We start from the raw sequence: 144179 nt of genomic DNA, 5'->3' as shown, positions 1-144179 counted from the left end.
AGCTCAGGGTACTTTCAAGGGATTATATTCTGTCTGGTTTTAAGTATTTCCCTTTGAGAAATACTTATTTTATAATGTTGTAATTTTCTAGTAAGTCATAGGAAGCACAAGGCAAGGCTTAGAATATTTTTCAGATTCCTGCTCTAAGCAAATATGCTAGAAGGATATTTGAGAAAGAGATAATTGAGATAATGAGGGGAGAATTAAATAGAAGAGAAAATTCCAATATTGATCAAGACATGTTTTCTTGGATAGAACTCCAGCTTTAACAGTATTCTAACCCAACTAAACCCCAACTCAGTGATCTGATCACACTTTCACTGTTCTTAATGTCCTCTTTCCTTTTATTAAATAAATTCTATGATCACTCATCATAATCACTCCTTACATACACACTTAACAAACTCTCCCACCCTCTTTTTTTAATTTTCTGGTGAAATCCCCTCCTAGTTATATCCAACTCTCCCCTTACTCCGTGTGTGCACCCATGTAGCTGATCACAAGCACAAAACTCAAGTGGGCCCTTGATGCCGCCCAGCAATCATACCACTGTTCCCTAGACCACTCGTATCCCAGTTTGCTGGGCTTGGATTTCATGCCCTTTCTTTTCTTCTCAAACCACCAATACTTCCTACTTCATGTTCGCTCTTAGTCGACAACATTGTTTCCTGAGAAAACTGAAACAATCAGAAGACATTTTTTCCTTCAAGCCTTTCCTCACTAAATGCATTCCCCCCCAAGTTCTGCACCCACATATTCTGACCTGTTACCTTAAGTCAGCTACCTCTGCTTCTTCCTAAAACAATCCATGATCTGAGCACTAGACCCTCTTCCTTCTTACCTACACGAGACTCCACTTCAGCAATTTTTTTCTCTCTCTCCTACACCAGTAAGTTTAGCTTCTTACTGTATGATCATGCAAACATTTTATTATTAATCCTATATAAAAATTTTTTCTTCCTTCACTAACTACTTCTCCATTTCAGTCCTCCCCTTTTCAAAATTACTTATCAAGAGTGTTTGTTATATTCTATGTCCATTTTTCTCCACCCATTCTCTTTCAGTCAAGTTTTCACTCTCACCGTTTTACCAGTTCTTGATAAGAATACAGGAACCACCACATTGTCCAATGGTCCACTCTGTCTTTGTCTTAGCTGAGCACATTGCAGTATTGGAAACAGTGCGTCATTGCATTTCCCTTGAGATACTTCCTTCTCTTGGATTCCAGGACAGCACATGACCTTCTTCTATTCACTCCTCCACATCACTTTTCTCTTTACTCTGCCTTTCCAAAGTTCATTGCTTATGAGTGTCCCTGATCCAGTCCCTGATTCTCTTTTTCCCTCTATCTTCATCACCTTCTTGTGATTCACTGAGTCCTGTGGCTTTAAATACCATGCAAATAATCATAATTTCCAAAAGACTTATGTGTCCCACTGCTTCTTTGACATGTTGACTTTGATATCTCAAAGAGAACTCTAAGTTAACATGCCCTAAACTACATTTCTGAATTTTCCTCTCCCTGACCAACCTGATCCACCCCCCTGCCTTCCCCATTTTACTTCTTAGGGGATAACTCTAGTCTTACTTTGGAGAAGGCAGTGGCAGCCCACTCCAGTACTCTTGCCTGGAAAATCTCATGGATGGAGGAGCCTGGTAGGCTGCAGTCCATAGGGTTGCCAAGAGTCGGGCACGACTGAGTGACTTCACTTTCACTTTTCATTTTCATGCATCAGGGAAGGCAATGGCAACCCACTCCAGTGTTCTTGCCTGGAGAATCCCAGGGACAGCAGAGCCTAGTGGGCTGCTATGGGGTCGCACAGAGTCAGACACGACTGACGCGACTTAGCAGCAGCAGCTAGTCTTACTTATCCTCAGGCTAAAAACTTTAGAATCACTTTTGAATATTCTCTTTTTCTCATATCCTATATCCATTCCCTATGGAATTCCTGTTGATTTCATCTTCAGAATACATCCAGAAGCTGACTACATCCTGGCATCTTGACTGCTACTTCCCTGGTCCAAGCCATTATCATATCTCTCCTGGACTTATGCCTTAGTTTCTTAAAACTGGACTTTATTCATCTACTTCTTCTCCTTCTACTGTCGGCAGATGGGAATAAGATTGTGCCGCTTCTCTGCTCAAAATCCTCTAAGTAATGCCTATTGCTCTCAGAGTCAAAACTATGTTACAGTTTCCGTTAAGATTCAGTTGAATCTGGTCTCTGTCATATTATTTCTCTGACATTATCTCCAATTTCTCTTTCCCCATTCACTTTTACTATTTCTTGAATGTTTCAGGAACACTCACGTCTTTAGGGAGGTTCATCTTCCTGGAAGGCTTCTGCCTCAGATATTTGCATAACTAATTCCTTCACCTGCTTCAAGTCTGTGTTCAAATGGCATTTCTAAATGATGTCTATTCTGACTATGCAATTAAAAATATCAGCTCCCTTCCCCTACTCCATTCTTTTGATTCCCCCGTACTCTGCTGCACTTTCTTTTTACTTTTTGCTTTACTCTTTTTTTCTTTCATTTCCTTTTTTTCATTCCTTCCCTTCTTAAAAAAACTTACAACTTCTAGCACACTGTGTAATTTCTATCTGCTCTGTCAATAATGTAAACTCCAAATGGACAAAGATTATTATCTTTTTGGTGCACTAATTTATCACATGTGCTCAGAATGGGTTCTGATATATAGAAGTAACTAAAATTATATTTGTTGAGTAAATGAATGAACCAACTTAAATTGTATTCCTTTGAGTGTGCTTAGTGGTACTCCCAAGCACCTAGTCCACTGCCTGGCACATAAGAAATTTTCAAAACATACTAGATTAATCATAGACTGAAAATAATGAAAATTTAATATTTATCTAGTGTATACTATGTGTCCTGAACTTTCTCCATGTAGATTCCTTTAATTCTTGCAACAACCCTGAGGAGGAAAGTGTAATTTTCATTTTTACAGATGTGATAAAGTTTTCATTTTTACAGCTGTTTGGCCTGGGACTCTATTCTTCCTCAACTATTCCTGTATCCTCACTGTGTACTCTTCAGAGACTGTATCATAGAAAGTTAAATCTATTCCCTTGTTTAGAGATGACTAGAAGTAACAGTTTAGCAAATCTTTAGCATTGTGAATAATAATTAATTTTCTTTTGTTGTCTTAATAAGTTAGGAATACTGACTTTATATTTGTCCTTTTAACTCTGTAACTGTTATAAAACTATTTACTATTTAATATACATCAATCACCAGGATTTTTTCCTATTTTATTGTGATATAACTGATCCATAACATTGTGTAACTTTAAGGTATACAACATATTGATCTGACACACATATGTTGGCAAAATATTACTAATGTAGTGTTAACTAACACCTCTATAATACTGCATAATTATTGTTCCTTTTTCTGTGGTGAGAATTTTTAAGATCTACTCTCTTAAATTTTTGACTATGTAATACATTATTGTGAATGATAATTTAAACAATAATTACAACACTGTACATTAGATTCCCAGAACTTGTTCATCTTCCAAGTGGAAGTTTATATTCTATGACCAGTATCTCTCCATTTTCTTCACTGTGTACCCCTAGGCCTTGATAACCATCATTCTCCTTTTTTAAGAGTTTGGGTTTTTTAGATTTCACATATAAGTGATATTATACAGTATTTGTCTTTCTCTGACTGACTTCGCTTAACAGAATTCCCCAAGCCACTCATATTGTCACAAATGGCTGAACTTTTCTTCCTCATGGACGAATAATATTCAGTTATATATAGAATATGATATACGCCACATCTGCTTTATCCTTTCATTCATTGATAGACACTTAGGTTATTTCTGTGTCCTGGCTATTGTGAGCAACACTGCAATAAGCAAGAGAATGAAGCTATCCCTAAGATATTTGGTTTCATGTCCTTGGATATATGTCAAAAAAAGGATTGCTAGGTTATATGATGGTTTTATTTTCAGTTTTTTGAGGAACTGCTGTACTGTTTTCTATTGTGGTTGTACCAATTTATACTCCCATGGATGGTGCACAAGGGTTCCCTTTCTCCACGTCCTCACCTCTACTTGTTATCTCTTGTCTTTCTGATTATAGCTGTTCTAATAGATGTCACTGATATCCCATTGTGTTTTTGACTTACTTTTCCATCATGTGATGATCAGTGATGCCAAGCACCTTTTCATGTATCTGTTGCCCATTGGAATATCTCCCTTGGAAAAATTCCTATTCGTGTCCTTTGACATTTTAAAATTGGCTGAGTTTTTCCTATTGAGTTGTGTATGCTCTTTATATTACTTTGGATATTGGCCTCTTATCTAGTATATGGTTTGCAAATACTTTCTCCCATTCTGAAGGTGGCTGTTTCGTTTTGTTCATTGTCTCTCTTGCTGTGCAAAAGCCTTTTAGTTTGGCGCAGTCCTTTTATTAATTTTTGCTTTTGTTGCTTGTGCTTTTGGTGTCATATCCCTCCCCCGAACAAAAGTTGTTGCCAGACCAGTGTCAAAAAAATTCCTATTTTTTTCTAGTAAATTTCAGTTTCAGATATTATGTTTTAACTCTTCATTTCAAGTTAATTTCTGTATGTGGTGTAAGACAGGAGTTCAGTATCATTCTTTTGCATGCGATTTTCCAGTTTTCCCAGCACCATTGATTGAAGAGGCTGTCCTTTCCCCACTGGGTGTTCTTGGCTTCTTTGTCAAATATTAGTTGGCTTATATGTGAGGGTTTATTTCTGGGCTCTCAGTTCTATTACAGTGGTCTATGTGTGCATTTTTACACCAGTGTCTTTCTGTCTTGACCATTATATCTTTGAAATATAGTTTGAAATCAGGTGATGCAATTCTTCCAGCTTATTCTTCTTTCTCAGTGTTGCTTTCGCTATTTCAGGTCTTTGGCATATAGTACTCTCACAGAAGTAGTTTTGCTTGTGGACAGATGCCAAATTTTTGTTGTTGTGTGGGAAGAGAAATACAAGGGACATCTTATGATTGACATGTCATTAAACCACTATAGTTGAATTGAAATTACCCAGTTTAGCTGTTTCAGAGTCTTCACTGATGTCTTCTAAATTTCAGCTTAGATATTTGTCTTTCAAGGCCTATATATGTCTTTATTACTTTATTTGTAGAAAATTCTGTCTATAAAATATATAGTCTATAAAATATGTCTGAAATATATGTCTATAAATATATAGTCATATAGAAAATATATGACTTTCTAATTAATCATACTGAAAGATATATCCACTGAATATATTTCTGTCCTCAATAGATTCCAGGGTTCCAATGAAACAATTTTTTAATAATATTCCATGCTTCAGAATACATATGTGAACTTTTGCCCTAATTAGATCTAACTTAAATGTCACTTCCTTTATAATGCTGTCTCTGATGTTTTCACATGCATTGCCACATTTTCCTCTAAACTTCCATTGCATCCTGCAGCTCTCTCCACACTTGTCATAATGTGGACTAGACAGATTTATGTGCACCTGGGTCATCTATCATGTAAAATTGTTTACCGCATAAGAACAGATGTGTGTCTTCTCAGCCTACTGATCTATCCAGTTCCTACATATACTGTCTTCCATAGAAGGTGATCAGTACATTTGCTGAGCTGTGGTCATTTAAAACAGTCATGAAGGTACTATTTGAAATGTCTTACTTTGACAGCATAACTATGTTCTACTTTCAGTGAATTATTAAAATTTTTTTAATTGTTTGCTTTAATGTAATTGGCTTAAATGGCTTTTAAATTTTGTGTTTTAATAGATTACCTGGTGATGTGTAAAAGAATATGGATGCAGAATATATTTTAAAATTTCAGAGAATAGTAATAAATATAGTTGTAGGGGTCTCTCTCTTTCTGTCTCTCTCTCACACACACAGTGTCTATTTCAAGATATCATTCATAAGGAATTCTCTTACTCCGTGACTGAACAAGGTTTATAATCAATAACAGAATTAATCAGTGATGGTCACACAAACACATATGCATACACACAAATATCTGTGGTCTTTCCCTCTATTATTATTAAAATATTATAATCATTATTCTCAAACTTTAAAAATGCAACCTAAAAAGTAAATTGATCAAATATCTGGAGGAATTAATAAAGTGTAGATTGCAATACTATTCTGGTGTCACAATAGTGAGGGATGTGTATCTTGTAGAATGCATCAATTCCTCAATTGCAGAATTAAGACAACACTTTACTCAACCAATACAGTTTTTAAATGTTTTTGAAGGTCTTATTTTGGATTAACTTTAGGTTTGAAAAAGAATTGCAAAGATAGTGCAGAGCATTACCCCACATATCTGTCACCCAGCGTCCACTAATGGAGACCTCTTATAAAAAAAAATAGGACCTTTATTAAAGCGAAGAAATGAGCACTGCACTGTACTGTTAACTGACTATAGGTGTTAAGAACAAAGCATAGCATTTAGTCTCCCTGCCCCTTTGTCCCCTGCAGTCTGTAACAGCTTCGCAATCTTTCTTTGTCTCTCTTGACCTCAAAACTGCTGAGGCGTGGTCAGATATTTCCTAGAATATTCCTCAGTTTGGGTTTTGTCTGATGTTTTCTCATGTCACACTCAGTTTATGGATGAGGAAGAAGAGTACCCCAGAGTCGGGTGTTTTTTCCTCATACCATGAGGGGTGCCTGCTATCAGCATGATTTGTCACTGATGATGGAAACCTTGATCACTTGGATAAGGTTCAGCGAAGAAATTTAATCTCTGGTTCCATGTCATTCATCATTTTTCCATGAGCTTTGGTTTCTCAAATTCCTGACCTTGGTTAAGTCTTAAGAAAAATAGTGATATAATTGTATTGATGTAATTTTTATTTGAAATAGACATTAACAAATAAGAAGGTTTCTTATATTTCTCTGACAAAAAGAATGTATGATAATTTATAAGTAAATATGAGACATTAAATGCCATTTTAGCATCTGGATATAGTTCATATTCTCTATTGATTCACTGACATAATATATTTCATGAATATATTTTCTAATACTGTATTATTTTTTCATGGCTATTTTGGATGTTTCTTTGCGGTGTGCTATTAAGTAACGAACAGATTTTATTTAAGATTTTTGTATCTCACTAGTGGTGTTGGTTGTAGATTCCATTTCTGGTAAGGTTTTACTATAAAGTTTATATTTATTTCTTAACTCTTTCAGATTATTTGTTTACCTCTGCTTTGAGTCAATTTAAAAAGGTGGAAATAAAGTGCTTCTGTATAATGTCAGTATTTATTTTCTAGAAGACATCAATAACTTCTGTAAAGCAACACCTTTGTTGTTCTTATAACTTAGTTTTACATATTTTTTCAATTAGTTGCCTTATAATTTGTCTGATCAAGTTTTCTACTTCTTATACGATATTGATAATTTCATTTTCATGCATGTTATACATTTCAGAGAGAATGTTAAAGATTTATAAATTTCAGAATATGTTTTATGATGTGTTGTAGTCAAGGAATGTGGGCTAGGTCTGAAAATTCTACCTTTTAGAGTTTATTAAGTTAGGATATTTTATTTGTTTAGTTTCTTGTTTGTTGCTTGTTGCTTTGTTGCTATGCAATTGATCAGTTTTAGAAATTATAAAAGAAATTTTCTCTGTACAGTAGAAGGTTTGGTACCTAGTTATTAAAACAACAGTAACAATTATTTTATTCAAATCTTCAATGCTTCTATCTTACTTTATACTTGATCTCTCAAAAACTGAGAGAAATGATGTCTTCAACAGTTGTGTTGATTTATGTTGACTTTCTAAGTTTTGCATAACAATGTACTACTATTCACTTTACAAATTGATGACTAGTATAACTTTATTGGAAGATTTACCTTTATAAATATAAAATTACATTATTTATCCATGTATTATTTTTGCCTTGACATATATTTTGTCTCTGGTAACACTGTAAAAACCTACATTTTTGTTTGTATTTGCCTGTTATATTTTTGCCCATTTTTTATTTTTAATTTTGGCAATTTTTTCTATGCTTCTTTTAAATAAACAGCATCTGTTCAGCTTTTACTTTGTGATCTAATTTGATATTTTTTGTTATTTAATGTGAATAAACCAAATCACAATTTATTATCATAAATTTTAGGTATATTTGGCCTTTCTGTTTTTTCTGATAACTTGTCATTTCTACTTTTATTCTTAGTGTTTTTCCTGATTTTTCCTGGACTGTATCAACTATCATTTTTTGCTTTCCTTTTTTCTCTCACTATTTTTTCTAGTTTTTGGATTACATTTATAGCCTCATTTTATTCCATAATTTTAAAAGAAATTGTCACCATCATAAATGAAACAGTATCTATTAGCTATCCCCTTATAAGATAAAAATATTAATTTTTCCTTCACTTTCCAGCTATTCCCTAGTGTTTTGAAAGGTAATCAGGAATTTTATAAAAATTTATATAAATTTCTTAAAAAGTCTATTGTTTTATAACCATCTTGACAACAGTGATTTACATATTGCTCTATAGTTTAACTCTACGTCCTGAGAGTTCTTTTATATACAATTTCACCATTTTTTCCTCATCATCTTCTGTAGAGCCAAAGTATATCTTAAAATCATCTTTTTATGAAGGATACATGCTGATATATATTTTCTTACCTCTTCTTGTGTGAGACTTTCTCCAGTGCCTTCATAGGGTAATAACACTTTAATTTGGTTCAGTTCAGTTCAGTCGCTCAGTCATGTCCAACTCTGTGACCCCATGAATCGCAGCACGCCAGGCCTCCCTGTCCATCACCAACTCCCAGAGTTCACTCAGACTCACGTCCATCGAGTCAGTGATGCCATCCAGCCATCTCATCCTCTGTCGTCCCCTTCTCCTCCTGCCCCCAGTACCTCCCAGCGTCAGAGTCTTTTCCAGTGAGTCAACTCTTCCCATGAGGTGGCCAAAGTACTGGAGTTTCAGCTTTAGCATCATTCCTTCCAAAGAAATCCCAGGGTGGATCTCCTTCAGAATGGACTGGTTGGATCTCCTTGCAGTCCAAGGGACTCTCAAGAGTCTTCTCCAACACCACATTTCAAAAGCATCAATTCTTCGGTGCTCAGCCTTCTTCACAGTCCAACTCTCACATCCATACATGACCACGGGAAAAACCATAGCCTTGACTAGACGGACCTTAGTCGGCAAAGTAATATCTCTGCTTTTCAATATGCTATCTAGGTTGATCATAACTTTCCTTCCATGGAGTAAGTGTCTTTTAATTTCATGGCTGCAATCACCATCTGCAGTGATTTTGGAGCCCAAAAAATGGTAGACATTTCATTTGGTATACAACTATTTTTCTTGGAAATGAATCATTTTTTAATTCCACATAATTAAAAGAGTTATATCTTCATCTATTCCCCTCTCTAGCCTAACAGAATATGTCTGAGTTTCAGTTTGTTTTCATTGATGTGGGCTTCCCTGATAGCTCAGTTGGTAAAGAATCCTCCTGCAATGCAGGAGACTCCCGTTCGATTCCTGGGTCAGGAAGATCCGCTGGAGAAAGGATAGGCTACTCACTCCAGTATTCTTGGGTTTCCCTTGTGGCTCAGCTGGTAAAGAATTTGTCTGCAATGTAAGAGACCTGGGTTCAATCCCTAGGTTGAGAAGATCCCCTGAAGAAGGGCAAGGCTACCCAGTCCAGTATTCTGGCCTGGAGAATTTTAAGGACTGTATAGTCCACGGGGTCACAAAGAGTCAAACACAAGTGAGTAACTTTCACTTCACTTTGCTGGTCCCTTTTGATGTACAGAGTCTTTTTGATACAAAGATTTCATTCTTTCTGGAGATTAGAAATTGTTGAAACTATCATGTTTGCTTTAGTTTTCCTTCTGAATTGCTAGTTTTAATTATAGTGTCTTCTTGGCTTTTGCCTCATAGATTTTTATATTTTTAATAATGATTTCTATCTCATTTCTCTTCCCTCTTTAATCTCTGGAAAGAGATTGTCTTTTCCAGATTGTCTTGAGTTTGCCTTCTGTTTTATTTAGTGTATTTAACTTCCAGCATTTTCACATCTACTTTTTATTGTTTGTATTGTACTTATGAATTCAGCTGTTTTGGGAACTATCCTTTGGGCTTCCCAGGTGGCTAGTGGGTGAAGAAGCCACCTACAGTGCAGGAGGCGCAGGAGACATGGGTTTGATCCCTGGGCTGGGAAGATCCTCCAAAGGAGGGCAGGCAACCCACTCCAGTATTCTTGCCTGGAGAATACCATGGACAGAGGAGCCTGGTGGGTTACAGTTTATAGAGTCACAAAGAGTTGGACACGACTGAAGTGACCGAGCATACTTGCACAGAAGTATCCTTGCAGTCTCCAGTTGGACTCTCTTGCTGTCAGCTTTTCTTTCATATTTAAGCTGTCCTCTTAATTAGAGTATATTTCAACATTAGCATGTCTTGTTTTGTAGTAATTTTGTTTCATAAGGAGGCATCTCAGTCGATTATTACCAACATACACCTTATTTTGAACAATCATATGTCTGATCATTTTTCTCTGTTCATTCGCCCTTCTAGAAAAAATTCTATGCTGTAAATAATGGATTTGTGATGATTCTGTCAAGTATTGTTGATTTCCTGTAATTGTCTAGAGATCTTTTAGGCAGAAGAGAAAGATTTAAATTCCCAGTTGTTATAACTTTGCCATTTGAAAGGTCCTGTGCCAAAGGAAAATAAGAGCTAATCACAGCAGGGACTGGTAGGTTTGGCAGCCAGAATCAAATCTTGGGAAGTAAGGCATTTCCTGAATTCAGTTGTCTTCACGGAGAGCAGTATTCCTGTTCTTTACTTGACATGGCTGTCTGCACATATTGTAAGCTACACATGGACTTTGCCATCTAGTGAACATCCTAGAAATATTGGTGAAATCTGTAGTGTTCTATGATTGCTGCAAAACATACTCTTCGTCCAACATTTGTCACAGGCTCCAGCAGTGATTATGCTATTCTATGGGCACATCTTTCATTTATTTCTGAGTAAAAACTGATCTTCCTTATGCCCGCAGTTCTGCATATGTTTGGTTTTCTTTCAGTCTGCTGCTGCTGATCTATATCTGGAAAGACACTTACAGCATGTGCAGATCTGTCTTCCTAGTTTCCAGCAATGATGCACATTCTCCCTCCCCAACTCACTTCAGAATGTGCAGTGCTCTTTTCACTTGCATCTGGCAGTTGAGAGGGTGGTGCATTGAAAGGAGAGGAATTGCATGTCTGTGACTGAGAGACTGTTTCATCCAAAAGTAAATGCCTTCAAATCCTAAGATTATCCATGAATAAAGGAAAGAGATTTAACAGAAGTATTGACTGACTTGAATAAATAGGTAGTTTTGTTTACTTAATAGATAATAAACTCCCATTTTTATTTTCAGCTCAAATAACTTTTGTTTCTTCTCTCTCTCTTTTTTAAATCTCACAGTTTCTTTAGAGATAACAAATCATTACTAGTGAAAAGAAGACTGGACTGGGAGTTAGAAAAACAGAATTCTGATCACAGATCTGATACTATCTATACTCTTAAATTTGATTAATATAAGCTTCAATTTTATTACCATTAAAATGAAAAAAAAAATGGACTGCATCTCTGCAAAGCTACATAATTGTTCTAGTTCACATTATTAGAACCATTGATGATGATATATTTAAAAAATTAGAGCTAGAGGTTGACAAGACTATTTCCTTCTTTAGAAAACAAGAAGTTCCTCTCACTCCAGGTCTGAAATAGTAGGAAGACGTAATGTATGCAGTAGGTAGGCAGTGTGCTGTAAATGACTTATCCTTGACTTTGTCCTACTAACTCTTTCTGTCCTATTGATTTTGTATCATTTCCAAAAATAAAATATGCTGAATTACCTCAAGTAGGGGTACCTTTATGAGGTGAGAGTGATTTGGAGCATGCTCATACAGACTTTTTGCTGTTGTTGTTGCAAATTATCCTTAATAGAGAATATTGCTGTGTTCCAGTACCTCCTTGCATACCTTCCTCACATGCTTGATCATTTATAACTTTATCATTCTACATCACTACATATAATGTTGAATGTTTTAATTGTTTGAAGAAGACAAAGGGGATGATCTTTCTGTCTCACTCAAGTGTTGATTTGTAATAAACAGTAATTTACTATTACTATTTCTTTGAGTATTGTTTAATCTGTACAATGAAAAGTACTACAGTTATCTCTCAAAAGGAATAGCCTCTATTTTTTAACTGATAATTAATGAAAAATATTGCAAGTGAAAAAAATTGTAATATTTCTTTTACAAACAACTGGAAATCTGCTTATCAGTGATAATTAATTAATTAATTATATGACAGTGGCTCAGATGGTAAAGCGTCTGTCTACAATGCGGGAGACCCGGGTTCGAACCCTGGGTTGGGAAGATCCCCTGGAGAAGGAAATGGCAATCCACTCCAGTACTATTGCCTAGAAAATCCCATGGACAGAGGAGCCTGGTAGGCCCCAGTCTATGAGGTCGCAAAGAGTCGGACACGACTGAGAGACTTTACTTCACATATGACCTATTATTCTTTCCTATGTTCATAGTCATTCAGGCACTCTGTCTATCAGATCTAATCCCTTGAATCTATTTGTCACTTCCCCTGTATAATCGTCAGGGATTTGATTAGGATCATACCTGAATGGCCTAGTGGTTTTCCCTACTTTCTTTAAGTCTGAATTTTGCAATAAGGAGTTCATGAAGAACCTAGACATCATATTAAAAAGAAGAGACATTACTTTGCTGATACAGGTCCATCAATCAAAGCTATGGTTTTTCCAGTAGTCATGTATGGATGTGAGAGTTGGACTATAAAGAAAGCTGAGCACCGAAGAATTGATGCTTTTTGAGCTGTGGTGTTGGAGAAGACTCTTGAGAGTCCCTTGGACTGCAAGAAGATCCAACCAGTCTGTCCTAAAGGAAATCAGTCCTGAATATTCATTGGAAGGACTGATGTTGAAGCTGAAACTCCAATAATTTGGCCACTGGTGCAAAGAGCCAGCTCATTAGAAAAGACCCTGATGCTGGGAAAGATTGAAGGCAGGAAAAGGAGACAACAGAGGATGCATCACCACCTCAATGGAAATGGATTTGAGCAAGCTCCAGGAGATGGTGAAGGCAGGGAAGCTTGGTGTGCTGCAGTCCATGGGGTCACAAAGAGTAGGACAAAACTGAGCACCTGAACAACAAAATTATTCTTTCCTGAATTTTCCAATCCAAGTCTTTTCTTCTTCTTCTTTTTTTTTTTTTAAGATCAGTATCTGCATAGGACTTTACTCAAAAGATTAAGGTGATCAGATGAATTTGATCTTCTCCATTGTGAACCTTAATTTAATCGTATTTCTATCCATTTACTCTGATTTTGTCCCATACTTAATGATATTTTTCTTGATTTCAAAGCTTAATGACTTCTTTGTTCTTGACCCTGTTCTACCTCATATTCCAAGAGAAATTCCCCGTAAGCAAGTACTCTCTCAATATCTTTAATTTCCTATTCTTCATTAACTCCTTTTGTTGTGCCTTTGAGCAAGTATAGCTCTTTCTTACACTAAAAAATGAGCTCTTTGGTTCGGTTTTTCTTCCCTTGAAAGTGAATTTCTTAAACAAGTTTTGTGTACTAAATTTCTTTATTTCTTTATAACATGTGCACGCGTGCTCTGTATCTCGGTTGTGTCCAATTCTTTGCAACCCCATGGATTGTGGCTCACCAGGCTCCTTTGTCTGGAATTTTCCAAGCAAGAATGCTGGAGTGGGGAGCCTTTCCTCCCCCAGGGAATCTTCCCAAGGCAGTTATCAAACTTGCATATCCTGCATTGGCATGCAGATTCTTTACCACTGAGCCACCTGGTAAACTCATCTTTATAACCTAATTGTTGCTTATCCACTCTCACTACTGTACTAAAATTGTAATCTTAAATATGTACTAATATTTTACAATATTTAAGATATTTTATAATAGACACTTTTCCCCTTAATATTTCATTTTGCTTCTTAATGGCTTCAGCAAATTACACTGAGCAAATTACACTGACTTCTGGCATTTTTTAAAATTTAATTTTATTTTTAATTGGAGAATAATTACAATATTGTGATGGTTTCTGCCGTACATCACTGTGAATCAGCCAAAGATATACATACATCCCACTCCTCCTAAAGCGCCCTGCCACCTCCCTACCCATCCCAACCCTTTAGTTGTCAAGGAGCACCAAGTTTGTGTTCCCTGCATCATACAGCAAATTCCCACCAGCTATCTATTTTACGTATGGTAATGTATATGTTTTAATACTACTCTCTCAAGTCATCCCACTGTCTTCCTCCCCCATTGTGCCCATAAGTCTGTTCTTTATTTTGTGTCTCCTTTGCTGCCCTGCAAATAGGATCATCAGTACTATCTTTCTAGATTCATATATGGCTTAATGTACAGTATTTCTCTTTCTCTTTCTGACTTACTTTACTCTGTATAATAGTCTCTAGGTTCATCTACCTCATTAGAACTGATTCAAATGCATTCTGTTTTATAGCTGAATAATGTTCCATTGTGTCTATGTACCACAGTTTCTTTATCCATTCATCTGTTGATGGGCATCTAAGTTGCTTCCATGTCCTAGCAATTGTAAATAGTGCTGCAACGAACACTGGGATACATGCATGTATTTTTTTATTGTGGATTCCTGGGGGTATATGCCCAGTAGTAGGATTACTGGGCTATATGATAACTTTTAAGGAATCTCCTAGTTTTTTAAGGAATCTCCATGCTGCTATCCATAGTGGCTGTGTCAGTTTCCTTTCCCACCAACAGTGCAAGCTGGTTCCCTTTTCTCTACACCCTGTCCAGCATTTATTGTTTGTAGACTTTTTGACAGTGGCATTCTAACCAGTGTGAAATGCTACTTCATTGTTGTTTTGATTTACATTTCTCTAATAATGAGTGATGTTAAACATCTTTCCATGTGTTTATTACCCATCTTTATGTCATCTTTGGAGAAATGTCTGTTTAGTTCTGCCCACTTTTTGATGGGTTATTTGTTTTTCAGATACTGAGCTGCATGACTGCTTGTATATTTTGGAGATTAATCTTTTGTCAGTTGTTTCATTTGCTATTATTCTCTCCCATTCTGAAGGCTATCTTTTTACCTTGCTTAGTTCCCTTTGTTGTGCAAAATTTTTTAAGCTTAATTAGGTCCCATTAAGTTTATTTCCATTAATCTAGGAGGTGGATCACAGAGGATCTTGTGATTTGTGTCAAAGAGTGTTCTACCTGTTTTATCCTCTAAAATTTTTATAGTTTCTGATCTTACAAGTACGTCTTTAATCCATTTTGAGTTTACTTTTGTGGAAGGGGTTAGGAAGTGTTCTAATTTAATTCTTTCACACATAGCTGCCCAATTTTACCAGCACTACCTGTTGAAAAGGCTGTCTTTTCGCCATTGTGTATTTTTGCTCTCTTTGTTAAAAATAAGGTGCCTATAGGTACATGGGTTTATCTCCAGACTTTCTATCTTGTTCCATTGGTCTATATTTCTGTTTTTGTGCCAATCTACACTGTATTGATGACTATAGCTTTGTATTATAGTCTGAAGTCAGGAGGGTTAATTCCTCCAGCTCCATTCTTTTTGCTCAAGATGGCTTTGGCTATCCAAGCTCTTCTGTGTTTCCATACAAACAGTGAAATTATTTATTCTAGTTCTGTGAAAAATACCATTGGTAGTTTGATTGGGATTTCACTGAAGCTATAGATTGCTTTGGGTAATATAGTCATTTTCATAATATTGATTTTTCCAATCCAGGAACATAGTATATCCTCCATCTGTTTGTGTTGTGTTTAAGGTTTTTCATCAATATCTTACAGTTTTCTGCATACGGGTCTTTTGTCTCTTTAGGTAAATTTATTCAGGAAGTATTTTATTCTTTTTGTTGCAATGGTGAGTGAGATTGTTTCCTTAGTTTCTCTTTCTGATTTTTCATTGTTAGTGTACAGGAATGCTAGGGATTTCTGTGTATTAATTTTGTATCATGCAAATTTACTGTATTCATTGATTAGTAGTAATAATTTTCTGGTGGCATCTTTTGAGCTTTCTATGTAAAGAATCAAGTCATCTACAAATACAGAGTTTCACTTCTGTTTTTCCAATCTGGATTTCTTTTATTTCTCTTTCTTCTCTGATTGCTGTGGCTAAGACTTCCAAAACTGTTGAATAATAGTGGTAAGACTGGGCACCCTTGTCTTGTTCCTGATTTTAGAAGAAATGCCCTTAGTTTTTCACCATTGAGAATAATATTTGCTGTGGCTTTGTCATATATGGCCTCTATTATGTTGAGGCATGTATGATCTTTTTAATGTGTTGTTGGATTCTGTTTGCTAGAATTTTGTTGAGGATTCTTGTATCTATATTCATCAGTGAAACTGGTCTGTAATTTTCTTTTTTTGTGGCATCTTTGTCTGGTTTTGGTATTAGAGTGATTGGTGGTTTCATAGAATGAGTTTGGGAGTTTCCCTTCTGCTGCAGTTTTCTGGAAAAGCTTGAGTAGGATAGGTATAAGCTCTCTGAAATTTTGGTAGAATCCACTTGTGAAGACTTCTACCCTGGCTTTTGTTTGTAAGATGAATTTTTTATTAAAATGTTCATTGTGATTGATCTGTTCATATTTTCTATTTCTGCCTGGTTGAGTTTTGGAAGGCTGTGCTTTTCTAAGAGTTTCTCCTTTTCTTCCAAGCTGTTCATTTTATTGGTATATAGTTGCTCATAGTAGCCTCGTATAATCCTTTGTATTTCTGTGCTCTCTTTTGTAACTTCTCCCTTTTCCTAATTTTATTGATTTGAGACTTCTTATCCACCCCCAACCCCCGCCTTTTTTTTTTTTTTTTTTTTTTTTGATGATTCTGGCTAACAGTTTAGAGTATCGTTTTTCTTCTTAACAAAACAACGTTTAGCTTTATTTATCTTTCCTGTAGTTTCTGTCATTCTTTTTCATTTATTTCTGCTATGATCTTAATGATTTCTTTCCTTCTATAACTGTGGAATGTTTTTATTCTTCATTTTCTGGTTGCTTTAGGTATAAGGTTAGGTTGTTTATTTTATGTCTCTTTTGTTTTTTTGAGGTAGGCTTGCATAGCTATAAACTTCCCTCTTGGCACGGCTTTTACTGCATCCTAGGTTTTGAGTTGTCATGTTTTCATTGTCATTTACTTCTAGGCATTTTTTGATTTCTTCAGTAATCTATTAGTTATTCAGAAGTGTATTGTTTAGCCTCCATGTATTTGTGTTATAGTGTTTTTTTCCCCCCATATAGTATATATCTAATCTTATAGCATTGTGGTCAGAAAAGATACTTTAAATGATTTCAATTTTTTAAAAATTTACCAAGGCTTGATTTATGGCTCAAAATGTGATCTATCCTGGAGAATATTTCATGTGCACTTGAGAAAAAAGTGAAACCTACTGTTTTTGGATGAAATTCCCTGTAGGTATCAATTAGGTCCAACTGGTCCAATGTATCATAAAGCTTGTGTCTCCTGATTAATTTTCTGTCTGAATGATCTCTCCATTGGTGTGAGTGGTGTATTAAAGACCCCCACACACACTATGACTGTGTTACTGTCAATTTCCCTTTTAATCAGTTCAGTTCAGTTTAGCCACTCAGTTTTGTCCAACTCTTTGTGACCCCATGAACTGCAGCACACCAGGACTTCCTGTCCATCACCAACTCCTGGAGTCTACAAAACTCATGTCCATTGTGTCGGTGATGCCATCCATCCATCACATCCTCTGTCGTCCCCTTCTTCTCCTGGCCTCAATCTTTCCAAGCATTAGGGTCTTTTCAAATGAGACAGCTCTTCGCATCACGTGGCCAAAGTATTGGAGTTTCAGCTTCAACATCAGTCCTTCCAATGAACACCTAGGACTGATCTCCTTTAGGATGGACTGGTTGGATCTCCTTGCAATCTAAGGGACTCTCAGAGTCTTCTCAAACACCACAGTTCAAAAGCATCAATTCTTCAGCACTCAGCTTTCTCAATAGTCCAACTCTCACATTCATAGATGACTACTGGAAAAACCATAGCCTTGACTAGACAGATCTTTGTTGGCAAAATAATGTCTCTGGTTTTGAATATGCTGTCTAGGTTGGTCATAACTTTCCTTCCAAGGAGTAAGTGTCTTTTAATTTCATGGCTGCAGTCACCATATGCAGTGAATTTGGAGCCCCCAAAATATAGTCTGTCAATGTTTCCATGGTTTCTCCACCTATTTGCCATGAAGTGATGGGACCAGATGCCATGATCTTAGTTTTCTGAATGTTGAGGTTTAGGCCAACTTTCTCACTCTCCTGTTTCACTTTCGTCAAGAGGCTGTTTAGTTCTTCTTCACTTTCTGCCATAAGAGTGGTGTAATCTGCATATCTGAGGTTATTGATATTTCTCCCGGCAATCTTGATTCCAGATTGGGCTTCATCCACCGCACCATTTCTCATGATGTACTCTGCATAGAAGTTAAACAAGCAGGGTGACAATATACAGCCTTGGCATACTCCTTTTCCTATTTGGAACCAGTCTGTTGTTCCATGTCCAGTTCTAACTGTTGCTTCCTGACCTGCATACAGATTTCTCAAGAAGCAGGTTAGGTGGTCTGGTATTCCCAGCTCTTTCAGAATTTTACACAGTTTATTGCGATCCACACATCAAAGGCTTTCGAAACTCAATAAACAGAAATAGATGTTTCTCTGGAACTCTGTCTTTTTTTTTTTTATGATTCAGCAGATGTTGGCAATTTGATCTCTGTTTCCTCTGCCTTTTCTAAAACCAGCTTGAACATCTGGAAGTTCACAGTTCACATGTTGCTGAAGCCTGGCTTGGAGAATTTTGAGCATTACTTTACTAGCATGTGAGATGAGTGCAATTGTACGGTAGTATAAGCATTCTTTGGCATTGCCTTTCTTTGGTATTGAAATGAAAACTGACCTTTTCTAGTCCTGTGGCCACTGCTGAGCTTTCCAAATTTGCTGGCATATTCAGTGCAGCACTTTCACAGCATCATCTTTTAGGATTTGAAATAGCTCAGCTGGAATTCTATCACCTCCACTAGCTTTGTTTGTAGTGATGCTTCCTAAGGCCCACTTGACTTCACATTCCAGGATGTCTGGCTCTAGGTGAGTGATCACACCATCGTGATTATCTTGGTTGTGAAGATCTTTTTTGGACAATTCTTCTGTGTATTCTTGCCACCTCTTCTTAATATCTTCTGCTTCTGTTAGGTCCATACCATTTCTGTCCTTTATCGAGCCCATCTTTGCATGAAATATTCCCTTGGTATCTCTAATTTTCTTGAAGAGATCTCTAGTCTTTCCCATTCTGTTGTTTTCCTCTATTTTTTTGCACTGATCACTGAGGAAGGCTTTCTTATCTCTTCTTGCTATTCTTTGGAACTCTGCATTCAAATGGGTATATCTTTCCTTTTCTCCTTTGCTTTTCGCTTCTCTTCTTTTCACAGCTATTTGTAAGGCCTCCTCAGACAACCGTTTTGCTTTTTTGCATTTATTTTTCTTGGGGATGGTCTTAATCCCTGTCCTCTGTACAATGGCATGAACCCTATTCCATAGTTCATCAGTCACTCTGTCTATCAGATCTAGGCCCTTAAATCTATTTCTCACATTCACTGTATAATCATAAGGGATTTGATTTAGGTCATACCTGAATGGTCTAGAGGTTTTCCCTACTTTCTTCAATTTAAGTCTGAATTTGGCAATAAGGATTTCATGATCTGAGCCACAGTCAGCTCCTGGTCTTGTTTTTGTTGACTGTATAGAGCTTCTCCATCTTTGGCTGCAAAGAATATAATCAATCTGATTTCGTTGTTGGCCATCTGGTGATGTCCATGTGTAGGGTCTTCTCTTGAGTTGTTGGAAGAGGGCGTTTGCTATGACCAGTGCGTTTTCTTGGCAAAACTCTATTAGTCTTCGTCCTGCTTCATTCTGTGCTCGAAGGCCAAAATTGCCTGTTACTCCAGGTGTTTCTTGACTTCCTACTTTTGCATTCCAGTCCCCTATAATGAAAAGGACATCTCTTTTGAGTGGTAGTTCTCTAAGGTCTTGTAGATCTTCATAGAACCATTCGATTTCAGCTTCTTCAGCATTACTGGTTGGGGCATAAACTTGAATTACCATGATATTGAATGGTTTGCCTTGGAAACGAACAGAAATCATTCTGTCGTTTTTGAGATTCCATCCAAGGACTGCATTTCAGACTCTTTTGTTGACTATGAGGCTACTCCATTTCTTCTAAGGGATTCCTGCCCATAGTAGTAATTCCTGCCCATCTGAGTTAAATTCACCCATTCCAGTCCATTTTACTTCGCTGATTTCTAAAATGTTGACGTTCACGCTTGCCACCTCCTGTTTGACCACTTTCATGTGGTCAAAATCAATTTGCCTTGATTCATGGACCTAACATTCTAGGTTCCTGTGCAATATTGCTCTATATAGCATTGGACCTTGCTTCTATCACCAGTCCCATCCACAGGTGGGTGTTGTTTTTGCTTTGACTCCATCCTTTCATTTTTTCTGGAGTTATTTCTCCACTGATCTCCAGTAGCATATTGGGGACCTACCAACCTCGGGAGTTCATCTTTCAGTGTCCTATCTTTTTGGCTTTTCATACTGTTCATGGGGTTCTCAAGACAGGAATACTGAAGTGGTTTGCCATTCTCTTCTCCAGTGGACCACATTTTGTCAGAACTCTCCACCATGACCCATCCATCTTGGGTGGCCCCACACAGCATGGCTGTTTCATTGAGCTAGACAAGGCTGAGGTTCATGTGATCAGATTGGCTAGTTTTCTGTGATTGTGGTTTCAGTCGATCTGCCCTCTGATGCCCTCCCTCAGTGCCTACCGTCTTACCGGGTTTCTCTTGCTCTGGACGTGGGGTGTCTCTTCATGGCTGCTCCAGCAAAGCTGGCTCTGGCCAGTGGCTGCGTGGGTGCTGGCGCAGCAGCTATGCTTATGCGCTGGAGTGGCTGAGATTAGATACCCTATGTCCAAGGTCAGGAGCTGCAGCCAAGAGGATATACCCCACATCCAAGGTCAGGAGCAGTGGCTGTGAGGAGATCCCCTTTAATAGTTGTTAGCAATTGCTATATGTATGGAGGCACTACTGTGTTGGGTGCATATCTATTTTTAATTGTTATATTTTCTTTTTGGTTGATCCCATGATCATTATTTAGTGTCCTTCTTTCTCTCTTGTAACTATCTTTATTTTAAAGTCTATTTTATCTGGTATGACTACTGCTACTCCTGCTTTCTTTTGATTTCCATTTGCATGGAATATCTTTTTCCAGACCTTCACTTTCAGTCTGTGTGTGTCCCTGAGGTCTGAGGTGTGTCTCCTGTAGACAGCATATATAGGGGACTTGTTTTTGTATCCACTCAGCCCCTCTGTGTCTTTTGGTTGGAGCAGTTAGCTCATTTACAGATAAGGTAATTATTGATAAGTATGATCCTGTTACCTTTTACTTTATTGTTTGAGCTAAGTTTTACAGGCCTTTTAGTTCTGTGTGTCCTGTCTGGAGAAGTTCCTTCAGCATTTGTTGAAGAGCTGGTTTGGTGGTGCTGAATTCTCTTACCTTTTGCTTGTCTGTAAAGCTTTTGACTTCTCCTTTGAATCTGAATGAGAACCTTAATGGATAGCATAATCTTGGCTGTGGACTTTTCTCTTTTATCACTTTAAGTATATCCTGCCATTCCCTTCTCTCCTGCAGAGTTTCTGTTGAAAGATCAGATGTTAGCCTTATGGGGATCCCCTTGTATATTATTCGTTGCCTTTCCCTTGCTGCTTTTAATATTTGTTCTTTGTGTTTAATTTTTATTGGTTTGAATAATATGTGCTTTAATGTGTTTCTCCTTGGATTTATCCTGTATGAGACTCTCTTGATCTCGTGGACTTTGGTAGCTGTTTGCTTTCCCATTTTAGGGACTGTTATCTCCTCAAATATTTTATCATACCCTTTCTTTTTGTCTTCTTCTGGGGCAAATGAGTAAAATGTTGGGGCACTTAATGTTGTCCCAAAGGTCTCTGAGGCCATCTTCATTTCTTTTTCTTCTTTTTTCTTTATTCCACTCTGCTTCAATTATTTCCATCACTCTATCTTTCAGTCACTTATCCATTCTTCTGCATCAGTTACCCTACTGTTTATTCCCTCCAGTGTATTTTTAATCTCAGTTATTTCATTGTTGATTGTATATTCTTTAATTTTTCTAGGTCCCTGTTAAACATTTCTTGCATCTTCTCATTCTGTGCCTCTAGTCTATTTATCCATGCCTCTATTTTGTTTTCAAGATTTTGGATCATCTTTACTATTATTACTCTGAATTCTCTTTCAGTTACACAACTATTTCCTTCTCATTTGTCTGGTCTTGTGGGGTTTTACCATGTTCCTTCATCTGTTGCATATTTCTCTGTCTTTTCATTTTGTTTAATTTACTGACTTTGGGGTCACCTTTCTGTAGGCAGAAGGTCATAGTTCCTCTTAGTTGTGGAGTCTGCCTACCATGGGTGGGGTTAGACCAGTGCCTTGTGAAGACTTCCTGGCTGACGGGGGAGGGTACTTGTGCCTGTGTTGTGGTGGATGGAGCTGAATCTAGTCTCTCGGGAGGGCAGTGCTGTGTCTAGTAGTGTGTTTTGGGGTATCTATGGGTTCGGTATGGCTTTGAGGTGCCTGCCTGTTAATGTGCAGGGTTGTGCTCCTGTTTTGTGAAGGATTGGTGTGGGGTGTCTTGCACTGGTAATATTAGTGATAAAGATCTGTCTGCCAGTGCAGGAGACGTAAGAGTTGTGGCTTTGATCCCTGGGTGGGGAAAAGCCCTTGGAGAAGGAAATGGCAAACACTCCAGTATTCATGCCTGGAGAATCCCATTTACAGAGGAGCCTGACAGACTATAGTCCATGGGGTCACAAAGAGTCGGACATGACTGAAGCAATCTTGCATGCAAGCACGCATGCGTGTCCTGCACTGTAGCTTGCTGGCTCTTGAGTAGAGCTTGGTCTCAGTATTAAGATGAAGTCCGTTGGGCATGTTCACATCTGTTAATGTTCGGTGGGGTCGGAAGTTCTCTAATGGTCCAAAGTCCTGGAGCTGAGTCTCCTGCCTCTGGGGTTCAGGCCTGACTTCTTACAGTAGCACCAAGACTTCCCATAGATGGAGGAGCCTGGCAGGCCACAGTCCATGGGGTCGCAAAGAGTTGGACATGATTGAGCCACTGAGCACACACACGGAAAAGCAGGTTATAAAAATAGAAATTAAAGAAATAATAAAGAACCATATTAGGACAATATGAGAATAAAAGGGGGAAAAAATAGGGCATGAGAAATATATAGAGAAGGATAGTGAGAGGAAAGACCTAGTGATTCCTCCATCTTCCTGCTCCTGTCAATCTGTGTACTCGGAAAGTCTTGCAATGTACCTAGGAAGGTCTTTGGGCCTGTTGTGGGCACAGTGGAGTCAGTTCAGACTGAGATCGTCCCTAGTCCCAGTTTGTACTTGCTCTTGCAGGCTGCTGTTTTCCATAAAGGGCGCAGTCTCAGGTTATTTAAACTGTGCACATGTAACCCTTTCCTGTGCTCGTGCTTTTGCTTTGGTTTTGGTCCTACCTCTGCTTGTAGAGCTCCCTCCGGTATCTGATCTCTGCCCTGTCACGGGGGAGGGAAAGTGGCTGCTTATTCAGTCTCACTTGCTCAGTTGCACTGTGGAGAGGAAGGGATACTGCAAATGCCCGCAGGGTGCGTGTGGAGTGCTGACCACGGCTGGGCCACATAGGGGTTCCCACAGCCTGAAGCAGGTTGTGCACGCCCCCAGAGGAGTTGAACCCGGATTGTGACACCTTTGGCAGAGCTGAGCTGCTCAGGATCCCAGGAAGATGTGGGTAGCCATTCGCAGCCACTCACAGATTGGTGGAATTTGCCGTTTCTGGTACGGTAGACTGCAGCTGAATTGCCCCGCTTCGATATTTTCTAGGGCGTGGTCCTTTGTCCTGTGAATGCCTGGAGTTAGCACAAAGAGTTAGAGCCTTCCAGCAGGAATACTCTTGTTTCTCTGGTGGTCCCAGGGTTTTTCCTGTTCTGTCTCTGCTGTGTTACTTTAGCCCCCTTAGAGTATCTTCACAGCAGTTAGCCTCAGTCCTCTCCCTGAGGACTGGGCCCCAAAGCCCGAGTCTCCGCACCCAGCCCTCACTTACTGCAGGTGAACACAAGCCTGTGAGCCCCTTCTTAGCTGGGAATTGCTGTTTGGCCTGATCTCTGCAGTGAATTTTCTCTGTTTTGCCTTGTTGAGCTGCCTTCTGAGGATCCAAAGTTCCCCCCTTACCTCACCTGTGACAGGGTTTCCTATTGTATGGAAACTTCTCCTTCAGGACTCCCTCCCTGGGACAGGAGTACCCATCGTGAAACCCTTTGTCTCCATTTTCATCTTTTGCTGTACCTCATTCTGAGGAGATTAATTTGCCTTTCTGGATGTCTGGGTCCTCTGCCAGTGTTCAGTGGGAATTATTCCACACACAGATGATTTTTTGATGTTTTTGTAGGGGAGAAGGTGGTCTCTCAGTCTTATTCCTTCACCGTCTTGAAGCCACCTCTTGACCTTTGGCATTCTTTGTGACACTTCGCATTCTCACCTCTATTATCCTTCCCTGATAAGATATGCAATTTGCTCTGGGCAAGAACATCCACTCTAGTCCAGTTAGATCTTTTCATTTGCTCTTTCTCCAACCTGCCTTGTTCTCTCATGTAGGTTAGAGCCAGACCATACTTAGGGCTGGGCCTTTGATTACATTTTCCCTTCCAGTAGGATTGTCCTCTTCTTCTGGTATAACCTTTAAAGCTGAGCCTACATTCTACCTCATCTAAGAAGCTTTTGTTTATCTTCAGCAGTCAATGACTTTAACCTTTCTTAAATAGCAAGGGACATAAAATAAATTCTTGTGGGGGGAGGTAAGTCAAAATATGCAGGTTGCAGTCTTGCATCTGTTATGTATTTGCTGTGGCCAATAGCATAGGCTGACTAAAAGCTTAGTTTCTTCATCTGTAAGATGAAGCTATTCATACCTCCCTGAGCTACCCGCTGCAGTTGTTGTAAGTGATAAATATAGCATATATAAAAACATTTTGTAAAATTTTAAAAAATTTATCACAAACAAATCAACTTGTTAGTTGTATTGTTTTTGTATGTTGCTTTCTTGTGCTGCTACTGAACTCAGTGCTGTCATTTAAATTTCCATGTGCTTATTTGGAATACTTAATTAGGCATTGAATTCTCTAGGGGACAAGGAATATTGATAGTGATATGATCAAAGGCCAAAAAGAGCCAACTCCGAATTATCTTAGAACTAATTATCTTAGATACATAATTGGCTCATACTGCCCTTTAAAGTGTGAATCCATAGCAAGGGAGCTTATACTCTTATCTTGACCACATAGAGAGAGTAAATTGAAGGTACCTGATGGGAACACTCTATCAGGTGAAAGAGGGTCAACAAGAGAGTGAACAAAGATGGGTAGCCTGTCTCAACTTACTGAAATCTACTTCATGTAATCACAGACTTACTGGAAAACAGGAAGTAGGAGACAGGCAGTAGAGCTTGGGCTTATCATGTTTTCTTTAAAGTATAATTTGCATAAAATAAAATACAATTAGGTTGAGTCTTGACAAATGTATTTCCTGTGTAACCGCCATCTTGATCAAGATGTGGAACATCTCTATTTCCCCAGTGTCCTTTCCTGCTAAATTCCTTCTACCCCCAGAGACAACTGCTGTTCTGACTTCTATCACCATATTTTAGTTTTGTCTGCTCAAAAACTTTCACATAAGTGAAGCCATAAAGTATGTAGTGTTTTTCTCTTGGGTTCTTCCACTCAACACAGTGTTTTGTTTTTAGATTCAACCATTTTGTTGTATGTATACGTAGTTCATAACAATTTCATTGTCAAGTAATACTCCATTGTATAAATACGTCTTTATTTTTCACTCTCCTATTGATGGACATTTGAGTTGTTTCTGAGTTTTAACTATTATGAAAAAGGTGCTATGAACATTCTTATATAGGTCTTTTTCATTACATTTGAGATTTTCAGCAGACTGGATAAAACACAAAATCCAATGATATGCTATTTATAAGAGACATATTTTAAGATAATAATGCAGGTGGATTGAAAATAAAAGAATGACAAAAGGTATAGCATGTAAACACTTAGCAAAGAAAGATGAAATGTCGATATTAATATCAAATAAAGTAGACTTCAAGACAAGGAGTATTAATACAGATAAAAATGGTAATTTCATTGGAATAAAAGGTCAGATTTGTAATAAGACATAACAGTCTTAAATGTTCATGACAAAATCATGACAAAATGTGTATGACAAACACCCCAAAACAGAAGAAGAAAAAATTGACAGAATTAAAGTGAGAAATACACAAATAGGTGCACAATTATTTTTAGAGATTTTAACAATCTTCTTTCAGTAGTTGATAAAACCAGTACAAAAGAAAATCTGTAAGGATATAGGAGATGAATAGTATTCTCAGTTATCAAACATGAGACTCTAATTTACTTATAGAATATTCTATATTCTGACCTTTTATTCCAAAAAACTTTCTTTTTTTTAAATTTATTTATTTTAATTGGAGGCTAATTGATTAAAAATATTGTAGTGGTTTTTGCCATACATTGACATGAATCAGCCATGGGTGTACATGTGTTCCCCATCCTGAACCCCCCTTCCACCTCCCTCCTCATCCCATCCCTCTGGGTTATCCCAGTGCAACCAGCCCTGAGCACCCTGAATCATGCATCAAACCTGGACTGGTGATCTGTTTCACATATCATAATATACATGTTTCAATGCTATTCTCTCAAATCATCCCACCCTCACCTTCTCCCACAGAGTCCAAAAGACTGTGCTATACATCTGTGTCTCTTTTGCTGTCTCACATATAGGGTTATTGTTACCATCTTTATAAGTTCCATATATATGTATTAGTATACTGTATTGGTGTTTTTCTTTCTGAGTTACTTCACTCTGTATAACAGGCTCCAGTTTCATCCACCTCATTAGAACTGATTCAAATGTATCCTTTTTAATGGCTGAGTAATATTCCACTGTGTATATATACCACAGCTTTCTTATCCATTCATCTGCTGATGGACATCTAGGTTGCTTCCATGTCCTGCTTATTATAAACAGCCAATACACATTCTTTTTAAGTGTATATAGAGCATTGGCTCAGAGGTTAAAGCATCTGCCTCCAATGTGGGAAACCTGGCTTCAGTCCCTGGGTTGAGAAGATCCCCTAGAGAAGGAAATGGTAACCCACTCCAATATTCTTGCCTGGAGAATCCCATGGACAGAGAAGCCTGGTAGGCTACAGTCCACAGGGTTGAAGAGTCGGCGACTGAGCGACTTCACTCTCTCTTTCAGAGCATTCACCAAAAATTATATGCTGGGTCATAAAGTAAGTGTCAATCTATTTGGTTATTTGGCTACAATGGAATTAAATTAGAAACCAATAACAATAAATTATATAGAAAAAGTCCTTTTTTTTGAAAAATTAAGCAACACTTAAATCAATCTATGAATAAAAGAAATCATAAGAAAAAGTAGAAAGTGTTCTATACTGAATGACAGACAACTACAACATGATAACAGTCTGAGTTTTCTCACACTGGTCAGAATGGCCATCATCAAAAAATCTACAGACTATAAATGCTGGAGTGGGTGTGAAGAAAAGGGAACCTTCTTACAGTGTTGGTAGGAATGTAAATTGATACAGACACTATGAAAGACAATGTGGAGACCCCTTAAAAACTAGGAATAAAGCTACCATATGTCCCAACAACTGCATATACTTTGAGGAAAGCATAATTGAAAAAGACACATGTACCCCAGTGTTCACCGAAGCACTATTTACAATTGCTCAGACATTGAAGCAGCCTAAATGTCCAACAGATGAATGGATAAAGGAACCATGGTATATATATGCAATGGAACAATGCTGCTGCTGCTGCTAAGTCACTTCAGTCGTGTCTGACTCTGTGTGACCCCATAGATGGCAGCCCACCAGGCTCCCCCATTCCTGGGATTCTCCAGGCAGGAACACTGGAGTGGGTTGCCATTTCCTTCTCCAGTGCATGAAAGTGAAAAGTGAAAGTGAAGTCGCTCAGTCATGTCTGACTCTTCGTGACCCCACGGACTGCAGCCTACTAGGCTCCTCTGTCCATGGGATTTTCCAGGCAAGAGTACTGAGTGGGGTGCCATCACCTTCTCCAGTAATGGAACACTACTCAGCCATAAAAAGGACTGCATTTGAGTCAGTTCTAATGAGGTAGATGAACCTAGAGCCTATTATACAGAGTGAAGTAAGTTAGAAAGAAAGAAACAAATATTGTATTTTAATGCATAATATATGGAATCTAGAAAGATGGTGCTGATGATCCTATTTGCAGGGTAACAGTGGAGACACAGACATAGAGACAGACTTGTGGACATGGCAGGGGAGGAAGGAGAGAGTGGGGTAATGGAGAGAGTAGCATGGAAGCGTACACACCGCCATATATAGAATAACCAGTGACAATTGGCTCTATGACTCAGCGAGCTCAAACCAGGCCACTGTGACAACTACAGGAGTGAAGTGGAGTAGGAGGTTCAAGAGGGAGGGGACATATGTATACCTATGGTTGATTCATGTTTGATCTATGGCAGAAACCAACACAATATTGTAAAGCAATTACTCTTCAATTAAAAATAAATTAATTAAAACTACAAAAAAAAGAAGCCTGTGTGTTTATGGCTTTTAATTACAATGTTTTCTCAAGAGCTGATTAATCAAGTTAACATTACATTTTCTTCAGAAGAACTTGGGCAAGAGAATAGGCAGAAAAGCAGTGTCAACTGAAAAAGTGATGCCCAACATGACACAGTTGCAAGTTAGATTTTATTGGGGGCAAAATGAGGACTGCAGCCCTGGAGAAAGCACCTCCAATAGTTTTGAGAAACTGCTTCAAAGAGAAAATTGGGAAAGGTCAATATATGTAGTTTTCTGAGTTAAATTCACCCATTCCAGTCCATTTTAGTTCGCTGATTCCTAGCATGTCAATGTTCACTCTTGCCATCTCCTGTTTGACCACTTCCAATTTGCTTGATTCATGGACCTAACATTCCAGGTTCCTATGCAATATTGCTATTTACAGCATCAGAGCTTGCTTCTATCACCAGTCACATCCACAACTGGGTATTGTTTTCACTTTGGCTCCATCCTTTCATTCTTTCTGGAGTTATTTCTCCACTGATCTCCAGTAGCATATTGGGCACCTACTGACCTGGGGAGTTCCTCTTTCAGTATCCTATCTTTTTGCCTTTTCATACCGTTCATGGTGTTCTCGAGGCAAGAATACTGAAGTGGTTTGCCATTCTTTTCTCCAGTGGACCACATATGTCAGACCATTATATCTACTACTGCAGGCAGGAAAACCTTAGAAGAAATGAGTAGCTATCATGGTCAACAAAAGAGTCTGAAATGCAGTACTTGGATGCAATCTCAAAAACGACAGAATGATCTCTGTTCGTCTCCAAGGCAAACCATTCAATATCACAGTAATCCAAGTCTATGCCGCAACCAGTAATGATGAAGAAGCTGAAGTCGAATGGTTCCATGAAGCCCTACAAGACCTTTTAGAACTAACACCCAAAAAAGATGTCTTTTTCATTATAGGGGACTGGAATGCAAAAGTAGGAAGTCAAGAAACACCTGGAGTAACAGGCAAATTTGGCCTTCGAATGCGGAATGAAGCAGGGAAAAGACCAATAGAATTTAGCCAAGAAAATGCACTGGTCATAGCAAACACCCTCTTCCAACAACACGAGAAGACTCTACACATGGACATCACCAGATGGTCAACACTGAAATCAGATTGATTATATTCTTTGCAGCCAAAGATGGAGAAGCTCTATACATTCAGCAAAAACAAGACCAGGAGCTGACTATGGCTCAAATCATGAACTCCTTATTGCCAAATTCAGACTTAAATTGAAGAAAGTAGGGAAAACTGCTAGACCATTCAGGTATGACCTAAATCAAATCCTTTATGATTATACAGTGGAAGTGAGAAATAGATTTAAGGGACTAGATCTGATAGACAGAGTGCCTGATGAACTATGGATGGAAGTTCGTGACATTGTACAGGAGACAGAGATCAAGACCATCCCCATGGAAAAGAAATGCAAAAAAGTGAAATGGCTGTCTGGGGAGGCCTTACAAATAGCTGTGAAAAGAAGAGAAGTGAAAGGCAAAGGAGAAAAGGAAAGATATAAGCATCTGAATGCAGAGTTCCAAAGAACAGCAAGAAGAGATAAGAAAGCCTTCCTCAGTGATCAATGCAAAGAAATAGAGAAAAAGAACAGAATGAGAAACAAAGATATCTCTTCAAGAAAATTAGGTATACCAAAGGAACATTTTATGCAAAGATGGGCTCGATAAAAGACAGAAATGGTATGGACCTAACAGAAGCAAAAGATATTAAGAAGAGATGGTAAGAATACACAGAAGAACTGTACAAAAAAGATCTTCACAACCAAGATAGTCATGATGGTATGATCACTCACCTAAGAGCCAGACATCCTGGAATGTGAAGTCAAGTGGGCCTTAGGAAGCATCACTATGAACAAAGCTAGTGGAGGTGATGGAATTCCAGTTGAACTATTTCAAATCCTGAAAGATGATGCTGGGAAAGTGCTGCACTCAATATGCCAGCAAATTTGGAAAGCTCAGCAGTGGCCACAGGACTGGAAAAGGTCAGTGTTCATTCCAATCCCAAAGAAAGGCAATGCCAAAGAATGCTCAAACTACCGAACAATTGCACTCATCTCACACTCTAGTAAAGTCATGCTCAAAATTCTCCAAGACAGGGTTCAGCAATATGTGAACCGTGAACTTCTAGATGTTCAAGCTGGTTTTAGAAAAGGCAGAGGAACCAGAGATCAAATTGCCAATATCCACTGGATCATGGAAAAAGCAAGAGAGTTCCAGAAAAACATCTATTTCTGCTTTAGTGACTATGCTAAAGCCTTTGACTGTGTGGATCACAATAAACTGTGGAAAATTCTGAAACAAATAGGAATATCAGAGCACCCGACCTGCCTCTTGAGAAACCTATATGCAGGTCAGGAAACAACAGTTAGAACTGGACATGGAACAACACACTGGTTCCAGATAGGAAAAGAAATACGTCAAGGCTGCTTTTTTAACTTGTATGCAGAGTACATCATGAGAAATGCTGGGCTGGAAGAAGCATAAGCTGGGATCAAGATTGCCAGAAGAAATATCAATAACCTCAGATATGCAGATGACACCACCCTTATGGCAGAAAGTGAAGAGGAACTAAGAAACCTCTTGATGAAAGTGAAAGAGGAGAATGTTGAGCATAAAGCTCAACATTCAGAAAAGGAAGATCATGGCATCTGGTCCCATCTCTTCATGGGATATAGATGGGGAAACAGTGGCTGACTTTATTTTGGGGGGCTTCTAAATCACTGCAGATGATGACTGCAGCCATGAAATGAAAAGATGCTTACTCCTTGGAAGGAAAGTTATGACCAACCTAGGTAGTGGTCATGTATGGATGTGAGAGTTGGACTGTGAAGAAAGCTGAGCGCCAAAAAATTCATGCTTTTGAACTGTGGTGTTGGAGAAGACTCTTGAGAGTCCCTTGGACTGCAAGGAGATCCAACCAGTCCATTCTGAAGGAGATCAGCCCTGGGATTTCTTTGGAAGGAATGATGTTAAAGCTGAAACTCCAGTCCTTTGGCCACCTCATGGGAAGAGTTGACTCATTGGAAAAGGCTCTGATGCTGGGAGGGATTGGGGGCAGGAGAAGAAGGGACGATAGAGGATGTGATGGCTGGATGACATCGTTGACTCGATGGACGTGAGTCTGAGTGAGCTCCGGGAGTTGGCGATGGACAGGGAGGCCTAGCGTGCTGTGATTCATGGGGTCGGAAAGAGTGGGACACGACTGAGCAACTGAACTGAACTGAACTGAATATATGCAGTTTTGGTGAAGGAGGAGTTCACACCATCAACACTTCTTTTACAAAAGGTTTTCTGCTATTCAGAGGAGCTGATGTCAAGGAGGAGATGTGAGGATTGGGATCATGATATCAGTTCCTGAAAATATCTATCTAAAGACCTATTCCGCCAGTTTTCCTGGAGCACAAAGTGCCTCATTCCCCACCCTGAAAGCCCCTCAGGGCTTTTTGAAGGTCAACAGCTATAGCAGCATAGGATTCAATCTCCCAAGTGGCATGTGGCAAAATGTACTCAGCAAGTGACAATTTGTAGTTACCAGCAGACTACAGGGTTAGAATTGTAAGGATCATGCTTACTATTAGCTAATGGTTTTATTTTACTACAGTTCTTATTGAGTCACTGTATCTTGTTTGAACTAAAAGGTACTATCCTTTCAATGTTAATAAACAGAATGCTAAGTAAATGTTTTGGCAATTTTACCTTGATAAATCCCATACAGGGGTGTATATGGTGCTTCTCTTTCTATACAATGAAACACTGACGGAAATAGTCTGGATAGTGTTAATATTAACAGAGCTTATAACTAAAGAGTAAGTTAGATGGTGATTAAAGTGTTGAATAGACAACCAAGGAAAGTTGTGAAATCTCTGTCCCGAGATCTGAGACAAAGCCATCTGTCTCTGATTTTAGTTCAATCCTTAATGAATAGAAGTAGTCTGACTAAATGATCTCTTTGGAGGCCCCCTTCCAAACACAAAACCTATGATTTTAATTAGCATTGGGAAATGGCAACCCACTCCAGTGTTCTTGCCTGGAGAATCCCAGGGACAGGGAAGCCTAGTGGGCTGGCGTCTCTGGGGTCGCATAGAGTCGGACATGACTGAAGCGACTTAGCAGCAGCAGCATAGTGCCAATACAAGGGGAAATTTTTTTCTCAGTGCCATAAAGAAAGTAGAGGTTTAATTCTGAATATAAATCATGTCTTCTAATTTACAAATTCTTTTATTTGGATGAACATTTTCTTTGTATTAATAGAACTCAAACCATTCTCTCTCTCTCTCTCTCTCTCTGTATTTTTTTTTTTTTTACGAGAAACCAAAAGAAATTTCAGTTTGCAATTTGTGATCAAGATTTGAACTTTTTTAAAAAGTGTGAGTCATTTCTTGCCCTTTGATAATTTCCAAGTGATGAGGCTGCTTTTACAGATCAGTTCTTGCTTTTAATGATTTCATTATATTTTGTCTGATTGGAAGTGAGAAAAGCAAATGGGAAATGTCATTCATGAATATGAGCCTGGAAATGAATATGTAGAAGGCAAATGGTCACTTTACTGGGGGAGGTGGTATGTTTTCCTCCCTTTGCCCTTTTCCCTTCTCAGACCTGCTGTCCTTCCTGCTTTAGTTTTCAGGTGAAACTGCTACAGTAGTATGGCGGGATGGAAATCATGTGACCTGTCATGTGTGGGCTTGCACATCTATGTGCATGGATAGAGAACTCTTTAAAATGTAACCATCTTAACGATAACCCTGTATGCGAGACAGCAAAAGAGACACAGATGTATAGAACAGTCTTTTGGACTCTGCGGGAGAGGGAGAGGGTGGGATGATTTGGGAGAATGGCATTGAAACATGTGTAATATCATATAAGAAACGAATCGCCAGTCCAGGTTCGATGCAGGATACAGGATGCTTGGGGCTGGTGCACTGGGATGACCCAGAGAGAGGGTACGGGGAGGAAGATGGGAGGGGTTTCAGGATGGGGAACACGTGTACACCCGTGGCAGATTCATGTTGATGTATAGCAAAACCAATACAATATTGTAAAGTAATTAGCCTCCAATTAAAATAAATAAATTTAAATTTAAAAAATAAAATCTAACCATCTTATGAGTTCTAACCATACTTTTATAAATCACATACATGGAATTATATAGGGAAACTTTCAAATATAGAATGCAAGAGGTCATTTCATTTAAAAAACTCTTTCTCCATTCATTTCTACTGGCAAATTATGTTTTAATAATATTAAGAAAAAGGATAAACAATGTTATAATGCTTTAAAGTTCTAAAAATGGTTTACTGTAAATAATCAGAATTCATCCCAACAGCGACATTATGATTTTGGTCAGGATGGAAGTTATCCTTGTTTTAAAGGTTAGGGTGGAGCAGGGAGGGGGATGAAAGAAGAAATAGGGAGAGACAGGAGGGAGGGAAAAGGTAAGGAGGGAGCCCCTAAGACTTAAGGGCAGAGTGGCTGATTCTCTATTTGTTCTCTCTAAAATGTATTAGGAGTGGTTAGAAGCCAGGGAATTTGCTAGTGAAGATAGCTGCCAACAGATTGAATAGACAAATGTAATACCAGCACACTTTTTACACATAAAAATGAAAAATTTTGTAGCAGTATCTGTTACATAGTTTTAATTTTAATTGGTGTTATATCGTTTAACAGGTCTATTTTAAAACTGCATCCTGGTCCACAAAAAATACCCCTTTTCTAATCTTTTAAAATTGCAGCAAATATTTCTAGGCATCAAGGATAGGCAACATTTTGCTTTGACTGCTGTACTGACGTTGAGCTGTTTCTAGCTGCTAAATTTGGCCTCGTACTCCCCATAGCTATCCATAACTTGGTTCTCGAGTCCCACCCTGCAGATGGCCATCCAGGCTTAGATTTTTTCTGAGCTGTCAGGAATGGCTATCCTGCTTTCAACATCCCTTTTTGTGCTCAGGCTAAAGGCATTGAGTGGCAGTGAGCTTTTCTATCTGTTTTGATCGCTGCTTCTCAGGGTCTGGCTTGGGCTCTGATCTTGACATTTATGTCACAGGTGTCCCCGGTGAAACTGCTGGGCAACCAGATGGCAGGCCTAACTGAGGCTGGCAGCGTCTGCTGGTGTACGCACTGTCCCCACTACCTGTTCCAGTTTCTTCTTCCTGTTGACATGGTGGTGTTTTTGTGTGGTCATTTCACTCTTTCAGTGTTACTTTCCTGGCTATAGGCCTCTCCAAAAGTGAGTACCTTCCTGTAACTCTGCAATGCGTTGGCTCTGCTTGGAATCCCATCATCCTGGAAGGCTTATGATATGGCTGTCTTCGGGAATCCTTCAGGGCTTTGACTTAAATGTTATTTCCTCAGCAAGACTTTCCTTGACCACTCTATTTGAAGTTACCCCATAGCCTTCTTCTCCCTTACTCTGTACACTGGTTTATTTATTTACTTTTTTCCTCTCTCTTTCTTTTTTTCATAGCATGTGCCTCTTGCCTTCTATAATCTATATGTAATTTTCTTTTACATAATCTGTTTTATTAGGATACATAAAATATAAGCTCCATAAAGGCAGATTGTCTGGAAGCATCTGGACAACAGTGGCCTTTAGTGAGCACTTAAAAGTTTTATTTGTTAAATGATGGACTGGATTGTAAATTGCAAAAGATTGGACTTCAAGCTTTATACGTAGGCTTATTTATTCTGCCTCATACAGTATTATGTGGAAGAACTTGAAGGGTGTAGGAAAAAAGTGGGATAAGTAACATCCTCTGTGTGTGCTGGGTAATTTACTTATTTCTTCAATTCTCACTATAATCTAAGTACTTTTGCTCAAAGAACCATAGCTAGAAAGTAGCAGAGTAAAGATGCAAACTAGTTCTGGCACCAAAGTCATTGCCTTTTCTTCAGAAGCCTGGTGCTCACCAAATAACAGTAAGTCAGTTAGAGTACCTCAAAATGAGTGATGTTGCATAAATCAAGTGTAACTAGAAGTTGAGTGCCAAAGAAGTTTGGTGGAAAAAAAAAGAACTCTAAATTATCTTCCTAGAAAATAAACAACCCCAAAAGAAAAAAAATCCAAAACTGTTTACAGCCATAGCCCTCTTGGCTTAAGTGCCTGGACCACCAACACAACTAATTTTAAAAAAGAAGACATGTATCTGGACATATATTTTCACATTTTTGCTGAAAATATATTGCTTACAATGTGAACTCAACAAAGATAAATAGATTCATTCTTGATTCTAAAAAGAGGCAAAAAAAAACTTCTTAGTATTGCTTTTCAGTGTTTTCTTATTGCAGTCCAAAAAGCAGTAATTGATTGTTATTTTTAAAGCAAGTCAGCTTTTATTGCTAAGATCCTTTTTTTACTGTGTCCTCTTTCTGACCTCTTTTGGTCTAGTTATGCAAATGCAAATTAAGTCTCATTTTTAATTCAGTTTCACATGTTTATGGGGAAACCACATGATACAATGAGAAATGGAGAAGGAGGTGGTTAGCAGTTCCAGACGAGCTCCCTGCCCTCATGCTGCTCACCACCAGGCAGCAGCAACCACTGATAAGGGAGGCAACATGTCTTTTCACTGACTTCTGGATGTTGAATGAGCTCTAATCCAGAATTTATGTAAAAAATCATAATAATTCATTTAATTCTGCCTTCATTTTTCTCACTTTGGTAAAAGATAATTAGGTGCTCTGCTTTTTTAGGCAATCATACAATCTGGAGGTTGAAAATATTTTTGGAATTATGTATTCCAATTATTTGCCCAGACAAGCATCCTTTCTATAGTACCAGCTTAAGTATCTCCAGTAACTGAGAATTACTTCTTATTAAAGAGTAGTTGTTTAGATTTATGCAGGTCTAATAATTTGAACATTATTATTTATAGTGAATCAATTTTTTCCTATGACATATTCATCTTAGATCTGTTCTCTCGAGTCACAAGAGCCTGTTTTACATCCAGGACCCCTTCAACGTCACATGCTAAGTTGCTTTAATTGTGTCTGATTCTTTGCAACCCTATTGGCTGTAGCTTGCCACGCTTCTCTGTCCATGGGATTCTCAAGGACAAGAATACTGGAGTGGGTTGTCATGCCCTTCTCCAGGGGATCTTCCCAACCCGGGAGTGAACCCATGACTCTTTCATCTCCTGCATTGGCAGGCGGGTTTTTTAACACTAGTGCCACAGATTATTCAATACTGCCTTTTGGAAATATTCTGTTGTTTAGTTCTTTTGTCTACTTTGTACAAGGTATTTCTTTATGAACTTTTAGAGTTACCAAGAGGAGGGCTTCATAGACTTACTTCAAAGCAGTCACATTAATACATCAAATAGTGTGTAAGAAACAAGTATTATTTGGCTCAAAAGTGAAAGGACATATTCAGATGGAAGGATGTGGAAGTACTTATGGAAAATGTAGTACTTGAGATTTAAAACTGCTATTGTTTTATCAGGTTGAATTGCTAATATAGTGAATTTCAGGTCATGAAAACAACATAAACACTAGCTTGGAAGTGAAAATATAGAAAACATGATGCAAGTTTAGGAAAACTTGAACAAATTATTGTGTCTTTACAACAGGTTGTAATAAGGGTTGACAGGAGGAAAGACTGGAAAGGACATTTGGAATATTCTTTAAATATCAGCCAGGAGAATTTGTGCTTTATAATATAAAGTGGCAATGAAGAATCAGTTGATAATAATTAGATGAAAGTGACAGATGTCAGGCTACACTTTCATTAAAACTGACCAAGAAGTAGTTTTAGGGACAGATTAACGCAAAGAAAAACATATGTCAATGTATGCATTAAGAGGTTAATGCTGTGATATTGTTTCTTCTTTAAGTATTGATATAATGGAAATTCAGAAGAGGAAGAAAAATTTCCAGAACAATGGCTTGTGATGAATTGATAAGATTGTGAAAGGTAGATACATGAATGTTGAACTTTCTGGGCTGCTGAAACAAGCTAGAGAAGCAGAAACAAACATATCTATATACATGTGTGTGTGTGCATATGTGTGTGTGTGCACACGTGTGTGTGTGTGCGCGTGTGCATGTGTGTGGTGTGCGAATGCACATGGGTTGGACGGAGAGGGGAGGCAGTGAAGATAGTAGTTGACTTTAGGTTAAGGGCATGGATTAGGTAAAGTAAGCTCAGTATATGGACGTGCCATAGATGTAAGAAGTCACTTGTAAAGTCCTATATAACTGAAACAACAACAAAATCAGAAATCTAAAATTAGTTGGTGTCATGACACAAAAATTATCCTGGAAGAAAACAAAGACCAACCAAGAAAACTCCTGAATAAATACGGGGTTACAACTGTTAATTCATTGATAATTTACTGAACACTTTATCTCAGATAAGTACTATGCTAGACCCTGGAAACCACAAAAGATGGGATAAAATAAGGAAGATGGGACAATGGAGAGATGGGCATTACACAAATAACTTTAACAAAAAGTTGAAATGACAAGCAACAGCATTAAGACGTCTCTGAAAAAAGGAAAAAAAAAAAATACCCAGCATTTACTAAGCATCTACTATGTCTCAATCATAGTGCTTAGTTTATTCTTTTTAAATTTGTTTCATAAAACTCAAAATGAGCCTTCATTTCCACTGATGTGAAATCTGAGGTTAAGAGAGTTTAAATCTTATTCCAGTCAAGCTAGCCTCACAATAGCAAGATTATGAAGGGGAAACAGTAATTCCTGGTAGGCCACCAGTTTGTTTAATAGTAGTGGGTCTAGGGTGGGCTTCCCAGGTGATGCTAGTGGTAAAGAGTTCACCTGATGACGCAGGAGATGCAGGACATGCGGGTTCAATCATTTGCTCAGGAAGTCCCCCTGGGGGAGAAAGTGGCAACCCACTCCAGTATCTTTGCCTGGAAAATTCCATGGACAGAGGAGCCTGGGGGTGCTACAGTCCATGGGGTCCCAAAGGGTCTGACTCAACTGAGCACCCACGCAGGCATTCACACACCCACGGGCGTAGAGTATCTTATGAATATCTGAGCTATAGATGGGGATCCATGACCTAAAAAATCATTTGTATCTCACAATACCCTTCTCAGTTTGTGAATCAGTGGTACATTTCTCACTCTTGATGGAAAACGGGACAACGAAGTTTATTTAGAATTTGACATCAGACCCATGTGAGTTTAAATGCAGGCTCTGTGTGACCATGCCAGGTTACATGGCCTACCATAAGCCTGTGTCACACCACACATTAGGAAAGTGACAATACTACTACTTCTTTCACGAAATATTACAAGAATCAAGTGTGGTAGCCAGTAGAACCAAGTAGACTGCCAGAATTTAGACCATGTTAACGTGACATGAAGAAACAAATCTGTGGCCTCTTTATGCATTCCTTCTCATCTCTCTCTATTGCTCTGAGGCACACACATGCATCACATGTGCGCACACACGTGCACACACACACACAGTGGCATGCACAAGTTTTGTATCTAGGACACTCTGGAATGCACCTATTTTTTGAGAGCACTGTTTTTTCATTCCAAAGACCTTCTGCTCTTGGCTCTGCTTGCTTGTTCTTTCCTGGGGAAGATGCCCCGACATTCAGATCTACTATCCCACTTCACAGTTTAGAAGGCACTTTTTTCTCTCCTATTAAAGAGGATGGAGGCTGAGGGGGACAGTTTTGGGTAGCAGTACTCAGTGACATGGAAGGACTGAAGAAAACTGAGCTAGAAATATTAAAGAATTTGGAGCACATGGAAATGTCTCATTCTCATAGGGAGGAACATACGTTAGGAAATTTTCTTCCTTGCTTGACTATTAATATCCAGAAGTAGAATTCTGTAATTCCAGTATGATTAATCCATCAAAAAGCAAACAGGTATGCGATCAGATTAGAGGTGGACTTCCAGCTGATAAGTCATTTAGGCAGAGTTGAAGTAGTTCACAGATGTGAATCTCTGTTTAATACATCTGAAAATTAAGAAAGGATGTAGAAACAAGTTGCCACTCTACTTTCAATAAAATAAAAATGCTTGTATAAAAATAGAGACGTATCTCATATATAATGGTTTTTTTTCCCAGGAAATTTTTTGAAAGTGATTATTGTTGCATCGAATGATATTTCCCAGGCATCACGATAACATCAGAGTACATTTCTGTTGAAGAAAAACAAAATGTATTTAAAACATAACAGTCATTTAAAGGAATACTGAACAGTACATACTGAGCCTATGTCTTTTATTTTCTGTTATGTTCTTTCTCTAATCTGTAAACACGTAAGTCTAGTTATTCAGATCTTTCTCGCTCTTATGAAAATTGTTAGTTACAGAAATGAGCTAGTGGATCAAGGTTAAAAAGATAAGGATACGCAGAAACACAGCAAGTGACAACCAAAGAGTTTGTGAGAAAATAGACTCAAACCTATGGAATAAAGAAACTAGAAGATACAGAAAATAAATCTTCAGGAAATATTTAGCATATCTTTCCTTGGCTTGTTACCAGTATTAATATGCTGAAGAAAACTCAAAATAACAGTTGTAAAATAGAATTAAAAGATCACTTTCAAAAAAAGAGGTCCCTTAGTCTTTCTCAGCTTTTTTAACTCTTGGTTTTTAAATCCTCTAAGTTTTTAAAACACTATCCACAGTCAGTAATTATGATATAAACTTTTATAATTATTTGTTTATCTATGAAATGTAATAAGCCAATAATTTTCTTCATGTGAATTTAACTTTAGAGTACTTATTTATATAAATGTAGATCTTCATGGAAAGGAATTAAAGTCATATACTATTTATTACTTCTTTGTTTTGTTATTGCCCTTTCATATAAATGTAATACTATTTTATAGATATCATTATGTGTAATAACATGGCTTAATTTTTCTTTTATATTTCAATTTAGAAAATTAATGTTCCTCTTTTATACATGAGACAAATTTTAAAAAGAAGGAACTGAAAAGGAAACAGAAATGTCATCAGAATCTAGAAATCCAATTCTAACTATTTTTCCAACTACTTAAAATAACATTGCCTGCCTTTCCCATTATTTATAGGTCTTCCTAAATATAGCCTCTGGCCTTGAAATTTGTAATACAAAATCTTCTGCCTATAAACTAGTACAACTAATGAAATTTAAAAGCTATGTAACATATATCATTTAGCATTCTCATAAAATGTCAGTATGATGTTACCCAAGGGCAGAGCAAATGCAAGAGAAACTAATATGCGTGACTTCTGAAAATCTCATCCTAGAAAATCAGAAACAAGAGACTATGATTCCTATCTATATTTTACAAAAGTCAGTTTGAAATGGAAAAAATATTTAGATGTTGTTCATCATATGTCTTGGGTGTTTTGGTAAAATATTGTTGGTTTATCCTTTTAAATATCCTATGACACAGTCACTGACTAGGAGTAATGGGAGAGAAAGGGGTGACCATACAACTAATGTAAACTCACATATCTTGGAGTGTTTGTGAGAGTGAATAATTCTGGAAAATGACTTAAGAAGCAGCACATGATGGTTAGAACATAGATTCTGTAGCCTGGGAGCATGGGTTCAAATCCTGATTACACTTCTAACTGTGAGAATTTATACATGTTGCAAATTATTTAACTTCTTGATACCCCAGTTTCCTCTTGTTATAAGTGAGGATGATCACAATATCCACTTTATCAGATAGTTATAAACATTAAATGGTCCAATATTCTTGCCTGGAGAATTCCATGAACAGAGGAGCCTGGCAAGCTATACAGTCCATGGGGTTGCAAAGAGTCACACACTTCTGAGAGGCTAACACTTTCTCTTGGGCTTTTCTGGTGGTTCAGATGGTAAAGAATCCACCTGCAATGCAGGAGACCCAGGTTCAATCCCTGGGTCAGGAAGATCCCTTGGAGAAGGGCATGGCAACCCACTCCAGTGTTCCTGCCTGGAGAATCCCATGGACAGAGGAGCCTGACAGGCTGCAGTTTTGCAAAGAGTCAGGCACAACCAAGTAACACACCTCAACACAACAACATAGTTCTTAAAATAATGCCTGGCAAAAAATAAGCACTATCTATGTTGGTCACTGCCCCCCAAATATTTGGCAAAACAGTTTGTAAATTTTTTGCTTCTTAGTTTACTTTTTGAATTATTAATAGACTCTTTTGTATAACAAGGTAGTCTATTGTTGAGCACATCTGTAAAATAAGACTAGAATATTTAGATACAGGCATATCTTGTTTTTCTTTTAATTGTACTTTGCTTTATTGTGTTTTTTACAAATAAAAAGTATTCAGCAACCATTTGCTGAGCAAGTCTATCATCATCATTTTTCCAACAGTCTTTACTCACTTCCTGTCTCTGTGTCATACTTTGGTAATTTTCAAAACATTTCAAACATTTTATTATTATTATATTTGTTATGGTGATCAATGATCAGTGGTCTTTGATGTTACTGTTACAAAAAGATTATGACTCACTGAAGGCTCAGATGATTAGAATTTTTAGTAATTTTTAGCAATAAATTGTTTCAATTAAGGTCTGTACATTTTAAGACATAAAGCTATTGCACACTTACACTAAAATAGAGTGTAAACACAACTTGTATATGCACTGGGAAACCAAAAAATTCCTGTGACTGACGTTATTGTAATATTCACTTTATCGCAGTGGTCTAGGACCAAACCTGAACTATCTCTGTAGTATGCTTGTGTTCATTTGCTAAATGAAGTTAGTGCTTATCATAGAGATTTGTAAAATATTTTATTGTGGTAGGACAAGTTACTCTGAGGAAGTAATCTAAATTTCTTGCCTGGTTTCTAAGTTTTTAAAATGATATACATGGAAGGCAATGAAACTTTTCCTAATGAAAATGATGAAGCTAGAAAATGATATAAATGTATACACATACCCTCCATGCTCTCCATACATATGTGTATATACACCTACACAAACACACACAGAGCTACTCTCTTGAGTATTGAGACACAGCAAATATGACCACTCTCTGACCAGCATGCATAATTATTTGCTTGCTTGTTTTTGCTGACCAGAATCAACCCCCTTTTGTTCCAGTAATAGTACACAAGCTCTGCATTTCAGGAATGTTGCTGTGCCACCACCACAATCCTCACTGTTCATAGGTTTCAAGTAGAACTTCCTCTTAGTTCCAGGATGAAGCACTGGCTTAGGAGAAGCCAATCAAAGCACAAAGCATGGCATCTCCCTGGACAGAGTGATTGCTTCAGGGATAATCATGTGACCCAGCTGAAGCTAATGAGATGCAATGAGATTTTTTTCTGGGTCTTTGTCCCTGTTGGACTTAAATCTGGGAGACTGGGAAGCCAGAGATGCTATAGCATCTTACTATAGCAAGGAACGAAAAGCTATCACCATAGAAGTTAGAGAGAGCCAAAGCATACAGCATAACTAGATTCTGGTAACATCAGTTGGGCTTTCAAAGCATTTTATGCCTATAGATAGCCTTAGACAACAAACCTTGGCAATGAATTCCCATGTTCCTTTTCCTTTCTTTTTTCTTTTTTCTCCCCTCCCTCTCTCCCTCCCCACTTTCCTCCCCCCACCCCTCCTCCTAATCTTTTCTTCTTCTTTTTTTTTCTTTCTCTTACCTAAGCCATTTTGGGTCATTCTTTTGCTTCTATTACCAAAAGAGACTTGCTAGAATGAATTACAAAATTATTTTTTGGCAATATCTGCTTCTTGCCCGTCTTAAACAGTTTTTCTAAAGATACAAATGAACTTACCTGTGAAAGTAAGAGAAAAAGACTCATAGACTTAGAAAATACACTTTTGGTTGCCAGCGGAAGGGATAGTTAAGGAGTTTGGGAAGGTCATGTACACAACACTGTGTTCAAAATGGATAACCAACCTACTGTGTAGCATATGGAACTCTGCTCAACGTTATGTGCCAGTTTGGGAGGATTGGAGGGAGGAGGCGTGGGGGAGAGCGGATATGTGTGTGGGGGTGAATCCCCTTGCTGTGGACCTGAAGCTATCACAACATTGTTGGATCAGCTGTACCCCAATATAAAGTGAAAAGTTTAAAGTTTGAAAAAAGAAAATCACAGGTCTGATACTTTAAAAAAATACCCTTTCTAATGAAAATGGTGAAGCCAGAAAATATGCAAAAAATGTAGATGTGGTCAGTTGCTCAGTTGGGTCTGACTCTGAAACACTATGGACTGTAGCCCACCAGGCTCCTCTGTCCATGAATTTTCCAGGCAAGAATACTGGAGTGGGTTGCCATTTTCTACTCCAGGGGATCGTCTAGACCCAGGGATTGAACCCTAGTCTCCCGTGTCTCCTACACTGGCAGGCGAGTTCTTTACCACTAGCACTACAATTATGACTGTTTCTGATTATAATCGTTTCCTCTTACTGATTTTATTTAATCTTTATTTTAGATTTACTTACATAAGCAGGTGTTTCGGTTTTTGTGTTGTGTATAATTGAATAAAGCTCACAGATTTTGAGTCTGAATCCTGACTGTGTGATTTGAGGTAACTTCCTAACCTCGATGTATTTCCTTTCTTAGATTTTAAAATAAGGATCATGAAAGCCTTTATCTGATGGGATTATGGGGAGATGGAATGATACAGTATATGCAAACTCAGCCCAGTCAGTGACTGGCACATATTAGCCCTCAAACCTTAACTATGTTATTAATCTAAGTACTGGAATTTAGCCTCCTTTTGGCTTTCAGGTTCTTCTGGTTACTTTTCAGCCACTTAAATTAGAGATGAAATAAGATTGGCGTCCTATTAGTTTAATTTTATTTCTAGGGAAAGTTAGTTTAGCTAGCTCTTTGTTGAACTAGCAAAAGCCTTTATTGGATTTCAGAGACTCTGGGGCTGAGGTTAATGTTAAATCCCATGTAGGTAAGACTTTCATTAATATAATTGCTGTTTTATAAGTTTTTACTTTTAACCCTTTATTATTTACCTTCTTTTTACTTTGAATTATTTTTATCCATTCAGTGACTTTTGGCTTAGCAAATATAAAGCATGAACAGAAGCATTATTCATTAACAAAATTAGTGATTGAAACCGGCTAAGTCTTAACGTTCGAAGAAAAGCCTTTAGAAGATCAGAGCTCCATTACTGAGAGCTTTGAGCTGCTTCAAACACGCTTCTGTGTGTACATTGAGGGTTTTCTCTTCACAGCTCCTCTGCCCTCTAGTGGTAGCTATAATAATGCCATTTTGTAGTCCACACACAGGAAATGCCTGGTCTTACTTCAGTTACCAGAATCCTTTCACAGGAAGTTAGGTGTGGTCTTTGAAGGAGAATTTTTAAAAAAAAAAATGAAAAAAAGAAAAAAAAAAAAAGCATGATGGAATTTTAGCTGCAGTCTTCTTGGTGCCAGCTTATCAATCCTAAACTCTGGGTGTAAAAGACTCTGCAGGGGTAATGTTTTAATATTCTTATTATGCTTATTTTCTGTGATGCTTCTCTACCTTTACAGTAGAATCCTGGGGGAATCTGCAGAGGACCACTTTCATTTTGAAGCTGCTGGCTGCATGTTTTAGCATGTCTCTTCTGTTAGAGCATCCAGGCATGGCAGTTTCCTCCCTCAAGTGTGCCGGGACCTTCTTCATTCCTGTGCCTGTCGCTAGGCATAAGGGTCTCTGGGGATGGGTGAGGAAAATGAGGGATGTTTTAGAGGCACTGTGATTCTAAGAGGGCAGTCTGCTAGCTGGTGGCTGAAAGGTCCTGGTCTACTTTAAAAAAAATGTGGAAATGATGCAGTAATTATGTTATTTTAGATTTCCCTATTTGGTCTGACATATGCTGCAGGAGTGACCTGGATATGAATGAATTTTACTCTTAGATAATGCACCTCATATAATTAAATGGTAATGCTCATTCCTGTAGGGTAAGGGTTAAAATGGACTGATATTTTGCAAAGAAGGAAAATAGATAAGTGATTGTATATAGGTGGCATTCAGGAGTCAAGATTTTGGTTATATTATTTCAGAAAGCACAGAAACTCTTGCCACTGATGCAGAGATAACGTTTGAAATGATTGGTATGCTCACTTAAGTTATATATGCTAGCCCAGTAAAATATGGTTAGAATACAGGAAAACCACATTTATGTTACCACAAAAACCAAAATAAATGGAGCTCATGTTAAAGATAAACTATCTTAAACTTATTATTTTTTCAAGTCCAAATCTGCTATGTGGATTTTTAAGAAATGGGTACCATTTGAGAAAATGAGCTATCTCTACAGTATTTCCTAAGGTACTGCAAATTTGTTAATTTAAGAAGCAATTACACTAGCGAGCAGCAGGTGCTCAACCAGGGGGTCCAAGCTCCAGACCTCTGACGTGGGTGACTTCCTGCCTCATTTGGCAGGAGCCAGGTCCCTTCCTGTGTAGCTTCCGAGCAATTCCAAATACAACCGGGCATCCCCTGCTCCTTCCTGCTCCTTGCTTTCAAGCAGAATCTACCTAGGTTTCCACAGCCTGGCATTTCAGGATTTCCAGAGCTCTTTACCAGGTGCACTGATTTTCAAATCAGCTCTTTAACATGGAGAGTGGGCCAAAAGGAACACGGGAAAAAAAAATGGAGAGATATATGCAAGATCTTCACACACCCCAGTTCTACAATTTTGAGTGATTATTCATCTCTTGTTACGGATCTCTGATATTTTCTTTTTTCAGAAAGGATGCTGAAAAAGATGGCTGCCAAAATAATCCACACAAGTGAAGCAGCAAGCACAAACCAGTATTATCCATTTCTGAGCTCCGAGTTGGATATTTTCACTTAAAACATTTTGGGAGTGGGAGATTAGATTACCTCATAGACACCTACTGAATGTGAAAGATAGATCTCCATGCAAGCAGACGAACGCATGCAGGCAAATCCCCTGAATGCCAAGTGCAGCTTCCTTAGTAAAATATTACAGATAGCTTCGTTTATAGGTATGTTATCTCAATATCATGTCATTGCCCTTTTATCCTAATGACCATTGCTTTTTTTTCCCCTCTCTGTCTTTCTCTCTCTCTCTGTTGTTTCCATAGCACTTTCTTATGCAAGGAGCTAAACAGTGATTAAAGGAGCAGGATGAAAAGATGGCACAGTCAGTGCTGGTACCGCCAGGACCTGACAGCTTCCGCTTCTTTACCAGGGAATCCCTTGCTGCTATTGAACAACGCATTGCAGAAGAGAAAGCGAAGAGACCCAAACAAGAGCGCAAGGATGAGGATGATGAAAGTGGCCCAAAGCCAAATAGTGACTTGGAAGCAGGAAAATCCCTTCCATTTATTTATGGAGACATTCCTCCAGAGATGGTGTCAGAGCCGCTGGAGGATCTGGATCCCTATTATATCAATAAGAAAGTGAGTTCTTAGTCAAGTTGCCTTTATTTCCTCTACTCCTAATTGCTTCTGGGCTAGGGCCAGGCATGTTAGGTGGAGAATGTTGTGCCGCCTCCCCTCTGTCTGAAGCATCCCTATGGTAGTAATGGGCTTGACCATGCCATGGCCCTGTTGCCCTAGAGTCTTTGGGAAGCACTTATTCGAACCCACAGCCAGGACAGGCAGAGAGCTGAAAGAGCATCTTGCAGTGGGGGAAATGAGGAAGGGCAAAAGTCTGCTGACCTTACGGTGTGGTGAAGCAGAAAGTAAAGACAAGGAGTTTATTTTTTATGCATTAAAAACGATATCTTCAGTAGTATCCAAAGTCCTCTTTACAATATCTAGCTCTACAAAAGGTACTTTGATCTTCAGCAGGTTTATTCCTTAACATCATAAATTTTGCCCATTCCATGGTTCCCTCAAGAAGAAATAAAAGCAGGTGACTTCTAAGTGCCCCCTAAAAACATTTGATCAAATAGCACCTCCAGAAAACACTGAAGTTCCTGTGAGAAGGCTTTTATCAAATTGAAAAAGTAATCAAAGCCTCATTCTTGAGCTCTTTGTGAATTGTAAGTACAGTTTGAAAATACTGATATTAAAACTTGATGGTGATGCTAAGTATTCCTTGGGTAATAACTATACATTTTCTTTATGTTCTTTAAACCCTCATATCTCTCACAAAATTAGGGGAGTTTATAGCATTCAGAAAGAGAAAATACGTAGCATCATGTCATATGTTGGTAGTTTATTATTATTTTACAAAATCGTATTTCTAAAAAATTGTATCACTTTTTTCTCAAATTGTTCTTAGCTTTAAGATTGCATTTCTAAATTCTGTTTTATGTGTTTGTTTTCTTTTTCAGACATTTATAGTATTGAATAAAGGGAAAGCAATCTCTCGATTCAGTGCCACCCCTGCCCTGTACATTTTAACTCCCTTCAACCCTATTAGAAAATTAGCTATTAAGATTTTGGTACATTCATATCCTTTTTTCAGTCACTTACATGATTTTGCTCTTTGACTAACTTACTGAGTTGGGAATTTTTCAAAAATGTATGTGGTTGGCAACATTATGTGCTCTTTCTTTTTTTCCCTCTTCCTCAACAGTTTAGCGTTATTGCCAAATGGGATCATAGGTAAGTGAACCACTTTTCCCCATCTTCTAAGTATTTCTCCTCTCCTTGACTCACCACTTATTCCCTTCTTCCTCTGCTCCCTTCTGAATTGCCTACTACATCCAAGGCTTCTTCATTAACTTTGACAGTGTTACCAGGCTCTCCTTTTATAAGTCTTCAGACTTTACAAGGTTATATAATGGATAAACTCTGTGAACTAATTTTCTTTACTACTTTTACATTTGGAATATATCTGCATAATTTGAATTATACAATTTTATTTCTTTTTGATCTTAATTTTTACTTTCTACTTTTCACTTTAGTATTTGAAAGCTTTGAGTTACAAATGTTTATCATTGTGATATGACTGTATATGCATTAGTCTTTCAATTATTTCTTCCAATTCTTTTCCCAAGTGTCATTTGCATTGATTTTCTATTTTATTTTTCTTTCTTTTTTGTGGTCACTTGTTCCTGTGTTTTATTCAACTCACAGGTCCTGCTGCAGTTATCTCTTCCCACATACATTCTCCTTTTATTCTGTATTCTCCTTATGAAGTATCTACTTCCTACAAATGGAATTGATGACACCTTGGTGGGAGATAGTGATTTGATTTATGCTAAATAGAGTAGTTGTAAGTGAGAAGTTTTCTTCCAGACCAGGGACAGTGGTCTGAGAAAGCCAGGACTGGAAAACCAAGGAGGCAAAGGTTTGGAAGACGGGCTATGTCAGTCAGGGACATTTACAGGAAGAACACAGAAGCCTTGGGATAAGGAACGGATACATGTCAGGAACCAGAGGTAAGGAAGGGGAAACCGAAACTTCAGCAAAGTCTCAGATAGGACAACTTTAAATTTTGTTTCCTAATTAGAAAGAGTCATCGCCTTTGATTTACAACATGGTCAGTCCAGGGCCTCCTTCAAGGCTTACAGTGTAAAAGCTTACTTTCCCTAGCAGGCCTAGAAAATAATTCAATTTGATATGGTAGGGAGTTAGATAAGATAAGGAATTCAGGAGATAGAATAAACTTGATACAGGGAACTCATCTCAGTTCTGGGTGTTGGGCTGTGAATCATGTCCCCAGACTTGCCTGGCAATGTGGCAAATGACATCTGTAGAAGCATGGCATTCTGGAATTCAGTTTCCTTTCAACCTCTGGGTCATTCCTCTCCATTACCCCCAGGTTTTACATAGACATATTTTAATTTCATATTTATGCTTTAAGATTTAATAATTTTCTTGTGAGTTTTTTTAAGCAATAATGATTCCTTCTGCTATTCAAATAAAAGAAACATTTTACAGAAAGAAAAAAATGTTTTTAAATGAATAATAAGCTTTAGGAATGAATAATAATGTTGAGATTTAGATTTGAGTCTCATGAACTATAAGTTATGGTCCATTATGATGTTTGAGTAGTTAAAATCTGTACTCTGAATAAATCTTTCCATAAATTATTCATTGTATCTAAAAATAATTGTTCATCCCTATGTAATTGCAATTTATACATGAAATCATGTCAAAAAATTCAGACTTAGCCCATTGCTCTGTTTATAGTAAATACTGGGAGAATATGAATTGAAGAAGTAAGTGACAAATGAGTCAAGAAGTTAAATGATTAGATGCAAAACAAGTGACAAAATGGAAGTTTTGAAGAGGTCAGAAAAATCTATTTTGCCTTCAATATGAATGAAGAAATAACATTAAGAAAGCTCAGTTTTAAAGAAAAAAGGCAGGACTGTTGTTGTTATTGTTTTTTTAAACTTTTGTGGGGAGATAGCATATTTTTTTGAAAATTTCATGAAAACTATTATATCATCGCCACTCCAAAAAATTCTAGGAAGTTAGAAGACCCAGGAATCTTAACACTAAAGCCTTCTGGGAAAAGAAACTTCCAGTGGTAGAGGATGAGAGTAGATTTAGAAGTTCTGATCAGAGACTCTGGGCATTGAAGACCAAGTTTACGGTGGGCTCTCTTTAGGAATCAGGATACTATTTGAATTTGAAGAATTTGAAAGTTTGCACTTACTTCCCAGAAGAAAGAAAACCTTCAAGGGGCACAGCTGTCAGGAGGGCTGCAGTGGTGTAAGTTGAAATGTGAAGGCAGCCGGATAAATCTAAGATTTGCTGAACTGAATGTTTGACTCTCCTAGAACCTTACAAGTGGCATGGAGCTACACATTTCTTCCAATGCAGAAAAAGTAGATTTTTAAAAAATCTCTGATTGCCTGAATTAGAATGTTCTATCTCAGCTATCTTACCTTGGAGTAGAGACAGAAGATAGACACATTCTTTGGTCTTTTGGTGATAATGCACATTCAACTGTATGTCCTAGTAAACTTTGCTGTAAATAATACTGGACAGTGGCAGGTAACTTTCTCAGTGACTTTGTCTTATTCCTCACAATGCACATCCTAAGCTCAAATCCTGGTTTTCTAATTTTAAGTGCCTTTTGCTATAAGATAAAAATGCTTGAGGTTGCTATCTGCATTTTAGGCATAGTTAAGAGGGCATTGTGTATTTATTATCATTAGTTTATAATCCATAAAATGGTCATTCACAGTTTTAAAAAAATGGCATTTTAAACCTAGACTGGTATCTCTATATCCAACGAAAACCTTGACTTATTTCTTAAGGAGCTGTTATCTTCCTTAGGCATTCTTGCATATCAAATTAGCTTTGTGTCTTGATTTTGCAGAAAAATCTTAGCTTACTCTATTTTTGCCAGAGTATATTTTGAAAACTGAAAATCCTTTTGATGTACCTATTATCTTGTTTTGATAGTTAAATAAAATATGGTTATATTTTCTAGATAGTAAACAAGTAGAAATGTATCCTTATTCCTAAAATTTCCTATCAGAATTTTCAGTGTGTTGCATGTCAGTTTTTTGTTATTTTAGCTTAATATGCACACTCTCCTTCACTTTGCATTTGTTATTCATTTGTTCATTCGCAAATATTTACTAAGTACCTACTGTGTGGCAAATGTTCTTCTAGACACTGTGATGCAACATAAAACCTGCTAGTCCCTACTGTCAAGTAGCTGTATTCATGTGTATATGTGTGTTTGAGAGGAGAGAGATAATACAAACAATTCAGCTAGTGTCAGCTAGTGATAAATACTATCAAGAAAAATAAAGCTGTATAAAAAGAGAAGAGTAGTGAGGTACTGTTTTAAATCATATGATCAGGGAAGTCCTCTCTGAAAAGATAGCATCTGAGTAAAGATCCAAAGGAAGCGAGGAAGTGCAACGTGGAATCTAAGGAGAAATGTGAATAGCAAATATGAAGGCAAAGGATGAACGTAGACGTGTACCTGGTGTATTCGAGAGTCAACCAGGAGCCCAGAGTGCCCGGAGGAGAGTGGGAAAGGTAGAGAGTAGAAGGGGATGAGGTCATTGAGAGTGGAGGTCAGGGCTGACATTGTAGGTGGTTGGTAAGACACCCAGTTTACCCTGAATGAGATGGAGAGAGAAGACCAGAGGGTTTTCAGCAAAAGAATGTCATCACCTGAGTCAGATTTGAAAAAGATCACTCTGGCTGCTGTGTAGAGAACAGATTGTCTGAGGGGAAAGGGTGGAAGTAAGAAAATAGATTAGGGGTTTACTGCCTTTATGAAGGCAGAGGATGCTGGTGGCTTTGGTGGAAACGATGAGGGTAGCAAATGTCATCAAATTCAGTTGTGTTTTTCAGAAAAGCTGAAAGGTTATGCTGATCAATTGGATGTGGGGTGTGAGGGAATGAGCAGGACTAAGGAGGACTCTAGGTGTTTAGCATGGTCAAGAAAGAAAAGTGTAGCTCCTTGAGCTTGGGACAGACAACATTAGGTGGAGAGATATGCTGGGTAAAATCAAGAGCTGGAATTTGAACATTTGTTTGTTTATTTGTTTTTGAGAAGCCTGTTAGACACTCAGTGGAGGAGCAGAGATGTTAAATGGAATGCAAGTCTGGAGTTCAGGAAAGGGTTGGGCTGGAGGTAAAACAGAGATGTAGTCATCATGATGTTGCTGTACAGATGGTATTTAAAGTGATGAGAAAGACCTAAAACACTCCAAATCACACAGTAATGCAGAACTGCCCATCATTCATACAGGTTAGGAAAATAAAAAGCAGATTTTGGAATCAGAAAACCTGAATTCAAACCCTACCTCTGAGATTTACTTATTGGCTCTATGACCTTGGTCTGAGTTACTCCAGATGTTTTGAATCTCACTTTGTCCATCTATATTTTGCGATCATGATTTAAACATTAATAATAACTAGGTAAGTACCTGACACTGTGACTAGCACTGGGTTGTTGTTCAGTCTCTCAGTCATGGCTGACTCTTGCAACTCTGTGGGCTGCCTGTCCTTCACTATCTCCCTGAGTTTGCTCAAACTTATGTCCATTGAGTCGATGATGCCATCCAACCACCTCATCCTTTGTCATCCCCTTCTCCTCCTGCCCTCAATCTTTCCCAGCAGCAGGGTCTTTTTCCAATGAGTTGGCTCTTCATATCTGGTGACCAAAGTATTGGAGCCTCACCTTCAGCATCAGTCCTTCCAGAGAATATTCAGGGTTGATACAGCACTTGGTAGGAACTTGATGACTTGTAGCTAGGACAGCTATTCTTGGTAGTACTAGCTACAATTCTAGGAGCAAGTGCTGCAAGATTAGCAAAGAAACAGTCTCATATTATTTAAGGAATTCCACACACAAATTCTGTACAAATCTCTAGTCTCTTGAGGCTTGATTTTGCAAACAGAATGTTTATACAGCACCAGAGTTAGAAGCTGTTGAGTGGCGGAAACATAATGTGGTCAGTCCCGACCACAATCTCACTTTGCAGATGAGTTCATTGAGGCCCAGACATGTTTAGTCACTGTTTTATAAGACTACATTTTATGTAAGTGGCAAGGCCAAAACTTCAGACTGTCTTTGATTATCAGCCCAGTATGCTTTGCAGTTTTTATCTAACAGAAACTGCAGTTTCTATCTATCTTTGCTATTTCTATCTAACAGATTTCTAAGCCCTCAGGTATAAATTATGTATTAGGGGTACATTATTTACCTACCTGTGTTTCTGTGTATCTCAAAGGTTGTTTTCAGTGGCTCCAACTTACTAATGATGAAACAGGAAGTGAGCTTTTTAGCTCATCCCAAAATTATATGGTATCTATTAGAAATCAAAAACAACATGCTTTTCTGTACAAATATTATAGAGGTCTGTGGGAAAGGAGGGTGCACAACTTACTGTTTCTGTTTCTCTTGCTTTCAATGCTCAAAAGTTACCATGTGTCATCACATAGTTAGGAATTTGTTAATAACAAAATTAAACAATTCAAGAGTTAACAGTATATATGTGACATTTAGTTGACATTTCTGCTGCCTTGCAAATATGTACGACTAGGTAGAAAGAGGCCTATCTTACTTTGCTTAAATTCTCTGTGTTAGAAATCTTTTAGATAAAACTATCTTCTGCCTCTAGTTCATATACATTTTAAGTAAAAAATGTCTCTGCAGCTTCTCTGGATATTATGTATTATTACAAAATCCCTGAACAGAACAATGCCTTTCCCTTCCTTAAGAAAACAAAGAAATGCCCTATGTTTTTATATTTAATAAACAAAGGATTAATAGTAATAAAGATAACTATTCACTAAGAAAAGTATTGGTATTATTATATGTATTTGCTTAAGAAAACTGAGCCTTAAATAACTAGCTTGCTGAAGCCCATGTGACTGGTAAAGGATGCATCTGATCCACAGTTTATTGCTTTAAAACTCAAGCTGCTGCACCCTACCCACGTGGATATAGGGGTAGGCATGCCAGTACTTTAATCATCTAGTTCCCAGGTCAGAGGTTATGTAAAGCATTTTCAATATGAATATGAAGACGTCTTTCCTCATCATACACACAGGAAATATTTTAGACTTGCCAACTGACAGGTTGCTACCAATCAAAAGGTTAACACATTTTTATGAATACCTGGTATAGAGAAATTAGTAGATTTAAAAAATCCTTTTTTTCTTGATATTATATGAGGTTACCCTGCCTCTACTTTTATTTATATACAAAGTCTCATAAGGAAATAATATTCTAGGAATCATTGTTCTTCTGAAAAAATGTACTTTATGTGCTATATATTTAGAAAATAAATACATGCATTTTGGGCTTTCCTGGTGGCTCAGTAGTAAAGAACCCACCTGCCAATGTAAGAGACAAGGGTTTAATCCCTGAGTCAGGAAGATTCCCCGGTGAAGGAAATGGTACCCTACTCTAGTATCCTTGCCTGGGAAATTCAGTGGACAGAAGAGTGTGGTGGGCTATAGTCCATGGACTTGCAAAAGAGTTGGACACAACTTAATGACTAAACAACAACATATGCATTTTGTTACTAGTTCTGGCCCTTTGAAATCTGCCTTGACGTGGAATTTCCATATTTTTTCAGTGTGTGGTATCACCAATACCACGTCTATACTTTTTTTTAATATTTGTATATTTGTTATCATTATCTGAAATCTTACTATTTCAATCACTCACCAGACTCCAGGTAACTTAAAGGTATGAGACTCCAGGTATGAGACTGATAAAATAAATTTATAGTGATTTTAAAAAATAATGGATTTTGAAACTCTATTTGGAGATTATCTATTAAACAAAAAGCATAAAAAACTGACTCTAGTTATCTCTTATTTGATTTAAAAGAAAAATAGTTTCATTTGGGTTCCTTTTTGATCATTCGTCAGGATTGTAAAGTTAAATATATTTTTTTTAATTAAAAATAGTCGTTTATTGATAGTCATTCAATGTACAAAACACTAATTTGAGTGTAACAATTTATTCATTTCAACTTACTGGGTAATATTTACTCTTTCTATTTATTAAAGTTTAAATATATATTTTATTATATATACTTAAATTTTATCATTATAAGCAGTAAATTTTTAAGGGACATAAAACCATGGCTCAGTGTATTACGTGACGTAAATCTCATGAGCCTTTTAATTTCCACTTTGTATTTATCCAGTGTTCTTTCTTTCAAAAAATGTAGAAACCTGTGCACTTGATATATGTGGAAACAAATTTCATGCTGTATTTTTGATCCATATTTATAAATATATCACTAAAAAGGAAAAATGTACTTCACTTAGTAGTAAACAAGGTTCCAAACTAACATCATTCAATAGTCGACTGACCCTACAAGATGGCAAGGGTGTATGATGGTGAACCATATAGACATGGACCTCATGAAGTTGACCATCTAGTGGAAAAAAAAATCAGTTAGGCACTCGAAGGATAGCATCTGGTGCTACAAGGATATATTACTGATAGACCTAATCAGGAAAGGTGCTATTGTGCACAGATTTTACTGAAAATAACTTCTAATCTGAGTGCTGGAGGAAAAGTTTGAGTTGGCGTGAGGTGAAGAGCATATTCAGGGGAAAGAGGTAACATTTGTTAAGATCCTGACTTGAAAAAGAGCTTGCTTCATTCCATGACCTAAAACAATGGCAATAATACCAGCCTTGGGAAAGTGAGATGAGGACTAAGGAAGCTGAGCTTAGGGTGGACAAGAATTAGACCTCCTAGACTCTCTACTGTTTGTTTGTTAATATATTTGATCATCATCCTAAGGAAGTGGGAAGCTATTGAAATGATCCAAATTAGATTTACAAAGGTCATTTTGGTACAGTGTGCAGAAAGGATTGAATAGAGTCAAGCATGGGTTCAGAAAGAACAGCTTGGGTGAAATTACAGTAATTTACATTGGATTTAATGGATACCTAGATTAGGTAGTGTTATGAGGATTGTGGGAAAAGTGCACTGAAACCAGGCATAGCAGGTAGAATTGACAATATTTGGTGTTAAGTTGAATGTGAAGGTCCAGGGAAGAGAAAAATGCAAGATGGCTCCTAGGTTCCTGGCTGAGTCAGTCAGTCAGTTCAGTCTCTCAGTCATGTCCTCCTCTTTGCAACCCCATGGCTGCAGCACGCCGGGCTTCCCTGTCCATCACCAACTCCGGAAGCTTGCTCAAACTCATGTCCATCAAGTTGGTGATGCCATCCAGCCACCTCATCCTCTGCCGTCCCCTTCTCCTCCTGCCTTCAATCTTCCCCAGCATCAGGGTCTTTTCCCAGTGAGTCAGTTCTCATCAGGTGACAAAATCTCACATTCATCCTGGCTAAATCATGAGACATTATGATACAGAGATGTCAAAGGAGCAGTGTTTGAGAAGAGAAGAGGGATAGGAAAAAAACATTGTTAGTTTATTTTTAGAAATCAAAAAAAATGTGAAGTGTCAATGAAATAAGTGCATGTAAGTGCAGATGTAATGTGGAGTTGGGTGATATGGATTACTGAGTTCAGAAGAGAGGGCTAAAGTGAAGTAGTTCAGTCATATCCGACTCTGTGACCCCGTGAACTGTAGCCTACCAGGCTCCTCCATAGGATTTTTCAGACAAGAGTGCTGCAGTGGGTTGCCATTGCCTCCTCCAGGGGATCTTCCTGATCCAGGGATTGAACCCAGGTCTCCCGCATTGCAGGCAGACGCTTTACCATCTGAACCACCAGGGAAGCCCATGGTTCCTCGAGCTAGAGAGGGCTAGTCTGGAGAAAAACACTTGAGATCAGTGGGTATGTAAATATGTTTGGAGCTATGTGTGTTAATGAGCTCTACTAGGATAAACACAGCAAGAGAGGGAAAATGACTTGGATATCCTCTGTCCTTCTTTTTAAAAAGGGAAATAAAACATTTCAAAGGATATTAAAAAATTGGTGCCCATGAAGCATCAAAAATCAAAGGATTGGGATCTCATGAAAGCAAAAGTAAGAGAACATAATTAAGAGGGGAAGAATCAGGCTTGTCACACTCTATTGAGAGGACAAGTCAGATAAGAACTCAAAATTATCCTTTTGTTTTCAGTTACACAACATGAAGATGTTTGTCATATTTGGGAAGAAAACTGGTAGGCTGAGGATGTGGTAGATAAATGAAAGAAAGTAAAGATAAACATCTCTTCTAAGAAGTTTGGCTGTGAAGTTGGAAAAGAGAAGTCTATAAGTGGTTAGAGGATTGTGGGCTATAGGACAGTATTCTCTTTTATACCAAAAAGGTAAGAGAGAATTAAGCAAGTTTGTGTTGATTGTAAGATTAGATAGAGTTACTAATGGAGATATTAAAGATAAGAGAAGAAGGTGATAAGAGATTGCTGAAGTGTTCTGGAAAGGTGGAAGGTGTCCAGAGTTTGGGTAGACGGGTTGACAACTCCCTCCATTGAAATGGAAAGGAGGAAAGAATCTCGATACAGAGAGTTTGTCACTTTGAGGTTAGGAAGAAAAGATATGACCTTCTGATGCTATCTCTTCTCTCAATAAAATAGGAAATAAGGTCATGAGTTTGAAATGGGTAGCGAAGGAAGAAGATTGGAGATCAAAGAAGTGGAGAATATTCAGAATTATCTTTGCAGAGTAGTGGGGACAGTGAAGTGGAGAAATATTAAGATTGTGTTGGCCATGTTTGAGGCTGGGAACTATGTATTTTGAATGATGCCAGTCTGCCAAGGGGTTGTTTTCTACAGTAGGTTATAATTTTTCAGTTGCTAAGTCATGTTCAGCTCTTTGTGACCTCATGGACTGTAGCCTTCCAGGCTCCTCTGCCATACACTGCTGCTGCTGCTGATAAGTCACTTCAGTCGTGTCCGACTCTGTGCAGCCCCAGAGACGGCAGCCCACCAGGCTCTCCTGTCCCTGGGATTCTCCAGGCAAGAACACTGGAGTGGGTTGCCATTTCCTTCTCCAATGCATGAAAGTGAAAAGTGAAAGTGAAGTTGCTCAGTTGTGTCCAACTCCCAGCGACCCCATGGACTGCAGCCCACCAGGCTCCTCCATCCATGGGATTTTCCAGGCAAGAGTACTGGAGTGGGGTGCCATTGCCCAGAATCATGTGCATTGAGTCAGTGATGCTATCTAGCCATCTCATCCTCTGCCGCCCCCTTCAGTAGGGCCAGCAACCTAACAGACACAGGATCCGCTAGTTTTATATACTAATGATGAAGTCAACTTTAAATTTATCTTATTTTTTGTTTCTTTTTAGCAAGAAAGGAAAAATATTTCTTCTTTGAACTGGTGTTTTTCTGTGTTCTCTAGGTTGTAGTGCCCTCACGTGGCTGATCCTTATGAGTGTTTTCATGTGAACACATTTGAACAAGCCTTAATTAAGCATGTGCCCTGCATCACTACCAGTCAAAATGAAAAATCAGTGATTGCTTTGACTAAAGTCAGTTGAAGGTGCAAAGAAACTTCTTTTATAGATTAACACAATACATAACACAACATATTGGCAACACAACGCTGTTCTATTTTACTGCACTTAAAATCATGTGATATTTTGCTATGTGTAAGTAATATGAAAATGTATGATTAAAAGTAGAGTGAGAAGGGACATTAATTGCATTTATTCATTCTGGAATTTTTATCCATTTTCTAAATGTACCTTGATAAAGCTCTTGTTTTGCAAAACTACAACTGAATCCCTCTTGTGCTCTTTATTAACTATGGAAGAAAGTTATTTCAAATATTTGACTACCAAATGCTTTCTTAAAGAATTTTTTTGTTGCTGTTTTTCATCACAAAGGAGGGTGAAGGGCATTGGCTATCTCTACACACATGGGCAAAGTGGGGTAGAATGAGAAAAACCGGATATTTGTCGTAAGTAGTGTTCCCTATGATTTAGGAAATTAGGAAAGTAATTTATTGATTATCTACCATATAAGGCACATTAAGTTGCAAGAGATTTAATATATTTTAACTAATTTGATCCTGACAGCAATCCTATGAAATGCTTTTTCTTTTTCCGTAATGTAGCAAAATGAACCAAGGCTTAGGGAAAAAAAATTTGGCCACAGTTGCAAACCCACGAAATGCCAGTACTAACACCAGTCATCTATTTTTTACTATCTGGAATTTAATGATCAATCACTGTGTATTATATACTCCACTTAGAATTTTATTAAGAATATTCCAACCAGGTTATCCTTAGGATGGATTATAATACATCCAGTTACAGTTGGCCCTCCCTATCTGTAGGTTTTGTATCTGTGGGTTCTATATCTACAGATTTAACCAATAGTAGATGGTGTACAGTGTTCAAGATCCATGGTTTGAATCTGAGGAGACAGAACCCATGGAGACAGAGGGGCCTTATGAGATCTGAGCATCCTTGGATTATGGTATCTACTGTGGGTCTTAGAATTAATCCCCCACAGATAATGAGGAACAACTGTTACTTGAAATCTCCTTTTGAATTTTTGTCAGAGTCTTCATATGTGCTGAGCTTGCACTTTAGTTGTTGAGTCTTTAAAGAAAAACAAATTGATGAATTATTTACCAGTGCACTGATTTTTTTGTGTTTAATCTTTTTCAATACCAAAATGACATAAATAGCCTCAAAATAGTTCATGGCTTGGCCTGACATGACTCGAGTATGGAGTTGCTAAAATTACGGAAATGGAAAAAGCAAGCTCAATAATAAAATCATAGGGTCATAAAAGTTCTAACCTTCATAATGCTAAAAGATATAGCGGTATATGAAAGTGAAAGTTTACATTGACCTTTGTCTTCCTTGACGGTATTTTCTACTTTATTCAATGTGCTCATTATGTGCACTATTCTTACCAACTGTGTATTTATGACCATGAGTAACCCTCCAGACTGGACAAAAAATGTGGAGTAAGTAGAAGATTTTTTTAAAATCTTGCAATATTGTTGTCCCTTTATGTTTTGGATTGTGCTTCTATCACCTTCACACCTCTTCAGTTTCTTCAGCAAATTGTACTGGCTACTCCAAACCGGTTACACAATGACTCAAGTTGATTTCAACCACTGATTTTCTGTAGTGCAAAGCTTGCACTGGCTCATTCAGCTACTCAGATTACTGCACTGATTTGACTGCCCTTTATCTTCCTCGTGAGTCACACTGTTTTCAAGATCATCAGTGATTACTAGTATCTGATGATAAATTGATACATAGTTTATATGTTTTTTTCCTCATAGCTATCACTTTTCTATGATTTATTAGTTTATATTTTGTGGCTCTTAATGATGCACACTTTATTAAACAAAAAAGTCTTAATTTATTTTTGTATTAATAACTACTTGCTTAAATTAGACCAAAGCCAGAGTATTTCATTTAATATGTATAGAATAATGTTATTTGGGCCTTAAAATTGATTAATGTAAGCAAGTATAATACTCATATATAGTCAATGAAAATGTCTTTCAGTATGTAACGTTTGGTTTTTTTTCCTTAGGCCCTAACTATGGTCTAAATCATGGGAAGACCAATATAGACCTATATAGAACCTTCTAATTTTTATTTGTTGTTTTTCTCCTTTAATATATTTACATGTAAATTACCTTCAGGATCTTTAATGTGGGCTTGGCTATTTTCTCTCAGGTACACCTTTACAGGAATTTATACTTTTGAATCACTTATAAAAATACTTGCAAGGGGCTTTTGTTTAGAAGATTTCACATTTCTACGGGACCCATGGAATTGGTTGGATTTCACAGTCATTACTTTTGCGTAAGTACCTTAATACATTTTCTGTCCAGGAAGACTAAATCATTAGTGGAAGCCTATACTGTATTTCTCCTTGGTGGCTTCCTTTAACAAATCAAGCATGTTTCTTGGTTATCCTGTGAATTTAGGATATTTTTTCTTCCAATCAAATTATGCACTTTGGAGAAGTTAGGGACTATCATAGTAAATTACATGGCTTTGATTTCAATTAGTGTATAAAGCAATAAAATGTTTCCCGAGTAATAGAGATTATGATCAACAACAATGCCATTTTCCTCTTAATTGGAAAATATGATGGCAACACTCATTGAAGTTGAAAAGGTCTTGTTGAAAGACCAACTTAGATTTCTCTAAATTCTGAATAACTCTGATTTAATTCTACAGGTATGTAACAGAATTTGTAAACCTAGGCAATGTTTCAGCTCTTCGAACTTTCAGAGTCTTGAGAGCTTTGAAAACTATTTCTGTAATTCCAGGTAAGAAGAAACTGGTATAAGGTGGTAGGCCCCTTATATCTCCAACTGTTTCTTGTGTTCTGTTATTGTGTTTGTGTGTGAACTCCCTATTACAGATATGTGACAGAGTTTGTGGACCTGGGCAATGTCTCAGCGTTGAGAACCTTCAGAGTTCTCCGAGCTTTGAAAACAATTTCAGTCATTCCAGGTGAGAGCTAGGTTAAACACCGAGGCTGACTTCAGCAGCATTAGTGGTACAATCACAGCTTTTGTGCGTAAGCCTTGCTGCTTTTCACTTATTGCAAATGTTTGTAAAAAAGCAAGAATCGATACATGCGGTTTTGGATGGATTTGATTCTTTGCTTTTACTAGTTGTTTTCTTTAAAATGATCAGTTCTAAATCAGCCTTTGAGTTTAACAAGTTTTTGCATGAGGCATTTGCAGTGACAGGCTACATGGTTTGCGTCCTGTAACATCAAGCTTTCCGCATAGAAGCTAAACTATGAGGCATTTGAACTGATGCAAATTTGACCAGTTAGGTCTAAAATTGGTAATTATGTTAACTTCAAATAAATAAAAGAGCGAGAGATAGCATGAGTGCTGCATGGGACTCAGTTTTCAGATGTCTTCCTTTTTTAACCCATTCTCAAGCTGATAGAATTCACCAATATATAACCTCATAATTCAGTGACTTCAAGATTTCTTACTATATTATTCATACAGATTTTCTAAAACCAGTGAGAGGTTAGGGAGTAAGACATCTGCAAATAAAAGCAAAGTCTTTATACAAGGTTGATGTTTAAGCATGAATATCAAAACCATTTCTTTTGCTCTGAGGAGTATTTGGAAATATACTTTTGGTTTGTTTCCATTCACAGTTTTCTAATGAAAATACAAATTCTGCTTTCATTCATTTTCACCAGCTGGCGGGCTTTTCATGAAAGTGTTATTCAGTCACGAACATTAAACTAATATTGTTGGCATTCTGCATGACATCTTTATTTTCCAGGACATGCTCCTGATGTTTTTCTCTATAACATAGCTGATGAATAGTATACTTAAATTCCTCCCTTTGATTTTATTTGTAGGCCTGAAGACCATCGTGGGGGCCCTAATCCAGTCGGTGAAGAAGCTCTCAGATGTAATGATCCTGACTGTGTTCTGCCTAAGCGTGTTTGCACTAATAGGATTACAGCTGTTTATGGGCAACCTGCGAAACAAATGTTTGCAATGGCCCCCAGATAATTCTTCCTTTGAACTAAACATCACTTCCTTCTTTAATAACTCATTGGATGGGAACGGTACCACTTTCAATAGGACAGTGAGCATGTTTAATTGGGATGAATATATTGAAGATAAAAGTAAGATATATTCTTTTAACCATTAAGCTATTTAGTCCTTTAAATATTAAAAAAAAAAGTATATATAGTGAAAATTGTCTCAATTTTGATGTGAACCAAATTAGTTAGACCAGTTTAAAATAACTTAATATGTATGATGGGAAGTCCCCTGGTGGCTCAGTGGTGGAGAATCCACCTGTAATGCAGGAGACACCAGTTTGATTCCTGGGTTGGGAAGATCCCCTGGAGGAGAGCATGGCAACCCACTCTAGTATTCTTGCCTGGAGAATCCCATGGACAGAGGAGCCTGGTGGGCTACAGTCCACGGGGTTGCAAAGAGTCAGACATGACTGAGGCGACTGAGCTCACATGCATGCAATATATATGATATAGAATCAAATGATACCTTACTCCTTTTTCCTTATCTTTTGATCATGATAAAAGCTACCATGTGAAGACATATTCTTTTCCCCAATGAGTCTTGAGAGCACTACAATATAATGCTGTATAAACAAAAATATTTATTTAAAAGACATTGATCAAGAGTTTTCAGTCATCTTAATAAATAAATCAGTAATTTTAAGTATTCAGTGTATTTTACTGAAATGGATTGCTAAGAAGACTGAGGAATTTGACTCAATATATGTACTGAGCACTTAATATGTATCTGGAAGTAGAAAAATCAAGATGAAATCTGAATTTGTGTACTCATCAGAAAATTAAATTAAGCAGCCTTAGTCCAGCATCACTTATTAATGAGAAAGCATAAACTCAAAACCTACCTTTATAATATTTTTGTTCCAGCTTATCTCTTTGGTATCAATCATTGTATTAGAATTGCTTAATTTTATTTTAGAGATGGACTTAAAAACATAGTAATGATATACTTCAGTATAGGGCTTCAGTAGTTTAGCGGTAAATAATCTGCCTTCCAATGAAGGAGATGTGGGTTTGATCCCTGGATTGGGAAGATCCTCTGGAGAAAAAAATGGCAACCACTCCAGTATTCTTGCCTGGGAAATCCCATGGACAGAGGAGCCTGGCAGGCTACAGTCCCTGGAGTCTAGAGCCAGACATGACTTAGCAATTAAACACACACACATACTTCAGTATAATTTCTTACTGAAGGCATTGAATTTGTCATTGTAATGTCCACATTCCTCATTCTCTGTGTACAATTAACTAGCCAACTTCAGTTGGTCTCTTGATTATCAGTATTCTACAGGGATGTTTAGTCTGAGGTATCTTTCATGACTTTTAGAACTATATGAAAATTTATCATTTCCCACATTATATTAATGTTTTAAAAGTTAGTATTGTTATGAAGATTTATACTGGAGGGATTAAGGTTCACTGGCTAAGTGAATAAATAAAACAAATAATTTCATTATTTATGGGCTTTCCTATTTATTAATATTATAATAGCAGCATAGTGACAATCATTGCACATAAATTTTTCATGTATTTCTGATTGTTTCTTTCAGATAGATTTATACTAATAGAATTTTGGAATGCTAAAGAGTTTGACCATATTAAAGCTTAGTTCAGTTCAGTTCAGTCACTCAGTGGTGGTCCAACACATTGCGACCACATGGACTGCAGCATGCCAGGCTTCCCTGTCCATCACCAGCTCCTGCAGCTTGCTCAAACTCATGTCCATCAAGTAGGTGATGCCGTCCAACCATCTCATCCTCTGTCGTCCCCTTCTCCTCATGCCTTCAATCTTTCCCAGCATCAGGATCTTTTCCAATGAGTCAGTTCTTCACATCAGGTGGCCAAAGTATTGGAGTTTCAGCTTCAGCATCAGTCCTTCCAAGGAATATTTGGGACTGATTTTCTTTAGGATGGACTCATTGGATCTCCTTGTAGTCCAAAGGACTCTCAAGAGTCTTCAACACCACACTTAAAAAGCATCAATTCTTTGGTGCTCAGCTTTCTTTATAGTCCGACTCTCACATCCATACATGACTACTGGAAAACACATAAGTTTGACTAGATGGACCTTTGCTGGCAAAGTAATATCTCTGTTTTTTAATATGCTATCTAGTTTGGTCATAACTTTTCTTCCAAGAAGCAAGGGTCTTTTAATTTCATGGCTGTAGTCACCATCTACAGTGATTCTGGAGCCCCCCAAAATAAAATCTGTCACTGTTTCCATTGTTTTCCCATCTACTGCCATGAAGTGATGGGACCAGATGCCATGATCTTAGTTTTCTGAATCTTAAATTTTAAAGCCAACTTTTTCACTTTTCTCTTTCCCTTTCACCAAGAGGATCTTTAGTTCTTCTCTTTCTGCCATAAGGGTGGTGTCATCTGCATATCTGAGGTTACTGATATTTCTCCTGGCAGTCTTGATTCCAGGTTGTGCTTCATCTAACCTGGCATTTTGCATGATGTACTATGCATTAAGTTAAATAAGCAGGGTGACAATATGCAATGTTGACATACTCCTTTCCCAGCAACAACCAGTCTGTAGTTCCATGTTCAGTTCTAACTCTTGCTTCCTGACCTGCATACAGATTTCTCAGGAGGCAGGTCAGGTGGTCTGGTATTCCCATCTCTTTAAAAATTTTCCAGTTTGTTGTGATCCACACAGTCAAAGGCTTTGGCATAGTCAATAAAGCAGAAGTAAATGTTTTTCCGGTATTCTCTTGATTTTTCAATGATCAAATGGATGTTGGCAATTTGATCTCTGGTTCCTCTGCCTTTTCTAAAACCAGCTTGAAAATCTGGAAGTTCACAATTCATGTACTGTTAAAGCCTGGCTTAGAGAATTTTGAGCATTACATTGTTAGCATGTATGATGAGTGCAATTGTGTGGTAGTTTGAACATTCTTTGGCATTGCCTTTCTTTGGGATTGGAATGAAAACTGACCACTTCCAGTCCTGTGGCCACTGCTAAGTTTTCCAAATTTGCTGGCATATTGAGTGCAGCACTTTAATAGCATCATCTTTTAGGATTTGAAATAGTTCACCACTAGCTTTGTTTGTAGTGATGCTTCCTAAGGCCCACTTGACTTCACATTCCAGGATGTCTGGCTCTAGATGAGTGATCACACCATCATGCTTATCTGGTCATGATGATCTTTTTTTTTGTATAGTTCTTCTGTGTATTGTTGCCACCTCTTCCTAATATCTTCTGCTTCTGTTAGGTCCATATGATTTCTGTGTTTTATGTGCCCATCTTTGCATGAAAGATGGCTAGAGAGGCATAGTCTCAAATTCTGCTCTAGAGAGATCAAACTATATAACTCCTATAGCAGTGTCTATCTTACTGAATTCTCATTAATATTAACTGTTACTGTATGGTAGAGAGAAAAGTATATCCTCTTTTTAATTATTAATGTGGTAGAATTTATAATATGTTTATCAGTAGCATTAGCATTTAATATTTTTATATAATGTGAATTATCTGTTGGTATTTTTACTCATTATTCGATAAAAGTATAGTATATTTTGGGAAATTCATATGAATTTGATAATTTATCAAGTATGTTAACCTTTTGCTTTTTTTTTTTTTTTTGCAGATGTATTCTCTAGCTTGTTTTTCTTCTCATTGTTTTGATGCCTAAATGACTTTGATTTTTAGGCAATCAAGTCATCAAATTTTGAGGTTTTTTTTCCCCCCATATTTAAGTTTATAAATGCCTCTGGATTCAGAGATAATACAAATTTTCACCTAGATATTCTACATATAAAACAGCCTCATATATTCTACATTATAGAAAGTCTTCATATTTTTATATTAATGGACTTGTTTCTAAATCTTTATAATTATTTTTTGATATATGTTATGAGGCAATGATCTAATTTTTTTCATAAAACTATGACTCAGATTTACCTATATAATCAATTAAGATATTCTTTGAATATAGACTTTAAGTATTTCTGAAAACTAAAAAATAAATTTGTGAGGGATATGTGTGTGTGTTTAAATGTGTTTATGTCTGTGTGTTTTTGTATGTGAATATGTAAATATGTATGTTTATGCATTTGTCTGTTTCCTGAGATATTCTCTGCAACTTATTAGCGTCATGTGTAAGGTATTCCTTAAGAATAAAAACCAGGTATACTTAGAAAATCTTTATCTCCAAAGGGACAAGTTTATCTTGAAAGACAATAATCAAGCCAGAACTCAAAACAAAGAACTTTTTTATAGCATCATGGAAAGGGCAAACAACTAAGCCCACTTTTCACAAGAACCTAAGTTAAGAGTGGCGGGAAAAACATGTCTGAATCCATTTTGACAACATGTAGACTAAAATGTTATTTCATGGCAGCATTTAGAAGCAACAAGGCTTTTCTTTCTCTCACTTTTTGTGCCAAGTAAAAAATATCAGTTTGACAACTATTTTTTAATTATCTCGCCTGGGTTCGATCACTGGGTTAGAAAGATCCACTGGAGAAAGGAATAACACTCCAGTATTCTTGCCTGGAAAATTCCATGGACAGGGGAGCCTGGCGGGCCACAGTCCATGGGGTCGCAAAGAGCTGGACATGACTAAGAGACTAACACTTACTTAAGTGATTTGAGTTATATTTGCCATAAATACTGATAAGGAATGCTATAATAGTTACACCTTAAAAAATTTCTTTTTAAACAGATATTCTAAACATTTGTTTAATCAAAAATGTTTGTGATATTTGTATAGTATTAGTTATTATTTTCATTTAGCCATACACATATTTGGGCTTCCCTGGTGGCTCAGCTGGTAAAGAATCCACCTGCAATGCGGGAGACCTGGGTTAGATTCCAGGGTTGGGAAGATCCCCTGGAGAAGGGAAAGGCTACCCACTCCAGTATTCTGACCTGGAGGATTCCATGGACTGTATAGTCCATAGGGTCACAAAGAGTCAGACACGAGTGACTTTCACTTCATTTCACTTCATACACATATTTATTATTTTATCAATTTTATTATGCTTTAAAAAAATGTAAGCCTTATTACCCAGACACAGTGGCTGAAGCGTTTTTAAGGTTCTTCAAAATAATTCTTTCTATTCTTTGCTCTTTTAAATAGGTCACTTTTATTTTTTGGAAGGGCAAAATGATGCTCTGCTTTGTGGCAACAGCTCTGATGCAGGGTAAGTGCTGTTTTGTGTCAAGCCTCAGTCCACACTGCTCCCTAGGCCTTAACCTGCCACTTCCTGCCCACCCTGCCCCCACTTGCTCCTCATTCAAAGCCCTCCATAAATTCCACTTCACGCTGACTCAAAATAGCTGGGATAAGTGTGGATTCTCACCTCCTTCACACACTCATGCAGCAATTATTTTTCCATACTAGGTCACAGCTAATCTTCCAAATTAGTTCAATGGAAAATAGAAAGAAAAACAATACATATACATAAAAAGCTCAAGTTAATAGAATTCATAACCGTGTTCTTTTATAAGTGTGATATTCTATATATACTAATGTGGTCTCCATGGCATAAAATATATCTGAAGATAATATCAGTATCTGCTCTGTGGTGAGTCCACGTTTAGCATATTTTAGCAAAGTGGTTAAGAGCATAGACCGGAGAGTTTACACAAATTCAAGCCGGAACCTCACCATATAATGTCACCTCTCCTTGCCCTGATTTCCCCATGGGATAAGTGGGAATAAATTATAAGGTGTCTGTGAGAATTAAATGGATTAATGAATGTATAGCTATTACAGCATTCAATAAGTACTTTTAATTATCGTAACTGGCATTATGTGAATGCTTGTTTTTAAGAAGCATTTTCCCTGGAGCTAAAGCTAGGAGGAAAATTCAGAGAAATAGTTCTTTCTGTATTTACGAGATTTTAGAATCACAAATGGAAGTCTGATGTTCTTTCTGAGGGAGGTGCTATTGTGGACATTAGTAACTAGTACCTATAGCAGAATCCCCAATGGGAACAAGCTTTGCATTTAGCTCATATGATATTGTGCTGTGTTTATTTCCAGATCTTAATGATAAGTAAAACAGATTGATTTTAACTCTTCTCTGTACTGTACTAAGTGTTTTACATATGATGCCTTATTCAGTGATTGTAAGTTTAGAGGCAGGTTCTGTTATTAGCCTGTTCTTACATACAAGGTATTCCAAACCAACAACTTGCCCAAAATCACACAGCCCAGAGTGTCAAGCACAAGGTTGAGTCCAGGTCAGCTTAATCATTAAGGTCATACTGTGAAATGTTCACTCTGCAGACTCATTCACTCCTCTTGGTATGCACCCCCCCCCCCCACCATCTTTTTCTTACCCCTCTTTCCTACCTCCACATTCAACACACTTCTGCCTCTAGATATCTTCAGTGAAAATCAAATTTTCCCCTGCAGACTTATTTTTCTGTTCATCTTCACAAATCTCAGAAGATAGTAATCATAATATGATTGCTCTTATAGGGAGGCATGATAAATATAATAATGGCAATCGTGAATCACAGAGAAATCCACAAATAGATTTAGCAGATCCTGTTGTTATGTAAATCAGTCCTCTTAGTCCTGGACTCAGCACTGAGTAAAGTGAGAACAATCTGCTCTTTCTTGTGTTGCATGAAATAGACATCAGGGTCTATAAAAACAGGAAAACCAGCCATCCAACTTTCAGTGACTGATGTCCCCTCTTTCTTTTCACCTAATCACAGCCAGTGTCCAGAAGGATACATCTGTGTGAAGGCTGGTCGAAACCCCAACTATGGCTACACAAGCTTCGACACCTTTAGCTGGGCTTTCCTGTCCTTATTTCGTCTCATGACTCAAGACTTCTGGGAAAACCTTTATCAACTGGTGAGAACAGATGAAATGATTCTTCTGGGAAGCATGAACTCCTGAGATCAAGAGAACTGCTGTAAAATACTTTATTACTGAGAGTGCATGCTTGTAACATTCTGTATAAAATTTAATAAAGTATCTCTTCCATTTTTACAGACACTACGTGCTGCTGGGAAAACATACATGATATTTTTTGTGCTGGTCATTTTCTTGGGCTCCTTCTATCTAATAAATTTGATCCTGGCTGTGGTGGCCATGGCTTATGAAGAACAGAATCAGGCAACGCTGGAAGAGGCGGAACAGAAAGAGGCTGAATTTCAGCAGATGCTCGAACAGCTTAAAAAGCAACAGGAGGAAGCTCAGGTATAGTAGCAAACATAGAGCCCCTTTGTGTTTATCTCCATCCTCTGACCATACTGTCAAGATCACAGACATTTAAACACACAAAATCAGCAGTGATAACTGACATTAGAAACATGCTATATGTGTTTAATAAGCATTAGGAGCCTATTTGGTAATTAGAGACTTATTCTTTTATTTTGATGATTACTTGGGCTTCCCTGGTGGCTCAGACTGTAAAGAATCCACCTGCAATGCCAGAGACATGGATTTGATCCCTGAGTTGGGAAGATAATGCTGAAGAAGGGAATGGGAACCCACTCCTGTCTTCTTGCCTGGAGAATCCCGTGGATGGAGGAGGCAGGCAGCCTACAATGCATGGAGTTGCAAAGAGTCAGACATGACTGAGCCGCTAACATCACCTAACTATAGTAATAGCATACGAACATGGCAGATTATAATGAGATTATTGGCAGTTTTTTTCTCCCTTGTGACCCTTCATTCACTCAAGCTCACAAAGTAGTTATACCTACATGCCTTCATTTGAACTATTTTCTTAATCTTCTGAGGGAGCAGAATTAAGTTCTGGTTGCTTCTTCCTTAGAGTCACTAGAGGTGGGAAAGGTCAGAAAACCAAGGTCAAACTGAGAAGATTATTTTATAGAGTCTGGAAAAAAAGACAAAGACCTATTTAACATTTATTTTCTATTTGAAGAATTCAAATGTAAGCTTGTGGACTGTGTAAAGGAAACACTGGTACATAATCATGCTAAATCATTACGTTCTGTGCCCACTACCCTGTAAATCTTATAATTCGGACTTTATGAAGTTTCAAAATAATTTCTCTAGTTATATGTGCTTGACTTAATGTTGTTAATCCAATCACCTATATTCATTTTTATTGAATGTAGAGTACAATTCCCTTTTAACACCGAGTATCCTAATATGTAATAAAGATCAGATAAATAAAATTATACTGGAATAGCAGCAACAATATTGAGCACTTTATCTTTCCAATAATTGTACTGTTGTAATTTATAAATTCACTCAGATGCCATGATCGAGGGTTTTCTTATATACAGTCTCTAATTTGTTTTCATTGTGCATTTCTTAGTGAAATAATCATTTTAAGTCAAGGAGAAAAAAATGTTTATTAAAACAAAATACTTGACTGAATTAAATTTAAATATTTATACTGGCACTAAAAGTCATTGTCAAGTGGAAGTGTGCTAGATCAGGTTAAAATAGGAAACCTTTAGTTCTTAAATTATTTGCTTCTTATGACATTGTTTAAATAATAGAAAAAATCTTTATGATATTTGAGTGTCTTATGCATTTTATTAGATAATTAGAATGTGTAGTGTGAAGACACAGCTTGAAGATCTTTTTTGAAGTCACATGTGTCATCTTTCACTTTTCTCTTAATTTTAATTCTTTCATTGGCTTAATGATAATGTGTGTGTGTGCTAAGTTGCTTCAGTCATGTCTGTCTCTTTGCAACTCTATGGACTGTAGCCTGCCAGGCTCCTCTGTCCATAGGATTCTCCAGGCAAGAATACTGAAGGGAGTTGCCATGCCCTCCCCCAGGGGATCTTCCCAACCCAGGGATTGAATCTGTGTGTCTCTTACATTGGTAGGTGGGAATTTTACGACTAGCACTACCTGGGAAGCCTGACAATGACAATATATGAGCTGTTTTCCAAAATACATACTAGAATGGAGAATCATTTTTTAAAATCACATATTCATGATACCAAAGATAAGTGAAGCAGTAACATGGATAGAGTTTTTCAAAGTTTATATGTAACTGCCATTTCCCTTGGACCCTTCTAGGCAGCAGCTGCAGCAGCTTCAGCTGAATCAAGAGACTTCAGCGGTGCTGGTGGGATCGGGGTTTTCTCAGAGAGTTCTTCAGTAGCATCAAAGTTGAGCTCCAAGAGTGAAAAAGAGCTGAAAAACAGAAGGAAGAAGAAGAAACAGAAAGAACAATCTGGAGAAGAAGAAAAGGAAGAGGGGGTCCACAAATCTGAATCTGAAGACAGCATAAGAAGAAAAGGTTTCCGGTTTTCCTTAGAAGGAAGCAGGCTGACATATGAAAAGAGGTTTTCCTCTCCACATCAGGTAAACATATTATATTATATAAATTGCATTTGTTATAGCAAACACATGTATTTAAAATATGCCAGAATTTGGTTAGAGATAAAACTGCCTTCCTCCTTGATGACACGATACTTTCAGAATGGTAATGATTGATGAATAAGTTTTGGTTATCATCTCAAGGAATTTGTGAGTTTTACAACTTTTTGGAATTCCAGGAAAGCATTTTTAGAGCATAGATCCCACTGCACTTGGGAAGACTTGTGATTTTGAGATTTCCCTAAAGACTGGTAAGCATCTCAGGGCAATTTTCCACCTGAGGAATAATCAGCAGATGGTTCCTGTCCCTTCTTAGCTGTGGTGCCTGGAACCAGTAACTGTCAGTTTTCTGAGTGGCAGCTTCCTAGAACTGAAGAGTGGATTCTCTCAGACCATCTGTGCAGTTGTTCCCATCCACCTGCCAACTTCATATGAGGAATGTATTCTTTGTGTTCTTATTTCAAGGGAAACCGGAGCAACATCTTTTCTAAAAGTGTCATCAAAAATTTTAGGTAGATGCACACTGAGGAAGATCTATGATGCTAAATAAACAATTGTGGTTAATTGCACTTGATTACCTGTGTCTCATGTTTAAGGAGACTTGAATGAAAATAATATGTTGACTTATATAGTACAGAAAATGTTATCTAGATGCTTCTGGCTTATCTACCAACACCAGCTGCTGTAACTTTGAAATTTAGGATCATTAATTGTTTTTAAAATTATCAAAAGATTTACAGATTTTTGGTACTGAAAAACTTCATGTCCATACAATTAACAATAACAGTTTGAACACCGACAGCATTGATAATGGCTAACACTTACATGGTGCATTGCTTCTTACAGTATAAACTTATTGAGGCCACTCACTGCAGCCCTAGGGGGTACTGTCATCCTCATCCCCAATCTGCAAATGTGAAGACAAGGGGAGGGGTGGTATTCTTTGTTGAGTGCCTGTTTTGTGTTTGGCATTCTTCTTCTTCTACCGTAATTAATGTTAACAACTCTGCATATGACTGTTTTCACCTCTTTTTAAGCTCAGTGAAGTTAAATAATTGCCCAATGTCATATAGTTTATGTCATATAGTTATTAAAGGTTGAAGTGGCATTCACAGTTGGCCTGACACTGAAACCCTTGAACTTTCTGCTGTATTAGGCTGACTAGAAAGAATATTTTTTAAAAAGTCTTAAGAAACTGATGAGAAAACTTACAATTTGATTTCATTTAAAAGATATGTATATTTAGGATTATATATGTTCTTTGTATCCACAGTCTCACATAACATTATGTTTAATATGTATATAATTTTTATAGGTCAGCCTCATTCACTCTAAGTCTAGGTTACATTATGAGATATGCTAAATGAAAGGATTAGTGCAGTTGAATTTAAATTTGAAGTAGAACCTGTTTTAAAATAAGTACCAGCATTTACTCACCCTTGTTCATGTTGTTGTCATAATAATTAAGATTTCGTTAGTAGAGACATGAATCTCAATAAATGTGAATGTAAAGAAAATCAAATCTCCCTTTTAGAGTATTGTTTGTTTTGAAGGAAGGGAAGAGGGAAAAGAGAGAGGGAGAAAAGAAGGGAAATAGTTAGCTGGGGAAAAACTACCAAAATTTGAAACTGAAAACCAGATACCAGATGCCACAGAGAGTCACCCCAGTGTGCTTTATTTTGAGGCCAATAGAACTAATTCTAGGCGGAATAGTAAAGTCTGAAAATGTTAGGTTCTAGCTCACCTTTTTCTGTACATGTTATCCAAAGACGTAACATTTTCCCCATACCGTCTTCTTAAAACTTCTGCTTCCTAACTAGCTGGGTATCATAGGTGATGACTGACTTATACAACATGTCATATCTGGCTCAAATGGATATCTGTTTCTGAAGTGGTATTTGTATAAAAATAGAACTGAAGATTTTTATCTGATAAATAAGTAATCAAGCAACTAATTAAGAAGATGGAGAGGGCAATGACGATACAAAGAGACAGAGAGAGAGAAAAGGAGGGGGGAAAAGGGAGGGATGCTGAAGTCATACTAATTTCACTTCGCAAGACCCTGTAAGTAATACTGAAAATAGTGAGCCTGGGTACAGTGGTGAAGAGTCCATAGCTTTTGCTAAGTTTTGCAAGGGCACAAGGCCCAAATGTATTAAAAAAAACTATTGCTTTATAGGGACATGATAGGCAATTGTATTGGTAACCATTGATATTTTCATATAAAAAAATATAATACATACTTTTACCACTGGATTATAATTTCCTCAGAGTAGGTTGATTGTATGAAATACTTTTTAGACTTCTTAAGACTTCTTATTGTGGGATAGGGGAAAGAAGGAATTCAAGAGTGCAGTTTCTAACCATGGCTCAAGATAATCTGGATATTTTATTTCTAAAGCCTTTATAAGATACTGTTGGCCTTCTGAAGTTATTATTTCCCTCTGTATTTGTGATAAACCAAAGATCCACTTATTATGGCAGATTCTTTTCTTACTGTCCATCCATCCTCTATTTGAAACAGGACATTTCATTGCTATCAGTTCAGTTCAGTTCAGTTCAGTCACTCAGTCGTGTCCAACTCTTTATGACCCCATGAATCACAGCACACCAGGCCTCCTTGTCTATCACCAACTCCCGGAGTTCAGCCAAACTCATGTCCATCGAGTCAGTGATGCCATCCAGCTATCTCATTCTCTGTTGTCCCCTTCTCCTCCTGCCTCCTATCCCTCCCAGCATCAGGGTCATTTCCAATGAGTCAACTCTTTGCATGAGGTGGCCAAAGTATTGGAATTTCAGCTTCAGCATCAGTCCTTCCAATGAACACCCAGGACTGATCTCCTTTAGGATGGACTGGTTGGATATCCTTGCAGTCCAAGGAACTCTCAAGAGTCTTCTCCAACACCTCAGTTCAAAAGCATCAATTCTTTGGTGCTCAGCTTTCTTCACAGTCCAACTCTCACATCCATACATGACCACAGGAAAAACCATAGCCTTGACTAGATGGACCTTTGCTGGAAAAGTAATGTCTCTGCTTTTGAATATGCTATCTAGGTTGGTCATAACTGTCCTTCCAAGGAGTAAGTGTCTTTTAATTTCATGGCTGCAATCACCATCTGCAGTGATTTGGGGGCCTAGAAAAATAAAGTCTGACACTGTTTCCACTGTTTCCCCATCTATTTGTCATGAAGTGATGGAACCAGATGCCGTGATCTTAGTTTTCTGAATGTTGAGCTTTAAGCCAACTTTTTCACTCTCTTCTCTCCCTTTCATCAAGAGGCTTTTTAGTTTCTCTTCAGTTTCTGCCATTAGGGTGGTGTCATCTGCATATGTGAGGTTATTGATATTTCTCCCAGCAATCTTGATTCCAGCTTGTGCTTCTTCCAGCCCAGCATTTCTCATGATGTACTCTGTATAGAAGTTAAATAAGCAGGGTGACAATATACAGCCTTGACGTACTCCTTTTCCTATTTGGAACCAGTCTGTTGTTCCATGTCCAGTTCTAACTGTTGCTTCCTGACCTGCATATTGATTGCTATAGATTTCTGTAATTAATGTAAGCAGTGGAAGTTGAGGCTAACACATGGAGAACAATCATTTTTCATATAGCTGCCACATACACCTTTGAACTTTGAGAAATATTGTGTCTAATTGTATAACTTAAACTTATTTCTCTCCAAATCATCTACTGGCACTAACTGAGGGCAGTACTTACTTGTACTATAAAAATATAAACTAAGAGTGGTACATATACGTAATTTCTACTTTATTTCCTATTGTCAAGCATTTATTGTCTGGCTTTCTTTCTGAGGTAATGATAACCAGTAGGTCATAAGTTCTGTAGATATTATGTCCTTATATCTAATTCAAAGTCCCTTGTAAATAGAGAAAGGAGACATGAAAGAAACTGGATAGTGTAGGAGAGATTTTTAAAATATTCATATGGAAATAATAAAGGAAATGAATTATTTTACTAATGAAGTTGCTAATAGGATGAAAAAGCATGAGTGTAGGAAAAGAAGAAATAAGTTCTTCTGGGAGAGTAGATCAATATTCTTAGATGTGATTCTTTCTGTAAATAATGACTAAGATCATATAATATAATATTTAAAGATTACAGACATTTTATAGATGTTCATAGGTGTCACTGAGAAAATCATTCTTTAGCTGAAAATAAAATTAAATGAATACTTATTAGTCAGGTAATGTAAAATATATATAGGTACAAAATAATAATTTTAGTTAGCTTTAAATCCTTTGGAGATAAAAAGATGAAACTAGTAATGCTTAAATGATGGGTTGGTATTCTATTAATAATCACAGAAATCCAACTTAAGCCAGCTTAAGCAAAAAAGAGAATTAGATCATGAAAATAATATTGATGAGTAGCTTTAGGCACAGCTGGACTCAAGGGCTCAAAACATGTTACTAGGGCGAAGTATCTCTCCACATCTACAGATTCCTCCAATATGGTGATAAGATGCCCACTGTGGTTCCAAACTTACAGTCAGTGGTTTTTAGCAACCTCAATAAAAAATGCACCCCTTTCAGTTGCAAAAGAAATTGGTGACTGTCAGTGGACCATTCAGAGTCCCCTACCTATTTTTAAACCGTCTCCATGGCCAGAAGCATGGAATACACTCATTGGCTAGACCTGGATCATGGGCTTGCCAGAGACCATTTCTTGAAGACAGTCAGGGTACTGCCAACAGACAAAGGACAAATGGACATTGGAGAAGCAGCAACAAGTGCTCCCTAGAGTGAAGCTGCAGCAGCAGCAGCAGCAGTAAACAGCACAGGATTCATTGTGCTCAATGCTACTGTGCTTGAGAATCAAGGTAAAATGAATGATGCCAGTGACATTGTAGCCATCTAGAAAATTGTTAAATGATTGTGACTAGACACTTAGTGAAAACCAGGTTTTTGTAAATATGGTGCTCTTCAGATTTCTTGAGACAGACAAAAGAGTGAAAATCAGGGAATGAATCATACAGTCTTTCAGTTTGATTTGTTTAAATTATTTATGAGGACTTATAAAATATGCAAGGGGAAGGGGAGAAATTGCTCCTTGTTACTATAATTAAACAGACCTACTAGCAAGATTGATTTCATTTTTCTCTGTGGTGAGATCTGCATTGGGGTGTGGTCATGTGGTCACTAGTGCACTCTTACTGGTGTAGTTTTGACTTCAAAGGAACTAAATGTAGTTGTGTACTTAATTGCTCTCTATTGGATTGTCAAATAAGAATAGTTTCTAGCGAAGAGTTTAATAAAGGTTTCAGTTCTGAGTGCCAGAAATGAAACTAAACAGTCTTCAGGGATACTTCTGACTCTCTGAAGTCATGGGTAAAGTAGAAGAAAATGACAGAAAATCAGAGCTCAGAAGATGAAAATGAAACAGGGAAAGCAAAATGAAAGAGCTGAACCCAGGAGAAAGTTCCAGAATGCCACCAGCAGTTACCATATAAGCCCTTGATCACACCCATCCAGTGCCTTTTCTTAGGTAAGTCAGCTTTATGAAATGATGAGTCCTGGCTCATATTTTCCAGAACACTTAATTCTGTTCATCTGTTTTTGTATCCTTCCTTGTTGTTGATAGTCTCTACTGAGCATCCGTGGCTCCCTGTTCTCTCCAAGACGCAACAGTAGGGCGAGCCTTTTCAGCTTCAGAGGCCGAGCCAAGGATATTGGCTCTGAGAATGATTTTGCGGATGATGAGCACAGCACCTTTGAGGACAATGACAGCAGAAGAGACTCTCTGTTTGTGCCGCACAGACATGGGGAGCGGCGCCACAGCAACGTCAGCCAGGCCAGCCGTGCCTCCAGGGTGCTCCCCATTCTGCCCATGAACGGGAAGATGCACAGCGCTGTGGACTGCAACGGAGTGGTCTCCCTGGTCGGGGGCCCTTCTGCCCTCACATCTCCTGCTGGGCAGCTCCTACCAGAGGTGAGACCAGTGAAACCTGCAGCTGTTGGGAAGGGAGGCGTGGCTGGTGCAGGCAGGAATGGCTTTCTATTTCCACCTGTATGAGTTTTAGTGAGTCTACTCTTCAAAGGCCAAGGGTCAGTTCAGTCAAGTTATGAACTTATTTTGTCAAATCGTTCCTTTCAGACTTTTCTACAAATGAATTAAAAAATAGGTTGGATCTCATAGACTATAACGAGAAGTCTTCCATCATTATTACCACACTATCAAACTTGCCGAAAATACAGCAACAATTTATCATGCATTATTTGTAATTAATATAAGCAAAATAAATGCAAGAAATGATATAAATACCCATCTTTAGCATCTTGTTATTTCTGATCCTTTAAAAGGAGAACTTGATACTTGCACTTGAGGTAGATAGTATCACTAAATGCATCTAAATTCTGCAACACAACCTTCTTCCTCTTGGCATGTCAAGGTGCTAGAACATTTTAGCACCCGATCAAATGACCATCGTACATTTATATGGTAAAGGAGCCACTCGAAGTACCTGGTAAAGTAATGTGTTATAACTTAGAGCAGATTTCAATTTTTATATTACTGTCCTGAGTTTTTAAATAAACATAATGGCCATAGATCATGCATACGGAACTTAGTGGGATTTAGTTTCAGCTAAACACAAGACACTGGGATATATTATTGATATTTCCTTTGTAAAACATAAGTGCTTTTTAACTTTGGTATTAAATAAGATTTAAGATTTCATTTGCCAGTATAAAAAATTCTAGCAATTTGGTTGTACTTTATCGTTTACCAAATCATATTAAAGTCTTCTTTGTATGATTTTTTTTTTTTTTTGCAAAATTTTACTCATTATAGTTGGATGAGCTCTGTCAGTCACATTAAAATCATATGGAGTCAGCTTTCAGTCACCTAATAGAAGAACTTCTTACTTTGGATTATAGAAACAGCCATTGATCATCTTTACTTTTGTTGCCTGGCCTCTCCCCACCAACTTCTCCCAGAGAGATATTCAAGTATCCTAGAATCAGATCAAAGTATGAATAAAAATATAACTTTGTTGTGAAAAATCTGGAAAAATGCAAAAAGAATATCAACTTCTCTTAAAAAATAATCATGCCTATGTACCAGACAGTGTCCAGAACATTTTACTTGCATTAATTCATTTAGTCCTCACAATAATACTTTATCATAGTTATTAATATTATCTCCATTTTACAGAGAGGAAACTGAGGCCTATGTATGATGGAGCTAGGATTTGACCCTATATATGCTGGGTACTGAACCTACAATCTATCCATATTGCAATATTACCTCCCATTAATTTTCTTTAAATTTTGTTAAATGGAAAAGAAGAGATCGTTAAGGAAACAAACACTTTCATTTTTACCCAGTGTTTCTCAAGATAAATTTCATCATCAGACTACTTGCCTCAGAATTCCCTGGGATACTTCTTAAAATGGAGATTCTTCATTTTCCCCTGCCTCCACCCCTGGCAGCTACCATTCTCCTCTGCTTCTCTGAGTTTGATAACCAAAGGGTCCAGCGTTTCAGTTATGCAAGATAAATAAGTTCTGGAGATCTACCGTATGGCATAATGGCTAGAGCTACGAATACTGAATTGTAACCTTAAAATTTGCTAGGAAGATAGATCTTATGTTGTGTTCTCAACCCAAACAGCAACAGCAACGATGATGAAGTAGTGGAAGGAAACTGTAGAAGGTGATGGAAATGTTTATGAACTGATAGTGGTGATGGTTCACAGGTATATACTTATCCTTAAACTCATCAAGTTGTGAGCATGAAGTATACATAGCTTTTTACATGTTGATAATACTTCACAAAAGTGGTTTAAAGAAAGAAATGAAGACTTCTGGGCCCACTCAGGTTTACTCAGACCCAGACCAAAAGGCCAGGAATCAGTGATTTCTTCTTTCTTGACAAGCATCCCACATGGTTCTCACACGTAATGAAGTATGAGTATTTCTGATCTTGATAAATGTTAATTGAGAACACAAAAATAAATCTACAACTTCTTTACATAAATGCAAGAGAATTTCAGTCCATCAGAAAATATTTAGTGTTTATCAGTAATTATCATTCCTGTCCTATCACAGAGGGTGGAATAAATCTCTGAAGGTAAATTCGGGCCGTTTACACAAAGCCTAGTTTAGTATCTGTTTCCTGCTGCTTGGTGTCCATCCTTCAGTGTTGCAATCAAGTGCTGTGAGGCAGGGCACCGCACCATAGTATAGCAGGAGCTGCAGAGGCAGACCAAAGATGTGGCTTTGCAAGACTGCAGAGAGAAAGAAGAACAGAAAATAAACAGCTGTGGGCAAATGCTGCCTTTCAGAGCACACAGTATCCTGCATTTTCACATTAATTCAATTGAAGCAATCTAATTTAAGAAAGAATTTCCTTGGTAATATCATTAGAGAGTTTGAAATCTAACACTAAAAATTAGACAAATATCGGATAACATACATGATTTTGTATAGAGCAGAAGGGACCAGATGGCCTTTAAGTGACCCAATTTTTTTCCTCCAAACTTTGACTTTCTCTGATGAGGCAAAATATTTTCAGTTCTGATGCAACATTAATAGGATGTTATATTCTTAATAATTAACTAAATAATAATTAAACTAAATTTTATAACTTTATCTTACACTTACAAAAGAACCCATCCTTGGCATTGAAACTCTAATTTAAGGCAAGACATCATAATGGGGGATCTTTGATTTTTAGCAATGATATAATGAATTGATTCTTTTCTATTCCAAAAAAACTCACCAGAATTTCAATATGGGCAGAAATTTATTCCTACTTCAAGAGTTCAAACAATGAAGTTAGTGATCATAGGAGAAAAAAGGGGCAAGACTCAAGCATTTCTCATGCAATTCTGAGTGCTAATAATAAAGAAGTGAAGTGGCTCAGTCGTGTCCTTCTCTTTGCGACCCCATGGACTGTAGCCTACCAAGCTCCTCCGTCCCTGGGATTCTCCAGGCAAGAATACTGGAGTGGGTTGCCATTTCCTTCTCCAGGAGATCGTCCCAACCCAGGGATCGAACCTGGGTCTCCCGTATTGCAGGCAGACGCTTTACCATCTGAGCCACCAGGGAAGTCAATAATATAAAGTCACTTTTATTTCACTATGGATGTTCCTTATTTATAAAATAGCAATATGAGTCCTGTTCACCTACTTTATTGTGCTATCAGTAATTAGCATTATTTTATTAACCTGTGTACCTCTAATGCATACATAGTCAAAAGCAGAGTTTCCACTCAATTGATAGTGAAGTTAACAATCACAGGAGAAAAAAGGGGTAACACTCAAGCATTTCTAATGCAAGTCTGAGTGCTAATAATAAAGAAGTCACTTTTATTCCTCTGAGGATTTTCCTTATTTATATAGCAATATGAGTACTGTTCACCTACTTTATTGTGCTATCAGTAATTAACATTATTTTATTAACCTTGTTACCTCTAATACATACATAGTCAAAAGCAGAATTTCCACTCCATTAATAGGATTGTCATTAATGAGGATGAACATTCATTTACGTCACCCTAAAATTAACTTTACTATGAAAGAAAAGTAAAATTCATGAGAAAAAAATAACCCCTCTCTGAAACAAAGCTTTTTAAATAAAAAAGTTGTCTCTTAGAATTGAAAATATTTAGCCTCATCAGGGAAAGGCAAAGTGTGAAGGTAAAAAATAGGGTTGCTTAAAGGTCATCTCGTCCCATCTGCTCTATACAAAATCATATGTGCAGTCCTGTATCTGTACCTGTCTATAATGAACAGAAGCATTTTAATATGGAATTCACACTTTAGGAGAGCTACTACTGATGCATATTAGGGAAACCTGTAAAGTTCTTTTCATTCATTAAACCACATGAATATATATAAAGATCTAATAAGATGTGAGTAAACCAAGGACTAATATGTTTCAGTTTGAAGCTCTAGATAGGATTGACTGAAATGCTAAAAGGTTCTATCCTATAAGAAGTAAGATCCCTCCAGCCCAAAGCTCCAAGCTGGAGGAATTAGAAAAGTCCATCTTGATCACAAACCCAGGCATCCCTGAATTCTGAGAATATGATGGGCTTTCAAACCCTTCCCAAGAACAATGATTCTAGCAATGTCTTAGTGAGCTGTTTATATCTGACAAAGCATAGTGAATATTTAGCTAAATAACACCTATTGCGGGAACACTTTGGGTTTTGCTGCCCTTTAAAAATAATAGTTATTTCATGTGAAATTTTATTTTTAGGGCACAACAACTGAAACAGAAATAAGAAAGAGACGGTCCAGTTCTTACCATGTTTCCATGGATCTTCTGGAAGATCCTACGGCAAGGCAAAGAGCAATGAGTATGGCTAGTATTTTGACCAACACCATGGAAGGTATGTCAAAAGTCTTACAGCACAATTACTTGGTGGTGCTTTGGTAATGGTGATAAAAAACTTTCATAAATTCTAAGAGTTGAATTCTTCCTGAATTGATACCACAATACTATTATTTCTTTTACTAAATAAAAGTAAATTCTATATGCAATACATGGATTCTGTTGTTTCATATAGATTTTTACATTTAGCCTCCAGGAAGCTACTGCAAACTCAAGGTATACCTGGAATATAACCTTGGTAGATTAAGTTCCTAAACTGTTGAAGTTTGTCATGTGCATGACATCAAAAGGAATGTAATGATAAATGTTTATTTTTATAGTGATGCTAACACAGTTGAATCGTATTAACTGCTTGAGACTCAAGCTATAAGCTCGTTTGATTTAACCAGAAGTATAAATGAAAAAAGTGGAAATTAGGGTTTAATATTAACCACTTTGAAGCCAAGTTTTCAAAATTTTGTAAAACTACTTTTGCCTCTCTCTCTGATCAGAGTTTAATAATATCTCAGCTTTCTCTTTAGTTCCTGATTATATATGAGTAATTAATATACTGTTAAGAGGTCTGGATGTTATAATTCCAAAATAAAGAATTTGGGGACAGCTTGTTTTGTGATCAGTTATTGGCTTTGTGTCTATATGTGGCTCTGTAGTTGCTTCTTCATCAGTAAAGTATTGATAATGATGTTTAGAGTAACATTGTTGTAAAGACTAAATGAGACCTCATCCATAAAATACCTGTGTTCCTGGCATGTAAAAGGCAGTCAATAACTAGTATTATCGGTTGCTTTGTCATTGTTTTGTTAATGCACATGTTTATCCCTTTCTGTGCTGTTAATGAATTCAAACATCAACTATCAATTTCACCTTGGAAAATACTTTCATATAAAATGTATTTTATCATCCTCCCTTGCTCTCCTTTGTCCTTCTCTCCCTTTCACTTTATAACCCTCCCTTTCCTTCCCCTCCCAAGTGTGTGTGTGTGGGTATATGTGTGGAAGGAAAAAGAAAGATGGAGAATGAGAAAGAGAGAACACAAGCATGTGCGTGTGTTTCTCTGTTAGTTGCAGTTTCTATTAATACTGGATAGATTCTTGGAATAATTATTTTCCAGTCTGAATGCAAAGATCCCGTGATATTTAATATCAATACCCCAAACCTGAGAGTCACAGCCAGGAAAATCTCACAATGTAGATGGCCATATATATCACAGCCATGTCAGTTACTACAGTCCCAACATTCGTAATGTCCTAATGCAGTATCAGAAATCTTTTCACTGATTTCTATGGGATATTAAACTCAGTACGTTCTTCCCCAACCTCGCCTGCGTTAGCTTGCACTCCCTCTTCCCCCCCAGCTGCCAGTAGCTTGCTCCTCCCTGTCCCTCCAGGTAAATCTTTTGAAGATTCTCTGGTCTTCTGCTCCTTGCCATAGCAAAACCACTGAGAGGAAGCTGCCAGTGGTTCTGCTACCGATGTCAGCAGCATGTCTGCTCCCTAAAGCAAGAAGTAGACAAGGAGACAGGGTAAGTCTTAATTAACACTAATTTGCACTACTGATGGCAAGTTTGAATTAACACTAATTTGCACTACTGATGGCAAGTTTGAATTAACCTGAGAAGTTACTTAAAAACATCAAGCCACCACCACAAAATTGAACTTATCCACTAAGATACAGAGTTAAAAATGAATGCACACATTCCCGTATTGCCCTCCATGAATATGTGTCTCATGGACTTGCTTAGAGTGAAATGATGTCCTAGAGATAAGAGTGACTTAGGAAGCAGGAGACTGAGTGTTTGGCTTTACTATCTGCAGATCTTTTAACTTGATATTTTTGTGAGGAACATGGCTGAGTTTTCATTCTATTTTTCATTGGTTGTGTAGAATGCAAAGCATACTTTATTCGCTATATCTAAACACTTTGAATCTGGCATTAATCAAGGCTGGTTGTTAGCTACATAGTGCACACAGGCAACTAGAATTGTCTTTAATATAGTCCTTTTTGGTTCCTGATAATGGTGGGAAAGTGTCTTAGGTTGACATAATCTGTTTATTTAAGGATCCTTTCTTCTAAGTCTAATCGTGTTTTAGTTCACCTTTGCTTTTTTCAACCAGGCTTCTTGACCCACGCTGACAACTTTTGTTTTCCCTCTTTTGAACTACAGCTCAGTTTCCATTGTCCAGGGTTATGAATAGCCTCCTACTTAATGACACTGTAGGAGATACACAGAAATGAATTATTTCCTTTTCGGGTTTTTAAAATGCAAAAACCACATGGAAATATTTCCTGATCACATCTTTGGGAAGAGTGATGGGAGGTGAGGGGGAAGACTAGGGAATTGAAGGAAACCAGCCAAGATCTAAACTGAGTTGTAAATGCGTCTCAGTGTAGATAACCCACCCAGGAATAATGGAGATGTGGCTGTAGTTCTCGCCTGAGTGCTTTGTTTTGTTTCAAAGTGTGATAATTCTTTTTCCTTTTTGGCATGAGTAATTGAATGATTTTATTTTAGAATTTAACAACTCGGCTCCACTTTTTCCTGGTATCAAGATGAGCAACACTGGCTGTGTTTTCCCGTTTGAACTTTCCTCTTATTTTTTTCCACACAGTTTCCATTTGCTTCCTTTATCTACTAAATTGCAAGTAGCATTTTAAAAAATACTTATGCTGACTGTACATAGGCAAAGAGATTTTTTCAGTTCTCTTTAGTTATTTACTGTAAATGATATTGTCCTTTTATCTTCAGTATGAGTTTATTTGGGAGTCTTAAAAGCATCTACAAAACAGCACATAAAAACTATATGTTTTTCTTCTGATTTACAACTTAACTATTCTTTATTGTTTACAAAGTTACATATTAAGAGAAATGGAAATAAATTGGGCACTTAAAGTATTTCAGTATCTAAGGACGCAATTGAAGAATCTCCTTCTGATGGAATTCTGTAAAAAATAATCCGGAAATTACTTTAGTGAAGTAACAAACTTTATAAAATTAGTAGTAAATGTTTATCAGCAAAGCAAAAATCACTACCTATGGTAGTGTTTGTCCATTGTATGAATTCCCTTAAAAAGTTTAATTCCTAGTAAAGTGTCCCAGATTTGGAAAGATATTCCAGTTGCCACAGTGGGAATACTAAATTGACCAACCAGAGTCAGTTATGCTATTGATGAACAAAGAATTTTTCCTCAATTTTAGTGCTCATCAGTGCTAATCAGGTCTCACATTTGGCTGAGCAAGTGATAGAGAGTGATATTGGCAGAAAACAATATCTGCATCCTTTTCTCACTCAATAATTGATTGAGATAAATATACCAAAGAAAAATAGTAGATAATTTCCCACTTTCTAATTCTCCCAAATGCACCTTACAGATCCGTGCATTTCTGTCTTCTCTCTCCTATTATTTAGTTGAAATTCTTTTTTGAAATCATTATACTATTTTCTTCAGTAAATGTGCTTTTATATGAAATCTTTTATCATAGGTTTGGTGTGATTCTTATTTTAACACATTAAAATAAATGCATTTCATGAAAATTTATTGATTATACATATGTGACATCTAAAATCCTCTTGCATTTTACCAGTAGTGCATCAGTCACATTTTGTGAAACAGCGAGGATCTCACTTTCTTAGGGTGGATATTTCCTCTTCTTTTGTGTCGTCCAGTTAAATCAAGAAATGTGGGGGGGGGGGGGGGGGGGAAAGAGTCTTGCCAAGTTTAATACATAATACTATATCTAATTAGGTTTAACCAGAAACTTTTAAGATTGGTGATACTGACAAAAGTCTTTCATTAGAATACCCAAAAAACATATCTAATCCAGGGAACTGAAATTCATCATGACTAATAAAGGTTTCTGAGAGAAAGTCTTTCATAATATAAGTGCTCTGTCTGGAACATAGATGACGTTTAAGTATACTCGACACAAGTCCTACCCATTAATTTATGGTAGCCTTAAAGATAATTATCAGATAGTTTAATGTTATAGATAGAATCTTGGAAACCATGTTTAACTAAGATACATTTGTAAAGTTTACTAGCCCATCTGCATTTTTTATGACGGCTAGTCTATCAGTGCTTTCCTGCTCAACCATCAGATTAATCTATAATGCCTTTTAACAACTTCAGAATTTTTTAAGAGTCACTTTCAATTTAAACCAAAGGCTTCTTAAAAAGGAGGAAGCAGTTTTCATAAGTATTCTGTTTTCTTCCAGAACTTGAAGAATCCAGACAGAAATGCCCACCGTGCTGGTATAAATTTGCTAACATGTGTTTGATTTGGGACTGCTGTAAGCCATGGTTAAAGGTGAAACATGTTGTCAACCTGGTTGTGATGGACCCTTTTGTTGACCTGGCCATCACCATCTGCATTGTCTTAAACACCCTCTTCATGGCCATGGAGCATTACCCCATGACGGAGCAGTTTAGCAGTGTGCTGTCAGTTGGGAACCTGGTAAGGCTCACTGAGGGCTACTCTGCTCATTGAAAGAGTTTATGGTTACTTTAATGAATTTCACATATCACTCTCAAATTAAATATGAATTAATTGGCCATATTTACTTGGGCAACAAAAGTTCAGCATTACTTTTTTTTATAACAAATTATATTGCTTCAGTTAAGCAATAGAAAAGAGTCAAAGATTTTATTTATAGTTTGACTTAGAATTAAATATAAATTCAGTAAAAAGATCATTTTGAATTACAGGGGACATAAATCTATGGTAAAATGCTGATGTGTTCCTCAGGTATTTAGAATAGACTCTTTCAGACATGTTTACATTTGTCAAACAAATTAAGTCAGATAATTTAAAAATATCTGTTCATACCTGTAGATGGATTTTTAAGGGAAGAAACATCATATAGAGGTTATTATTTCTGTTTGAATTTGTCCTATACATTTAGGAATTTATAAATAATTAAGTTTTGCATATTTTTTAACTTAAAATTCTATACTAACATTTGTGGCTACATGGTAGAGTGATAGAAATGAAAGTCAATATGAATAAATTCAGGTAACATATATTGATATTAATGTAAGAGGTTAATTAAGTTCCCATGAACCTCCCACCTTGATAAATGAACATATAAACAGGTTCTATATAGATAGTAAATGATATATTCTGAAGGATGGTACACAATATTTTTAGACTCTGAAGTAACCATTATTGTTCTATTATAACCAGATAGGTCTTAACTGATAAAGTTACAATATATATGCTGACCACTTATTTTGTACCAGGCATTGTGCTAAATGGTTTACATAAAATCCTACTTTCTAGGTACCCACAAAGTCAGCCCTCAGGTAAATACTATGAATGTCTGCATTTTACAGTGAGGGGATCTATACCCATGAGAAATTGACAGAGCAATGAAAGCTCTAAATACTGTATCAGAGACTCTAAAAGATATTTCACAGACTGTTTCAAGCTATGCCCCCAAATCACAGAACTTTAGGAAAGGACAATAATGTTACCTAGTCCAAATGTTTTCATATATGTAGGAATCACCTCAACATTATCTATAAAAAAGTGAGCAAGCGATAAAATAAGCTTTTTGGAGATGAGTATTAGGAAACAGCTCAAATGGGCTTAAGCAAAAATAAGCAAAATAAATTTTAAAAAATAATTCATTACTTCAAGTAACTAAAGTCCATTTGGGCATAGCTCCAGGTTTTAATCTGTCTAGATTCAAATTCTCAATCAATGTCATTGGGAGTTAGCTTCTTGCCAACTTTTTCCCAGTATGTTTCTTTCATCTCTAGCTGAATATTCTATTGATGGCAGTGTTCTACCAACTTCCATCCTACTGACACAGCTCATTAAGCAGGAGTATGCCTCTTAACTGGTATTTCTAACACAAGCCCAAGTATTGAATACCATCAGCCTGGTTGGAGTTACAGAACCATTTCTAAACCAGTCAATCTGGTTCTAGGGTTAGAATGAATGCCCTAATAGGTAATCATTTGGTGAGTTTTTGGAAAGCTAGGGAGATCAGAGGCAAAGTCAGGGTGTTGGCTGCAATGAGTTACTTGAACCTTTCACTTAAGAATATAAAAGTGGAATATTAGTTTTATTGTGTTAATTCTTATATTCTTCATCACTTGATAAACCTCAACTATAGTAAACAATGAAATATCAACTTGAATACAAACCATTTGAGGATACTAATTTCCTGGGTCTAAACCAATTTTTAAAACTCAGAACTAAATTGCGATTTGTTGGGAATAAATTAAATTGCTTAATAGTTATTTATGCTTTCAAGAGTCTTCGTTCGTGTAATAAATATTTCTCACTTAGGTCTTCACTGGGATCTTCACAGCAGAAATGTTTCTCAAGATAATTGCCATGGATCCATATTATTACTTTCAAGAAGGCTGGAATATTTTTGATGGTTTAATTGTGAGCCTTAGTTTAATGGAACTTGGTTTGGCAAATGTGGAAGGACTGTCAGTTCTCCGATCATTTCGACTGGTAAATTAACTGAGAGTAACCATAATATTTTTATAAATAATTTAATTAGTAGTCACTCTTTTCTTGTAAAAATTGAAAGATTTCCCATAGCTTTAATTTTTTTTGAATATATTTCTAACAAAACAGATGGTAGTTTCTTCTTCATTACAGTTTTAATGCACAGATTAAGTTTAATTCAAATGAACAGCCAATAATTCTCTCCTTAGTAAGTGAATGTCAAGGCTAATGGGAAGAGAGAAAATGGAGGTCATACATAATCCCAAATCAAATTAAACAACACAATACATACCTCTCAGCTATATGGGGTTTGCTTAAACATAATAAGGGGCTTGATTGGGGCTTTGGATTGGCTTCTCTTTCTACCACCGGCTAAGAGATTGTGGAATTGCCCACTTTGCCCCCGTACAAGACTAGGGACTGGGTAAAGTTCACAGAAAAGAGGACAGAGCTGCTATTCATCTGTGCCTTTAGCCAGGTCAGGAAGTCACCAAATCCACTCTCTAAGAAAAGTTGCCTGTATAACATTTTAATTTTAGGAAAGGCTCTTTCATTTGTTCTTTATATTTGATAAGTTTAGGCCTCTTTTTAAATTAAGAGATAAAATATCACTTGACCCATTTCCATTTAAAATGTGATATGTTTTATTATGCTGTTTATTTGAGTTGGCTCCAACTTTTTGTGATTTATTTTCAAACAACAGACATTGTGTATAGCTGGTAAAGACAGATTCCTATAGGCAACCTATCTTAATGGTGATTAGTTTCAAGAATTTGTGATCAAGTCTGTTTAGAAATTTCCTTACTACTTTCAAATATTTGTTAAGATCCTTAGAGCTGTGATTTCCTTTCCTAGTCTTTATCTGTGGATCTAATTTGAAGCTAGAATGATAAAAAAAAAAAAAATTAGCAGTGATTATATAACAAGTAAATATGGGCAACTACTTTTAAAAAGCTTAGTAGGTCTTTATGATAATGTGATGCAGTTTAGGAAGGTACAAAGCATAATATCACTAATGTCTTGCCTAGTATATCAGGCTCTTTTGGATTAATTATTCTCAGGGAATAAATTAAAATTTTTGGTTCTTATCTTTGCTCTTTTGGGTCACTTAGTTGCCATTAAATAATGCACTACTCAGCCTGACATTTACTGAAGCATCAGAAATAAAATGCTGATGCTGTTTAATGGTAAATAGTACTCTAGAGGCTTCTATGACACCCTATAATGAGTTGATTAATTAAATCACTGAAGACCTAAAAGTTGACAAAATACAGCTTTTCATACAAGTCCAAGTATTTCTTATTTGAGTACAATAAATCTCCTTTAAAATACAGCCAATATTACAACACGCTAAAGGTCAAAGCAGTCTAAGATTTAAAGAAATTAGTTGGGTTTTCCCTTGTATCTTACCTAATTTAAGTGTTAATGTTGTTTACATTTGTGCATTTCAGCATGATATTTCAAGTACACTGAAAAAATATATCCATTTGGGGCTTTTAAATAATGAGAGCCTCTACTAGAGCCTCTACTTCTCTGAAGCAGTTTCTGCTAATTAATCACCATTAATTTTAGGTATTTCAGCTCCTTACAGAAAAACAAAAAGAATAATATAAATGTTTATATAAGATTATGGAATTTAAATGCCAATTTAAAAAGCACTGTATTCTTATTTTATTTACAATATATACTATTTCAGAATGAAGAATATAGACAATAGTTTGGCACACAAATAACCCATCACCTAAAACTGAGACACTGTAGATTTTCCCTATAAACAAATATACAGATTCTTCCAAATGCAGAGCAGTAATGACCTTGTTTCTGTTTTCAGCTTAGAGTTTTCAAGTTGGCAAAATCCTGGCCCACCCTGAATATGCTAATTAAAATCATCGGCAATTCTGTAGGGGCTCTGGGTAACCTCACCCTGGTGTTGGCCATCATCGTCTTCATTTTTGCCGTGGTCGGCATGCAGCTCTTTGGTAAGAGCTACAAAGAATGTGTCTGCAAGATTTCCAATGATTGTGAGCTCCCTCGCTGGCACATGCATGACTTCTTCCACTCCTTCCTGATTGTGTTCCGGGTGCTGTGTGGAGAGTGGATAGAGACCATGTGGGACTGCATGGAGGTCGCCGGGCAAACCATGTGCCTTACTGTCTTCATGATGGTCATGGTCATTGGAAACCTGGTGGTATGTGGTAAAACATTTTTCTCATTTTCAGTAAAAGATAATGTAACCATCAGGAATGTTTTGTATATTTTTTTTAAATCAAATTTCTGTTCTTCATGATGGCAGGAGTCAGTTATAGATCAGCCTATAGAAATCTACATGAACTCTTTTTAATATTTGTTTACATTATTTTAATTTTTTTCCCTTTATATTGAACTGTAATTGACATGTAACACAAACTCTTAAAATATCTTTTGAACCAAAGTTGTTCTTCATCTCTGTATCTCTTACTGTTCCAAAGAGAGGGCCATTTTTGGCTTTTATCTTTCAGTTCTTGTGCTAAAGCATGGCAGTGCTATTAGATAGTCATTCATTTTATTTATAAATACTAACAATATTGTCACTTGAAAATGTTTCACATTTGGGTTCTCTGCAATTTGGAGGTAAAAAAAAATAGCGATCATCTGTCCATTAAAAGCACATCAGTATTTGTTGCATAGAAATGACAGTATGAACGAATAACACTGACTCAGTAATCATTTGTTATCATTTCTGTGTAAAATGAACTATGCCCAACACACCTCTACTGAGTCCTGGGGGCCTGGGAACAATGGTAGGATGATATATATGGCACAGTGATAAGACATTTACTCAAACAGGAATAAAAAGAGTAAGTGAAAAAAATGTGAAAGCAAAGTGTTATATGTAAAGTTTACAAGATGGAAACGTTGCTTTGCAATGGCAAGGATCATCACAGAAGGCTTTGTCAAAGAGTTCAGACCTGCACATATCTTTAATTGAGATGTGAGAAGAAAGTAGACCATCCCAAGCCAGGAAATAGTGGACCCAGTGGTTGGGGAAGAAAGGACAATAGATTTATTTGAGAGGGATCAGACTCTCATATGTTAAATTTATTATACTAAGTTGCTTGATCAGGCCCCAGCTCAGTGGAATAGAACAAGGACTATCGTAACCAATATTTTAAAGTCTTCAATTTATAGACTTCATATTCTCTCACATTAAAAGTAACCTCCAATCCCCCAGTCAGTTCACTTCAGTGACTCAGTCGTGTCCGACTGTTTGCACCTCCATGGACTGCAGCACGCCAGGCTTCCCTGTCCATCATCAACTCCCGGGCTTACTCAAACTCATGTCCATCAGGTTGGTGATGCCATCCAACCATCTCATCCTTTGTCATCCCCTTCTCCTCCTGCCTTCAGTCTTTCCCAGCATCAGGGTCTTTTCAAATGAGTCAATTCTTCACATCTGGTGGCCAAAGTATTGGAGTTTCCGCTTCAGCATCAGTCCTTCCAACGAATATTCAGGACTGATTTCCTTTAGTGTGGACTGATTGGCTCAATCCCCCAGAGGAGGAGAAAAGGGAAAGGGAAAAAACCAAAAATTATCATTTATTTCTATTTTTTGCAACATTTCAGTCTTCTCAGTATCCTGTTGTTAACTCTGACCTGTTCTTAAAATAACAAGAAACATGAATAGTGTACAATTCAGAAATGTGAAAAATGGCTTATAACAATACACATTTATTAATTATCTCATAATTTCTGTAGGTCAGAAATTTGGGAACCACTTATCTAGTTCTGGTCCTGGGTTAGTTAAAAGATTTCTATCCAGATGTTGATGGGGGACAGTTATCTTGACTGAGCTTGAAGAACTGACTGCTAATAAGGCTCACTCTCATGGCTGTTGCTGAGAGGTCCCAGTTCAGCCTTACTGGCTGTTGGTAGAAGGCTTCAGTTTCTCTCCACATGGATCTCGCCATAGAGTTGATTATCTTCGTGACATGGCAGTTGGCTTTTTCTTCCAGAGCACAAGACACAAAGCAAAGGGCAAGGAGAAAGCTCTTTTTATGTTCTAATCTTGAAGTCACATTCTAACACTTCTGCAGTATTCTATCGACTAGTCATTAAAAAGAGCTCACATTTAAGAAAAAGGGATTAGACTTTAACTTCTGAAGGGATGAGTATCAGATAATTTTAAGACCACTACAATTCTAGATATAACTTGCTTGCTTTCAGAAGATCCAAGAATACATGGAACAGGAAGAAACGATCACAGGGCTACATAGAAGAAAAACAGAGAAAATGTCATTGGTTTGTATTTTAGATTTGGTTTGATTTCATTTATATATCTGACATACATTGGAAGAAGAGAATGGAAGGCAGAGAAAAGAATCCTTTATGACAACAATGAGTGAGAAGACTGGACACAAGCAGTGAAAATTCATAGTGGGGGTAGCAGAAAGTGTTTGAGGCCAGACTGAGTACAGTTTAATTTATGAAAAGGCTGATTATACATTACCAAATTGAATATTTTTTCCTGTAGACAGTTGAATGCTACAGATGTCTTTTTATCAGGAAAGAGGCAATGAGCAAGTGGAATTTGGGTAGAATTTATGGAGCCAGAAAACACAGTGAATTTAAAGAAACTCAACATACCACATATGATCTTTTGTTTACTGAAATAGGGCACATCTCTCTAACTGTACAAAGGATTCAAGTTGGAAAGAGAATTTCAGGAAGTATTCATACCTATGGATGTCATTTATGTTAATTTGGATTGCTACATATACCTAACATGGTATAACAGATAAAATAATAATTTCTATCTATTGTCATATATTTAAATTCTGTACCTTTTTTAAAAAATTAAAGAATCTCCTTATTTACTATAAGTTAAAAAGTATTCCTCCTTTTGTGATATCTTGTATATTTTTTTCTAGAGTAACTAAGGTAGTAATAATACCTGTCATGTTTATCACTATCAAGGAGATATGTTCATATCACATTTCCTTAAATAAGATTGACTGACCTGGTGCACTGCTTCTTACAATTCTTCCTTCTCATCCTCACCAAAAAGGTTAATGTCTCCCAAAGACAAGGTGACATAACCTCCTGTAAACACACATAAACTCCCATGTAATGCTTGATTACTTAATCACTGCCTAGCCCACAGACAAGACAGAGGTGGGGCTATAGATTGCCTTTTCCAGGCTATCATCTTGGTTTGCTAACACTATGGCCAGAAATCCTCTTACAGGTTCAAGACAGGTGCTGCAGAAAAAGAATACTTTTTTTTTTTTTTTAAGATTACCACATCTAGAAGTAGCCACCTCTATCTCTAAGTGGGCCATTAGCAACACAAGAGGGATGTGAAAGGGTGTTTTTCTCACCAATTAAAAATCAGGCTAGAAAAAGTATTGATACAGGCAATATGTTTCAATCTTGAATCCCAAATGGAAATTATTATTCCAAGAGAATAATTTGGGGACACATGAAAGAAACAGTCTGACTCAGTGAGCTATTAAGTCTGTCCATGACCATGTGTGAACCAGGAGCCCAGGTTTCAGTTCCTGAGTAAGCTTGTTGAACTGTATTTCTTTAAATTGCCTTTGGTCACACCCACCACCTTGGTCAGCTGTTACACTGATCAATACCCTTTGGTAATAAAGGAGGTCTAGAAACAGAGATGAGATTGAAAACAAAAAAAGGTAAATTGAAAGATAGTATAACAGAGAGTAGGTTGGATCATAGTAACAGTGATATAACAGCTAAACTGTCTCAAGGGTTTACCATGTGCCAGTCGCTTTGTGAGGGCCACATGGATCCCTTAGCTGAATCATTAGAACAGTCTTGTAAGCTTAGCACTGAGAAAATTGACATAAACTTGATTCTTACCCAATGCTTGAATTCTAATATGAAAAGGGAATGGACCATAAGATATAACAGTAAATGACATAATAGATACCTGCTCCAAAGCTTTGAGAGGAACTATAGTTGGATCTCACTCTGGGAAGGTTGACTAATATTTGTCAAGAAAAAGTTCCTAATAAAAAAAGTTCATTAATGAACCTTAATAAATCAAATCTAGAAAAAATTATGGCACCAAAATTCAGTTTTGTTAGGGATAAAACCCAAAATGTAACATTTAATTTTTTCTCTTTCATCTATTTTTATCCAAATAATACATTCAAGGCAAATCACAATAAAATATAACTTTACTGGTAAATTTCAGATGTGAAGGAGCAGGTCTTAGTATGAATACTAGCAACCATGGTATAGTGTCTGAAAGATGTCAGTATAGACTCACAGAATTATGTGCAGTCCTTGTTGGAGCTTATAGGTTTTTTTTACCTTTCTTAACACCATTGGTTAGACTGACTCATAACTGGTTAGACAAAGGAACTCTGAGGCTCATTTACCTATTAGAAAGGTAGGAATCCAGCAAGAATGCAGCATCCTTTTCGTTGGAGTTCTACTTAAAACCTTTCCTAGGATTCCTCTTCTGCACTATTTCCTTTTTGTCTTTGGACCCCTTCAGGGCCATATCCTTTTCTGTCATTGTTCTGTCTGTTTCAATGATCAAGGACTCATATACTTGGTCTTGTGCCCATGAGAGGGCTCTAATTCTTAGTAAATTACCTCTTTTTGAGTGTACATAGCAGATTTATGGTCACTAATCTTTTTGCTAACCCATATCAGTGGGGCCTATTTTTGGAGACTCAAGTTGTTAATCAGTGGTCTGTAACCATTTTTTTATACTATTTGCAACTACTGTATAAATCTAGTGGCCATGATTTTCTGAACCAAAAACTGAGATTTTTGATCTAGTGGTAAAAATATATTTTTTTCTAAATTGATAAGTTATCTAAAGTGCAAGAATACGTACAAACATAAAAATAAAATAATGTTTAAATATAGTGGAATCATCTTTGGTTCAGGAATAAAAGTATAATAAATTATCAGTGTCCTGGAAAACCCAGGTTACATGGGGAAAATACTTAACATACCAAATACAACTTTTTTTTCCTTTTTCATTGTATAGTTATCTAGATAGCAAAAATTTTTCATTTGGAAATGAACTTAATAGAAGCTTTAACAGCAGTGGTTTTAGTAATTTTGCAAAGACTAAAATGTAAATAGTGTTAATGTAGTATTATTGGCTAGGTATTTTTTTTCCAGGATAGTTTATCATAAATTAGGAAGAATATCTATTAGCAAAAAGTGAGGTGTAAGAACAACTTTGGAAAATTTGTAGTTCGGAGCAATAGAAATAATGGAATGTTTTGATCACCAGCTTTCCTATTGTGTTTTAGGTTCTGAACCTCTTCCTGGCCTTACTCTTGAGTTCATTCAGTTCTGACAATCTTGCCGCTACTGATGATGATAATGAAATGAATAATCTCCAGATTGCTGTGGGAAGGATGCAGAAAGGAATCGATTTTGTTAAAAGAAAAATACGTGAATTTATTCAGAAAGCCTTTGTTAGAAAGCAGAAAGCTTTAGATGAAATTAAACCTCTTGAAGATCTAAATAACAAAAAAGACAGCTGTATTTCCAACCATACCACTATAGAAATAGGCAAAGACCTCAATTATCTCAAAGATGGCAATGGAACTACCAGTGGCATAGGCAGCAGTGTAGAAAAATATGTCGTGGATGAAAGTGATTACATGTCCTTCATTAACAACCCCAGCCTCACTGTGACTGTACCAATTGCTGTCGGAGAGTCTGACTTTGAAAATTTAAATACTGAAGAATTCAGCAGCGAGTCAGATATGGAAGAAAGCAAAGAGGTAGGAATTTCTACATAAGAAGATATTTTGGTATTATGTTTGCTTTAAACAATCCAGACTTTTAAAAATTATTTTCTTTCTATAAAAAAAATAGGAAATACCTATTGATACAATTTCTGTGGCAAAATTGGTGATAGATTAATTGACAATATAAAAGTATATAGCTAAACAAAATATAGTTAACATTCTTTCAAGTAGTCACCATTTTGAGTTGCTGATAATATTCAGGTTAATATGAGTTTTTTTAAAGATTTTAAATAATTTTTGATTTGTGAAAAATGCCTCAGTTTATCCACTTTCTTCCTTATAATCTTCCCACAATGGTATTTTATTGCATATACTAGAAGAGTGCTTGGTGAGGGGCAGTTCCAATCCTCATTTTGCTACATTCTTTGCTTTTATGGAATAACATGAAATGTGATTTTATTTAGTTTTCACAGGCATATATTTAATGGAAGTATCATTGGGATCTTGGCTTGATATTTGCTTGTAGTTTCATGTTTCCAGAAGTAAACAGTGTTTTGAAGGAAGTGAAGGTAGTGATGAAGAATCAGGTTGAAAATATTTTTAACCCTACTGAGCACAGTGCATGCTGTCTAAATGTAAAATTCTAAATTTTCCAATTCTTTGATTTACTAGATGAGTATAAATACCAGGATATTTTCTTGGTTTATTTATAGATTACTAAGCACAGAGTTGGGAATAAAGAGAAGGAATTTAAACCCTTAATGTCTGTTTACATAAAAATGAAGCCATAATTCCCAGCAATTAACACTTGCATAAACAAATAAAAATAACAACCAAAAACAAAGATTTATTCTTTGTTGTTGTTTGAATTGATTGGCAAGAAACAGAAAGACCTCTATTATTATTCTCATCCTAAGAATGATGATTTGGCAGAGTTGGACACTGAAGGATGTAATTTAAGTAGTGAAACAGTGTCACAAAAATTAGGGATCAGTTAATAAAATTAAAAGCAAAAATATATTTCTAAGAAAGGAGCCTTAGATTGTTTAATCAGTTTTACTGTATTTATCCTATATAATTATGGAAAAAGATGCTATTTCTGTTTGTTCTTTTCTGTAAGATAGTATTGCTAATTCAGTGATTAGGTGGAAGTAGGTATTAAACATTAACTTCAGAGAAAGTTTAAATACAGTTACTAAAAGTAACATTTAGGTAGCAAGACCATAGGTACTAGTTTCATAAAATAACAATGAGATTCAAGGGGGAATTTAAAAAACCTTATAGCCCAGAGCAAATAATTGCTGTAATTAGTTGAACTCAAATGTACACTAATAAGCTGAATAATATCTTAATATCTAGTTAATTAAATTTGGATAAGTGTGTTTGGCTGGGCTATGCTGAAATGGTGGGGCCTAATTTTTTGTATTATAAATTTCTAGAAACTAAGGGTTAGTCACTCAGTGTCTGACTCTTTGCAACCCCATGGACTTGCCTGCCAGGCTCCTCTGTCCCTGAAATTATCTAGGCAAGAATCCTGTAGTGGGTAGCCATTCCCTTCTCCAGGGGATCTTCCCCACCCAGAGGTGCAACCCAGGTCTCCTACATTGCATGCAGCTTCTTTACCATCTGAGCCATGAGGGAAGCCCAGACACTAAAGTCAGCATTTTACCTAATAGTAAATATCTCCTTAGAGTAAGGGAGGCCAGTTTTTATTTTATGTATGTTTAATTTAGCTCAGCTGGCAAAGAATCCGCCTGCAATGGAGACCCCAGTTCAATTTCTGGGTCGGGAAGATTCCCTGGAGAAGGGATAGGCTACCCACTCCATTATGCTTGGGCTTCCCTGGTGGTTCAGAAGATAAAGAATCCACCTGCTGTGTGGGAGACCTGGATTCAATCCCTTGGTTGGGAAGATCCCCTGGAGGAGGGCATGGCAACCCACTCCAGTATTCTTGCCTGAAGAATCCCCATGGACAGAGGAGCCTGGTGGGCTACAGTCCATGGGGTCGCAGAGTTGGATATGACTGAGCAACTTGGCACAGCACAGCACATGTTTAACTTATGGTGTTAACTAAAAATTAATAATGAAGAATCAAATGTTGACATCACCAGTCCATTTAAACCTTTGGCTAAGTTTGAGTATCTTTTGAGGAAGGATAACTTGACATTCACTATTCTTAATTTTCAGAAATTTTAAAACCTCAAACTTCTCCAAAAGAGCATGTATTTTGCCTCATCTCAAACCATTGTGTTTCACATTAGAGAAATATCTAGTAAGGTGGGGCTTATAGTAGGAAAAATCAAAACTCTCTTCTCAGTTTCTCTTGTAAACTTTAGACTTTTTCATGTGTTTTCCATTTGAGTTAGGTATTCCAAAATAACACATGTGAAGTCACTACTTCAGAATTGGAGGTAGAGAGCTGATCTGCCAGTTGAAAGTAGAATTATTTTGTTGTTTTAGCTGTGTAGTCCTTTTAATACTTGTGTAGAGATTGCTACTTGTGTTTTAAAATTTATTATTTGGTAAAATTTTCAATTATGGCTTTATGTAAAACTTCTTAAATATAAACTCATAAACCAACAAAGGATTAGAGCAATAGTCTAGGAAGGGCCTATGTTCAAGTTACAATCTTCTGGCATTTTGGTAACTCTATACTAGGAAACAAAAGAGAACTGAAATAAGTATCCAAGAATTACAAGTATTCCCACCTGAGATATCTTTTTAGGGTTCTGCCTTCAAGTTAGTTTTGTCTGGTCATTTTCTTAATTGGTAGGGTTGGATTGTGGTATTAAATATCACATGTGAAGTATTAACAAATGGAATAAGATATTCATACTAAATGATATTCTTTCTAACTGATATGAAATATTAAAGGAACAAATGGAGCACGTTTTAATTTTTGTAATGCCTTTAATGAATCCCTTCTTATAAGGCAGACTAACCAAGTGGACACAGAGGTTATTGAGGTGTTTGAACTAAATCCTCTTCTATTTTACCTTTGCCAAATTTGTGTGATTCTTTGACAGCTTTCTGTAGATTCTCTAGAGTATATCATTTTAAATTCATATGATAATTATATGCTTTAACTCAAGTTACTTCGACCGTATGTAATGTCATTCCTTTCATACTTTTGATTTCCAATGCTTGATTTCTTTTATAGAGTTTTAATAATTTAAGCCATGCTTGAATGATTATTTTTCAAAGTAAAATTTACTAGTGCAATATGGTGACCTTCACTGCTTACCGTTCTTACTTCTCACAGGGGTAAAAGCAAGCTGGAGCCATCAAGAATGCAGCTCTGGTGTTTTTTAACCAGCCAGAGACTCCTGCCACCACTTTTACCCAGGTTACCTAAGCAAATTGTACATGTATAAATATGATTAGTTTCTAAATGAATTTTGACTGGCCTGCATGTTACTCAGCTACATTTCTTGCCCATCCATTGGCAGTAAAATAAAAACATGCACAGCTGCTCTTATGCTGAGTCATAAAGCATGGTCAGGCAAGTCTGGCAACCCTAACTTTTTAAAAACTAAGGTAGCTGCCAATTTTCTTACATAGATTTTTATAGAAATTACATTCAGTGAAAAATAAAAGTGCATGCATTTATAGATTATTTAATTCCATTTAACATTACAGAGTTTTGAACATGCTAAGGGTCTAAAGGAGAAATATAAGGTACTCTTTGAAAAGCTCTTGCAGAATGCTTTCACTCCTCTGCCCTTTTCTTAAGTAAATGAAGCCCTTATGAGTGTACGTTGTTGGTAATTTGTTGTTCAGTGTCATATTAAATTTTTCTGAAGGGTAATCTGCAAGTTAGAGCAATCCCTTATTCATGTGCAAACTTTCTAAGGGATGTTTTAATGTGATAATAATGCAAATGGAATGTTATGTTTTTGCTTCCAGCAACACTGGTACAATTTTTATCTGCTTCATTTCAGAGAAAATGGTATTGCTCTATTTAGCACTTGACCAAGAGTATTTTGCCTTTAGAATACAAGTCTCCTGGAGAATCAGTTGATATTTAAAACTCCTGAGAGTAAAAGAAAAGGAAATGAATTTCTTTTGTACACCAAAAAGGAAAGATAGGAAGGAAAGAAGGAAGGAAGAAAAAGAAACAGAAATGTTATAGATGGTATATGCACTCTGAAAAAAGATCTGATATCTACTTTCTTCATTGTATTGCTTTTTTGTCTCTCTTTTATTTCATCTAGAACTTCTGGGAAACTTTCTCTTAAAGAATATTATTTAAATATATCATGCAACACAAACTCATATAGAAAGAAAACCAATGTGAACTCTGTTCCTTTCATATTTATTAAATAAAGGGACTAGTCATTCAGCTAAGGCAGTGAGTGTAACACCATTCTATAGGCTCCATTTAGCAGAACTTTCATTTCCTGATGTTTAAATCACAGTTTTCTCCTAAAATATGTCAACCAAATTGCTCAACCCAATTTAATTTCTTTCAAGGAATGTTAATTACATGCTTTGTAATTTAGATGCAGCTTCCTCTCCTTCTGCCATTAAAAGCATAAAACAACCCTAACATAAGCACATTTGGCTCTTTGGGTGGAGCAACGATCATGGATTTGGGGGAGCATTTTTTAAATATTTCAGAACAAAATATTAAGTCACTGGCACTTTACATTAATGAAAGATAATGCCCTATATGCTAGAGGAATGAGACCAATATCAGTAATCCTATAAATTAAGACCCCAAATAAAACAGATACCCATATACACAGTAACTAGAGAGAATTGTTTTTTCCTGTTATGCATTAATTCTTCAGAAAAGTATGAAATTTGACTCCTTAAGATAAAGCTTCTTTTTCCTAGTTTCTTAGAGGTAAGATTAGTTTTCTTATTCTCTGAGTTATTATTGTTGTTTAGTTGCTAAGTCATGTACAACTCTTTCGTGACCCCATGGAATGTAGCCCACCAGGCTCTTCTGTCCAGGGGATTTCCCAGGCAAGAATACTGGAGTGTGTTGCCATTTCCTTCTTCAGGGGATCTTCCCAACCCAGGGATGGAACCCTAGTCTCCTGCATTGGCAGGCGGATTCTTTACCACTGGGCCACCAGAGAAGCCCTGATAGGGCAGTATACTGAATTCTAGTACAAGGAATAGCAGAGGAGAGCAGGCTGTGTAGAGAAGGTTTGGATAAACAGTGGTAGAATGGTTTCAGTAAAACCCATCTATAATTTTATCCTGGAGAATGTATAAATCTTCAAGGGAAAGTTTTCCAGTGGGATAGTGATTAAAAGATTTTTAAAAAGCTCTAAATAGCCTTAATGTAAGCAAAAAAAATTGACCAAACATGAGTCTTTGGGACTTAAGGGTTATTTTTGCCATCCCAAGAAAGATATTTAAAACTTTGCTATTTATGGATTATAGAATTTTGTAACATGTCTGTTATAAAGACAAAAGTGATTATCTGAATAATGTAATATGATGATAATAACAGTTTTGAATTTGCTTTTCCTTACTAAGAATAATAATTCCTTTCTATTATTAATGTGTCACTTTGGGCTATCCCATAGGAACCATAACCATCACTTTCATTACTTTGATATTAAGATTTTTCACATAAAATAATGTAGAATTCCTTAAGTACAGACTGGAACTAGGATCCACATGGATCAAAGAATTGTCATTCTTGGTGACCAAAATAGATATGGAATACTTGATTTTATCTATATTTTAATTATCTCCCTTAAAAAAAAAATCCCAATTTCTTTTATTGACTAGGATTAGCACATACCTTTTGTCCAAATTATATACTTTATTTATTGATTATATTTTCTTAAAAATATCTTAACTTCATAATAAAAAAAAGTGCACCTTTGAAAAACTTAATAGAAAATGATGTTTTCTGTCCCTTTTCTGTGTTATGTTTTAAAAAATGCTTCTACTATCTGAGAGAAGGACTATGAGTTTGGCAGATGTCTGATAATAGTTTGTCAATGATGTGGAAAGTAAAAGTTGGAAGTGTAGTGTTTAAAAATAAGAAATAAAATATTGTATCTTGATATTTATTTATTAGATCATTAAGCAAAATACAATTCTGCCCTGCTTAACTCCTATGGTTATGATGACCCAGCACTTTGAGGAACCTGGCAGACTTTCAGTAGTAAGAACCCGGTAATATGAAATTTTCACTTAAATAAAAAAAGTTCAGCTAATATTTCATCTGAAAATAAATGATTGCCAATGCCAGGCATAGCAAATAATTCTCTATGTGTGTTTAATTTCTTGACTATCCTGACATTGGGGGATATCCATATTTAAGGTTTGAGTAGGGAAGGGCTGTACTAACAGTATCATTCAGTTCACTTGTCTTCCAATAAATAAGCACAGATTATAATAAGGGAACCTAAACATCTAAATTTTACCAAAGCAAAGAAGAATTGGTTTTATTTCTAACTGGTTAATTTTTTGCTCTCTTACTCATGTGGCATTTTGCCATAAATGATGCCTACATTGGAAAATTTATAGAGAAGCTTTATCTGAAAGTTATTCTTTTAAGTACATAAGTACTAATAATTCCATATAAATGATGTACATTTGACAGTCTAATTGGTGAATTTGTACTGTAGTTAGAATTAATCATGATTATGACCTTATCTGAAGCTGAAAAGTTTTATATTCTTAATTTGACTCATTTGGATTTTATAGACTCTTTATGCCTTTTAACTGTTTTAGTTAACACATTTTATAATATTATGATATTTGCCTCATGTGATTTTAAGAAATTCATTGAATTGATGTTGTCAGGAAAGGTTTTATAAATCAGAATTTTTTGCCTGCATCTCAAGATTGTTATTTAAAGTAAGCTTTTTAATGAAATGTCCCAGTGTATATTTAGCTTTATATTAATACATATAAGAATATGACTATGACAAACTAATACTAAGTTCATGGTCATGACACCTGGGAATCAACAGTATCCCAAGCACTATCTTGAACCGACAATGTTTACTTACACATCACATCTACTAAATGTTTTAAATTTGATAAAGATTGGCTTAACTCATGAATCATCAAATACTTTTCTAGGGAATCCTAACAAAGTGGGATACAGAAGACCTTGAATCCAGCTACTAATTTCAGTATGCCTTTTGACAAGATAATGAAAGCCACATTTCTTTCTCCAACTAGACACTGGATTGGTTGATGTTGAGGATTACTGTGTACCCTAGCTTTTTAATTTGTAGACCAAGTAAAGGTATTCAAGTAATACATGTAACAGGTAGCTCCTATGCTATTCCACTTGAGGAGGAAGATGGAGAAGGGTAAGATTTCCTTGGGAGAGACTCCTTTCACTGCTGGGATTGTAGATCCATGTACATAGAGTAGAAAGAGGAAAAACATTGTCAAAACGAGTTAGTGTTAGTTTGCCTGACTCCAGAATTAAAGTACAGTTTATTTTTTTAATAGCTTATTTTATAGTTTCATCTTAGGTTTGATTAATTGGAAGCCTGATGTTTAGACAGCACTTCTGGTTCTAAAGGTCATTGGTCGTTACTTACGCAAGTTAGAATCTGGAAGAGATTTGTGTTTCTCTGTACTAATGTGAGAATGTTAGGTGTATTCCCTTGAATATGAAAGTAAAAGATAGGAGGTGTTAGAAGTAGTTATTAGAAGAATAAAAGAGTTCCTGAATTGGGCATTCATTCATTTATTCAATGAACATCTATTAAGCACAAACATTAGTGATAGTTCCTAGGGATATAGAGATGGCAAAGCATGATCTTTGCTTCGGAGAGTTAAGTCTGATGAGATATATATTCTAGAAACACAAAACTTTTATGTTGCACCTTAAAAAAATAATCTGACCTCTAACTATACAAATATCTGACTTCAATTAGAAAGATATCTATTAATTCAGTGTCGGTACTAAGACACCACACTAAATGAAAGGTATTGTAGTTGATGTTACAGAGATCATCTGAAACTTTTGAATATTTTAAACCAAGATTCCATGGAATGTTGTCTGGTGACTTCTGCTAGTCACTATCAAGGACTAGCCTTCCTTCTGTTATGAAGAAGCTCATTCATTCATTCATTTTTAATTTTTTAAATTAATTTTAATTGGAAAATAATTACAATATTGTGATGATTTTTGCCATATATCAACATGAGTCGGCCACTGGTATGCCTTTTTCCTACTGTCCTGAACCTCCCTCCCACCTTCTCTGAAGAATATTTAGAGAGTACCTGAGCTATATATACCTGGCACTGCTGAAAGTTCTGATGCAGCCATTCACCAGTATGGAGCACCCTGAGAGTGGATCATCAAGGAAATTCTCTAGGGAATCCTGGCAAAGTGGGGTACAGCAAACCTAGAATCATCCCCTAACCCCTAACCAACCCATAATTAAAATGTGATCCTTTTTCCTAGTGTTTTCCATTTCTTGTTTGGGCTGTTTATAGTTAGATTAGATATAATTAAGCTTCAGTTATTCTGATTATCTATGTCATGTTTCAATATCCAGTAAATAATATGATCAATATTTCAGGTCCCAAATACTGCAACATCTTCATGTAAATAAGATTAATAGGATAATTTAGCTATAAAGGATAGGAAATTAGAAAAAGTCATGTAATATTTCATCTAAGAATACTGTATATTCAAATTATAAAAACAAAGATATTATAATTGAGTATCTGTTCAGTGTTGTGATATAATTGGTAGTTAGAAAAGAAATCAATAAACTTCAAGTGCCTTTTAGTATGTAATCCTTAATTTTAAATGGTTTGGTTGAATTTAAAAATAATCCTGAACTAGTTATAATGGAGGAGACATATGATATTTATGCTTCTATCAGTGGTATTGTTAAATTACACACAAAAGTATTTTCTGTTATATCTATAGTGTGTATAAATATTTTTACTTTATCAGCACCATTATGCCAAGGAAATATTTTATATAAAGAAAATTATTTTCAGAAAATAAAGGAACCAGCTTCTTAGGGAAGTCCATAGAATCCTTAGCCCAAATATAAATAAAGTGTTTCTAGTACTGACTACAACATCTATTTTAGAATGGGTTCAACATACTTCAATGTGCATTATACCATGTGCTTACCTCATCCCCTTTATAAAGTAGCTCCTATCAGCTCAGCCATTTCCTAATGTTATACACTAATAGTAATAACATTGTAACAGGTCCGAGAATGCTGTGACCCAAACTACTTTGATTCCATGTGGCACTCATACCTGGCCCTGTGTCGTTCCTGCAGCATTTTAAGACCGGGTTAAAGACTGGATCCCTTCATTTATGCTGATCCCATGAACGACCTGACTTGGCTAAAGTTTGTTGCATTTCAAGATTTAAAACAACCTCTTTCTATTATATTTTTCTTTCGGTGGTATTTGATTTAACTTAAAGGAAAACAAAACAACAACCAAAGATTCATTTCTGCCTTTATTAACTGGAGAGGTAAGAGTGCCAGAGTAACAAGTAGTTTCCAAATGCACAATGAAACACAGGAGTGCATTGGCCAAAGAGAATGCAAACAATCAGCTCTTGCTATAAAGCTAACAATGTGCTGCTCTTTTCAGAATTAGAAAATTAGAGAATATGTTTAATAACAACCAGTGGTATATGTTTTCATGTCAATGAAAAGTGGATAAATTTAGACTTTGCTATTTATGTGCGTTTGATCAAATCTTTTCTGCATTTGACATGAAAATACACTTGTGCAGCTTCTGTTGGTTGGGTCACAATTTTAGAATAAAACCAACTAAACTGCTTCAGAAAAGCAAGATCACAGCCTACCATACGACTCTGGCAGCTTATGTAAGCTCTGCATGATTGTATTTCAGAATCTCTCTATATACAGGAGCTTAATCAAAGATTATTTAAGTTGTTAGCACCACATTTTTAAAGGAAAAAAAATACTGTGGTGCTGTATCTAATCTTGTGACCCCCCACCTCTACCAAAGCGGATTGGCATTATGTCTAAGATATTCTTAAATTACAGATCAAGGAAATGAATACAGAAGACTTAAGGGCACACCTTTGGAATTTTTATATTATAGATTAAAGAAACTATTTTAAAAGCTTTTCTGTGGAATTGATTTTCAGAAGCTAAATGCAACTAGTTCCTCTGAAGGCAGCACAGTTGATATAGGAGCTCCCGCTGAGGGGGAACAACCTGAAGCTGAGCCTGAAGAATCTCTGGAGCCTGAAGCCTGTTTTACGGAAGGTGAGAAGCATAGCATGTACGCTCTTAGACCTCTCTGATCTAGCCATCTCTTCCCTCCCTCCCTGGTTCGTTCTAATCCTCTATAGGTATCCAGCAACTGTACATTTACGTGTTTGTTGGTTGCTTTTTCTATATCAAAGCATAGATGATTTTTGAAAAATGAAGATTTAATTTATGGCATCAGATCCAGTTTTCTATTTTTGTGAATCCTGTTCTACTCTAAGAAATGCTGCTAACTATCTGGGTTTTTTGGTGGCCTTGTTGAATCTTTGATAGGCAAGAAAACCAATCATACATATATCTCTCTACCTTTAAAAAACAAAAGAAAAAAATTTAAGTTGAAGGAGTAATTTATTGTTTACTGTTTTGTCAGGTTATAATGGTATGAATTGATTAATTTACATTTAAAACTGTCCATGAACACTTTGCCATTTGATACTGGAACACATTCTTAAATAAATGTGGTTATATTATTAAAAAGGAACTGTCCATGAATAACAATTACCTGTATCTGTCAAGGTCAAATATATATTATTAGTTCTGAATGATACTAGATAATCAATAATGAAATATCAAAATATACTGAGTGATACAGTATGGGGCACCATGTCACTGGAGTAATACTAACAGGATTTTGTGAAGAAAGCTAGAATTATGTTATTTGAGGTGTGGATCAGTTATCTCTGGAACAATAATGTGTATCAAACCACTCAAAACTTATCATATAACAAAAAATGTATCTTTGCTCACAAGCCCATGGCTGGCAAGATGATTTTGGTGATCCTGGTTGGGATTAGTCATAGGGCTGAGGTCTTAGATGAGACAACTGCCTGACTCAGCTCCATCCACACACTGGCCCAGGCTTGTTCTCATGGTGAAAGCAAAGGAGTGAGAGAGGAAGCCTAAATGCTAAGCACTTGTCAATCCTCCACTTACATCAAGTTTTCTCAGTTTTGTTCACCAAAGCAAAAGTGCCAATCCAGATTCAATGTGGGAGTGTCCTACAAACAGAGGCATAAAATATTAGTGCAATAGCACAGACCATGGCAAATCTCTATTGTAGGTACAGAACTGTTTCTCTAAAACCCTAGGAATCACTTCATCCTTAACTCATTTTTTGGCTAATATCTATTTAATAATTCACCCTATGTCTTAGCCCCTAATTCAATATCATATAATAAATGCTTAAACAAAAGTTTATTTTAATAATGATGGTAGTAATGCTATTTAATTACAACTAATTCTAGAAGTGTTCCCTTCATTTTCATTTCATTTAAGAACATTAAAGCTGTTTAGTTTGAACTTTAAGCTAATTTTTAAAATATGTGATTATGCAAGTGTCAAAATTGATGTCAATAGATTTAAGAGTTTTGCAGATGAGTAGGTTGCACACACCTATTGCTTTTGGACTTGAATGCATTAGAGAAAACAAATATTTATGTATTCATTGTCAATTTTTTAATTATTTCAGAGGAAGAGATATTTTTTCAGCATGTTATGAGGGAAGCCACTTTTTTCCACTCTTTCCTCCAAAATTCTGCACATATTTCAGTGAAGTTAGTTGATTTTGAAAAAAATTACGACTTTACAAAACATTCAAGAGGTTAGATATACCACAAAAATAATTTATGTAGCATTAGTTGTTATTCTTTCCTAGACAATTAGCTTATTTTTAGGGTCACAATATATTAATAATAATATTTATGGTAATATCAACATTTGTTTTTTGTGAAGTTAAAAAACATTTCAGTATGAAGCACAACCAACCATAACATTATAGAACACAATAATAAAAAATACTTAGACACCCACCAACCAATGAGAAGGCAATGGCAACCCACTCCAGTACTCTTGCCTGGAAAATCCCATGGATGGAGGCAGCTGGTAGGCTGCGGTCCGTGGGGTCGCTAAGGGTTGGACACGACTGAGCAACTTCACTTTCACTTTTCACTTTGCTGCATTGGAGAAGGAAATGGCAACCCACTCAAGTGTTTTTGCCTGGAGAATCCCAAGGACTGGGGAGCCTGGTGGGCTCCCGTCTATGGTGTCGCACAGAGTCAGACACAACTGAAGCAACTTAGCAGCAGCAGCAGCACCACCAACCAACTTTAACAGTTTGAATATTTTTGTTGTATTTGCTTCAGGTTTTTTGTTTAAGAATAAATCAGATACAGATTTGACCCCTTTTGTACCCTTTCCTTATTTGTTCCTTTGCTTCCCTCTCAGAAGTGAACCAGTGTCCCAAATTCGGCATTTATCCTTCCCACTAACATTGGTCTTTTTATATTAAACAGTATTTTTTCATCTCATATCCTCTTTAGGAGAAAAAAAAACTAATTTCAGTTCCATCTAGTTCATTACAACAAATATTTTCAAGGCATGTTACTCTTCTTAATCCTTTGGGAGACAGAAATGTGAAAAAGATCACCCTCAAAGAAACAAGAAATATATGCTATTTATTTATTGCTTGAGAAACTAATAATATTTAAGAGGACTTCATTACATTTTCATGAAACAAAGTATGTGATCTGGCTGACATTATAAAGTAGCATTTACTGCGCTTCTTCAAAATGAGGTTTCCATCTTTCTATTCATTGAACAAGATCTCTCTGTCAGAGTTAAACCTCTATGTCAGGAATCTTCTCTTTCTCACACCCCAGCATCCCCATATACATGTGCTGCCAGGTCCTGTCAACTTAGGAGACTCTTTTGGCCCTGACCATTGTCACCACCATTACCCTTGTTTTCACCTTCTTTCATGTTACATTGGCTGAATCTTCTAGGCTCTTGACTACTTGTCCATCTTTTGTCTTCTAGCCATCTAATGCCTTGTACAGGCATAGATCATTCTGAATCAATATTCTTATCCGGTAAATCTTTATAACCCCCAAATAAACCCTTCAGTGTTGCCCCCATTAGATAGCACACAAAATCTAAGTTCTCTAACTGAATCTTTCAGGTCCTTTTCAGATTGGCTGTAGCTGTCTTTTCTGGTGGTAATTCCCAATTTTCTGCTTCATACAGTTTCCAAACTTCCCTGCCATTGCTTCTCCATTCCTTTTCAGCTCTATGTACTAGACCTGATTGCAACACATCCTTCAAAGTTTAACCCCCAATCCACTTCTGTACAGCTCAGTATTAGGAGTTAACCTGCTGGTAAACTCTAACAAGATTTTTCTATCTATAACGATGATATCTATGGACAAATCTTCCCTGCTTGAAATGCACACTGTTTTTAGAGAGACACTGTGTTTTACATATTCTAGTATTATAATTGTCCAGTATAATTCCTTGAATAAACAGGTATGCAAAAAATATTTGTTGAGAAGCCTTTGATCTAGTAGACCACAAAAGTGTTGTTACATTATTGCTGATAATGGCTGGAGGTGCAGAAACATACATATTCAATAATAATAGGATCTTTATATCAATTCTTGTTTATCTCTGGTTATCTTATTTAGAGAAGTATTGTGAAACTTTCCAAAATTCTATTTACTTGTGACTAAAAGGGAAATGTTTACATTGTATCATTAAGTGAACTAATTAGAAATCACATATAAAGTTCAAATATGAGTGGAATTATAGGATAGGGATAGGATGGAAATACTAACCTTTGGTGATTTCTTTCTTTCTCTTGTTCTATACTGAGGTTTTATAATGTAATACATTGTACTATACTATTAGACCATTATACTAGCCCCATAAGCACTAAAAAATAGTTTTTGGATGAATGATTTTAAAATGTATAGATGATTTCTATGTCTACAAGTGAAAGCCAGCTTAAAAAATAACTTATTTATAATGTATCAAGTAATAATGTAGGTGAATCTCCCACCCACACAAATATGCATAATCAAAGAGTGATATTTTTTCTTCCTTTGCTTTGACATATTTTAGACTGTGTGCGGAAGTTTAAGTGTTGTCAGATAAGCATAGAAGAAGGCAAAGGGAAACTCTGGTGGAACTTAAGAAAAACTTGCTATAAGATAGTGGAGCATAACTGGTTCGAAACCTTCATTGTCTTCATGATTCTGGTCAGCAGTGGGGCACTGGTAGGTAACATGATCTGCTCCTTTACTTTTACCTGAAACCCTTTAGCTTTCCCCTCAATCAACCTCCTATTGCATGTTTTCACAAGAAGGTGTTTGTGAAGATGAGAGACACCGTATGATATTTTTAGCACAGTGTGAGAGGCTGGCTAAGTAGCAACTTTTATTGTTCTGCTGTAGGCCTGAGATTGAATCAAATTTAGATCAGTATGATTTTTTTTTGTGAATATTTAAAGAACAACCCTTCTAACTTTTAGTCATCAGAACCAGTTCCTATTAAGAATCAATATGTAGACAGGGTATGGGATTATCAGCTAAATATCAATCTGCTTAACATAAGCTCCTGGAGAAGGCAACGGCACCCCACTCTAGTACTCTTGCCTGGAAAATCCCATGGACAGAGGAGCCTGGTGGGCTGCAGTCCATGGGGTCGCTAAGAGTCGGACACGACTGAGCGACTTCACTTTCACTTTTCATTTTTCTGCATTGGAGAAGGAAATGGCAACCCACTCCAGTGTTCTTGCCTGGAGAATCCCAGGGACGGGGGAGCCTGGTGGGCTGCCATCTATGGGGTCGCACAGAGTCAGACACAACTGAAGTGACTTAGCAGCAACAGCAGCAGCAGCAACATAAGCTCCATTGCTGTGTTCCTGCCCATTCACTAGTGCCATCCACATTGAAGGGTAGATAGATTAAATTACCCACAAGTAGCAAAGTGAGATCATTACAGACTTATTTTATATCTGATTTCGCTCAACAGAATGGTCAAAAAACCAACAAAAATAAAAACCAATTTCTCCTTTTTCCTTGATCCAGATCACCAAGTCCTGATAGTTTTTCCTGTACAGGGATTGAATTATTAATACACAATTGTTCTTTTCATTCCAGAAGACTCAGGGACTCCTGCAAATGAGTTCCCTTGCCCTTTCCAAAGAGCTCTGCAGAATAGTGGCAAAGGGAGGTTCCCGACAACTATATTCATGCTCAGACTGAGCTAGAGAGATAGAGAAAGCAAAAGACTAGTCCTTGCCCCTTCGCCAAGCTAAGGGGACTCCTTGCCTTACATTTTCATCACTAACTGGGTTTAGGGTTACAGTTTTAGGGTTACAGTCAAGCAACTCTGCACTGAGCAAAGCATATATGCTCGCAGATTATTTTGTGCCTCCTATTGTAGACAGAAGCAGCTGGCAGTGTCTCAAAAATTTTAAGCTCTGATGGGATATCCTGATACCAAAATTTAAAGATTATTTGAATTAATTTGTTGACTGAAATGCCCAGTTAAGAGTCACTTGCATATAGATAGCTATAGAGCAAAATGCAGCTCTGGGAAGCGTGAAGTCTTCCACCTTTAGGCACCTGAAAAGATGCTTGCAAGCATGATATTTTCTAATAAAATACCAGTTAGAGACAGTTCATGACAATGAAATTCAGTGGAGTTTTTTCATTTACAGGCCTTTGAAGATATATATATTGAACAGCGAAAAACCATTAAGACCATGTTAGAATATGCTGATAAAGTTTTCACTTATATATTTATCCTGGAAATGCTTCTCAAGTGGGTTGCATATGGCTTTCAAGTGTATTTTACCAATGCCTGGTGCTGGCTAGATTTCCTGATCGTCGATGTGAGTATTCTGCTTGTTATTGTTTCATTTCACTGGCATGTGAATGGTAACTTCTAGTCCTCGCTTGGTGTCTGGCACATAGTAGGTACTCAGTACGACTGCAAGACCCCAAATATAAATGATGGATCTCATCTTCCCAATAAGAAAATGCCCCAAAACATTTTTTGCCAGAGTTTCACAGACAAAATAGTTAAATTAATATTTAAAATCCCGTTACACAAAGCAATATATAAATGTAGAAGTTTTGCTTTATCACTCTCACAGATAACTGTATTTAAATTCTTCACGGGCGTCTTTGATGTTGGCATTTTTGTCATCTTCAGAACCTGTTGCAAAGTGTGTCCCACAGGTGGATTAGTAATTACAAAGGAATATGAAAGTCCAAGTAGCAAGAGACACTTCTTGATTTGTATGATTGTAGAAACAGATTAGCTATGGGCCAATTACTTAAGAGTTTTATGAAACTATATTGGTGTTGAAAATAATATATTAATAAATGCAGTGCCAGAAAGTAAGAGGCTTTAAAAAGTATGAATATGAGTTTATTCCCTTACTTCTGAGGGAAATTTTTGAAGAAGATCTTAACCAGACAAAATTTTTAAAATAAATTTTATTTAATTTTGAAGATATATTTCTTAAATGCCTTTAAATTAATAGTTAATTTTATCTAGAAATTTAAGGCCTTTTGTCTAGGAGAAAACTAGGAGAGCCAGAGGGAACAAGGGCCAGGAAACCTGGAGAGAAGGGATAGAATGATACTCAGATTAATTAAGAAGAAAGACACTGAAATTTTTAGGAAAGAAAAATGTGTGCTTTAAGTACTGAACTTTAAGATAATATTCTGTTGATTATAATAACTCCTTGGTAATTAAAGAAATATAATGATATATAAAAGTTCTGTGTACTAGAAAAAGAGAAAAATGGACTCTTTCATGGAAAAAGTTAGTTTTTATAGTTGTAGGTGAAGAAAATTCAATTTAATTTAGTAGGAGCTTTCTAGTCACCAAACAGAAAAAATTTGTAAGAAATAGAGATTTTTTTTAAATTTAAGAGACTAAAATATCTTTTCCTTTTGCTGAATCTGCATAAAGCAAGCCTATTATTCATATTAACATATAAAGCTACATGCAGAATTATATCAAAAGTTTACTGGCAATAAAATGACAATAATACTTTAAATCACATGTGTTTGAGCACTACAAGCAAAAGAGAAACATACTATGACAATACCAGTTCTTTTATTCATATAATGAGATTATAGATGATACTTTATTTTCTGCCTGTGATTATGATACACTGTACATTTTTAATAAAAATATCTTATGTTTACTATATCCATGTAAAAATAAAGGCATTAAGTCGATACTACCTAAATATAAAGAAAATCTTAAGAGAAATGTGTGAGCAGCTGTTCATGTTACCTAGTGTATTCTGATGTTTACCTTCTTGGATTTAAGAAAATTATTATGATAATGCATTAAGCTAATTAATGCCTTGATTTATGTCAAGCGTATTTATCAATCATCTATTTTCTATGGAAGAAACAAATACGTATGCCATTTTCTGGGCCTATGGGAGCTTACAGGCAACTATGAGGATAGATATGTATACAATGAGAAGATGACATCTGTATTAGAAGTTTCATCTGCTTCGCTGAAGAAGAAGTACAGGCTTCATGAGGGCAGTGCAGTGTGAACTGGCATTTGAAGGATGTCAGCCAGTACAGATGAAGCAAGGACATCAAATCCTTGAAGACACTGCTACATGCCAAGCAGGGCTTGTTCAACCACCAAGTAGTCCTATAGGATAAGCTCTGTGCCACAGGATGAGGGAATTGGTTGATACTTTGTCATTGGTTGATAAGAAACGTAAGTTGGAGAAGAGCTTGAAGGACCTGAGATGCCATTCAAAGAGATCTATTAATAGATCGATGATTTAGCGATTTAGTAAAGAAGCTATTGAAGAGTTCTCAAAGATACTCTTCTGTTGAAGAGTATCTATGGAAAGTGACGAGAAAAGCTCACCCAAGAAATTTGTTGCAGATGCCAGTAATGGAATGGAAGAAAATTACTATTTAGAGGCCAAAAAAGAAGACCAGAAAGAGAAGATCTACATGTATCTCCTTTTCATATTCAGCAACACAAGACACATACAACTGAATGTTACTACTTCTTTAGCTAATAAATACTGCCCCTGTTCAGAATTTTTTTCTTATGTCTAACTTTCATTTTTCATCCTTTAATTTATACCTATCTCTTTTTCATTCTGTCTTCAGAGAAGATAAAGTACTATAAGTCCTCATGTTTTATACCTAGAAAATCCTCACAATAAATGATAATCCGGTAACTTTATCTTTGTTTTGTCTTTGAAGAGATTTGCAAAGCCTAGAAATTTAGATTTTAGGAAAAATATAGAAACTCCTTAAGAAAATTTTATAGATACATTTTTTTCCAAATTTAATGGTTTTTCTATTTCATATTACATGTAGAAAATTAGTTTGAATAAGTCAAGTTGTGTTGGAAAATATTTTATGTGCCTCATTTACTTCTCTTAAAAAAATGTAATACCACTAACACCATATTCTTAAAAGCTATATTACACATCTGTTTTCATTTTCCTGCTTTGGAAATTCAGGTGCACTTGAGGAGAAAATATCTTGTCTTTAACTTATATAGTTTTAATGGGTTTTCTATGTATTTTCAAAGGAAATCAGACATTTCTGTGCCACCTGTGGCAGTTATTCTTTTCCTTTTTCACTGTAATGTTATAACTTATATCAACATTACATTAGCCATCAGTATAAATAACTAAAGAAAACATTGTTCTGACAAATTCTAATTAGTTATACTAAAATCTCAACTTTTTAAACTTAATGATTTCAGTTTTCCCTAATTAATGATCTTAGGCCTTCACACTGACATTCACAAGACTAAACCACTGTTTAGAAATCTAGATCCTTCTGAGTGTGTTTATATTCAGAGTCAACTGTATCTTGCATACTTTGCTTGCATACGTGTACTAGGTTTTCTTTTCTCTTTCAGGTCTGCTAAATAACATGAGAAATGATAAAGTTTTATAAATCTATAGATGAAAATTTCATTTTGCTGTCATTCTTTTTCTTTCTTTACATTTAATTCTTTTAAATTTTCTTGTCAAGAATCTTGATAAAAAGAGCATATATTGCTGCTGCTTTTTCATTAAGTTTATAGCAGTGGTTCTCAAAGTGTGATTCACTGGCCAGTATCATTAAGCTTAAGTGGGAACTTAAAGAAATGCAAATTCTCAGGTCTCATCCGAACCTTGGCCAGCCATCGTGTTTGCAACAAGTGATTTTGATACTCACTAAGTTTTGGAACTGGTTTATTGCAAACAGCAAGGCTGAGTTGTGTAAGCTTTTTTGCCTATAATTAAGAAAATTGTGTTGCTTTTTTCTGTATAGGTCTCATTGGTTAGCTTAACTGCAAATGCTTTGGGATACTCAGAACTTGGTGCCATCAAATCCCTCAGAACACTAAGAGCTCTGAGGCCGCTGAGAGCCTTATCCCGGTTTGAAGGAATGAGGGTAAGACCAAATGCTTTAGTATTTGTTGGAATTATAATTGAAAACAGGGTTTCTCTGATGGCTGAGGTGATAAAGAACCTTCCTACAATACAGGAGACCCAAGTTCGATCCCTAGGTCAGGAAGATCCCTTGGAGAAGGGAATGGCTACCCACTCCAGTATTCTTGCCTGGAGAATTCCATGGACAGAGGAGCCTGGTGGGCCACAGTCCATGGAGTCACAAAGAGTCGGACACAACTAACACTTTCAGTATAAACTGCTGTTTTGAACCTTAGACGGGACACATCCAGGTTAAATTTGTCTTCTACATTCAAATTCATGTAACCAATCAACCAGTAATATTTGTCAGACATCCATAAATGACACTGTTGGAGGCACTCACACAACATAATGCCTGAATGATGGCTTCTAATTAGAAGCAATGAGATTGCCTCTACCTAGACTTTTTTACTCTGTGGGAAATTTCCAGCATGTTGTGTAGACTTCTGATGTGAGTCAACATTAGTTATGTTCATTCCAGTTTATAAATGTCAAGAAAATCCCACTCACCATAATTTGAAACCACCAAATCTTTCCTCATCATTTTTCTTCCCTGCTCCATATGTTGTCTTCTGAGCCTTTTAAAGTCCAACCCTGGCCTTTTTGCTCTCAAACAAAGGCTGCGCTAGCTAAAAAGTAGGTCAGCTGTGGAAATCGAACACTCATTTAGAAAGGTGGTAGAAAGGAACTGGGAGGCATTTGTACTGCCATTTGTCATCCCCTGAGGCATAAAAGCTGAGACTACATACCCTCAGCACTGAGGAAACGATGATGCCCTGTTCAGGTAGGTTTGACTATTCAAAAAGGAACTTTTAGGTGTTGTTTTGTGATATTTTAAAATAGTTACTTAGGATTTTCTTTGAATGTTGCAAACGCAACCAGAAATGGATGATATGTGGAGATATATGTGCTTCTGTAAATGTGTGTGCGTGGTATCATAGAAAGGAATGGCTAGCTATTAAATTCTTTTCAGTTTACCAATTTAAAAACCTGTTTTACAGTAGCCATTTTAATTTTTTAAAAGGAGAATCAAGCTTTCAGTACTAAAATGATTTTTATATTTTCTCTGTTGAGTTTTCATGTACAATGACCTAAATTTCTAGTTCTCCTATACATCTGACTCTCTTTTCACTTCTCGTCCCATCTCACTGCTGTGCCAGGTTGTTGTCAATGCTCTTTTAGGAGCCATTCCATCCATAATGAATGTACTTCTGGTTTGCCTGATCTTTTGGTTGATATTCAGTATCATGGGAGTGAATCTTTTTGCTGGCAAGTTTTATCACTGTATTAACTACACCACTGGAGAAATGTTTGATGTCAGCGTGGTCAACAACTATAGCGAATGTAAGGCCCTCATAGACAGCAACCAAACTGCCCGGTGGAAGAATGTGAAAGTCAACTTTGATAATGTGGGACTTGGGTATCTTTCTCTGCTTCAAGTAGTAAGTAAACACTTTATTATTCACTGTGATGTGTTACTAAAATGAGTATAAAATTCTTACTCACTGTTTGCAATACATATTTCCTTAAGCCCATCTGCCTAGATTCTTCCTTAATCATGGATGAACTGTCTTTCTGCACCATGTTGGAGACTGGATGGCTGTATAAAATTTAAAGTCTCCCAGACTATGCCTTAGGTTTCCAAAACAAGTCTTTGTTACTGAAATTTCTATGTAGTTTGCCACTGTCTTCCCCAATCTGAGCAAAGTAGAGGCATTGGCCCGAGGATGGGATTGGAAAGGTAGGGAGAGGGGTGGTAGATTTCTGTCCTTCTCAGATACCAGACAGTATCTAAACTCTTGGCAAGTCTCCACTCACCCAACTTTCAGAAACACCATAACCAAATATTCCCCTCAGAGGGACTCCTACCTTGATTTCCATCTTATTGCCTGTTGCTTGAATGCTTTAAGATAGGGAGATTGTTCTCTTGCAAATGAAAACCTTCCTATCAAGTCTATTATGCCTGCTATAATTTCATAAAACTCCATGTAGCTTCTCAACTGACCACTCTAAGCCATGTTCACCCACTCCCTGAGTTGATCCACTAACATGATACCCAACACTAGATGAATACTGCAGGGTCCTGTGGCATTAAGAAACTGAAAAACAAATGTGCATGACTTGTCTTCAGAATTACTATGTCTCTTCAACCAAAAATTTTAGAGTAAATTGCAGTTAGGTATAATAGTTTTAGATTATAAAGTTTCTTCTTATAGAACAATTGCCTCAAAATAGTATATTTGGCAATTTCAAGAACAAACCATCATGATTGGTGGTTGATGATAATATCATTTAGAAAAGATAAGCAGAAAAGACAACCTTAAGATCAAATAATGCAACATATTTTTCAGTTTGTCTGAAGGTAACACTATATACGTGAAATTATTTCATGTTACATTCTTGTATATATACATGAGTCAATGGTTGTTGATAATTGCTTTTATGATAGCACATTGTTATAATCTATCATGATTTAAGTATAGATGTTAAAGTCACATAGAAAGATGTTATGAAAGAACATGAAGGAAGAGTTTTCAATGCATATGTTTTAAAACTTTGCCAAAAGAGTTTAAATATTAATTTCAAACTATTTTATATACCTGTTTTTGAATAAATATTGGTTAATAAATCTGATATTTAGTCTCTTCTAGAATTGTAATTTGCAAGGGGAAAAAATTCAATGGTGTGACTTTTTTTTCAGGCCACATTTAAGGGATGGATGGATATCATGTATGCAGCAGTTGATTCACGAAATGTAAGTCTATTTAGAGGGAAAACTGTTTAATTAGATCTGGTGACTATTTCTACAGTGTTGTAATTTACTGATATTGTCAAAATAAAATCATGGGTCAATTTATACAGAATATCTACATTAGAAAAATAAAATATTCAACCTTACATTACTTCTTCCAAAATTTGATTTGAATGTGTTTCTCTGTTCACTGTGAATGTTCTAACATATCTTTCCTAGTGTCTAGAATAGCAACTGGCACTTAAAAATTTGTAGATTCTGTTTGTTCTATTTGTAAATAGAGACATTTTATTTTTGGTTCTAATAGTTCTAGCCATGAATTAAAAGCCCTTACAGACGCTTTCTTCATCTGTCTCAGATTTCCTCCAGCTTTTGATTTTTTTTTGTGATAGGAAAGTCTGAATAATGATAAAAGAAAAAAAAACAAATAAAATCATATTTCTTTTTGGAAAGTTAAATGTTATGATAGAAAGGGCTTTTATAATGTATCTTACACACATCAGCACTTTTGAAATTTTTTGTGGTAATCTCCATATAATTTCTCACTATTTGACAATAAGGAAGGAAATCACATTTTAAAAAAGAGATTGGTTTCTCATATATTGTCAGAGCATAGTAATTAAGCTCTGACACCAAAAACAGGTGGTAAATTAGAGAGAGTTCCTGAACTTTTTTCACCTTATAAAAAATAAGAAACTATAAGAGCTTGACACTCTGCATTTTATCTCTTTTATTTTCAGGAGTCCCATTTATAGGCTCTTTTGAATAATATTAATAATTTATAATTTATTACCACTTACTGTGTTAAAGGCTTTCTTACATTATCTCATTTTCTATGGTAGTTTCCTACCTATTTGATTAATTCAAAGTTCTCTCCACCTTTTTAATCAGTAACCTACATGACATGCAAATTATTTTCAGTTTCTTCCTTAATAACTTAGCATACACTATTGTATTTTGTTGTTCTTATGCTCAGTCGTGTCTTACTCTTTGCGTCCTTATGGACTGCAGCACATCAGGCTTTCCTGTCCTTCACTGTCTCCCAGAGTTTGCTCAAACTCATGTCCATTGAGTCTGTGATGCCATCCAACCATCTCATCCTCTATTGCCCCCTTTTTTTCCTGCCTTCAATCTTTCCCAGCATCGGGGTCTTTTCCATTGAGTCAGCTATTCGTATCAGGTAGCCAAACTATTGGAGCTTCAGCTTCAGCATCAGTCCTTCCAATGTTGATTTCCTTTAGGATTGACTGGTTTGATCTCCTGCAGTCCAAGGGACTCTCAAGAGTCTTCTCCAGCACCACAGTTTGAAAGCATCAGTTCTTCAGAGGTCATACTAGTATATAATCCCTCAGGAGTCAAACACTTTACATAAGATGAAATTCAATTGGCTTCTAAAAGTATGGAAAGTTATTCACCCTTACTCTCGTTTAGTCAAAGAGAAGTGCAAATTTAAACCAAAATTAAATATTACCTACGTACTTTCCTGATTGGCAATATTTAAAAGTCTGACAATATCAAGTACTGCCAAGAACTGCAAGAACTCTGGTATGCTGGGGGTGGGGTTGGGGAATGGGAAATGGGTAAACATTCCTTTAACAGGCCTCCTGGTGACTCAGATGGTAAAGAATCCACCTGTAGTACAGAAGACCTGGGTTAGAACCCAGGGTCTGGAAGATCTCCTGGAGAAAAGAATAGCTACCCACTCCAGTATTTTTTTTTTTTAATTTTACTTTATTTTACCTTACAATATTGTATTGGTTTTGCCATACATCAACATGAATCTGCCACAGGTATACACGTGTTCCCAATCCCGAACCCCCCTCCCATAACATCTCTCTGGGTCATCCCAGTGCACCAGCCCCAAGCATCCTGTATCCTGCATCGAACCTAGACTGGTGATTTGTTTCTTATATGATATTATACATGTTTCAATGCCATTCTCCCAAATCATCCCACCCTCTCCCTCTCCCACAGAGTCCAAAAGACTGTTCTATACATCTGTGTCTCTTTTGCTGTCTCACATACAGGGTTATCATTACCATCTTTCTAAATTCGATATATATGTGTTAGTATACTGTATTGGTGTTCTTCTTTCTGGCTTACTTCACTGTGTATAATCGGCTCCAGTTTCATCCATCTCATTAGAACTGATTCAAATGTATTCTTTTTAATGGCTGAGTGATACTCCATTGTGTATATTTACCACAGCTTTCTTATCCATTCATATTCTGATGGACATCTAGGTTGCTTCCACGTCCTGGCTATTATAAACAGTGCTGCGATGAACATTGGGGTACACGTGTCTCTTTCAATTCTGGTTTCCTTGGTGTGTATACCCAGCAGTGGGTTTGCTGGGTCATAAGGCAGTTCTATTTCCAGTTGTTTAAGGAATCTCCACACTGTTCTCCATAGTGGCTATACTAGTTTGTATTCCCACCAACAGTGTAAGAGGGTTCCCTTTTCTCCACACCCTCTCCAGCATTTATTGCTTGTAGACTTTTGGATTGCAGCCATTCTGACTGGTGTGAAGTGGTACCTCATTGTGGTTTTGATTTGCATTTCTCTGATAATGAGTGATGGTGAGCATCTTTTCATGTATTTGTTAGCCATCTGTATGTCTTCTTTGGAGAAATGTCTATTTAGTTCTTTGGCCCATTTTTTGATTGGGTCGTTTATTTTTCTGGAATTGAGCTGCATAAGTTGCTTGTATATTTTTGAGATTAGTTGTTTGTCAGTTGCTTCATTTGCTATTATTTTCTCCCATTCCAACAACTGTCTTTTCACCTTGCTTATACTTTCCTTTGTTGTGCAGAAACTTTTAATTTTAATTAGATTTCATTTGTTTATTTTGCTTTTATTTCCAGTATTCTGGGAGGTGGATCATAGAGGATCCTGCTGTGATTTATGTCAGAGAGTGTTTTGCCTATGTTCTCCTCTAGGAGTTTTATAGTTTCTGGTCTTACGTTTAGATCTTTAATCCATTTTGAGTTTATTTTTGTGTGTGGTGTTAGAAAGTGTTCTAATTTCATTCTTTTACAAGTGGTTGATCAGTGTTCCCAGCACCACTTGTTTTTTTTTTGTTTGTTTTTGTTTTTAATATTGTCACCCTGCTTATTTAACTGATATGCAGAGTACATCATGAGAAATGCTGGACTGGAAGAAACACAAGCTGGAATCAAGATTGCTGGGAGAATATCAATAACCTCAGATATGCAGATGACACCACCCTTATGGCAGAAAGTGAAGAGGAACTAAAAAGCCTCTTGATGAAAGTGAAAGAGGGGAGTGAAAAAGTTGGCTTAAAGCTCAACATTCAGAAAACTAAGATCATGGCATCTGGTCCCATCACTTCATGGGAAATAGATGGGCAAACAGTGGAAACAGAGTCAGACTTTTTGTTTTTGGGGGCTCCAAAATTACTGCAGATGGTGATTGCAGTCATGAAATTAAAAGACTCTTATTCCTTGGAAGGAAAGTTATAACCAACCTAGATAGCATATTAAAAAGCAGAAACATTACTTTGCCAGCAAAGGTCCATCTGTCTAGTCAAAGCTATGGTTTTTCCACTGGTCATGTATGGATGTGAGAGTTAGACTGTGAAGAAAGCTGAGCACTGAAGAATTGATGCTTTTTTTTTTTTTTTCCTGCAAAAAGATACGATTATTTAATTTGTTTTTACAAACAAGTTTTTCTCCAGGTTTATTGAGGTATATTTCACAAGTGAAATAAGGTTTTTTTCTTTTCTTTTTATTTATTTATTTATTTTTTTAATTTTAAAATCTTTAATTCTTACATGTGTTCCCAAACATGAACCCCCCTCCCACCTCCCTCCCCATAGCATCTCTGTGGGTCATCCTCATGCACCAGCCCCAAGCATGCTGTATCCTGCGTCAGACATAGACTAGCGATTCAATTCTTACATGATAGTATACATGATAGAATGCCATTCTCCCATATCATCCCACCCTCTCCCTCTCCCTCTGAATCCAAAAGTCCGTTATACACAGCTGCGTCTTTTTTCCTGTCTTGCATACAGGGTCGTCATTGCCATCTTTCTAAATTCCATATATATGTGTTAGTATACTGTATTGGTGTTTTTCTTTCTGGCTTACTTCACTCTGTATAATCGGCTCCAGTTTCATCCATCTCATCAGAACTGATTCAAATGTATTCTTTTTAACGGCTGAGTAATACTCCATTATGTATATGTACAACTGCTTTCTTATCCATTCATCTGCTGATGGACATCTAGGTTGTTTCCATGTCCTGGCTATTATAAACAGTGCTGCGATGAACATTGGGGTACACGTGTCTCTTTCAATTCTGGTTTCCTCGGTGTGTATGCCCAGCAGTGGGATTGCTGGGTCATAAGGCAGTTCTATTTGCAATTTTTTAAGGAATCTCCACACTGTTCTCCATAGTGGCTGTACTAGTTTGCATTCCCACCAACAGTGTAGGAGGGTTCCCTTTTCTCCACACCCTCTCCAGCATTTATTGCTTGCAGATTTTTGGATCGCAGCCATTCTGACTGGTGTGAAGTGGTACCTCATTGTGGTTTTGATTTGCATTTCTCTCATAATGAGTGATGTTGAGCATCTTTTCATGTGTTTGTTAGCCATCCGTATGTCTTCTTTGGAGAAATGTCTATTTAGTTCTTTGACCCATTTTTTGATTGGGTCGTTTATTTTTCTGGAATTAAGCTGCAGGAGTTGCTTGTATATTTTTGAGATTAGTTGTCAGTTGCTTCATTTGCTATTATTTTCTCCCATTCAGAAGGCTGTCTTTTCACCTTGCTGATATTTTCCTTTGTTGTGCAGAAGCTTTTAATTTTAATTAGATCCCATTTGTTTATTTTTGCTTTTATTTCCAGAATTCTGGGAGGTGGATCATAGAGGATCCTGCTGTGATTTATGTCGGAGAGTGTTTTGCCTATGTTCTCCTCTAGGAGTTTTATAGTTTCTGGTCTTACATTTAGATCTTTAATCCATTTTGAGTTTATTTTTGTGTGCAGTGTTAGAAAGTGATCTAGTTTCATTCTTTTACAAGTGGTTGACCAGTTTTCCCAGCACCACTTGTTAAAGAGATTGTCTTTAATCCATTGTATATTCTTGCCTCCTTTGTCGAAGATAAGGTGTCCATAGGTGTGTGGATTTATCTCTGGGCTTTCTATTTTGTTCCATTGATCTATATGTCTGTCTTTGTGCCAGTACCATACTGTCTTGATGACTGTGGCTTTGTAGTAGAGCCTGAAGTCAGGCAGGTTGATTCCTCCAGTTCCATTCTTCTTTCTCAGGATTGCTTTGGCTATTCGAGGTTTTTTGTATTTCCATACAAATTGTGAAATTATTTGTTCTAGCTCTGTGAAAAATACCACTGGTAGCTTGATAGGGATTGCTTTGAATCTGTAGATTTCTTTGGGTAGTATACTCATTTTCACTCTATTGATTGTTCTGATCCATGAACATGGTATATTTCTCCATCTATTAGTGTCCTCTTTGATTTCTTTCACCAGTGTTTTATAGTTTTCTATATATAGGTCTTTAGTTTCTTTAGGTAGGTATATTCCTAAGTATTTTATTCTTTTCATTGCAATGGTGAATGGAATTGTTTCCTTAATTTCTCTTTCTATTTTCTCATTATTAGTGTACAGGAATGCAAGGGATTTCTGTGTGTTGATTTTATTCCTGCAACTTTGTATATTCATTGATTAGCTCTAGTAATTTTCTGGTGGAGTCTTTAGGGGTTTCTATGTAGAGGATCATGTCATCTGCAAACAGTGAGAGTTTTACTTCTTTTTTTTTTCCAATTTGGATTCCTTTTATTTCTTTTTCTGCTCTGATTGCTGTGGCCAAAACTTCCAGAACTATGTTGAATAGTAGTGGTGAAAGTGGGCAACCTTGTCTTGTTCCTGACTTTAGGGGAAATGCTTTCAACTTTTTACCATTGAGGATAATGTTTGCTGTGGGTTTGTCATATATAGCTTTTATTATGTTGAGGTATGTTCCTTCTATTCCTGCTTTCTGGAGAGTTTTTATCATAAATGAATGTTGAATTTTGTGAAAGGCTTTCTCTGCATCTATTGAGATAATCATATGGCTTTTATTTTTCAATTTGTTAATGTGGTGTATTACATTGATTGATTTGCAGATATTGAAGAATCCTTGCATCCCTGAGATAAAGCCCACTTGGTCATGGTGTATGATCTTTTTAATGTGTTGTTGGATTCTGATTGCTAGAATTTTATCAAGGATTTTTGCATCCATGTTCATCAGTGATATTGGCCTGTAGTTTTCTTTTTTTGTGACATCTTTGTCAGGTTTTGGTATTAGGGTGATGGTGGCCTTATAGAATGAGTTTTTGCCTGGAGAATTTTATGAACAGAGGAGCCTGGCAGGCTACAGTCCATGGGATCTCAAAGAGTCAGACGCAACTAAGTGACTAACACTTTCACTTTCATTTCTTTAAAAGAGTTGAGCATTATCAACATTATTCATACTTTAAAAAAAAAACAGAACTGTGTTGGATAAGAGAGCACATCATTGTTACAGAAACAGTCCTTAAGACCTGCTAAGTACAGTGAATCAATAGACACATTTTCAGAATGGAAAGATCCTACTGATGTACTTATGTCAACACATATGGTAATAATTCTAGTCTAGCAAGAGAAATATATAACAGAAATCAAACCCTTACTCTTACCTATTACTATTGGCCAGGTTCTATTCTAACACTTCTCATATAGTAATATATTTAGCCTTCTGAACTACCATATTAGAGTTGGTTCTGTTTTTTTCCATTTTACTGATGAAGAAAGTGAGTCAGATAGAGTAAAATTTGAAAGTTTTTAACATAAACTAGTGTAACTGTAGCATCTCTTCTATAGGAAGAGGAAGCACTCACCCCGCATGCCCCATTGGGGTCTTAAAAGTGCATTCATATCCTAGGCATTTATTGGGTGAAATGAATTTTAATTATTCAGACTTTTCTATGAGTTGTTTCATTTTCTCAAGTCAATGAAAGAGTTTGGAGACTCTTCAGTAAGTGTGTTAAACTTGATCTTTCCTAAAATCTGTTTAACTTTTTAAAAATTTCTAGTGATAGCGAGATGCTTTGAGAATTAAAAATTCACTGATGTCTTTTCTATGAAACAAGTTTTAGGTCTAATGGTTATCATTTTTTATATTTTGTAGGTAGAATTACAACCCAAGTATGAAGACAATCTGTACATGTATCTGTATTTTGTCATCTTTATTATTTTTGGTTCATTCTTTACTCTAAACCTTTTCATTGGTGTCATCATAGATAACTTCAACCAGCAGAAAAAAAAGATAAGTATACTAAAACTTCATCTTTGCTCTAAAGTGCTAACTAAACATATCACACTGTTTCCTTTTGGCTCCAAGTGCAGTCATCAAAAAGAAAGAATATAAAATTCAGAAATTATTTTGACTTAATCATCTATGAGTTTTTAAGTGATTGATAATTCAGATGGCTGAATTACTATCAGCTATCTGAAAGTACTGATATTTCCAGTACAGAAATCTGACTAATTTACACATTGACTATATGCATATCTAAAACACATGTTAGTTAGTAACTTTAGAATAGAATGTGGAGACATTTTTGACACAGTTACTAATATGGATTTTATAGCTACAAAGAACATGATTTTTATAAGTTTTCCTTTCATTTCTTTACTTTGGAGGTCAAGACATTTTTATGACAGAAGAACAGAAGAAATACTACAATGCAATGAAAAAATTGGGTTCAAAGAAACCACAAAAACCCATACCTCGACCTGCTGTAAGAATAGCATACTTTCATCATTAATAAAAGCTATGTTATCTATCACTTTTATAGCCCAAATTGCTAGATATTGATTTTCATGTATTGCAAAACAGTTTCTGCCTTAGCAATGTGACCAGATAGCCTCAATAGTCTAAGTATTTGGTATTTTTTAGATACATAATATGTAGAAATTATGTAATATATTTTATACACAGACATAAAATATATATAAGTAAAAATGTTCAGGCTTATATACCAATATTATTCCATAGGATTGATGTCACTGAGGAGCTTCTAATAATGTAGAGAAGAAAACATATTCGTATATAGTGTAGAAATATTGAATGTTCTCAGAGTGCAGTGAGGACCAATTGGGATAATTGATACATCTTGGATATGCCCCATATTCTGTCCAGCTCTGCAGTTTGAATGGAATCATTAATGAAACAAGTCATAGGTCTTGTTTGTTCCTGGTTTTTATGAAAAATTTCCTATTTCCTCCGAGCATCTTGCCCTAAATCAGATGACATCATTCTCTATGGCTTTTTATGATGATTGCAATTGTATATTTGCCAGTGGCTACTGGTCTGTTTGGTTGCTGCAAGGAATTGTTGTCAGAAGAGTCCCTGAGTTCTTTCATGTTTCAGAACTCCTCTCTGAATGTATACAGGGTACAAGGTAGTCAAGTGTTCCCCAGGAATCATGGCTCTATGACTCCATTAGTGATGATGTAAAACTAGCTAACCTAAAACTGGCCATGCCCCTATTCTGTTTGTAAGATAACAAAAGCCCAAAGAAAGTAGATAGTAATATTGGACAAAACATAAAGAATGTATAATTTGAGCCTACTTTTTGAGAAATAATACAACTTGAATGAATAAAGGAGAAAAGCAGAGTAATAGCTTATATGAAAAAACAAACTCCAAAGTCATGGAAATAAATATTGCAGTGGAGAACAGCGATATATTTTTGAAATAGTAAGTAGGAAACACAAGGTTTTCTGGGTTAAATGAGTCAAGCCCACTATGAATCCGAATAGATCATCTTAATTTAGCCAAGTAAAAATACGATACAGTTAAGTGAACAGCATCATAATGTGAAGAAAAAGAGATTTTTAGAGACTCTTATGGGGGGCAGGAGGAGAAGGGGATGACAGAGGATGAGATGGCTGGATGGCATCACTGACTTGATGGACATGAGTTTGGGTGAACTCCGAGAGTTGATGATGGACAGGGAGGCCTGGCGTGCTGCGATTCATGGGGTTGCAAAGAGTCAGACACGACTGAGTGACTGAACTGAGCTGAACTGATGGGAAAATATTAGACACAAAGTAATGCTGGGCCCTAGACAAGAAGATGAACCCTTACATACAAGATGAGTCCACAATATAGGGTCATGCCAATAGGACTGGAAATAAATGAGCCAACAAGAAGGCTCAGTGGGATGAGGAACCTATAAAATATAGGAAAAGAGGGAGGACATACAGATAATAAAGAATGTAAAGCAGTTAATGTTTTGTGAAATTATTGATTCTGTTAATGTAACTGAAAGTTCTGTAAAGGCATTTGGAAAGATTAGGTCTTATGAATATGGGATAAGGATTTTAGAGTTGTCATTGTCATACATAATTCAGTTGAGCTCTAAAGCACAGGTTCATTTTTGAAAGATAATTATACCAAAAAAAAAAAAAAAGTGCTGAGTGTGAAGCCTTGTGCATGTCAGCATTATAGAAGAGGTAAATCAGTGAAAGAGTGAGATTTATTAGTAAGGCAGCACATACATGTAGATAATGAGAGAAAAATTTTAATGGCTGTTTAATTGCATCAGATAACATGTAGATTTACTTTAGTAGGGGTAGGGATGCACAGGAAATGATTAGTGCATTTAGCTAGAATATTATTGGCAACCATGTGGCAAATTAATTCAGTCATTCATTTACAATGTATGATGCTAAGCATTTGGAATTAAATACTAAACAGAGAGTCTATTTGGTAATCAAATAGTCACACCAACAAATAGAAATATCCTAGAAGGAAAGAATCCGTTTAGCTATGAGAGCTGATAAGAAAGAAGGGGCTGATTAATCAGAGAAGGCTTTACTGAGCATGAGCCTAGGCCTGAAGAATGAGGAAGTGTCTATAGGCCATGTAAGAAGATAAGAGGGATGTATATGTGAAGGTCCTGAGGTAGGAAGGCCAGTGAGGCTGGAGTGCAGAGGGTGGGGGTTCATTTGGGACATGGTGAGAATGAACAGGTTAGGATGGTCCAGACTTTTCTGGGCTTCTTAGGCCACATTAAGACAAGTCTTTGTCCTTAGAGCAAAGAGAAGCCATTGAGCAGAACCTGGTCAGTTTGGGTGTCATGACTGTCACCGAACCAGCATTGACAGAGGCAGTGTGCATAGCATAGACTCATTGTGGAACTATTTCAGGGGTGATAGCCTGAACTGGAGTGGTGTGGAGATGAATAAAATGGATTTGTGGGCTATCATAAGAATGAAATGAAAAGGTTTATTAATTGAATATGAGAAGTGAAAAAGGAAGCAAGAAAGATGACTCATGAGTTTCTGCCTTACACGCTAGATGAAGAGTGGTGTCACACAGAATAAGAAGTAGGGACATGAATGGAAAAAACACCTGGAGATGCTAGTTTACAGAATTTGAAAATCAAAAGGGGATTCTGAAAGAGAATGAATGTTAGAAGTAGTAGTAAATTTTCTAAAGTAGTAACGTTTCTAAAGATTGAGAGATTAGTTTCAGAGCAAAGCAGCAATTCTAGAGAGGAAGAGATTGAAGAGAAAAGGAATAAATATAGAATAAAACTGCACAGGATGTGGCTCAAAAACAGTGTAGATTAGGTTACAGAGGAAAAGGGACTGAGTCCTCCAATGATTTTGGAGTTGCATATAAAAAGATAGGTGTGGAAATCAATATAATATAAAAAGATAGGTGTGGAAATCAATATAATATAAAATGACAAAAAGGAAGAGGAGTTTCTTTATGACAATTGACTTTGGTGTTCTCAAAAAAGAAGTAAGAATAGAGGGCAAGAGAATAGGAAATTTCTGAGAAGTTTGAAGTTATCCTGGGAGCAAGTGAGAGACAAAGGATTGCTAATCATTAGGAAGAGCCAAGACAAAGTGAGAGAACGTAAGGGGAACATGGCTTCCTCCAGCATATTCTGAAATTTAAGTATGAGACAGTGACTGTGCAGTGGAGTTGTATGTTGATCTAACCCACTGGAAAACTCAATGGGCAAAGAATCTAAAGAGATTTTTACTGAAAATGCTGATATGAACATAAATAGCACGTTGCTGCTTTTCAGCCATTTTGAATCTGCTTTACTCTAGGTGCTGTATCTGTGGAAGAAAATTGATATTTTAATTAAATAAAAGCAAACCATTTGCAGTAAAATGTCATAAATTTTATGAAAAATGTAAGCACAAAACTGTCTGAGGTCACAGAGTGCTTAAAACTTAAAACTGAGTTAGGATGCACCAGACTGAGAAGGGGAGTCTAATAATGCCCCTTGACAGAAGCATTATGACAGAGAGGGATAAACAAGATAGAACAGTATGGTACAAGAGTGGTAGCAAGTATCAGAAGGGTAGAAATAAGGGGAACATAACCAGACTTGGAAAGGTAGACTTCAGTACACAAGAGCTAAGAACAAGGGGCTTAGAACTGGAATTAAATGCATTTAAGTTGAAGGAGGCCCTCGAAGAACAGATCCAGCTGAAACAATGTAAGTCCAGTCCATCAGGCTAAATATGTATTCAGAGAAAATACATATTTTATTCATGTGTTTATTTATGCAAAAAAAAAATGTTGTTTTTGCAAAATATAACAAACCAGTAGTATTTGATATCCCAGAGTTAATGGATACCTCTTCTAGTCGGGCAGGGGCAGAACATTAGCACAGAGAATCCAGACCAATAAAGGCATCCATCTGGAATGCAGACTGTGAGCATAGATATAGCAGAAGGTCTGTAGTTCTAGTTGAGAAGGTAGAGGACGACCTAGCAGCGGTGAGCCAAGTTCCAAGCTCTAGGATGATGAATATTGAGCACACAGAGGTGAAAAGAAGAAAAAAAAAACAGGGGGCAGTGAACATAATTGCTTTACAAGATGAGGACTTAACTTCATAAACAAGACATAAGGCTAGTTAGTGCTTGGAAATTAAGTCCAGATTGAATAGGGCAAAGTTTGAACATCTAAATTTTAAGCTATAATTTTTTAAAAGATGATTTTATTCTTGTAGCAGTTACCTCATATAAACTTCACTCTGCTTTCCTTTGTCTTAACATCTTACATAACCATAGATGGGTCAGCAAAACTAAGAAATTTACCCTGGTATGATACTATTAAATAAAATATAGAATTTAACTGGATTTTACCAACTGGACATCAATGTCCTTTTACTTGAACTATAATTTTAAAAGCATCTTCTCAGCTGAACCTTAAGGTAGAATTTAAGATGCTGTGGCTTTGTTGCACATAGTGGGTGGGGAATATAAAGGAAGAAACTAGGTGGGAAATGACCCAAAAAAGCTAGAAAAGTATTCATTCATTAGTTCTTCAAAGTTAATTTTGATGCTCACCCCAAACATAGAAGATAACAAAGATTCATTATGCTGCTGCTGCTGCTAAGTCGCTTCAGTCGTGTCCGACTCTGTGCGACCCCGTAGACGGCAGCCCAACAGGCTCCCCCGTCCCTGAGATTCTCCAGGCAAGATCACTGGAGTGGGTTGCCATTTCCTTCTCCAGTGCAAGAAAGTGAAAGCGAAGTTGCTCAGTGCCGGACTCTTCGCGACCCCATGGACTGCAGCCTACCGTCCATGGGATTTTCCAGGCAAGAGTACTGGAGTGGGGTGCTATCGCCTTCTCCAAACAAAGATTCATTATAGTGATCAATAGTTACTGTCTACTGTACACATGGTTATGTTTGAGGCACTGAGAAACTAAAAGGTGGTTCTTAACATAAAATCAGTTTACAAAATCTGCTATCATAAACAGTATAAATAGAACAAATACATTTGGAAAGAGCTGGATATTCCAGTATACAAAATTTTCTTCCAAGTGTAAAACAAACATGGAATGTTTTATAATAAAAGCTATATTTTCATATTGCTATGTTAAAATCAGATAACTTGGACTTGTTTTGTTTTTCAGTCTCTAAGGGAATTTCACATACTGTTTTTTTTTGCAGAACAAATTTCAAGGGATGGTCTTTGATTTCGTAACCAAACAAGTCTTCGATATCAGCATCATGATCCTTATCTGCCTCAACATGGTCACCATGATGGTGGAGACTGACGACCAGAGTCAAGAAATGACCAACATTCTGTACTGGATTAATCTGGTGTTTATCGTTCTCTTCACTGGAGAATGTGTGCTGAAACTGATCTCTCTTCGTTATTACTATTTCACCATCGGATGGAATATTTTTGATTTTGTGGTGGTTATTCTCTCCATTGTAGGTAAGAAGAGGTGCTTTCACTCAAGTGAAATTTTTAGGAGTAAAAATTTGTGTTTTAAATCTTTAAAGTATTTTTAACTAATACTTTCTCATTCATCCCAAAATTTCAAATAAAGTCTAATGAAGAGTCCATTCTCAGCTTGTCATTTATCTAACTGTGTGCTGTGCATAAAACTATATGTAAAAAAAAAGAGAGAGAATTTATATTATTTATATTTATATTATACACGCAGCTTTCATGTATCATCTTGTCCCATGCCAGAAGGAAATAACTGCAACTTTGGCATAATAAACAGTCATACTCCTGTGGTATAGACAAGTATTGCTTTGAATAAACAATTCACACACATGGACACATATTAATCAGTAGAAGTAGTCAAATAATTGTCCTTGATAATTGGAATAACATGTTGTGTGCTTATATATATTTGCACTCAAACGAGCCTCATGTCATCTTTGGGTTCAGATAATTTTCTACAGTGCATAATATTCTTTTTCAAAAGTAGACATTTTGTTCAAAAAAATCAAAGCAGATTCATTTCATCAATACATATTGCTTGTGTGTAGGATGTTAAATCAGGTGCTAGAAGTAAAGTTCTGCCTGTTTGAGGAAAGAGAACATACACATAGAATAGTCGTATTCCATTGTTTATATACTTTTCTTAGTTAAATAGAACTTTGAAATAAGGTGTCATTCCATTTGATCCCAATGATGGTGCTATAGGGAAGTAATGTAGTGATTAAGGGAGGAGACTCCTGGGAGACAACCTGGTGCATCCATGTTTTCACTCTTTACCAGTTCTGTGACCTATGGCAAGAGGAATCTCACCTCTCCGATCCCTGGTTTCCCAAGAAATATTTTTGTAAGGTGGTGTTGTGAGGATTAAATGAGATTATGAAAGTAAATGCCCTTAGCACTTATATATAGCACAAAGAGAAGACTTAGTAAATGTTGAGCCTAACCACCACCAACAAAACTATTTAATAGCTATTATCACCATTTGGCAATGGATAAAATCATTGCCAGGATTCAGTCCCAAGTATGTCTGTCTGGAAAGCCTGGGTTGTGTCTTCTGCCACCTCCCAAATAAAATTGATCAAACCATCTGAGAAGAATAAGTCTCATATTCCTAATCTAAAATCACATGCTTTATCCATTAGTCCTTATGCAAATACTAGTATAAAACTAGTATTTCAGAAACATAAATCCATTTCTATACTTGGCTACCATATACATTGTGTCTTTTGGTATATATGCTTTACTTGAACCAGGAAAAATGACCATTAATACCTTCAGTTAGTATAAAACTGTTAATGTTATAGCACTAAACATACCAGTTTCATTTTGCTAACTGAATATTGCAGATTATGTATATGTAAATGTGTGTGTGTGTGTGTGTGTGTGTGCCAAATTCTCATGTCCACATTTTATAAAACTAGTATGTGCTTGTGTGTATGTGTATACCTAATTCTCATGTCCACATTTTGTAAAAATAGTTAGTGCTTATCTTAGAAATGTACATTTTCGTTTGCTGCCATTACATATAACATTATTTTTGTTGTATCTTGGCTTTCCATAGGTATGTTTCTGGCTGAGCTGATAGAGAAATATTTTGTGTCCCCTACCTTGTTCCGAGTGATCCGTCTTGCCAGGATTGGCCGAATCCTGCGTCTGATCAAAGGGGCCAAAGGGATCCGCACGCTGCTCTTTGCTTTGATGATGTCCCTTCCTGCGCTGTTTAACATCGGCCTCCTGCTCTTCCTGGTCATGTTCATCTATGCCATCTTTGGAATGTCCAACTTCGCCTATGTTAAGAGGGAGGTTGGAATTGACGACATGTTCAACTTTGAGACCTTCGGCAACAGCATGATCTGCCTGTTCCAGATTACCACCTCTGCTGGCTGGGATGGGTTGCTAGCACCTATCCTCAACAGTGGACCTCCAGACTGTGACCCTGAAAAAGATCACCCTGGCAGCTCAGTTAAGGGAGACTGTGGAAACCCATCTGTTGGGATTTTCTTTTTCGTCAGTTACATCATCATATCATTTCTGGTCGTGGTGAACATGTACATTGCTGTCATCCTGGAGAACTTCAGTGTTGCTACTGAAGAAAGCGCAGAGCCCCTGAGTGAGGATGACTTTGAGATGTTCTACGAGGTTTGGGAGAAGTTTGATCCCGACGCCACCCAGTTCATAGAGTTCTCCAAGCTCTCTGATTTTGCAGCTGCCCTGGATCCTCCTCTTCTCATAGCAAAACCGAACAAAGTCCAGCTCATTGCTATGGACCTGCCCATGGTCAGTGGGGACAGGATCCACTGCCTTGACATCTTATTTGCCTTTACAAAGCGTGTTTTGGGTGAGAGTGGAGAGATGGATGCCCTTCGAATCCAGATGGAAGAAAGATTCATGGCATCGAACCCCTCCAAAGTCTCCTATGAGCCCATTACAACCACTCTGAAACGCAAACAAGAGGAGGTGTCTGCTATTGTTATCCAGAGGGCTTATAGACGCTACCTCTTGAAGCAAAAAGTTAAAAAAGTTTCATGTATATATAAGAAAGACAAAGGCAAAGAAGGTGAGGGAACACCCATCAAAGAAGATATCCTCATTGATAAACTAAATGAGAATTCAACTCCAGAGAAAACCGACATGACCCCTTCCACCACGTCTCCACCTTCCTATGACAGTGTGACCAAACCCGAGAAAGAAAAATTTGAAAAAGACAAATCAGAAAAGGAAGACAAAGGGAAAGATATCAGGGAAAGTAAAAAGTAAAAGGAAACAATATTCCATTTTGTGATCAATTGTTTACAGCCCGTGATGGTGATGTGTTGGTGTCAACAGGACTCCGACAGGAGGTCTATGCCAAACTGACTGTTTTTACAAATGTATACTTAAGGTCAGTGCCTATAACAAGACAGGGGCCTCTGGTCAGCAAACTGGGACTCAACAAACCAGAGAAACAGCATCGACAGGAGGTTTCTGTGTCCACAACCAGCTGACACTGCTGAAGAGCAGAGAGTAATGGCTACTCAGACTCTAGGAACCAATTTAAAGGGGGGAGGGAAGTTAAATTTTTATGTAAATTCAACACGCGACACTTGATAACAGTAATTGTCACCGCTGTTTATGTTCTAACTGCCACACCTGCCATATTTTTACAAAATGTATGCTGTGAATTGGTCACTTTTTTTTTTTAATTCACAGGTTGTTTACTATTATATGTGACTATTTTTGTAAATGGGTTTACGTTTGGGGAGAGGGAGTAAAGGTAAGAAATTCTATGTTTCTCTATTGTATAACTGGATATATTTTAAATGAAAGCATGCTGCACTTCTCATTGTCACATAAAAAAAAAAAATCACGTCACAAAAGGGAAGAGTTTACTTCTTGTGTCAGGATGTCTTCAGATTTTTGAGGTGCTTAAATAGCTGTTCATGTTTTTAAGATATTTCATCCAGAAAAATTTTACTGTGCCTGTAAATGTTCCATAGGATCCACAAGCATTAAAAAGTTGTTTTATTTTTACATAATTCATTACATATACATGTATATATGTATATGTGCATGTATATACATATATATGTATACACACAGAGAGAAACACACACACACATATACACACACCATTACATAGTCATTCTGAGTCCTGGCAGCATGACTATAACATTTTTTGATAAGTGTCCTTTGGCATAAAATAAAAATATCCTATCAGTCCTTTCTAAAAACCTGAATTGACCAAAAAGCATCCCCCACCACCACTTTATAAAGTTGATTCTGCTTTTTCCTACAGTATTGTTTAGCCATCTTCTGCTCTTGGTAAGGTTGACATAGAATATGTCACTTTAAAAAATAAAAAAGTCTGCTTTGTAAATAGTAATTTTACCCAGTGGTGCATGTTTGAGCAAACAAAAATGACGACTTAAGCACAGTATTTATTGCATCAAATATGTACCACAGAAGTAGAGTTTGCAAGCTTTCAACAGGTAATATGATGTAACTGGTTCCATTATAGTTTGACGCTGTCACTGCTGCATGTTTTTCTTGCCTCTGCTGCTGCCTCTTATTCCTTCCACTGTTCAGAAGTCTAATATGGGAAGCCATATGTCAGTGGTAAAGTGAAGCAAATTGTTCTACCAAGACCTCATTCTCCATGTCATTAAGCAATAGGTTGCAGCAAACAATGAAGAGCTTCTTGCATTTTATCCTTCCAATCTTAATTGAATACTCTATGGTAAAAAGCCCAATGTACAAACAGGTTGCAAGCTGCTTAATTCTGTTGAAAATATATGGTTAGAGTTTTCTAAGAAAATATAAATATTGTACAAAGTTCATTTTATTTTCTTTTTCAGCCTTTTTGTACATAAATGAGAAATTAAAAGTATCTTCAGGTTGATGTCACAGTCACTATTGTTAGTTTCTGTTCCTAGCACTTTTAAATTAAAGCACTTCACGAAATAAGAAACGAAGAGTAAAATGCAGCGTAGATTCCTGCTTTTTATTAGTACTGTAAACTTTGCACACATTTCAATGTGAAACGAATCTCAGACTGAGTCCAGCATTGATTTGCTTTCATAGTGATGCCTTATCATCGAAAGAGGCTTAAGGAACGATGAGTTGATATTCTTGGCATTGCTTGAATCAGATGTTTCCACCTAGTCTCTTTATTCAATAAATCATCAGTCTTTTCCAGTGTTTGTTTACACAGATAGATCGTATTCTTACCGACCCATATGACATTAGAACTTTATCAGATATGATATGAGATCCAAGCTTTATTCCACAAAAATCATATAAATGAAATTATATTACCAGTCACAGCAAAACATTTTGTGTTTCTTTCACAAGCGACATTAAATGTAGATTCTTTATACTAAAGCTATTGACTTGTAGTGTGTTGGTGAAATGCATGCAGGAAAATGCTATTACCATAAAGAACGGTAAACCACATTACAATCAAGGCAAAGAATAAAGGTTTTGCTTTTGGTTTTGTATTTAATTGTTCTTTGTTTCTATCTTGGAAATGCCATTTAAAGGTACATTTCTATCATGTAAAATGATCTATCAGAAAAAAATGTAAAAAATACACATTAAATATAATAATTCACCTTTAAATTTTTCATGGAATGGAAAGTAATTAAGAAGAGTGTACTGGATATCTAGTTTTAATATTGGCCAAAAACCTAGATACGGTATTGGATAGAGTAGTGGAAAATTACAAAAATTAATAAAAAATTGACTAACATTTTAGCTTGTGCATCCTTTCTGCTGCCTGTCTGCCTGCTGCTCTGTTTTTGTCTTGTTATTCTCTTTTCCCATTTTGGTTCCTTCCCTGTGTATCCTTGATCTACTTTTCTATATACTTTTCATCACTTCCTGAGGCTCTCAGTATTTTTCATTAAGGGTATTCTCTTTCTTTTCTGCTTGCCAAAGCTTTTGTTTATTACTGTCTATAGATAACAGAATCTGTATACTTAGACTTCTAATAATCTGCTGTACCACAAAAAGTTCATATATCTTCATATCTATAATTTTGGAGGCGAAGTTCTAAGTGAGCTTGGATCTCACTCTTCATAATATATAAACATTCCCCAAATGACACCGATTTAATTATGAAAAGTTTGGGAAAGATTTCTCAGTTCTGATTACCTATTAGAAATACCTGAGAAGCTTTAAAAAAAAATGCCTTTTGGACCAAAAAGTCAGACCAACTGAATTCATATCTCTGAGGATGAAACTTAAGCATCTAATTTTTTAAGGCTCCCCACTGATGCTGATTCATACTTAGGTTGAGGGCCAAGGAGTTAGCGTATCCTTGCTCAATATGAAAAAAGTATCCTATAGAAAATGTCCCTGTCCCCTTCAGGGCTTCATTGTATAAATCATCAGATACAAGTTCCCAATATGATGACATTGGAGGTGCTTATCTTATAGTGAAAGAGGTGTTTATTGTTTTTTAAATTTTACTGAAGTAGAGTTGATTTACGATGTTGTGTTTAATTTCTGCTGTATAGCAAAGTGACTCAGTTATACATACATATGTATTCTTTTCAGTATTTTTTTCATTATGGTTTATCACCAGATACCGAATATCGTTTGCTGTGCTCTACAAGAGAGAGGTATTTATCTTCAGGTGTGACACTGTCCCATTTATATCAGGGATTCTCTTCTAGGACTATAGTTGGTGGAAAGGATTTTCTATCAGAATAGTTTAGAGAGCTTCTTCAGATTATACATACACACTCACACGTGCAAAACTGTACCCCAACCATCCCTAGTGCGTAGAAGGACGATTAAGGAAAGAGTGTGGACTCATAGAATAGCTGTCCAGATGCCCTGTTGGGTAAGAACCGTTAGGTCTGGACCAATAAGGCAGCTTATATAAAATATTCATTTAATTTGTCATTGTCAATTCACAAACCTAAGCAGAAAAGACTGTCTATTTTTGTGTTGGGCACCTCTTACCATCACTCATTTTCCTAAGCTCTGAATAATATAGATCAACTTACAAAGAGAAGGGAGGAGTGAAGAAAAGCAGGGAGAGGATGTACCGGGAGGGGAAAAGGAAGAAGAAGGAAGAAAAAATGGGAAAATTGAGGAAAGGAAGGGAGAATAAGAACCAGAAGGGAGTTCTTCATAAATTATCCTCTGAAAAACAGTCTTTTGTTGTTGCCATGCACAGCAATAGAGGGAAACAGGAAAAGAATAGCCACGTGGGAAAGAAAGTCGGCTTAGTGGTCAATACATTAGCTCCACAGTGTAAATGTGTTCCTCCCCTCTGTTTTTTTCTCAGAGAAAAATATATCTAAAAAAAGCTGGAAAGGACATTATGCAAGTAAATGTCACAATGGTTGCATGAATCATGATTTTTTTCTTTCACCTGAACTAAATAAATATTTGAGTTCTACTTCATATTAGCTTTATGATAGGAGCTGAGAGATCAAAGATGAACTTCACTGTCCAAAGGAACTTTGTAGCTAAAGCTGAAGAAATTTGAAAGTTATGCTAGAGTCTGAAATTTATTCTGTTGGCAGCAGGATGTGATTGATTGCACCAAAGCAATATAATGATCAGTAAAATCAGATACATCTGTGCCTATTTAAGATGATAGTAATAAGGGTACATTGACTGATTTTTGCTAATGTTTAACAGAGATTTCATTTCCCATCTCTTTTATTTAAAGGTATCTGTATTTTCACTTCTTAGCATATCTTTTTAAAAGAACATATTTTTTCTTTAAAAGCCAACCTGACATTTTCTATTAATAGCCTATATTATCTTATGTTTAATTTATGTACAGATGTATTTGATTTTATTTTTATCACCTTATTTTGTACTTTTGATTTTTTAAGCTTTTCTTCCTTTTCTTTTCAATTGTCCTCTTTTGCATTAATTTTATCATCATTTCCCCTCCAGCTCTACTGTTGTGAAGATACGTACTTCCTTCCTTCCTCCTTCTCCTTTGCTCCTTTTTATGTGATTACTTTAAAATTTTAATGCGCATGCTTAAATAGTGAAATACAATCAATAGTTGAACCCTTAGCTGGAACAATGACATTCCTAGCTGATTTCATATCTTTGCTTACTTCTTGTGTTTTTATTGTCTACTATTTTAATACTACTACCTTGTCTGACACCCAATGAATTAAACAGTATTATTATTGTGGATCTATTTAGGCAGTGCTTATTTAGATGTTAATTACAATAATTTCTTTAAATTTGCTTCTGCTTGGACTGCAAGGAGATCCAACCAGTCCATTCTGAAGGAGATCAGCCCTGGGATTTCTTTTGGAGGGAATGATGCTGAAGCTGAAACTCCAGTACTTTGGCCAACTCATGCGAAGAGTTGACTCATTGGAAAAGACTCTGATGCTGGGAGGGATTAGGGGCAGGAGGAGAAGGGGACGACAGAGGATGAGATGGCTGGATGGCATCACTGACTCAGTGGATGCGAGTCTGAGTGAACTCCAGGAGTTGGTGATGGACAGGGAGGCCTGGCGTGCTGCAATTCATGGGGTCACAAAGAGTTGGACACGACTGAGCGACTGAACTGAACTGAACTTCACTTTGTGCTCTATTTCCTTCTGGAAATACATGAGAAATTCTGTTAGTGACATTTGTGGACAGCAAGCTGACTTGGTTTTTCTTTTTCTGAAGATGTCAGCCACATTTTTAATAGATCAGCTTAGTTATAGTTGTTTTTTAATTATTTTAGATTTTTTGTGTCATTATAAAATTACTTTTGTTAATCTGACAGAATTCCTGCTAATATAATTTGAAGATATTTATCAGTATCTTTAAGAAAATTTCAAAAACACTAACTTTTAGCATTAGAGATATAGTCTCATGTCATATTTTTTGTTCTCTCCATCTGGAACTTTTGAGAGTTACGTGTTAAAATTTCTAAATCTTTCTTTCATGTTTCATAGGGTCTCTCATTTTTAGTGCTCTTTCTGGATAACTTGTCGGGTTTTAGTATCAGGATAATGCTGTCTTCATAGAACAAATTAGAAAGTGTTCATTTCTGAAAGAATTTCTATAAGAGTGGAATGATTTCTCCATTCCATATGGGGCTTCCCTGGTGACTCAGACGGTAAAGAAACTGCTTGCAAGAGACCTGGGTTCCATCCCTGGGTCAGGAAGAGCCCTTGGAGCAGGGAATGGCTACCTACTCCAGTATTCTTGCCTGGAGAATTCCATGGACAGAGGAACCTGGCAGGCTACATCCATGGGGTCACAAAGAATTGGACAGGACTGAGTGACTAACACTTTCACTTTCCATATTGATAAAACTCACTAGTAAAGCCGTCTGTAACTTGAGTCTTCCCTGTGCAGAAGTTTTAAATTCAAGACATTAATCTGTTCAACAAATATAAGGCTAAGGAAATTGTTTCCTGCTTTTTTTTTTCTCTTTTAGTTTTGGTAAGTTACACTTTTTTAAGAATTTCCTCTAAGAATTCCTAAGTTATTGCATTTGTTGTATAAATTGTTCAAATCTTCCCTTTTTTATGCTTGTGATGTCTGTGCCCTCTTTAGTCATATCCCTTTTTTCATTTCTGCTATTGAAAATGTGTGGTTTATCTCTTTCTCGTAATCAGCTTATCTAAGTTCAATTCAGTTCAGTTGCTTAGTCGTGTCCAACTCTTTGAGACCACATGAATCGCAGCACGCCAGGCCTCCCTGTCCATCACCATCTCCCAGAGTTCACTCAAATTCACGTCCATCGAGTTGGTGATGCCTTCCAGCCATCTCATCCTCGGTCGTCCCCTTCTCCTCCTGCCCACAATGCCTCCCAGCATCAGTCTTTTCCAATGAGTCAACTCTTCACATGAGGTGGCCAAAGTATTGGAATTTCATCATTCCTTCCAAAGAAATCCCAGGGCTGATCTCCTTCAGAATGGACTGGTTGGATCTCCTTGCAGTCCAAGGGACTCTCAAGAGTCTTCTCCAACACCACAGTTCAAACGCGTCAATTCTTCGGTGCTCAGGCTTCTTCACAGTCCAACTTTCACATCCATACATGACCACTGGAAAAACCATAGCCTTGACTAGACGGACCTTAGTCGGCAAAGTAATGTCTCTGCTTTTGAATATACTATCTAGGTTGGTCATAACTTTTCTTCCAAGGAGTAAGCGTCTTTTAATTTCATGGCTGCAGTCACCATCTGCAGTGATTTTGGAGCCCCAAAAAGTAAAGTCTGACACTGTTTCCACTGTTTCCCCATCTATTTCCCATGAAGTGATGGGACCAGATGCCATGACCTTCGTTTTCTGAATGTTGAGCTTTAAGCCAACTTTTTCACTCTCCTGTTTCACTTTCATCAAGAGGTTTTATAGTTCCTCTTCACTTTCTGCCATAAGGGTGGTGTCATCTGCATATCTGAGGTGATTGATATTTCTCCCGGCATCTTGATTGCAGCTTGTGCTTCTTCCAGCCCAGCGTTTCTCATGATGTACTCTGCATAGAAGTTAAATAAGCAGGGTAACAATATGCAGCCTTGATGTACTCTTTTTCCTATTTGGAACCAGTGTGTTGTTCCATGTCTAGTTCTAACTGTTGCTCCCTGACCTACATACAGCTTTCTCAAGAGGCAGGTCAGGTGGTCTGGTAGTCCCATCTCTTTCAGAATTTTCCACAGTTTATTGTGATTCACACAGTCAAAGGCTTTGGCATAGTCAATAAGGATTTCCGCAATTTCACTAATGTATTCAAAAATGCCAACTTGTGATTTACTGATTTTTCTCTACAGTTTTTCAGTTTTCTATTTTACTGATTTCTGTTCTTTTTAATCCTATTACCATCATTTTCATTGTCTTCCCTTACTAGACTGCATAGACATCCATTATAACATTTAAGGGGTATGATGATAATAGTTAGCTTGTTTACTTTCCATTTGAGTTTGAGGAATATTTTAATTGTTTACTATTAAGTATGCTGTTTGGTATAGGTTATTTATGTATTTATTTTTGGCCATGTGGCATGTGGAATCTTAGTTTCATGACCAGGGTGATGGAACTCCTGCATTGAAAACATGGGGTTTTAACCACTTGACTACCAGGGAAGTCCCAGATGTAGGGATTTCTTTTTTGTCATATTAAAGAGTATCTTTTTTAAAGTTAATTTTTAATTAGAGTGTAATTGCTTTACAATGTTGTATGAGTTTCTTCTGTGCATGGTGAATCAGCTGTAAGTATACATATATCCCCTCCCTCTTGAATCTCCCTCCAGCACCCCCAAGCCACCCCTCCAGATCATCACAAAGCACTGCACTGAGCTCCCCGTGCCATACAGCAGCTTCCCACTAGCTATCTGCTTGATGCACTGTAGTGTGTATATGTCAATCCTAATCTCCCAGTTCACTCCATCCTCCCCTTTTCATCTGTCCATTCTCTATGTCTGCCTCTCTATTCCTCCCTGCAAATAGGCTCATCTGTACCATTTTTTTACATTCCACATATATGTGCTAATACACGATATTTGTTTTTGTCTTTCTGAATTACTTCACTCTGTATGGCAGATGCCAGGTCCATTCACATCTCAACAAATGACCCAATTTCATTCCTTTTATGACTGAGTAGTATTCCACTGTATATATGTATTACATCTTCTTTGTCCATTCATCCATCGATGGAAATTTAGGTTGCTTCCACGTCCTGGCTATTACAAACAGTGCTGCAGTGAACATCGGGCTACATGTGTCTTTTTGAGCCATGGTTTTCTCAGGGTATATGCCCAGTAGTGGGATTGCTAGGTCTTATGAAAGTTCTATCTTTAGTTTTTAAGGACCCTCTATATTGTTCTCCATGGTGGCTGTATCAATCTACTTTCCAGCTTTCAGCTATGTCCTGAAAAGTGCAGAATATGCCCTCTGCTTGAGAGTCACTTAAATCCATCTTTGAATGGTAACAGTCTACCACCACCACTTCTAATACTTCTTTTAGCTATGAGCTGGAAGAGAGAATCAGGTCACTAATATCTGATCTCCTTCTCTTCTTAATTTTTTCTCTTTTGTTCCACTGACTAGTAACAGGAAATGTTTTCCGTTTCCTGTGAGACAAGAACTTCCCTTATATAATGTACTACTCTTCCTATTTTAGAGCCTATACTTTATTCAACTTTCTGAACTTTGAGTCTTAATATGTAACAATTCAACATTACTGTAAATTTATAAATATCAAGTTTGAAGAGGAACAATGTTTTTTCCCCTCTAAATTGATATAATTGATATCTGAATTCCTGTTATTTGAAACAAAAAAAAGTCATGTTTTTCAGATGAAAAGGAGTCAAGAAAAAGGAGAAAAACTTATTTAGAAGTCAAAATACAATAGGTCACACAAACATCTTGACATACTAAATAATCATATATATTTTAATTGATAAATCTTATAGCACATCATTGAAGTCAGTCTTTATGGGAAAAGGAGGATTATTATCCCATGTTAAATTCTAGAAAGGCTTTCTGTAAAAGACTGGCATTATTAGAGGGAAATATAAGTAACTATAACTATTGTCATTATTTTCCCACATGAAGAAGCATTCTCTTGCAAAACATGACAGTATTTTAGAAAACCACATTCTGATGTGTCTTGGTTGGCCTTTTCGCATGTGTGGTTCCTCAAAAAATTAAATACAGACTTACCACATGCCCAGCGATTAAACTGCAAAGTATTTACCCACAAGAAATGGAAACATACATTCACACAGAAACTTGTATACAAAAGTTTATAACA

At 36.7% G+C, this 144179-nt stretch overlaps 1 protein-coding gene across 1 annotated transcript; it reads left to right on the top strand.

Moving 5' to 3' along the window:
* The first annotated feature begins 46918 nt into the window (after positions 1-46918).
* On the top strand, positions 46919-134723 carry SCN2A (sodium voltage-gated channel alpha subunit 2). The gene is made up of 26 exons (XM_052664365.1): positions 46919-47185; positions 48067-48185; positions 59937-60026; positions 60754-60882; positions 61451-61542; positions 62423-62695; positions 67696-67759; positions 69288-69429; positions 69571-69777; positions 71587-71874; positions 77489-77836; positions 82114-82246; positions 86463-86701; positions 88544-88717; positions 90546-90902; positions 95995-96474; positions 106535-106655; positions 110553-110707; positions 112156-112329; positions 115769-115891; positions 117090-117371; positions 118631-118684; positions 125872-126009; positions 126380-126484; positions 131678-131948; positions 133528-134723. Exons 1-26 carry the CDS (start codon positions 46919-46921, stop codon positions 134721-134723), a joined length of 6021 nt encoding a protein of 2006 aa, XP_052520325.1.
* The last annotated feature ends 9456 nt before the right edge of the window (positions 134724-144179 follow it).

Source organism: Budorcas taxicolor, chromosome 2, assembly GCF_023091745.1.
Source record: "Budorcas taxicolor isolate Tak-1 chromosome 2, Takin1.1, whole genome shotgun sequence".
In the NCBI taxonomy this organism is placed as follows: domain Eukaryota; kingdom Metazoa; phylum Chordata; class Mammalia; order Artiodactyla; family Bovidae; genus Budorcas; species Budorcas taxicolor.
The sequence above is the reverse complement of the archived record's forward strand: the minus strand, read 5'-3'. Positions and strand labels throughout refer to the sequence as shown.

Bases quoted from the DNA above. Each gene is read 5' to 3' on its own strand.
- SCN2A (XM_052664365.1), top strand. From the start codon at position 46,919: ATGGCACAGTCAGTGCTGGTACCGCCAGGACCTGACAGCTTCCGCTTC. The intron at 115,892-117,089 runs GTAAGACCAAAT...CTGCTGTGCCAG, and splicing joins CCCGGTTTGAAGGAATGAGG to GTTGTTGTCAATGCTCTTTT. The intron at 131,949-133,527 runs GTAAGAAGAGGT...GGCTTTCCATAG, and splicing joins GGTTATTCTCTCCATTGTAG to GTATGTTTCTGGCTGAGCTG.